This window comes from Salvia miltiorrhiza, chromosome 1 (genome assembly GCF_028751815.1).
Source record: "Salvia miltiorrhiza cultivar Shanhuang (shh) chromosome 1, IMPLAD_Smil_shh, whole genome shotgun sequence".
Taxonomy (NCBI): domain Eukaryota; kingdom Viridiplantae; phylum Streptophyta; class Magnoliopsida; order Lamiales; family Lamiaceae; genus Salvia; species Salvia miltiorrhiza.
The window spans coordinates 77,620,342-77,728,060 of NC_080387.1; the positions used below are offsets into that span (position 1 = coordinate 77,620,342).

The 107,719-nt window shown below is 36.9% G+C and overlaps 4 protein-coding genes and 1 long non-coding RNA gene across 6 annotated transcripts; 2 read left to right on the forward strand and 3 right to left on the reverse strand.

Moving 5' to 3' along the window:
• Window positions 1-25,204: 25,204 nt before the first annotated feature.
• LOC131014237 (uncharacterized) lies at window positions 25,205-27,764 on the reverse strand. Its single transcript, XM_057942136.1, has 3 exons — window positions 27,119-27,764; window positions 25,693-26,810; window positions 25,205-25,570 (listed from the first exon to the last, which is right to left on the reverse strand). The coding sequence occupies exons 1-3, from the start codon at window positions 27,762-27,764 to the stop codon at window positions 25,205-25,207; spliced, it is 2,130 nt and encodes a 709-aa protein (XP_057798119.1).
• Window positions 27,765-41,662: 13,898 nt separating this feature from the next.
• On the forward strand, window positions 41,663-46,272 carry LOC131008343 (alpha-galactosidase 3-like). The gene is made up of 15 exons (XM_057935230.1): window positions 41,663-42,123; window positions 42,444-42,502; window positions 42,739-42,795; window positions 42,899-42,933; window positions 43,263-43,366; window positions 43,496-43,568; window positions 44,129-44,187; window positions 44,260-44,325; window positions 44,439-44,522; window positions 44,927-44,991; window positions 45,079-45,161; window positions 45,245-45,335; window positions 45,415-45,473; window positions 45,590-45,730; window positions 45,808-46,272. Exons 1-15 carry the CDS (start codon window positions 41,924-41,926, stop codon window positions 45,916-45,918), a joined length of 1,287 nt encoding a protein of 428 aa, XP_057791213.1. The 5' UTR covers window positions 41,663-41,923; the 3' UTR covers window positions 45,919-46,272.
• Window positions 46,273-64,811: 18,539 nt separating this feature from the next.
• Window positions 64,812-70,077, forward strand: LOC131008330 (alpha-galactosidase 3-like). 2 transcript variants are annotated; one of them, XM_057935223.1, is made up of 16 exons: window positions 64,812-64,990; window positions 65,084-65,329; window positions 65,723-65,781; window positions 66,551-66,607; window positions 66,703-66,737; window positions 66,977-67,080; window positions 67,195-67,267; window positions 67,596-67,654; window positions 67,726-67,791; window positions 67,896-67,979; window positions 68,209-68,273; window positions 68,367-68,449; window positions 68,744-68,834; window positions 68,943-69,001; window positions 69,315-69,455; window positions 69,614-70,077. In XM_057935223.1, exons 2-16 carry the CDS (start codon window positions 65,118-65,120, stop codon window positions 69,719-69,721), a joined length of 1,296 nt encoding a protein of 431 aa, XP_057791206.1. In that variant the 5' UTR covers window positions 64,812-64,990; window positions 65,084-65,117; the 3' UTR covers window positions 69,722-70,077. The 2 variants fall into 2 exon arrangements, with proteins under 2 accessions (XP_057791206.1, XP_057791199.1); XM_057935216.1 differs by having other exon boundaries at window positions 64,832-65,329.
• A 164-nt stretch (window positions 70,078-70,241) lies between these two features.
• Window positions 70,242-77,803, reverse strand: LOC131014242 (uncharacterized). Its single transcript, XM_057942149.1, has 2 exons — window positions 76,879-77,803; window positions 70,242-70,246 (listed from the first exon to the last, which is right to left on the reverse strand). The coding sequence occupies exons 1-2, from the start codon at window positions 77,801-77,803 to the stop codon at window positions 70,242-70,244; spliced, it is 930 nt and encodes a 309-aa protein (XP_057798132.1).
• A 9,591-nt stretch (window positions 77,804-87,394) lies between these two features.
• On the reverse strand, window positions 87,395-88,617 carry LOC131008353 (uncharacterized). The gene is made up of 2 exons (XR_009096307.1): window positions 88,356-88,617; window positions 87,395-87,619 (listed from the first exon to the last, which is right to left on the reverse strand). It is a non-coding gene; the product is annotated as an uncharacterized LOC131008353 (long non-coding RNA).
• Between the last annotated feature and the right edge of the window lie 19,102 nt (window positions 88,618-107,719).

Genomic DNA, 107,719 nt, shown 5'->3' on the forward strand with positions numbered 1-107,719 from the left:
TGGAAGTAAACAAGTTGATCTTACAATTGACAATTAGAAGATAGTTAAATGTAATTTGATGTAGGAAATATATTTAAGTATTGCTTATTCGAAATGTTAATTTTAGTCACAATTATTTTAGAAAGAAAATAATACGGATCTGGGTCTGGACCCGAGACCCTGTGGATCTAATGGATCTGGGTCTGGATCCCATTTTTTTGGATCCAATAGATCTGGACCGGATCTGGATCTAAGTTAAAAAATATGGATCTGGATCTGGACCAAACAGGATCCGGTCCAGATTCGGCCCATTGCCATCCCTATCTGAGAGGGCGGCCGGCGGCGGCGCCGGGTGAGGGAGGGGAAACTAGGGTTTGGAGTTGGGGGTTGGGGAAGATGATGATGTGGGTTTTTTTTTTTTTTTTATCCACATGTCAATAATACACCTTTGTGTCAATTTTTGGGTGCCACCTTGTTGATTCCGGATGCCGCCGTGTAATTTTCAGCGCCAACGTAAGAAAAAATCGGTGGCTGGACAAAAACGAGACACAAATGAAAGGGTATGTATTTAATAAGTAGATTTTTCAAAATATGAACAAAAACCAATTTCGTATAAACGTTATGGATTTACAGGCAATTACCCTTTTTTTTAAGGTAGCACTCTTGTGTACAATATTATATTATATGGTGTAACAGGGTCTGATCACAACCCGATTCGATATATAAATACTAAAGGGTTGTAGATTTCAGAGCAGTTATATCTCACCCATCTCGCTATTTTACTTCGTAAAAATATACTCCCCCTGTCCACCAATCAACTACCTATTTGGTGCTCGACACAGAAACTAAGAAAGCTAGAAAAGGTGGTGTGAAAGACTAAAATGGTAGTGTTAATGTATTTCGCTTACTTTTACTAATCTTTCATTAGAATAAAACTATTTGACATTTGATAAAGTTGATTTTCCCTTATTTAGACTTCACTGCATTGGCCATATTCTTGTGATTTTGTGTCATTTGCCGTCGCCGAGTCTTACTTATGATGAATAAGACTCATCAAGATCAACAAACATCTCCTTGTTTCCTGTCATATGATTTCTGCAACCACTATCCACATACCAAATATTTTCAGCGGCATCTTTAAACAAGAGGAATAGTATGCCTGCTCCGACTCATCTTTTTCGGTGAAGTTTGCTTCTTTTTTTTACCATCTTCTTGATGCCATCAATCTCTTTAAGAATGAGTTGCATTTTTGCATCTTTTGCACTTGTATCGACAATTATTTGTTACTTTTTCTACAAATGCAGCAACATTCATCAGAATTTTGGTAGTTGGATCTTGGAGCATTATTACCTCTAACTCCTATTCCTTGGAAGTTTTGATCCCTACCACGACCTCTTCCTTGAGCAGAATTGGATGGTGGTTTATTTTTCTTTTCTTCTTTCTTGTGATCTTTCAGCGAAAGATGAACCTTTCTTTGGAAACTCCAAATTTTGGTATGAGAATTTGTTCAATCTCTTTTCATGTGCTTCAAGAGATCCCATCAATTCATCTAAGGATAATTTTGATAAATCCTTAGATTCTTCTATGGCTGCGGCAACGGCATGCTTGAACTTCATTAGCAGGCAACAAAACATTTTCTCAATTATATTTTTCTCTTCAAAAGTGTCTCCATAGCTTCTGATTTGGTTTGTAATAGAAGAAACACTAGAGAGAAAATCTTGTATGCCTTCATTTTCTTTCATCATCAGGTTATCAAAATCACGCCACATATTTTGTAGCTTGATTGTAATAACTTTATCATATCCTCCAAATTGACTTTTCAGTACTTGCCAAGCATTTTTCGATGTTTTGGCAGTAGTAATTCGCCGAAGAATGGATCAACTTACCCCTTGGTGCATAAAGGACAAAGCTCGTGCATCTTTGAACTTGTTCACTTTATGCTCTTCCTTTTTTGCATTTGTCATCGAAGCTACCTGCTCTAGAGTCAGCGATGTGAATCCCTCTTCCACAATGTAACAGCCCGACTTCAGACTTGACGACTGTCCCTACAGACCAACATGAGTCTTTTCAAGCATGTTTTGTCATCACTCGCACGCTCCCTGAGAAACTTCACAGGGGTCACTCATCCTGGAATTGCTCCAAGGCAAGCACGGTTAACCTTGGGGTTTCTTCCACATGGTGTCCAGAAAAGAAAATGCATCTTGTTAGTATGAGTAGCCCAATCAAATCCTTTAAGATCTTCTCGAATATGTTGTCCCATACCAACATATTCTCGAAATTCCTCTCGTTCGGGTGTCTTTTCGTTCATCCGCCGCTTGGAAGCCTTAATAGGAGCCGCTCTTTGTCCGTGTCTCTTTTACACCGGTGATCACTCTGCACTTCGTCCCGGGCGTCATAGGCCTACCAGCTTCCACTTGGTTCGTCCCCGAACTACAATGTACTGGGAGAGGTTCGACTCTGATACCACCTGTAACAGCCCGGCTCCAAACTTGAGGGCTATCTCCACAGACCAACACTAGTCTTTTCAAGCGTGTTGTGTCCTCACTCGCACGCTCGCTGAGAAACTTCTCAGGGGGTCACCCATCCTAGAATTGCTCCAAAGCACGCTTAACCTTGGAGTTTCTTCCACGTGGTCACCTGAAAACAAGATGCATCTTGTTAGTATGAGTAACTCAATAAAACCCTTTAAGCTCTCCTCGAATATGCTCTCCCATACCAACATATTCTCGGAATCCCTCTCGTTCGGGTGTCTTTCGATTCCTCCATGCGCCCCTCTGCTTGGAAGTCTTAATCAGAGCCGCTATTTGTCTGTGCCTCTTTTGCACCGACGATCACTTCGCACTTCATCCCGGGCGTCACACACAATATCCCACAAATTATGGGATATAAATAGTGTTTGCATTAGAACACGCCAATATTACTCGTAGTCTTGGCCGATAAAAGTTAGAACACCTTGCTGGGAATATAAGGAGGCTAACTCATTGTTGATGGTGGAAACCATAAAAAAACAGAGGGATTATATTTTAACAAGGGGTGGTTCTCATGTCACAAATATGTTGGGTTTGTGATTAATAAGTGAAACAAGATTAAATATAATTTGGAGCAAATATTATGAACTTTCTTGAATATGAATCTTGTTCACTTTGATACATCAAATGGTAGAACATAATGACTATTTATAGGATTACATACTGATGACTAAATAGACACTTGATTACCATTAATGCATCTATCATTAACTTTGATTCATGTATCCCAACGAGACTCTTACGCATCAAAGTTCTTGAACCTTCTAGAGATGGGTAGTTTGAACATCACTTTGGATACAAATTATCCTAATTAACACCAACGGCATAATATTGACTCTTAAAAACCCAACTCCTCTTACTCAAATTTACTCACCTTTCATTTTTCCCAACCAAGAGCTAACAAAACCATGGCGGAAAGAGGTGGAGCTAGACCAGGACGGTTAAATTCGAGCGTGCATTCGGTAGCCGTGGCTGCGGTGGAGACAAGGATAACCATGGACGTGGTTGGTGCGAGGCCGAGGAAGAGAAGTGCATGGGTTCTATACATATGTGATATGTGGAAGTGAATATATTGGCAGTTCTCAGTAATTGGTTGCCAACCTAACAAATATATTGCCATGTATGGAAAGGGCATACTCTTTCTACGCATTCCCTATAACAACAGATCTCTTTCCTCACAAACTGAGGGACACAAATAAAGAAAATTAAAAATAACTCTTAACCTTAATTAACCAGACAAAGATGACACAACTAAAACGCGTAGACTTCCTATCTCTCCACTCCCTGCAATAAATTCTCTCTCTCTCTCTATTTATATCGAACGACTTGTTCACTTTCACATTCACACGCTGACCATTTCAGGATTGAGCCAAGCCAACGAAATCTTCTTAAAAACCCCATCATTTCTTATTGCAATCTCTATCTCCCAACAATCATATCGATCATCATGGCCAAAAAACTAGTGCATTCCGTCTCCATAATTGCCCTCCTCTCCTTTTCCCTCCTCTTTCTCCAACATGCGTCGGCCCGCCCCGCCCCGATGCCTCGTAACACACTTCCCAACAACGCCATAATTTTCAAAATTGAGAAGACTCGAAGCAACGATTCTAGGAAGCTCGGATTGGCCGCATTTGGACCTTCGCTCATGCACATGCTGCCCAAGGGGAATATTCCGGCCTCCGGCCCTAGCCGCAGAATCAATGACTCGAAAAACTAGATGTTTTTACAAGAAAGAGAAGGGAACTCATGCTTCTTCACTTTTAATGGATCCATGAAGTTCAAGCTGTGGTAATTTGTTACTATTTTATTTCTTTATTCTTTTTTTTAGTCTTAATTAATGTAAGAGCTACATGCTAGTTTATGATCCCATAGTTTAGTGATAGAGATAGAGTAGTGCAATGCTGATTCTGCGACTCCTCGACTTAATTAGCTAAATTTCATGTAATCGCATGCATTTGATTTGATATTACACAATTCCAGCTGTTTAATTTCTGGTGTCTGAATTTAGTTTTCTTATTTTTTCGTAACATTAAATGATATTTTAATTAATTCCCATGTAATGTGATGAATCCGATTTGGAGGTAGCCCAAAGTCGAAATAATTTGGTGATGTGGATGGGTAAAGTAACGAAATGGGATTGGGCGGTGGCGATGCGCCTAAACGACAATTAGAGCGACACCAACTTTCTGTTATGTAAAAAAAGACGCTAAAAATATTTATGGCTTGAATTCAAATTATTCTCATCTCAATATCTCATAATCTGCATTACTTTGCTTTTCGAGGTTAGGACAACGCATATCTTTCGCTTCCAATGAAAAGACACAACAAACTTTTATTGCCCTGAATCCAACTATTCTCATCTCAATATCTCATAATCAGATTTTTTTTTCTTTAAGGTGAGCTTACTTTGATGGATAAATTTATCATTGAAAAATAAGGGATAATAAAAATTTATACTTTTAAATATCTTCTTTCTTTTTCAACATTTAACAAAAGAAAAATTCATCATTTTTCCTTACTTATTTTCATTTCAAAAATGAATAATATTAATTGATGGACGACGCATACATTCCGAATCGAAAATGCAATGTCATTCGCCACTGTTTAAATTTACTTTTTATTTCAATTTAATTTTTCTCCACTCACAATACAATAACCATTTTTATTAAAACTCGTATCGTCCCTTATACCCTTAGGACTATTTTTTATGGACGGAGGTAGTATTATTTTAACGAAAAATTGGGGTGTTTACAACCACGTATTATAACATATTATGAGACTAAATTTATCTAATCCATTAAACCGACACCACCTACATCAACTGTCATACAATCAACATACTTATGTTGCATCATTGATCATATTCAATTGAACCTGATTAAAGTGCATGAGACGACAAGTTTTTCATTAAGGTTTTTCGAACAAATTGAGTAGCTAAAGTCACCACATATTCAGTAGCTAGGTTTGCTAATTTATTATCACTCAAAAACTTGTTTAACTCTTTTCTGATAAAATACTTTCTAGACGAAGTCAGCTCATCAAGTGTACTGATCTTAAGTCACCTCCAAAGTCAGTAGTTGTACTGACTCACCCATTTTGTCATTCTCAAGTAAAACAATAATTTGTTAACATGTATTCTTCCCTTCTCCCACCCCGATACTCACTCAAGACCTACACTGTAACACCCTAATCTAATAGAAGAGTAAATATAATTTAAAGAAAACTATTTAACACAGAAAATCATAAAGTAAGTAATTTTTTACCATTTCAAAATCTATTTTTCAAAAGAGATAAGCTATTAAATAGACTACCCAAATAAAACTTGAATTTATAAGTACCAAACCGCATGGCATGGACACAACATAACGATATTATAATGTACTAAGTCAAACATGGTCTGGAAAACAGTTTGAAAATTCAAAACTATTGCTAAACAAAAGTATTTGATACTGTACATAGTTCAAAAGAAGATAATTTCTTTTGATTAGTATTGTGAAAAAGGTGAAAAGTATTGTGAGTGGTGAAAAAGTGAAAAGTAAGAATAAATAAAGTATTATTAGTGATGGGGTAGTTGTCCAAAAATGGAAAGAAAGAAAGAGGAACTTATTTGGGGGACATCCCAAAAAGGAAAAAGATGAACTTATTTCAGGACGGGGTGAGTATATTTTTTAGATTATCTATAATTTAAAGTCATACATCTAACTAGGGGCACGACTAGATAATTTGTAAATTGAGCATAATAAAATTTCCAATGACTTCATAACAATTAAAATTCAAATAATTCAAAGATAAATAATTTTAAATAATTAAATTGAGTTCGGGCTGTCACATACACATTTTTAAATAAAAAATACTTGAAGAAATAAGCATTTTGGTTGTTAAATAAGTGAAATAAATTGTAAATAACGAACTATGATAATAATAAAAACCTACGATATAAATATCTTGCAAAGTCAAAGAGTTGAGATAAGTTAGATTCAAATCATATATTCTTTTTAAAAATATTTATAAATAATTTTCTAATTTAAAACCAGACAAATGAGACTATATATACAATAGTGAAAACAAATAGCTAATATGATAAAAGAAGTTCACAATCTTTCCTTTGACAAATACAATGAAAGTGATAACAATTTAAAACTCAAAGCCAAACTTTTCAAATATACTCATTGGACTTACTGTTAGGTCCGGAGGGTCTCGAATAGGTGTATGGGGGGGAATACACCTATAGACTATTTTTCGAAGATCTCAATCCAGAGATAAAAAATGGAACTACAAACACAAACTCAGACACCTGTTTACTGAAAAGAGTTTTGACCAAAACAGGGTTGACGACTGATACTGAAAGACTCTTCAGTAAGGAGTTATCAGTTAAGTACTGATGCACGTAAGGCTTCAGTTGAGTTTGATAAACAGAGATGTTATAAATCTCACTGACTATCAAAGGACAGATCAGTCAGACTGATAACATTCGCAGCGGAAAACTTTTAGTTTCGCAATAGCCTTTTGGGTTGAGCACGTTGTTAGTCTTAAGTTTCTCTTTGCAATTAATTAGTTTTCAGTTGACGAGGGGAAGAGCACAAGTAAGAAGTTAAATACCGAAAGCTGTAAATAACACAGAGATTTTTACGTGGTTCGGAAAACACTTCCTACATCCACGGTCGGTTGATCAGACCAATAACTTCACTCTGCAAGTGCTTACGGGTGCACTGCAAACCGATGCTCGTGCTTACGGGTGCACAGCAAACCGAAACGTGTGCTTGCGGGTGCACACAACCGAAACAACTGAAGATCCAATCTTCAGTACCAACACACCTTGTTGGATTTCTCACTCCTAGCACTAGGATCTCACGGAGACAGAGTACCTTCCTGAACTCCTTTGCAACTCAAACACTCGATTCTATCGGTCGAAAGGAGGTTTGAAATCTTGCCAACTAAACTTCAAAGAACAAGTTCTTTGGAGTTAGTTTGACCTAGGCTTTGGATAATCAAGGTTTGCCTAAGTTCTAAGAGAATTTATGTAATCACAGTGACTGATTTTTGACTTTGGGATTATCTTCTTCGATTCAAGCTTTGGAGAATTTGAGCTTTGGCTGAGAGATAATTTTGGCAGAGCTTCAGCTTATGTTGTTGAATCGGTGAATATTGAAGTGATCCTCGAACGCTATTTATAGGAGAAGTCTTGAATGGATTCGTTGGCGGAGAAGGTCTTCAAGATTTCTTCCGTTAGAGAGTAATTTGAACTTGGGCTGAGGCTTCAATCTTCGAGGTTCCTTGTTTGGTGAGAACGGCTATGTTGAAGAGCAGGAGATGCGACGTCTCTGAAAAAGTAGTCACCAAATAGGAATGACCTCTGCAGAGAAAGGATGATCCTGAGATCTGTGCATTTAATGCGGCTATACTTCTGGAGTACGTGGCTTCCCTTGAACGTTGGAGGTTCAGTCCGAGGAAGAATGTTTAACTGATACTTGACTTTAGTATCAGTCCGCTGATTCCACGTGGCTCGCATTAAGTAATCAGTTCAAGACTGATTCTTCGACTGCTGCTTCAATCGGCAACTTCAGTCTTCAGTCTTTAGAGCAGCAACTAAACTAGAAAAAGAACTCTAACACTTGAGTTCGAGCAGTTTTAGTCTATTACAAATGAAACCTATGGATTTTGGTATCATCAAAACAAGGATTAGGATATTCCATTAAGTTCCCAACACTTAGCAATGCAAAAATATAGTTTTTTTTACAAATAATTTATTGCACCATTACACTACAAAAAAACACACGATTACCGGCGGCATTTGCCATCGGTAATCGTGAGGCGACCGCCGAAAAAATGATTACCGGCGGGTTGTCACCGGTAATTTCCACGTCGATGATTTGCTCACCGGCGGCAAACGACCACTGCCGATAAATAACGGCGGCGACGCCGTCAGCGAATGTTTCCGTTGATTGGCGGAGCTTCGCCGGACTTTTACAGGCGGCGGCCGCCGCTTGTGATTAGCGGCGGCGCTACCGCCGCCAGTAATGTTGATTGAATGGTGGTGGCACCACTCACCGGATGTGCCAGAGTAATATCGGCGGCAGGGGCCGCCGGTAATATTGACCGGACGGCGGTGGCGCCACACGCCGGATGGTATTTTCGTATTTATACAGTATTGCATACGTTAGAAGAACTTCCCAGTCGGTCACCCATCTTAGTTGTGCTCTAAGTCAAGCACGCTTAACCTTGAAGTTCCTTTCGAGTGATCACCAGTACAGAACACTCGTATTATTGATATATCTAGTATCTATTAATTAGTTTAAACTCTATTTCAATATACAATATACAATATATATTCATAACCTTAGAATATGCCGAGATGATATCCAAGAGATGTCGTTAATTACTGATCGGTTTCGTTTCCGTCCTTATTTTTATGTTGAAAAAATATTTATTAATTATTTTATTATTATTATTATTATTATTATTATTATTATCAATCTAGTTTATACACAATCTATGTCGGCTAAGGTTTCGGTTACCCGTGATTTCTTGCGGGTGTTTTCGCCTGTTTTTGTTTTGTTTCTAGACGATTCATTTTTTCTTTTTTAATAAAATTTCTATTTCACAGTTAAATATAACAATATATCCTTAGGGATCGTTTACTTTGAATAATAGATAAGATGCATGATTGAGGTTTTTTCTTTTTTTGAGTATCTAATCCTCAAGAATTGGGATTTTTTTAATTTCACTCTTTTGTGATATAAATCAAGTAAAATTAGCTCAAATGATTGAAATAATTAAGGTCATCTAATAAAGACATACTCAATTAATTAGACGCATGCTCTTTATATGCATGTGTAAAGTGGGTTCTCAAGTTGGTAAGATGCATATTCTTTCTACGCAATCCCTCCGTCCCAATTTTTACTATCCAATTGAGAATGACATAGTGTTAATAAAGTGGTTGGATGTATTGTGAGTGGAAATGTGGAATAAGGGTTCTATCTTTTATATGAATGTTAAAATAATTAAAATGAAGTAAGGGTCGCACCTATTTTTCTAAAAGTAAAAATGAATATCAAAATGTGGAACATTCAAAAATGAAAATATGGATCTTAAAAGTTGGAAGGGAGGGAGTATATTATATATAGAAAACGTATACTCAATTAGTTAGACGCATTCTGTTTTCAATGCATATGTTGAAGGGGGTTGGGGACGCATAATCTTTCTACATATATATGAAAAAGGCTTATTCAGTAAGTTCGACGCATTCTCTTTCTATACATATACACAAGACAAGTGGATTAGGAATAATTCTCAAAATATGCATTCCCTACAAAACAAATCTATTTCCCTACAAATTGAGAAACACCAAAAAAGATAAATTAATAAAAATAACTTGCCCTTAATTAACCCGCCCCGACAAAGATGGCACAACTTCAACTTGTGGATGTTGCAAGCGCGTAGACTTCCTATTTCTCCACTCCCTGCAATAAATTCCTCTATTTGTATGAAATTATACGTATTCACATTCACACGCCCATTTCAGGATTGAACACCAAGGCAACCAAATCTTCTTAGATACCCCATAATTTCCTTTTACTTCTCACTGGAAATCATCACTCAATCATTCATCTTTTCCTTTTATCGATCATCATGGCCAAAAAACTCGTGCATTCCGTCTCCATAATAGCCCTTCTCTCCTTTTCCCTTCTCTTTCTCCAACATGCATCGGCCCGCCCCGCCCCCAACGGATTGTCTAAAACACTTTCCAACAACGCAAAACCGACGGATTCTTTCGAAATTGGCAAGACACGAAGCAACGATTCTAGGAAGCTCGGATTGGCCGCATTTGGACCTTCGCTCATGCACATGCTGCCCAAGGGGAATATTCCGGCCTCCAGCCCTAGCCGGCGAATCAATGACTTAAAAAACTAGATGTTTTTTACAAGCAAGGGAAGACAATTCATGCTTCTTCACTTTTAATGGATCCATCAAGTTCAGGCTGCGGTATTTTTTTTTATATTTCTTTATTCTTTTTTTTTTTGGTGTTTAAATGTAAGAGATATGCCATTTTATGATCCCATAGGCATGATGGAGCTGAATTCAGTTTCAGTTTAGTGATAGAGTGTTGTGCTAATTCCGTGACTTGACTAAATTAGCAAAAACATGATGTAATCTCATGTATTTGATTTGATATTACAATTTCAGCTGTTTCTGGGATTTGAATTTAATTTACTTATTTATTTCCCCAGCATAGCATTAATGAGATTTTATTTAATACCGGTGTATGCGATGAATCCGATTTGGAGGCGGCACAAAGTCGAAATGATTTGGTGATGTGGATGGGGTCAAGTGCACCAAATATTGGCATATGGGATTGGGCGGTGGCGATGCGCCTAAACGACAATTAAGCGACGCAACTCTCAGTTATGTAAAAACACGCAAAAAATATTTATGGCTTGAATTCAAATTTCTCATTATACAATACGATTTGAGATCAACGACTTCTCTGTATGTGAAATCGGTTTTTTTAAAAAATCGATTTCAGAGGAGTTTTTGTGTTTAGACTTTATTGGAAATTTCCATTTTCATTTATATGTAATCTTACAGCTCTTCGCTTTAATAAATACACCATCCTGCACAGTTTTATTCTGTTTTTATTTCAAACACCAAATTCTCAACAACGCAATTCTAAAAAAATAAAATAAAATGTAGTATATCACAGATCCGCACAACACAAAATCGACCCAGACAAAAATCTCACGATCATGGATGCCCCGCCGGACGCCAAAATTTGCAGATCCGCCCAAAAGCGACCCTGGCTTCGGAACCGCTGCCAAACTCGCAGTGATAATAGAATTAGGACAAAAAAACAAACTGAAATAACTAACGATATGATAAATATAGTTAGTATCTGCCAAAAATAAAAAGATTTAGCTTTGCATAATTATAATAAACAGCCCTTAGAATCTAAATGAGTTTTACGATTATAATCTTTTATATTAAATTGAGATAGAGGGTGATAAATAAAACTTAGATAAATAATACCTAGATAAATAATACCAAGGGGGAGAAGATATTAAATTTCTTAGTGGAACAGTGATATAAGAGCGGGCCTCTCCTTTAATGCGGGCCTTCTCGTTAACCAATATTGCTATCAAACGCTAAGATACAACATGATTATTTATCTATTTTGCTTTATCTAGGGCTATCAAACATGCCCGATATGGGGTCGTTGGATGTATACAAATTAAGGTCTAAGATTAATTCTCAATGGAACATTTCTCTCTCTCTCTCTCTATTGTGGGTCTAAGATTAATTCTCAATTCTTATTACATATAATTTTCAATGGAACATTTCTCTCTCTCTCTCTCTCTCTCTATTATATATATGTTCAATTATAGTGAGAAGCTGTAAATGAGATTAATGAACTTTTCAATAAATTCTTTGAACTTTTCAATATAACTGACGAACCCACAAATCTATTTAATTTGTTAAAAAAGATACTACAACCAAGAATTGAACCCCAAATCAACCGCGAGTTCATAAGTATTTACAGTAAAGTTCATCAAAATGTACTAACTTGTAAATTCCTTCTCACTTCTCAACACATTTGAGCTTCTCAATTGAACTTTACCATATATATATATATATATATATATATATATATATATATGGAAGAGTTTCAATGGAGACCACTCCCCTATATAGAGAACTAGAACGATCTCCCGTGCGATGCATGGCGAGTATCGAAATTAAACGACATCAATTACTCAATAAAATTATGGATTTGAAAACGTAAATTTTCAACGTATAAAGTGTAATGACAATTATAGTTATTAAATAATTAATAATTATTTGATAATGAAAATTAGCATTATACTTTATTATAATTATAAAGTATGATGCATCATAATAAATAAATAATTCACAAATATAAAAAAATATTTGAAATTATATTTTTTTAATATATATACTAATTTCATCTACAAAGTTATATTAACATTAATACAAAAAAATTATTTTTAAAAAAGAGTTATAAAATGAACCAATATATATTCCTTCACCTCTATTACATTTAAACTATTATAATTTAAAAAATATATGTAAACACAAACACATGATATTTACTTATTTTTATCTAAAAATACAAAAAGGAAAAAAAGAAAAATAATTAAATTAATATAATAGAAAAAAGTAAACATGTCATTAAAGAGAAAATTAACACTCATTAAAATAGAGAGGAAAGAACAATATGCTATATTTTAAAACTTTAAATAATCATAACTTATTCATTCTAAATTATTTTTTTATCAAAAGAGGAAAGATAAAAGATTTTTTGTAGTAAAGAGGGAGAGAGAGAAAAAAAAATAATAACAACAATTATTAAATTACAATAAAACAATTACGATATAATAACAACAATAATAATAGTGCAAAAAAGGAAGAGATAAAAATATAAAAGAATAGAGAAAAAGAAAGAAGAGAAAGAAAAATAATTATCATTAAATTTTTAATTATAATAACTTATTTGTTTCAAATTCATATTTTATGATTTTTATACCAAATTAAAAATCTTGTCATTATCTTTAATTTAAGATACATATACAATATCTTTTCATATATCATTTTTTTTTTCTTTAAAGAAAATCACTCAAGTATGAAAAAGAGAGTAGAAGAGAGAGAAATTGTATGAAAAAAATAGTAAAAAAAAACAAAACGTGTGATAGAGAGAGGAGAGAGAAAATGTGGAAAAAATGCATAGTGGAAGGAAAGAGAAAAATTGGCGGGAACAAAAACTGGTGTTTCATATATATATATATATATATATATATATATATATATATATATATAGATGAAGACCAAGTTAGAGCCATTGATCTCACCAAAATCAATGAATCAGATTCATCCGAATTCTTCAAGTTTAGATTAATCCCGTAAATTCCTCATTTTTCAATTCTGGGAACCAACAAATATTATTATGAACTTACGAACATAAGTATGTTCATTTGTTTTTATACGAACATATCGACGAATATTAGTATGTTCATTTATTTTTTATACGAATACATCGACGAACATTAGTATGTTCGTAAGTTCGTAATAATGTTCGTTGGTTCCCAGAATTGGAAAATGAGAAATTTACGGGATTTCCTAAACTTGAAGAATTCGGATTAATCTGATTCATTGATTTTGGTGAGATCAATGGCTTTGATTTGGTCTCTATTCTCTATATAGAGAAGTTGTCTCCATTGAAGCTGACCCTATATATATATATATAGGAATAGGATTATATATGTAGTATCATGCATGTCCTTTAGTACGTAATACCCAATATTGACCACACATTATGTATATGTGGCACACCAAGATTGTGACACTTGGCAAGGAGTCTCAAAGGCAAAATCTGCAGAAGGGTAAAATCGTTGAATATTAAAAATAAAAATAAAAATAAATTTTTTTTAAATTATCTCAAAACAACTATGTTTTACATGCATATAATTTCACACATAAATGCATAACTTTGAACTGAAAAATGCATTTCATTTTTACAAATTTGGTAAAATTTTTGCTCCATCATGAAATCAACATCCACAAATCAATCTAAGATCTCACCGCATATAAGAGATCTCATTGGAACGCTCCCATATATATATATAGGGTCAGGGACGGAGCCAGGAATTTAGTTCGGGGGGGGTTGAACTTGTACGGGGGTTCGAGAAATTTTTTTTGGGCATTCAGTATATTTAAGGTATTTTTTTATATTAAAATACGAGCATAATACTAATAATAACGAACAATATTTTCATAGATTATATAGTTTCAATATATCACAAAACTTTTTTTGGAAATTCCGTATATTTAAGACATTTTTTATTAAAAGGCAAGCATAATAATAATAATAACAAACAACATGTCCATAGATTATATATTTTCTATATATTACAAATTAGTTTCAATACATTATAATTTTTTTTAGCATTTCATACATATTAGGCATTTTTTATTAAAAGACAAGTATAATAGTAATAACAACAAACAATATTTCATAGATCATATAGTTTTAAAAAACAAAATTATCCTTAAATTAAGTATATATGAGAGAATATAATAACCAAATACTCTTTTATAAAACAAAATTATTTTATAATAGGTATAAACATATATCTATATATATTTTAAAATTATAAATAAATAAATAAAAAAACTCAAAATTTGGGAGGGGGCTCTAGCCCCCCCTAGCCCCCCTGGCTCCGTCTGTGTATAGGGTAGGGATCTATGGAGAAGTCAATATATTTCGTTTTGAATAAGTCAATAACTTTATTGAATAAATCAAGAGACCGCATGAATAGACATTCAGTAAATAACACGCCACATTTATTCCGTTCAGTAAAATTGTTGGCATATTCAGTAAAATTATTGACTTATTCAGACTGCCTTTCGTCTTTTGTCAAATATTTAGCTTCTCTATTGATTCCCCCATCTCTCTCTCTCTCTCTCTCTCTCTATATATATATATATATATATATATATATATATATATATGGGTAAGCTAAAATAAGAACATTTTTAAGTGTATAAAATGGTAAAAAATCTTGTCCATTAGATCTTGGTTGATCTCGTGGCTTGAAATTTGCCTAATCAGAACATAGTTCGTAATAAAAGAACTTCAGATTCGTGCATAGAATATAATTCGTAACAAAATTACTTTCAATTCGTAATAAGAAAAACGTATGAATTGCAAGGGAAACAGTTACAAATTTCAGATGTCCATATAATTTGATCTGAGCCATTAATTCACTATGATCTAATGGACATGATTTGTTCCTATTTTATACACTTAAAAGTATCTTATATATATATATATATATATATATATATATATATATATATATATATATATTGCATCTCAAGCACCACTTTTGGTCAAATTTACTATTTTCAAAATGTGAAAAGTATGCATCCAACCTTTGTAGTTTTTGCAATTAGGAAGCCACTAGAATTCTTATACATGATAAAAACTCGACGGCGTCGTTTTGCAAAGAGGCCAGGAACTCAGCTGTTTTGCATCAATTTTTTGAGTGTTGGCTGAATCGATTTTTTTATCATTGTGAAGTTCTGAATTTGAGAATTTTTACGTTTTTTACTCTAAAACAATAGCATTTCTAACACTTGGAAACAAAGTCATATTTGCAACGTCGAAATCTGGTGGTCAGAAAATTAAACTTGAGGATGATTCATGGGGGGGTGAGGATGCAAATTAATTTCTTTGGCTGAATTGTTTCTACTTTCTAATCAATATTTTTAAATTAAATTAATTTTAATTGAAATAGTTCACATTAAATCCACTAGGATGGGGTCTATCCCACAATTTAGTGTTTCTCACTCTTAATCTCTCTATTTTATAATTGTTTGTTATAAAATAGTATTATATGATGAACTTTAATTAATATTTATCATTAAAATTTGATTTTTTTTTAAAAAAATATATCATAACTTTGAATTAATTAATCTAAATATTCCATTATTAGTTCAAAATAAATATACGAATATATATAATTATAAATTCTATAGTGAATCCTTGTTAATTATCTTTTTATTATATTAAAATATAATAAATTAAAAATTATAACGAAACATAGTAAAACACATTAAATTAGGGGACCAAAAATATCATCCGAAATATCCACCTACGCTAAGCACAAAGAGAATCTGGAGATAGCATTCTTTGACCGCAATATGAAAAAGTAATGGAAAATAATGACAAAAAGGAAAAATGTTGATCTAATCTCAAGGCCGCCAGACAAAACCCATTTACTTTCCAGACAAAGCGACACCAAATGCGAAAAAATAAGAAATGAATATTAATTTGTAGGTTGGAGTTCAAATATATCCAAATTAGAACGGAAAGATTTCATTGTACTCAGGTTTATACTTCCTCCATCCACAATATTATTTTTATTTTTATCATTTTTAATTCGTCAATGATATCGTTTCCACTTTTATTTATATTATAATAAGAGAGTCTACAAGCTTATCACTCGCAACCATAATGAGACTCAAACTACACTCACAGCAATATCACTATTATCAACTATTATCCACCAATTTCCTTAAATTTGTGTCGTTCACAAAGTGGAAACGATATCGCGGACGGAGGGAGTATGTGAGATGGATTGATCCGACTTGATTTTAAAAAATATATAAAACATATGTTCATAGATAATTACTAAAATAAGGTGTTGGCGCAGCAGGTAAAGCTCCATATTTTTAACCTAATGACGCTAGGTTTGAAACATTCAGCATGCAGATTTTTCACAATTTTTTTATTTTTGAAAATTATATTTCTTCATATCAATAAAAAAAAATACGACAATAATTACTTGACCAAATAACTAAAAGTACAACCTCTCTTAAATAATTAAAAAAGTGAATTCACGGTGTTAAGAGTTGATAATCTGGTTGATGGATTTGTGTGTATTATCAACGAAAAGTGAATTTCATTATTCATAATCTCAAAGCCTCAAACAACACATAATACACAAAGAATCGATTGGTTTTACTTTACATCACCACAAATGGGAAGCTTCGACTCTTCTCCCTGTCTTCACGCACCACTCTAGTTTCGAACTCGCGGCGTGGAATGCCTCGTCATTTTGGGGTGCCTCTAGTGGGTGTGGAAGCATTGTACCTACATTGGTTCCTTTGACAGCGAGAGCTGGGCCACCGCCAACATATTCGACTCCGTCCCACGTCTCTACCGCATCATACTCACTATCTACGAACCTGATTTGTGTTGTGTGATACCCCGAATTTTAGATCCTAGAATATATAATATCTTATTGATATTATTAGAATTATGAGAATAATTATCCTTGCGATAATTTAAAGAGTCTTAATGCCTAGGTTTTCTCTTAAGAAAGGCGGAAAATAAAATAAAATAAATTAAGATGATTATTTTATTTCTTACATGTGATATTGATTTAAAATCAATAGGTATATATATATATATATATATATATATATATATATATATATATTTGCATTTTAAAGTATGAAAGACTAAGTGCATATATACGAGTTCATCTTTGAGTCGGGATTGAGCGAGTTTGGGCCGTAGAAGGGCACCCCAAGTGGGCTGATTTTTGGCAAGGCTTGAGCTGATTTTAGGTCCTAATACTAGCCCACTTTTGAAGCCCAAGCCCATATGTGATCAGCCACCTTTTATTTTATTATTTTACCAATATAATAAATAAAAGTGCATTGGAAGATTAAAAGTCCCTCCACCAATGCACTTATGCATTGGTGGCAGCCACCCTACCCCCTAGACCCCAAATTCAGCCCCCTCTCCCCTCTCTAAAGCCATTTGGCTTATACAACTTCCCTCACACTCTTTAACCTCTTTAGAAGTGTAAAGGTCTCACTCCCTCTCCATTTCTCCTTCATTTTCATCCCTCCTCTTTTCCCCCACTCTCACAAGTCTTCTCCCACCATTCTCACAATCCATAGCAGCCCTTGAATCCCCAAATGAAGTAGGAAAGCAAGGGAAAGTCCTGGAAAACCTAGGGCGTAAAGTGAGAGTGAAGATATTGCTGCAAGGGTGAGTTTTCTTTGCTTATTCCAACTGAATAATGATTGAACACCATGGATTTTTACATATATGTCTTATATGTTTCGTGAGGATATGTATAGTGTTCTTGGATTATGTTTGTGGTGAGGTTTTTTATCACTATTTTTACTAGCGACAAAACTGCAACTAAACAGTGTAATTGTAGCACGAAAACAACAAGCAGAGTATCGTATCCACATGGACTATTATAACGAATCACTCTAAGTAATCCTAAGTAAACTCTAGTAATATTCAGGTAAAGCAAATAGATAAAAGGTTTTAATAAAAACTAAACTTAGAACACAGCCAATAAAATTCAGATTGAAAAAAAATCAAATAATAAAACGATTGATCCTAGGAAAGTAAATTCATTAACCAAATTCACATAATCAATCTATTAATCCTATTTACCAATTCAATCCAGTTATGATGAGAGATCACACATTTAATCAAATACTATCGTCAGAGCAGCAAAGATCGTGATTAATAAATTATCTATCTCTGTTAGGTCTCGATCAAGATAATCTACTAACTCTCAATAGCTCCCTATGATCCACCTATCTCCATCAGGTCTCAAGGTTAAATTCGTATCATACATTCCTGAATCCACTAAACAGTTATCTCCGTTAGGTTTCAAACCGAATAGCTACTCATGCAAACTATTGATCAGATAATTCACAAGAATTCAAGCACCAGAAATTATGAATCATAAACTGGAAGACAAAAATGTATTAATAAATTAATCACATGAATCTAATTAACTATTTACAAACCCTAGAATCAAATTAAAAACTTAGCCAGACATAGTAAAAGAAAACATAAACATAATTAATAAGAAAGCAATCATAAAAACTGAATTATATAAAAACCCGTAATGAAACCAATGTAACAATCTTGAATCTTCAATCCTTGCACAAATCCAATCCAAACTCTAAAAACTAGAAAGCAATGAAAATTAAAAGCTAAAGAACTAAAAACTAAAGTTGGGAACCCTAAATAGGTCAAAAGAAGACCTATACATAGTGTCAGGGTAAAATACAGAGTTTTAACTCGAAAATAACTCTGAAAATCATAAAAATTTGGAAATATGGACGTAACGGCGACCAACTCGGCGACCACCGAGTGGGTCGCCGTTTTGTGCCTTCAAAATCACTCAAATCGGCGCTCACTGAACCTAAAACTCGTAGTGTAAAACAGAAACAAGGATATCGGCGGGCAACTCGGTGAGTTACACCTTCAAAATCACTGATTTCGGTGACCAACTCCAGTGGGTCACCGAGTTTGGACTGTTGCGTGCGATGTTTTTATTCCGGCCATATCTTCCTCGTCCGAACTCCGATTTGCAATCCGTTTGCACTCACGGAGTACAACTTCTATTTCAGAATATTTTTCCAAATTCGATCTCAAGATTCCTATAAATTTTATCAAAGTTCGGGCAAGTATCATATTTCACAAGATAAAATAATATAGGCACAAAACAACTATTCAACACTCAATCCTATAAAATTGACATCATATGAACACTAAAAACCATGGAAATATGAGTATTATCATTTTTATGGTGGAAAATCGTGTATAAGGTAAAGCTGAGAATCTGGTGTAGGCACACTGTTCTAGGAGTGGTTTACAAAGCGATTTCAGCTATCCACAAGGTGACCAAAACTTTTCAATGTGACGCTTAATGTGTCTTCTGTATTGTGGTCAAATTTCAGAATTTTCGGACTTCTTATGATTAATCTGTGAGTTTTTAAACTTCGTTGACCGTCTGAATTTTAGTTTTTGTAGACGAACTTTGAGAGGACATGAGTCGAGTTTCATTTGGTAAAAACCTTTGAAACTTAAATATGTTTCTGTAGACTTTCGTATCTTGATTTTGACACCAGCCTCACCATTTTTGGGTGAGGGAAACGGCCGGTGGCAATTTTTTAAGCTTGGTGTTTATTCTTTGAAACTCTCAGTGGGTTTTACAAACTTACGACTTTGGGAAGGCAAATGCCAACCCAAACCTCCTAGTCTTGAGTCCATTTTTATAAAAAATGTTATTTGGCATGTTTTGAACCTATTTGATAAATTTCAGAATTTTTTATAAAGTCTAGAGTTATTTTTTCAATTTATGCTATGAACCTGTCGAACTTGAACCCTAACTGTGCACAAAACTTTAAGCATTGATATCTCCTAACATTTTGAGGTTGAATCCAGCTGGAGAAGTGTTCTACACTCTCCCTAGTTTTTGGATTAATCATTGGGGTTCCTAGTGGACTTTTGAAATGGAGATATGAATTTTTAAAGATAGTCCACTGACCTAACCTTAATCTAGAAATCTGAAAATTTTCAAATTTTGTTTGATAAAATGCCTATCTTTGAAAGGGTATATCTTTCTCGTTTGAACTCCGATTGACTTGATTCAAATTGGAGAATGATCTTTGCAAGGTCAAGTTTTCAGAATATTCTTCATAACCTCCATTGGAGCTTTGAGCTAGATTTGGTGTCTATTGCAAAACAGCCCATTAAGAGCTCAAATTGTTGAAATATTTTCTAAGTATGGAAGTTGATTTTTAAAGGATTTTTCATGAAAGTTAAGTGTATCTCTGTATGATAAGGTTGAGTCATGTTGTATGCGAACTTTTCATGAAAATGAGTGAGTTAACCTAGATGAGGCATTAGATAAATTAATGAATATGAAAAATGCATATATGTATTGTAAAGTCCAGGAATAGGTTGACCTAGAGACCCTAGATGGACAATGGTTTCCATTATCTATAACATGAGCTAAGTGTTAAGAACTCGTATTGTAGGAATTGATCCACATGGCGGTGCCACAGCTTAAGATCACATATCTCTTCCACACCGAAGATCGGGTGGGTTATATTTGCGAAAGGTGGGTGAAGTTCCTGGAGACACGCTATATAACCTACAAAAACTTAAAGAGGTACCCTAACACTCAATGGGATGTCAAGAATAACTGCATCACAGTCGATAAAACTGTTTGGAGAGAAATCTTCAAGGTATGGAATTCTCTGAAGTTTGGTTTTTCAAAGTTTATAATATAATATGTGTCATGGAATTGAATCTTATCTTTTTAGGGTGCGTTTAATTTGATGGATAAATTTATCATGAGAAAATGAGGGATAATAAAAATTTATGCCTTTAAATGTCTCAAGAAGGGATAATATTATACCTCCATTTTTGGAAGGATAATATTATCCATCTTTAAAGTGAAAATAAGGAAGGAAAAATGGTGAACTTCTCTTTTGTATAAAATGTGGGAAAAGAAAGAAGGCATTTAAAGGTATAAACTTTTATTATCCTTTATTTTCCCATGATAAATTTATCCATCAAAGTAAACACACCCTTATAAGAAAAAATCTTCCCGCAAGCTTATCAATATCACAGGGAGCCACACTACTACAAACTGTGTTGTTTGTTTGGACCTCATGTTGGGAGAACTAATGGTTTCTCATTCTACACTACTCCGTATATGAGGAACAAGTGACATCCCCTGGTCCAACGTAAGATCTACGAATATAGCAACCTCAACTAGGCTAATATTGCCCCAAACCAAAGTATCCAACGCGTAATTCCCTCCCATCAAAGCCACAGGATTTCTTTGGAAAGCCCAAGTTTGCAAGTGGAAATGCCTTTGTTGTTTATGAAAGTTTTGTTGCTGTCACACCCCAATTCTGGAAAGAATAAATGTAATCAAAGTGCGACTAATTCATAAAAATAAGACAAGGGAAAAACCTTGCTAAAACCCGAATAATAAGATATCAAGTCGGGCTAGGCCCTTTTGGATCACAAGTTTTGTTTCATGCTTCTGACAACCGACATTCATTAGCATAAAACTAGGAGTTAATATTCTAAGCTCGATCAGAGATGTCATTTGAAATGTAACATGAGAGTCTTGAATTGAGACAATAAAAGACAAGATATTATCTACTGCTACAGCAGAAGTCTTAAAAGGAAGTTGAACCCTAGCTTCAGCTCAGTCCCGTCAGCACCAGTCAACCAACCTGAAAACATTTGAAATTATTTTTGGGCTAAGTACTAATGTACTCAGTGGGCATGCATGTTCTGAAACATTTCATATTTTCGTAAAGACAGTTTATCAAGTCATAATTGACATAACTTAGAAGGTTTTAAATTGAAATAACTTCTAAGCATGTTAAAATAATTTCTTTCATTTGTTCGCACATGTCATACTCCATTTTCTGTTACTCGCTGTGATCCCAGACCTTTTAGCCACCGACGGATCTCTGTCTCCTGCTTACTTGAACTGAGGGCGTAACCCAGACAAGTTTACTTTGACCTCGGGGCGCTACCCAGGCAGGCTTCATATTTCTCATGCTCCGGAACACATCCAGCCGAGCACCCTTATAACGCCTCTGGTTAGTGCCCGATGGAGATCAACCCACCGAGTTAGCTAACAAGTGTACACAATTCTCAAACAACGTGTTAGGCCATAAGAGAACATCAATTGATTAACTGTGCGAGCCTTAAACAGAGCAGAGTGCACATAAACATTTTATTGGATAAACAGTTTGCATTTCATTGAATAAACAATTTGCATTTCATTAAAACATTTAGAGCTTAATAACTCAATCATACTTTATACATTTGGAAAGTAAGCCCACCTGGTTAGGCAAAGCCTGAAGATCATAATCACATAAATTCATCTCGGAAAAGCAGCGCTAATCCACTTGGTCCACAAAGCCTACAAGAAATTCTATTCTTAATAGGTCTCGTAAAGCTAATTTTACTTCTTAGTGGATGTACTAAACATACTTGATTCGTCACGCCGGGTTGTCTTAATGAATAAATACTTGAAAATTAAAATTCTTGAGTTAAGGACACCAACAATATCCTTATTCGATTTTCTTTTATAATTGTAATTATAAATAATATCAATTAAATCATAAATACTTTTATTGCAAAAATGCAATTTCATGTCATACTCAGCATATAATAAGTGATTTCTTAAAATATGCACATAATAATAATATAATATCATTATGCAAATTATTCTTTTAAAATAATAATTAATTAAACTAATGATAGTTTAATTAAGGGTGATTCTATTCATAGCCTTCGTTTTACTCACTATAGCCCCATATTTAAAATAATAATAACAAATAATTACAAATTTACTATTTTACCCTTAAATCATAATTCCAAATTAAATATATTAAATATTAGCCTATAACCCCCCCCCCCCCAAATAGCCCAAGTACGAAAAATACCTTGCTCTACGATTCTGAAACCAGACCTCAACTTGCCTCAACTTCAAGCTTAATATTTCTGCCAAAGTTTCCTTCTCTCTTTGCGTTTCATAAAATACATACAATATTATTCTTGTTTCTCTAACAACTAAAAAATTGAAGATTTATGATTGCATACAGGGTTTAAGGTGTGATTTTGTTTGAAGCTTTCTTCAAGAAGACGAGACTGCTCTTTGGTGAGGCGAAGCTTCTTTCTCCGAGCCAGGCCTCTATTCGGGCTCTCGTCTTCTTCTTCTTCTTCCATGCATTCTTCGTCTGTTCCTGATGAGGGCACTTGGTTTATGTCCAACTCTTTCATTGTGCTTTCCCCTACAAATTAAATATGCCTTTAGTTACTTCATTGCCCTTGCCGTGAAAAAACTTCTAGGCAATCTTAATCTTTTTTTTTAGCTTCTTTGCGACAGGCTTGAGGAATTTGGAGATCTGATTATCATCAGCAGTCTCGAGTCCATAGCGGCAAAAGAGTAGGCCACGTTGGCGGAGGGAGTGGGCCTAATAGGAAGCTTGGGAACGATGGCGTCCTCCTGGATGGCTAGCATCGCGGCGTCCTTGTTGCCGTAAATCGGCTCCACCATCTCCCTCCTTATCGACCTCAGCCTCTTCTCCGTCTTCAATCTGATCAATTTCTCCATCGCTACTTACTTTCTATGTTAATTGAAAATTATATTCCTCCGGCCGGCAGCGCCCAATTTTGCTGGACAACAAATTTAGGGTTCTGACCTCTGGTAAAGGATAAACAACAAAAGGCCGGCAAGGTTGAGATTGGAAGCGGTGCGGCATAATCAGAGAACCATAAATTGGGAACTGATGGCCTGATTCAATACCGATGGGTTCTTCTTCTTCGGTTGCTGAACGGAACAACAGAGGCAATTTGGGGGCTACAATTTGAGGATTATACGCTTGTATTTAATTTGTGAATGTAAGCATGGGATAAAACAGTAAATTCACAATTAATTATTATTATTTATTTTAAATGGAGGCTATATAGAGTAAAAAGGGGCTATGAATAGAGTTACCCTTTAATTAATCAACATTGATGCAATCTATTTATTTAAAATAAAATCAGCCCACATCAGTTTAATAAGGAGGCCCATCACCTTCAATAACCTGCAGCCCATCATTTGGCCCAAACCTAGCCCATTTAACACCCTTCTTCAACACACCCACACACACAAACACACGCACACACTCACACACCTCAGCAGCGCAGCAGCACCCCTTCCCACCTTCTTCCTTCTCCGGCGGCGGTAGCGTCGCCGGCCGCTGCCCGCTCGCTCCTTAAACTCCCCTCTCTTGTCGCTCTCTCTCTCACGACAGCACACACACACTGAAACATGCCGCCGCCTCCTCTCTCAAAATTTCCGGCGACAGTCATCACCATCTCCCTCTTCCCCACCAAATCGCGCCGCCGCGATTCCTCTCTGGAACTCCGGCGAGTCAGCAGCGAGAAGCCACTGCCGCCGCGCCCCCTCTCCAATTTCAGGCGACGATGACGACTCCTCGCCGCCACCGTGCCCTAGCCTCCCTTGCTCAACCTTGGCCGACGGCAGCAGCTTCCTGCCGCCACCATCGCCGCCCTCTATCTCTCCCTCTCGACTAGCTCAACACAACAACCTCTCTCTCTTCTCCAGCCAGACCCTGTCCTCTCAGAAGCCACCCTCACCGAGCTCCGGCGACCGCGGCGGTGCCACGGTCTCCACCTCACCGCCGACTCGATTCGACAGCAGCTTACACCAGACCAGGGATGGATCCAGAATTTTTGTGTTACGGGAGCACAAAATAATTATATATAAAAAATACGTTCAAAAAAATTACTACACGATAATTCAAGTCTATTACAATTGAAATCTGCGAGTTTTCATTGACTGAAACATTTGTATGATTGACTCATTATCAACACTATCAAAAATCTCTTTCTCAATATATACAACCAAACTATCATTCATCCGCTGATCTCCCATCCGACAGCGTAGACGATTCTTTATGATATTCATTGCAGAAAATACCCTTTCAACTGTAGCAGTGGCAACCGGAAGAATAAGAGCTAGTGTTATAAACAAATAAAGCAATGGATATACCTCATGCTTTTTCGTCTCAGCCATCTTTTGTGCAAGAGCTCCAATACCTTTTAATCTTCCAAACCCATCAGTAGAATGCATATCAAGGATATAAGTTTCAAGCTGATCATCAAGTGCCTCAATCTGAAATGTAGAGAAGTCTTGAGGGTAGAATCTAGCAAGATTAATCAATCTATGCTTATCAAAAGCCTTTATGAATCATCTGGACATAAACATGCAACAGAAAGTAACAAATCTGTATTTGCCTCACTGAAACGGTCATTTAACTCCATGAGCTGCATATCTATGATAGAAAAGAACACATCAAATCGATAATGATGAAGATTTGTAACTTCAGGAGCTTTACGCCTTGACCTGCATCGAGCTACAAATTTATCACTCATATTTGGAACATCGATGTTTTCTTTATTACAAAAGGAAGAAACTTGATCATAAAAAGAATCCCATCCTTCATCCCTCATCATTTGTAGTCGTTTCTTGGCTATTTTCACGAGAGCCATGGCATTGACAATATCTTGATCTTTCCTTTGCAATGCCTTTGACAATTCATTTGTAATTCCTAAGTTGGATCTCATCAAATGTAAGGTAAAAACAAAATCAAACGACTGCATCAATCCCAATAAATTGTTTGCCTCACCCTTTTGCTCAGAACTTACCCCGTCTTCCACAATTATCTCAAGAACCTTGATTGTAGAAGAAAACAAAGTGATCAAACTAATCAAAGTATCATAGTGAGAGCTCCATCGTGTATCACGTGAGCGTTTGAGTGTAGTTTCTTGATTTAAACCTCTTCCACTTACAAGATCACCATTGTTGAGGGCACTAAAAATTTTCTCAGCTTCTTTTTGGTGAAGAATGTCACACCTTTTGGAAGAAGCACCAACAACATTTACTACACTAGTAACTGAGAAGAATAGTGCAGAAACTAGAATATGTTTCTTTGCAACAGCTACAAGAGCAAGTTGAAGTTGGTGAGCGAAACAATGAATGTAAAAGGCACATGGATTCTCCTTCAAAATAAGAGCTTTTAAACCATTAAACGCACCCTGCATATTACTAGCTCCATCATAACCTTGACCTCGCAACCTCGAAATACTCAAGTTATATCTAGAAAAGAAACAACAAATTGCTTCTTTTAGTGCAAGAGCAGTAGTGCTAGTAACATCTTCAACACCGACAAACCTTTCAACTATACAACCATCCTTATTCACAAAACGTAGCACAATTGACATCTGCTCTTTCATTGAAATATCACGGGATTCATCAACTAGAATAGAAAATAGTGAACCTCCTATTTCTTCCATGATGATATTAATAGTTTTCGCTGCAGCAACATTCACAATATCCTTTTGAATACTAGGTGCTATCAATTTGAGATTTTAAGGAGCACCATTTATAACATACTCCCTCCGTCCACGAAATGAGTACCCATTTGTGGACGGCACGAGTTTTAAGAAATGTATTGAGTGTAGTGTGAATAGAATAAAGGTCCCACATTTTTTAGTGTATTAATTAAAAAGTTTTGTGGGGTACACTTGCCAAAAAGGGAAATGAGTACTCATTTCGTGGACGGACGAAAAAGGAAATATGAGTACTCATTTCGTGGACGGAGGGAGTATTTAATATCATCATTGTGATCTGCCAGAAAATTCAAAAGCTCAAGAAAGTTACCTCGATTTGCTGAAGTCTTTGATTCATCATCACCGCGGAATGCAAGTCCCTGACGTAAAAGAAATCGAACACAGTCAATTGATGCATTTAACCTCATTCGATAATCTCTTCGATTTTGATCTGTCTGCTTGTCAAATGCATATTGGATATGTTGTTTCTGATTTTTCAAAGCTTCACACATAGCCCAAGCTTTATTGTGAGCACTATTTGGACCTCCGACATGTTCTTTCAGTCTTTTCCCCTTTTTCCAGTTCCTAAACCCTTCACCAACAAAGTCTCCATTTGCTTGTTCTCCAGATTTTGATTTAAAGAGATAACAACACAGGCAAAATGCAGCATCTTTGGATATACTATACTCCAACCAATTTGCATATTCAGAAAACCAATTAGAATTGAAACGCCTTGATTTTTTCCCGAAGGTTGAGAAAGGAAAATTATGCTTCAATGGTTGACAAGGACCCCTCGATATGTATGCCCTTCGAACTTCATCTTGAATATTTGGATTATATTCCAAAATCTGAATTCTTAATCCCGGATCTGTAGGAAGGTCTTTTGCATCAAAACTGTCCCTACTTGATTTGGCACTATCATTATTTTTTCCAATAATAAATGGTGGTTCCAATGCTCTTTTATAAAATCTTTCCATGTAAACCTAAATTAAAATCATGTAATTCAATAAATCAAAATTAAAATAAAATTTTCGAAATAAACAATCATAAATCAGATTAATATACATTACTACAAATTTATCTATGATTGTTTTATGATACCTGCTGTCTGTTGAGATAAAATCGGAGCTTCAAGCCTTCAATATGATTATATGAGATTAGGATGAAAAGAGGAGAGAGAGAGAGAGAGCAATTCGTTGGGAACTTGTGGCGGCGCCGAGTCGCCGACTGCACCTTGATCCCTTGATAATTCTTTATTTGACTTTTGAGTAATCACTTTCTAGCCTAATGCGTTAATTTGTTTGAGGGTGCATGGGTTTGGGATTGGGGATACTAATTAAAAAGGAAAAAGTTGAGTGGGGAGGGGGCACGTGTGACATATTGGGTTGGGCTTTGGGGAATGAAAACAAGTATATATAACATATACATATATAATTAGTAAAAAAAAATGTTGTGGGGGCACGTGCCCCCATGGTCATCAACGTGCGTCCGTCTCTGCACCAGACCCGACTCGACTCAGACAACACCACCGGCTCAAAAGCCAAAACAGAGACCAAAAATGAATCAACTTCAAAAATTCTACTTCTTCTATCTTCTTTACAACAAAATTAGTTTTCTTGAAATCGAAATAGCTCATTTAAAAACATGAACTTTATGATCTGCCATCATGTATATATATGTATGTTTCATGTATGCACTTCTGTAAATGATGGGGTGCATTTATGAGAATGTTTCTCTGTCGTAGCTCGGTTCAGGCTTTAAGGAAATTGACATACTAAATGAGTTGAAGATGAAACCTTTTATGAAAGATCATGTTGTTGTTAGTTTGATGGATGATGGAAGCTCGGATCAACCCAGCTGATGAAATTCTTGGGGTTCTTTCTTGTGAGAGAAAACTTATGAATTACTCCCTCCGTCCACCAATTAAAGCCTATATGAAAAAACACGGGTTTTAAGAAATTGTGAAAAATGGAATATAGATTGGCATACATGTATTGTGTAAAAGTATGGAGTAGGCACTATTGCTTGTACTTGGAAGTATGGCTTTGTTGCTGTTGATGGGGAGAAAGGGCATGGTAAGTAGAGATGTCAATCGAGCCAGTCCATCAGGTTTCGGGCAAGCCCTATTGGATTTTGGGTTAATCGGATGCGGGTTAATCGGGCTGGGAATTTTATCGGGTTATAAATTTTCAACCCTAACCCTAAACGTTCGGATTTCGGACTAGCCCATCGGGCGAGCTAGTCGGCTTAAATGTGTAAAATAAAATAATCATTTGTATTTTGTTATTTTTAATGATCTAATATATAATATATAAAATATACATAGAAATCAAAGATATAAATTATATAGCAAGCATGAAATGCAAAAATATAAGATATTGAAAAAAATATTAAGATTGCATAACATATAAAATAAGTTGATAACAGTAAAATGTTTGAATTCATAGAAGCAAAGCATCTAAAAAATATAGAAAAGTGAAATGATGAGATTTTATAATATTTAATTATTTTTTATTTTTATATCTAAATATTTAATATTAAGTATTCGGGTTTCGGGCTAGCCCATCGGGTTAGTCGGACCGACCCTATCGGGTGTCGGGCTATTCGGTTACGGGTTAATCAGGTTGTAACTTTTAGGGCAAATTGCATGGAAATACCCCACTTTAATCTAAATTTGATTTTTTGACAATCTTTTTAATTGTTGCAAAAATTTCAACGAGCTTTCAATTTGTTAATGTCCGTTCGGAGAAATTTTTCGACCAAATTAAATCTGAGTTGGCAGTCGGAATGCCAACGTGGCATCAAAAATGCCAAATCACACTCACAAACCCCCCACGTCACCCTCTCTCTCTCTTTTCCCCCCTCCCCTCTCCCACCTCCCACGTCGCCCCCTCTCTCTCTCTTCCCCATCCCCCTTCCCCATTTCCCCTTTCCCCGTCGGCTCTCACCATCTCTCTCACTTCCTCCACCGCTGCCACAGCCGCCCAGAATCTCGACCTCCGTCGGCTCTTCCCCTTTCTCCACCTCCATCGGACGCTTCCCCTTCCCCCATCTCCCACCGCCGCTACTTCCTTCGCCCCTCTCTCTCTCTCACTTCGTTGCGGCCTCCCCTTGTATCTCCAAACTCATTTAGGTTGCCAACTTTCTTGAGTTTTAATTAAGTCAAGAGCTCTATGGAGGCTGCTGAGGTCGTTGGAAATCGTAAGACGGAGGAGTCAGAAAAGGGGATCAAGGGTTTCTTAAGAGGAATGGGGATGAAGTCTGCGGTAGGTTTGAGTGTCTGTTGTTGAGTCAGAGAGAGAGAGGGGCCGGGAGAGGAAAGCAACGGAGGTTGGCTTGTTTTGAGGGAGAAACAGAGAGATAATCCTTAGCGAGAAATGAGGGGGCTCAGGGCAATGGCGGCGGCGCTGCCACTGCGGTCGTCTGAAAATTGAGGAGGCGGCGCATGGGGCGGTATGATTTCTCTGTGTGTGTGTGTGTGTGCACTGTGAGATGGTGAGACATGGAGAGAGATGAGGCGAGAGGAAGATGGTGGCGGTGGCATGGTGGTTCGACGCACCAGGCGGGGCGTTTGGTATAATTGGAGAAGATTTCCAACTCTAGCGGCTCGATCTCCGCCGCGGTGGCGCACAGCCACTTGAAGGAGCTGAGCGACTGCGTGATTTGGGGCTGGAGGAATCTCGACCACTCGTTGGGGAATCTCAGAGACGCGGAAGGGGCGGGAGTTGGGGAATTCGGGGACGACGAAGATGATGGCGCCGACGGCGGGGCTAGAGGACAGCCGGCGACTGTTCATCTGAGCGGTCAGGTGGCATTTCATTTGGGAGGGGGAAGAGTGACGTGGGAGGGGAGGCTGACGTGGGAGGGGGGTTTGTGAGTGTGATTTGGCATTTTTGATGCCACGTTGGCATTCCGACTGCCAACTCAGATTTAATTTGGCTGAAAATTTTCTCCGGACAGACATTGCAACAAATTGAAAGCTCGTTGAAATTTTTGCGACAATTAAAAAGATTGTCAAAAAATTAAATTTGGATTAAAGTGGGGCATTTTCATGCAATTTGCCCTAACTTTTATCGGGTTGAAAATATTCAACCCTAACCCTCTCGAGTGGTGAGTTAATCAGACCAGCCCACGGATTTCAGACTAGATTGACATCCCTAGTATAAAGTGGCAGATGGGATGTGGCTGAAACGTTGAGATGAGGGAGTGTTGAGGTGAGGAAGTGAAATGACAAATAAAATCCCTGAGACTTGAATTATTGGGACTGTAATATTTCTTCAGGGTTCTTAAATGCTAATTTAAATAACTTGCGTGGATTCTTAAATGCTAATTTAAATAAATATGCAATGCATAAGAATTTAAATAACTAAATCTTATAAAGTGTTTTGCAAGTCGTATGTTGGAATTAAAAGAAATTTATTTTGTTGGAATTAAAATAAATAAATTCATTTTTTTTAATCCGACGTGAATTATCTTAAATTCGAAATTCAAAATTACTCTAAATTTAGCTACGAGAAAACAGGGTATTACATCCATCATCTCTCCCTCTGAAGTAGTTATCTTGTTGTTCTTGACTTTTTTTTGAGTTTGTTGGAAGGGTCAAAATTTAAAATACCCACCTTCATAACTTATCTATCAAAAATACCCACTTTCACAAAACCCCTATCAACCATATCCAACTCATCATTCATGCCAAAACTACCCCTCAACAAATCCTCAACAAATCCATCATTAAACCATTTTATGTTCAAATTATCAAAATTTAATTAAGACATAATCAGGCCCAACATGCTTCCGTACAACTTCTAAATAATTCAAATCATAAATCAACAGTATACCTTTTGTCGACGGGTCACCTTCCGGAGCTTAAATCGCGTTTTACGGACTTCTCGCCTCCTCGGCCTTCGTCCAACCACACACTCGCAAGTGATGGTTGCAACCTTCTTCCTTCACTGTGTTCCGGCTTTCGCCGAATGGTCACCTTCAGGAATCAGTTTCCCTCCTTCACTGTGTGTCGACTCCAAATATTTTTGTTAAAAAATGAAAAGAAAATATTTATACTAAACCGAAATAGTTGGGCAAAAACTAAGTGTTTATAGAGGAATTATATAAAATTTAATTTATTTCATAAAATTCTCCCCAAGGGAGGAGACAAACTTGTTTAGCTACTCATAGTAGCTAATACTTGTGTACATAAAAATAAAAAGGAACTAAAAACTAAAAACGAAAACTTAAAGAAAACAAGAATTAAAAATTACAAAGATAGATTCTGAAGAGAGAGTGTGTAGTGTGAGAAAGTTGTGGAAAATTTTCGATGATCTCTTCTCTCCAGCACTTGTGTTTATATAGAGGTTTGAACCCCTCTATTATTGCTTGGTTGTTGGCCTCGGATTCCTTCTTCGTGGCCAGCTTGCTTGAATATGACATCCACCTTCTTTTGTCGGCCTTGATTGCCGACACTTTGTTAGTGGCATCACATGGTGCTGGACCCTCGCCTTATCGTCTTGTGATAATGCTGGTAGGGGCCGGCAACTTTTCTTCCACTCACTTTTGTCCTGAAGCTTTTGGTGAGTGGTCCTCCTGTTCTTCCACCCACTTTTGTCGTTTCTTTTGTGGGTGCGATCCCTGCTGTGAATCACATGATTCACTCTGCTTTGTCGGCCACCTTACTTTTTTGGTGCCCGAGGTGTTCTTCCCTTTGGTGTCTGACGTTCGTCATGTTCATCAGACCGGAACCTTCTTCTATCAGGTTTCGGGAGGAAACCTTTGCCGAATTCTGGCTCCTTCTGCGACGAACATTGGTCGCAGATTCTCTCGATCCAATGGCTAACATGAGCCATATTGCAGAATTTGCGACGAGTCTCTTTGCTCCCCGCGATCTTGTTTCCCCAAATAGTTTGCCTCTTATTCTCAAAAGAATTTTCAGCAAACTGGGTTGTGGTTCCTGTCATTGTATTGACCAGGAACGTTCCCAGATCTGAGCTCTGAAAGAACTTGAATCTGGACTTCATTTTGTCCATCTCTGTAAGACAGACCCAAAGACCCCATGCTCGTCTCGTGGAGATTTGATCCTCCGTAAATGTTGAGACGATTGCGGCATTAAACTCAGGAACTTTGATCCGGTTCAAGGCTCCTGTATCTGGTCTCCGAAGCTTGATGAAATGGAAGGCTTCGTAGACTCCTTTGCCAACTGGTTCTGGGGCTGCACTGAAGAAGTACAATTCCAGGACGTCTCCCCTTTTGAGGGACTCGTTGTTCTCCCATGCATCGAACACTGTTTTCTGGATCCATTTGGGTAGACCCTTGATTTCGGTGAATGCCGGGGAAGTGGTATAAACTGAAGCTAATGCCCCAAATTCATACCATTCTTTAACATCGTTTGGATTGGCTCCTGGCGTAAACCAAACCCTTGGATATTTTCCTGCAACATCAACCCGGCAATTTCCCGGATTAATGCCCCTTCTCGTAAGAAGTTTCTCCCACCTGTCTTGATAATTCTGCCAAGAAGGAGAAGAAATAATAAGATTAGTATCAACCTTAACTTGGCCTGTCATGGGCCTAAGGCTGATCTCTCCCTCTTTTACCCCAGAGGTGGAGGGTTGACATGTTGATTCAGGGAGTGATTCCTTAACAACATCTTTTCCTTGAGCGTCTGGCTGTGAAACCATTCTCTCAGGACTTGGGCTAGGGGTACTTGAATCCCCTGCTACAGGTAATCCGCCCTGTACGGAAAGCATTGCTTTAGCCCGATTTTCACGGACTGCGCGCAAGAGCGGCTTTTCAGTTGCTTCCTGAAGATTGAACATCTTCATGAAACAGACATCAATTTGGCTAGATACTTTGGCTTCGTCAGCCGCTTGTATCTTTCCTGCTTGTTTAGTATGCAGCACACATCTGTGCCACTCTTGTTGTAGCAGCTCTAGACTTTCAAAGAGCTGCCCCTGTATTGCCTCGATGGCCTCCGCTTCAGGGAGCTCCATCCCTTGTAAGGAAATCTGCAAGAACATTCTGATCAGATTTTAAAACGACAATATCATAATCATAATATTGGCATTCTGCTTGCCATCTAATTAATCTAGCCTTTTCAGGTTTAGATTCAATCTTTTTTGTTAAGAAAGCTTTAACGTTAGTGTTATCAACTTTCAAAATGAATTTTTTAGCCAGTAAGAAAAGCGGCCATTTTTTAAACGCCTTCCGCACTGCAAAGAATTCTTTCTCGTTGATGTGCCATCGCACAGCCTCGTCGTCGGAGAAAAGACCGCTACAGTATCTGCAAGGTTCTTCTCCATAAGGGGTGATCTTTGTAAGCACAGCTGCCCACCAAAAATCACTCGCGTCGGTGTAGAGGACCAAGTCATCCTCGTCTTGTGGTATTGAAAGTTTCGGGAGATTTTTACAAATCTCTTTCAACTTTTTCATACCCTCACGATGTTCTTCCTTCCATATGAATGGAACATCTTTCTTCAGTAATGGACTGAAGACCTTTCTGTGTTCCGCAAGATTTTTGATGAACATCCCTGCGAAGTTGATAACTCCGAGAAAGCTTTGGAGCTGTTTTTTCTCCTTGAGATCCTCCGAGAAACCCTGGACCTTTTCCACAATATGATCTTGTAGAATAATCCCTGATTCATCGATCTCGATCCCCAGAAACTCCATCCTCTGGGTGGCTATGACTGCCTTCTTTTCTGACAGCACTAGTCCTTCTTGTTGACAAACATCCGCAAAGATCTCCAGATGCCTGACATGTTCATGAATGTTTTTTGATGCGATAAGAATGTCATCAATGTAAACAAACATAAACATAGAATAATCTTTGAAGAGATTATCCATCTTTCTTTGGAATATCTGAGGCGCGTTGGCTAGCCCCATTGGCATGACATTCCAGACGTAATGTCCTTGAGGAGTTGAGAAGGCTGTGAACTTCTTACTTCCTTCCTCCATGCGAATCTGGTAGAAACCTGATTTGCAATCGAACTTTGAGAATACCCTTGCACTTCTGATGCAGTTGATGAGGTGTTCTCTACTTGGGATGAAATATCCGTCAAACTCAAGAATATCATTAATTCCTTTGTAATTAATGACCAGTCTTGGTTTTCCTCGCTTGATCTCCCCATGATTTCTCACCAGAAATCCAGGACTGCTGTAGGGTGATCTTCCTGGTTCGATCAGCTTCAAATCAAGGTGTTCCTTGATTATGCTCCTCATATCCTGTTGATCTTGAGGGTTCATCAGGATAGGTCTGAACCTAACGAACTCATGCTCCTTTCCAGTTTTAACTTTCAGGGTTGCTCTGAGCTGGTTCTTGTCCCACCATGCCAAAGGATTCTCATGGTAACTCTTCTGAATCCTCCTTTTGACGTCGGCAATGGACACCTGTTCTTCTTCCTTGATATCTTGGTGTGATATCAGGGACACTTTGAGGATTTGAGTTTCTTCCTCAGAGAGATTTGGGAATCCCTCAGTTCTGCATTTGAGCAAAACTTCTCCGAATCTCCGTTGATCCTTCATTTGGGGTCGCCGGAGTCTGCCATCATCACCACGCTTGCTGCGGAATTTGATTGGCATTGAACGATGAAAAGCTCCATTGAGCCTTTGCACAATGATTTTGTGATCACAATTGGTTGTGAACACTAGCCTCCTGGCTTCATTGTCCTGTATATACCTCTTGAAGCTTTGCAGAAAATTATTGCCGAATAATATATCTGCTCCGGTATCATGGAAATAAATTGGTGGAGTCTTGACCTTGTACCAAGGTGTCTGTCCTGCTCCGCCGATCAATATTTCCGTTTGCTTTACTCCCTTTGATAGAAGCAAAATCTTTTTGGAGAAATCCATTCCTGCAATTCGAGGTAGATCTTCTTCCACTTCTGCTGGAAAGACTCCTCGTTTTGCTGTACAGATTCCTGCTCCCGAATCCACATAAGCAGCAAAATATTCTGCTTTGAATTTCTCGTATAACATCCCAACAGAGATGTATATTGAGAATGGACTTGTCATTAGATCATCAACCTTTGACGCCCTATTGTGATCTCCATTCTTCCTGATTTCCATGACCATGGTTTATATTTGTCAAGGAAATCTCGTCCTAAGATTAGGACATCTGCTTCTTGTCCGGCTTGGCCTTCGGTCTGGATTTCAAAACCTCCAACCTCCAGAGTTCCGATGTATCGGTTGTCACCTGGATTTGCCAAATAATACAACGAACTACAAGGAAACTGATTTTCCCTGCTTGTTGTATCAAATTTTGTGGAAACTTGTCTCCATCCTTCGGGACATTTGAGTTTAACCCTCATGTCTGGAGCTGGTGTTTCCTGGATCGCCATTCTCTCATATGATTGAGAGAAACTTCTTGTAATAGACCCTGAAGTCAGTCTATTTCCCTGAAATGATAGCCTCGGTGCTCCCAGTCTGAGACTTTGAGTATGGCTTAGCACCGTCTTGTCTCCAATATCGATGTCGATTTCTCCTATCTGAGGAATCTCCACTCGGTTTGGTTTGACTGCCCTGGCTACCTCCTTGAATATTTCTGGAATCTCAATAAATTCTTTTCCCAGAAATAATTCCGTGTGATGAGAATTTGATAGGGCATACGAGACTTGATAAGTCAGTGAGTATGGCCTATTCCCATCTGTCAACAGCTCCTTCTTTTTGTAGTCCTGATAGAGGGTCAAGGCTCTGCTGAAGGATGAATCTTGTAGATTATAAGCGATCTGTGGATAGAACTCGGTTATAATCGTCTTGGCATAGAGATTGCCTGAAAAGGCTCCCAGAACTGATGCTCTAGTATCTCTGATTCTTTTGTCGCAAAGTGCGACATCAATTGGTTGGTCTGTCCCAGGGGATAGGGATGATTTGATCACCAACTGAATTGCTCCAATATGAATCCATTTCATCGTATTTGCGACTTCTGGCTTCATTTTCTTAAGATCCTGCCTAATATCTTCGGCAGGTACCAGCTGGATCTCCACCTGATTACTTGTAATCTCCATTGGAAGCGCCATTTCTCGGTTTGTGACACCAAAATAGACATGATGCTTCCTCTTTGATGGTATCAAGCTATTAAAAACTCGATTCAATCTTCCATTGGAAAACCCTTGGTATGTTTGTACCTCCCCAGTTTCCCGGTTGAGTCTTCTTACGAGCTTCTTCACCACTTCTTCCTGTGGAATCAAAAAATGGCTAGTAAATCCATTCTGATCCTCCTTCTGGGTGTGGTGGACCTCGTGTTCTTCTTTAGTCTGACTCGTCTCCGGTTGATCCATCGGACATTCCCGAATCTTCAGAACTAAAGACTTCTTCTTGCTCATATATACTTTCATCAGAAGATATATTTTCAAATTGATACACGGGTATCAATTTCTGTTGGTAGATTGCGTCTTCGATATCCGGTGTGGATTCGAATCTCCTTATCTGCCTTTTCTCGTTGTCTGGGCAATTGGTTGAAATATGCCCTTGTGCACCGCACGACCAGCAGTTGCAATCCTTAAAACTTTCATTTGCTTTGGCTTGAGTACGCCTGAAAGTTTTCCTCGTCGGGATTCTCTTTTGATTTGAGAATCGGTTTCTTGATGGTCCGCTCCGTTGGCCTGATTTGTAGGAGCGTGCCTTTTGTCGGGTCCACATAGTTCTTGGCTTCCAAGAACTCCTTCTGGTCTTTCTTTCATAGGGTTGATACCTATGTTTCTTTCGGCTACTCCTTTGATATAGCAACTCAGCACCAATCTCTGTTGGAAGATCAATGTTGTCGCACATCAATGGGGACTTCTTGTTGAGTCTTCTCAATTTCTTGAGATTCCTTAAGTCTGCTGCCTTCTGGCACCATTCGGACAGCTTCTTGTGGACATAAGACATCCTTCTTGAGGCACTATCAAGGGGATATTCTCCCGGTGATACGTATTCGTTGATGAGCATTTCCCTCCATGGACTTGGAAACTTTGTGAAAAAGAGGTCCTTGGCGGTTGTATCATCAACTACCCCCATATGAACATATAGGGTATAAAGGCGTAGAAATTTATCAAGAGCTTTTGGCTCTAGCACCATTAATCGAAGATTGTATAGTGCCTGATGATACTTCTTACGCTTCTCTTCTGCAGATCCTTCGAAAAAACCCATTCCCAAGAAATGGATTTTGATCTGTTTAGTAGCCTCCTTAATGATATCATAAGGTTTTGTGCTATTAAACAGTTCTTCCCTTGCTGAGATTTCGATTTTATCCCAGTATTGTTTTGCCATTCCTGCCAGACTTGCTTCGAAGATTTTGGCAAACTCCTTTTTATCGTACTCAATTGTGGTGACTACGATATTCAAAGCTGAAGCCCACTCATCGATGAGATCCTCCCAATCTTTGAAACTGGCTTCGTCGAGGTTGAGAATCAATCCATATGGATGGATTGGTTCAAGTGTGGCCTTCCCTACAGGAGTATCCCGCATCTGTGGCCTGCGTCTTTTGGTTCGTTGGTAGTGGCTTGCATCGTCTGAAGCTCCACCCCTTTTTGACGAACTTTCTTCTTGAGGCTCGTTTTTGGGCACCTCATCTCCTTGGTTCATCTTTAGATCAACCATATTGAGGTTAGCAAAAGATTCTGCTAACTCCTGTAGATCGTCTAATCCGATTCTGTCACGGCTATTCATGATATTTGCCTTTCATGATTCGGATTATATCCTTTGGCTGCAACTCCTTGGGTGCTGCATCAAATATAGGGGGATTCGTCGGGTCGTTGGACCATTGCTTCCGTATTTTCCCGGAACATGGTTTTCGCCTTTCGATTTCCTTCATTCTTTTCTGGATATCACACAAGAGGGTTAATATTTCCTCTTGTTTGAGTGATATTCTGCTCAGCTCCATCGGTAGATCGTATAGCTTGACGCCATAATATTCCACCGTCTTTTGGATCTCCCGCAAGTTGACGTTGTCGGAAGAACTTGGCTCGATCTTTTGGTAGCCTGGAAAAGCTACACTCGCCTTGTCTTTTGGTTCCATCAGTAGTGAGACCAATGGGCATCCGCCATGTTTTGTTCAATGGTCTCTCTGGCTGTGGCCATTCTCATGAGGTGCTCATGATAATTTTGGATACTCGCGATGACATCGCGAATAAGCTCGATATCTCCTCCTCGTCGTAGGTTGGTCACGAGGGCTCGATTGTTCCATCTGAGATCACTTATAAAGTGACCCATTTCTGTCTCCAGATTTTGGAGAGAATTCCTGTAGTGTACACATCTCGGACACTCGTCCGGATCCATAATTTTCAATGGAGTCTCCTCCCATATGGGTTAATCATAAAATAAATTAAACATAATATAATTCCTCTATAAAAACCCGCTCTGATACCATTTTGAGAAGCGCGGGATCAATTTGAACAAATACCAATTTTAATCATTTTTGCTTAACAGTACGTGGCGTTGTCTCACAGTCCAGACCCAGTTTACCGAAGTAACCTATCGGGCACGAGGAAAGTTTCCAGCCGATATACTAGTCAAGCTTAATTAGGCAAAAGATGGGAGATAAAGAGAAATTAAGTATAAGGGTAGAAATGGTATTTCACTATGAAGTGGGTATTTTTCATAGATGTTTTATATAGGTGGGTAGATTTGATAGATGTATTATAAAAGTGGGTATTAAAAACCATTTGCCCTTGTTGGAATGGGAGCTATGGTATTTGCCCCACCTACCTATTGGCTGCTTACTGTTTGTCCAAATTATATTATGTCCATATTTTAAATTTCCCAAATGTTGAAAATATTGAGTTTATTAATTTATCCAAAGTTGATTATATTTAAAGTTATTGTTGGCAGTGATGCAAGTATGAACAACACGTTAATATTACTATCATGAAGTACTTATGTTGTTTACATACAATTCCTTTGTGAGAGTGTTCCTAGTTCAATACCTGAGTCGTTGTAAAGATATTGAACGTGAGTTGTGTCCATTCTTATTTTAGTAATTTTGTCATAAGGCAGTAGCGGAGCCAGGCCCCGAGGCGTTGGGGGGCAAAATATTTAAAATATCTAAAATAACTTATATAGATATAATATAATAAAATATTTTTACAAATCACAAAAATTCTCTATGATTACTAAAATGGAGTAATATGAACTCGTTGTAAAGTAATATATTTTTTTATATAATTAAGTAACAAGATAAAGACGATCTCTCATACTATTTAGAAGCTGACTTTTTTATAATCTTTGTGACAAAAAAAAAAAGAAAGTTCTTTTTACAGTGTCATAGGTATGTATATACTCTGTATGACTATATTCCCTTTGTCCTCTCACAATAATTCAATAATTATGTGAATTTAGAATTTGGATTATATATATATATATATACATATAATATTGATATTTATTTATTTTTTACAATAAAACTCGAAGAATATTCATGGGTGTAAAAAGAAGACCCACATGCTACTATTAAATTCTGATAACAATAAACAAATAATTATGCCAAACGGAAAGCTAGAAAAGTAATACAAAAAAACTGTGAATTAGAACGAATTTAGAAAAAATTAACTTTTAAAATCCAGAGTTAATAATGATCCTTCAGTAAATTAATTAGATTATTGAATATACATTGGGGCTTCGCTTGGATAAGAAATTGAAGAAGTAAGACGAAATAAATATTTAAAATAAAGAAGAGTTTCAAAAGACCAATGAATTGTATTTTGTCAATAATATAAAAAATAGTTAGAATTTGTGTAAATTAGGAATAATACTTTATTGGTGCAATTTTTGAATTGAATTTACTTGAATTTATCTATTTGAATGTAATTTACACAATTTCAGCCTTCTCTTGTTAGACATACACGTATGAGCCCTTCCATCCAACACCAAAAAATCATTTATTTTCTTTTATTTTTGCCCCTACTTTTCATAATTTTTGGTGGGGCAAACTTAAATATTTATGTAAAATTGAATATATATGGAAGCATAATATAACTCAATTGAGGGGGGGCAATTGCCCCACTATTTTATAGTGTAGCTCCGCCCCTGCCATAAGGCGTCTTCAAGTTAGTATAATTTATAACTTGAAGAATTTTTCCACTTCCTTATGTCTTCTTTATTTTTATTTTTCCACTGCATTGTTTACTCTGTGCACTCATGTGTTTATCTAACACAGTGCATCACATCCAGTTTCTGCGAAGCAACATTTTCACTAATGATTAACTAACCTTGTTGCACATAGCTCGTAACGTCGAGATGTTGTTGCGATCCCATAACCAAGATTGTAGTGACACACCTTCCAGTAGGAGAATCGCTGAATTTCTGAAAGAATTTATGTGATTCCTTTCGTTGTTGCGATGCGGATAGAAATGGCGCTAAAAAGGACATTATAGACATATTAATTAAACTAGATGGGTATAATTGTAAAATCACTGTGCAATATTGGTTTTAGCAACAATTACCAAACAACTAGAACCCCTAAACTAGTGTATACACTGTAGTACCAAACGCAAAGTTGTCGTACCAAGTTACCAACCCCTCTTTAACTTTGGATCCTATATTGACTTAATCTATCTTGTTTAATCCAAACCCACCTACCAAACACGCTCATATTTATCTTATTACACAAAAATAGTTAGAAAACTTATACTTTTATCAATTAAAATAAAAACTTATACATATAATCTAATAGGATGTATATAAAATTTTCCCTTAACTTACTATATAATTTCAAGAATACAATAAGACATCAAAACTCAGTTGTTAATCAAGATGTTCGAAATAGGAAAAGAGATCATTATCAATTGTGAGACAATCACCAAGTGCCAACATACAATACTAGTATATTGGAAAGAATTATTGCATTGGACAAAAATGATAAAGAACTATGATGCTCAAACAGAAATATCTTCATCATCGGGTCCCATTTCCCGCCGGCTTAAAGTATCTGCAAATTTGATACTATTAATTTTTGTAGGTGGGATGACTGACCACTCACGAGTCACCAACTTACATAAATCTAATCCAAATGAACAATACACTATTCCAATAAAATAAACATGATTTCGAATAATATCTCATGATTAATTCTCTTTATTAATACACTACACACACCCCACATATTTTCCTTGCAGCAACCAACATCTCACTCGACTAGTGTACCAGAAAAAGTGGAGAGAGAGAGAGAGAGCTATTAATGGCGAAGCGCAGTGCTAATTATGTGAGAGGTTGCAGGCTTACAGTTATTCTGTATGTATATGCGGCGGCAGTGGCAGTTACTGCAAGAGTGCTGCCGTTGCATCCGTACTATGATGGCCACCAAAGCAGAATTTATGATACTTCAAAATATGGGATTTTGCAGCTGGGAAATGGTTTGGCTCAAACTCCTCAGATGGGGTAACTATTTTTTTTTTCTTTGCTTTTTAGAGTTCTCTAAATTTGTTGAGTTTTTGTTTGTTTCGATCGACGTTTTAATTCGTGGTGCATGGTGAGATTGAGGGAAAATTGATCTTCGTCTATTTAATCGGTTTAATGGAAGAAAGATTCTATTTTGTTGATCATGAGTAGAAATTGTTGCTTTATTACTTTTATTAAAGAAAAAGATGTTAGACATGCACTAGTTTGATGATCTTTTCTTTGTGTTGTGATTCTTCTAAAATCAGTTCGTGTAAATTTCATTGTTAGATAAAATAGAAATTTACCTGATTTTTTAACAGATGGAATAGCTGGAATTACTTCAGATGCGACATTCATGAAAAAGTAATCAGAGAAACAGGTAGCCCTTTATCTTTTCTCATCTTCTCAGCTGTCAAAATCCCATATTATGTTAGGTCTTAAATTAGTTTTGAGATATGAAATTACATACATTTAGTAATTCAGTTTTGTTGAATAATAGCTAATGATTTTCATATAGTTTCTTATGCTAGCAGCAGCCGTTTTACATCTGATTTTTCTCTTTGAGAGCTTATGAAGTCCTATAGCATATATTGATGCTTGGTTTGCCTTTGACAGCTGATGCACTTGTTACTACGGGTTTGGCTAAGCTGGGGTATGTATATGTGAATATAGGTAAATGAAAACACTTAATCACATGATTTGTGGGGTAATTTCCTAAATGTTTCGCTCTGTGATGATCCGTGTTCTTATATTTGATGGATATTATGATATGCAGATGATTGCTGGTCTGAAGTGGCAAGGGACTCAGAGGTAAATAAGCATCTCCGACTATTGTAGTTCATTGTAATGATCTCTGATCATCGGACTATAAATCTATAAATGTCAACTTAAAGGCTTTAAGAATGAGTAAGCCACCATATCTGAATTTCGAGTTAGTTCTTATTTTAGTGAAAGATTACCTTGTTATCACAGTTTATTCGTATGAGCAAACTTGCTTTGAAGCCCTAATTGATGAAAGCTGCCAACTGCCAATGCCTTTTAATATACTGCTGCTTTCTTTGCTTGATAAATGATAACCTGAAATTGTATTTTTCTTTTATATTGTCATTATAAATATTAATCTTGGATAAATGATGCAGGGTGATATGGTTCCTGATTCCAAAGCATTTCCATCAGGCTTAAAGGCTCTTGCTGATTATGTGCACTCAAAGGGTTTAAAAATCGGTATCTACTCAGATGCAGGGTATGGAAAATTTTGAGATACTTTCCACAATAATCCTTTATTAAAACTATATAACAAAGCCTTTTTTTTTTCTTTTAATTTTCTATGTCCTTTCTTCTCTTGCCTACATATGGAATTGGACATCTACAGACTTCATACATGTCAACTTCGGCCTGGCTCACTTAAATATGAAAATGATGACGCAGAACTCTTCGCATCTTGGGTTTGTTCCTTTTTTTTCTTCTGTGCTTGGTTGTTTTGTGATTATGTTGTATGTATATATGCTTCAAATTGTGCAAGTTAGTGTCTTGGTGTAGTGGGTTATCACGTCAGTCTATCACACCGAGGGGGCATTTATTTGAAAAATAGGATGGTCAAACAAGTTCAACGTTAATCAATCCATCAAAGTAAATGGTACATTAGCTTGGATTATTTTTATTTATCCAACCTATCACTCAAAGTAAACACCCCCTAAAGGTCTCCCGGTTCGAGTTCGGGCTATGCCATTTTCCAGCTAGAACCATCTGCTTGATAATTTGGACTTAGTATGCTTCAAATTTAAACCTTTTGCTATCTTTTACGGAGTTATCTAATTTAAACCTTTTGTTTGGAATTACTTCATTGGAAACTGGCCTGATATTGACCTTTTAGCAAAATTCAACATCTGTTACAATGTATATACAATATGGTGTTTTCTTCTCTCTCTCTCACTCTCTGCTGCAACTGTAACATTTTTGTTACCGTGATCTGAAGTTCTAAATCCTTATGTTTATTGTTGTTTAGGGTATCGATTACTTGAAGTATGACAACTGTTTCAATCTGGGAATTGATCCTAAGGAGAGGTAATTGGCTGCATTTATAGTTTCATGTTTTGATATCGGTAGCTTGATATTAATGTAGAGCCATCTTGCCAGGTTTCCCACTATGCGTGACGCCTTGAACGCAACTGGAAGGACGATATTCTATTCACTTTGTGAATGGTAACTTCTATATCTTTTGAGCACTCTCTTTTTCCCCTCTTATTGTTTCCCTTTGTGGAACCCGAGTTGTCAGTTGCATACTAGCTACATTTTTTGTTTATAAATATTTCTAGGGGTTTGGATGATCCAGCATTATGGGCAAGTAAAATCGGCAACAGTTGGCGCACTACAGATGACATTGAAGATACATGGGAAAGGTTCTCAACTCTCTAATAGACATCCATTTATTTTTATTTGTTGTATCAGAGATTTTATGAGAACCTTTCGAACAAAAGGGTATATAGATGATTGCTGGAACATATTCCTTTTTTTTCACATTTCTATTTGTGTTCTGTTCTGTTCAAAAGTATTAGTATGAATAGTAGTAGTAGTCCATATAAAATTACTTGCATATGTTTCACTAAAGCTGAAACAAACTGTCCATTGCCAAGTTACTAATAATTCTTTTTATGTCTTTGATATTCAAGAAATCGAAAAAGAATTTAGATGTATTGAAGTGGATCCTTGTGATCTTGTTTTCTGCTCATGTAATATTGCTCTTCACTAGGTGTATTGAAATGATGATGTACTGATGTAGTTTGTTTTTTCCCGTGTGGTTTAGCATGACTGCGATTGCTGATATCAACGACAAGTGGGCAGCATATGCTGGACCTGGTGGATGGAATGGTAGTGTTTATATTCACATTCATATACTCCTGACATGAAACTGTAACTTCTTGCTTATTATCTTCAACACATTACGATTTACAACAGATCCGGATATGTTAGAAGTTGGAAACGGAGGAATGACTCACCAGGAGTACCGATCACATTTCAGCATTTGGGCTCTGATGAAGGTATATATTATACATTCTTAACTTGTCACACTCACATGGATGACTAAAATCTGATATATTTTCCTATTTTTCCTCTCTTGCAGGCACCACTCATCATCGGCTGTGACGTGAGAAACATGACAACAGAGTCATATGAGATTCTTACCAATGAGGAGGTTATTGCTGTAAACCAAGGTAAACATATCATTTATACCTTGCATTGCCCTTTGTTTGCTTCCATGGATTCTGATATACGCGTATCAAATTTTGTCAGATTCACTTGGTGTGCAAGGGAGAAAAGTTTATACATACGGGCCCGATGGTTGCTATCAAGTATGGGAAACCTGACTCCTATTTCCTTCATAAAATTATGTATTTTGTCTAGTTAACAATCACTCTAGTATAGCATCTAGTTTTTTGTATGTTTGATGTAGCGATTTCGTGTGCAGATTTGGGCCGGTCCACTCTCCGGGCAGCGCACAGCCATTGTCTTGTGGAACAGGTGTTCAGAAGCTGCCACAATCACAGCCAAATGGGACACAGTGGGGCTCGAATCTTCGACCAGCGCCTCTGTTAGAGATCTGTGGAAGGTAAATGGGACTATATTATGTGATCAGATATCAGCAAAATCATTTCTCTCCTATTAACTCATTTTTCGTTGTTGCAGCATGAGTATGTTTCTTTGAGCTCCTCGAACTCGTTCAGTGCTAAAGTGGAGGCGCACGCCTCGGAGATGTACATTTTGGCCCCGGCTGCAGCTGCTGCCTCTGCAACTTAAGTTGGAAGAAGAAAACGGCATTTTTCCTGTTTGTACGAGGATATATTCAACCTATTTTCTGCTTGCTTGATATGCATTGATCGAATTCCATTTAAGTATTATTTGTGGTTGCTTGCATTGATGTGGTGTTTTTGGCTATCTCTAAATTTTATTGGGAGATTAGCAGTTGTTGATCAAGGGTTGTTGCAAGCTATTAGAGTGAGTTTAGTTTGCGGTGGCATTATCATCAAGCATTTGGAATTGTCGTAATGTATGGTTTCTATTTTTTAGAAATTGTAATGCATGATTTGTATTAGACCCTTGTGTGAAATAATATTTCTGTAGCAGTGTTGCATTTTTATGCACCACTCTGTATCTGCTCTTTTACCTTTGAATGCTAGATGGACTTCTGCCTATCTTTGTCTTCTCTTTCTGCCATTTGATTTTCTTTTTTCTTTTAAAAAGGTTCGATCTTTATTTATGAGTGGAAATTTAAAATGCCTTAAACCTGAAGTTCTTTGTTTTAATACTGTTAATTTATCAAAAAATAAAAATAAAAAAAATCCTTAAGTTCTTTGTTAAAAATGTTCTACTTTATAAATTTAAGTATTTTATGACCTAAAGAATTATCTGACCCTTAAAATGCCTACATCAATTTTAATCTCTTGTACATTTTACACATTTCATCTATATTTTTTGCTTTTCCAAGAAAAAACATTGATTTTGATTGATGAATCTATTAGTTGATTTTGATCGATGAATCTATTAGTTATTAATAAATTTAAACGCATACTTCATCAACTTTTTGGGGAGCGTGATTCTTTTTTTTTTAAATATATTTAACATATAGTCCTTCTGTCCAAATATTCATGACATGTTTTTCTTTTTGGGTTGGCTATATTGGAACATAATTAGTAATTAATTAGAATTTTATTAAGTGACCTATGTAAGCCTCTAACTAGGGATGTCAATCGGGCCAGCCCACCGGGTTTCGGGTCAGCCCTATCGGGTTTCGGGTTAATCGGGTGCGGGCTAATCGGGTTGAAGATTTTGTCGGGTTATAAATTTTCAATCCTAACCTTAAACGTTCGGGTTTCGGGCTAGCCCATCGGGCTAGTCGGTTTAAATGCGTAAAAATAAAATAATAGTAATTTGTATTTTGTTATTTTTAATGATCTAATGTATAATGTATAAAATATACATAGAAATCAAATATATAAATTATATAGCAAGCATGAAATGCAAAAATATGGAGTAAGATATTGAAAAAAAACATCAAGATTACATAACATATAAAATAAGTTGGTAACAATAAAATGTTCAACTTTGTTAACGAAAAAACAATAAAATATCCAACAATAGTTTGAATTCATAGAATCAAAGCATCTAAAAAATACAGAAAAGTGAAATGATGAGGCTTTATAATATTTTGTCATTTTTTTTATTTTTATATCTAAATATTTAATATTAAGTATTCGGGTTTCGGGCTAGCCCATCGGGTTAGTCGGGCCGACCCTATCGAGTGTCGGGCTATTCGGTTACGGGCTAATCGGGTTGTAACTTTTATCGGGTTGAAAATATTCAACCCTAACCCTCTCGGATGGCGGGTTAATCGGGCCAGCCCACGGGTTTCGGGCTAGATTGACATCCCTACCTCTAACCCTAGCCCTAAACTAAAATCACTCTCCACACACGGCTCTCTCTCCCGCAGCTCAACTCACCTTCTGTCCCGTCGATTTCGTTCTTTTCACGCTTTGTTCCGTTGGTTCCATTCTTTTCACCGTCGTGATGAATATGAAATGGGAGGCCTATTTGAGCGTTGCCACCCCCTACGCACTGTGAGAAGCGTTCATATTGCTCTCAATACATCCCGTAAAACTCTTAGTTTTTCTATGTCTAACAATCTACCCTTTTCATTTATTTGTGAGGAATATTGGGATGATGTTGTGCGTGTCGAGGGGTTGGTGGCAGATCAAGTGATGCCATGGTTGTCGAACTACTTCCCTTCTGCCATTGCCATGTTGAAGATTATGATCCCTAGGCTTTTTGGATGAGATCTTCCATTTTACTCTTAAATTTGTTGAATGTATGTGAGAGTACTTGATTTTGGGTGATGGTGGGGAGGCACGTAAGACTTTTCTTTCGTGTTGGTTGGGGAAGGAAATGGGGTGGTGGTTCTGTCAATAACATTGGTTTCTTTTCTTTTCTTTCTTTAAGGTGTGGACGCAGAATCTTTAGATTTCTTTTTTTAGGGTTAGGGGTGGGACTCGTGGAGAGCAATGGCGACTCTACAACTCTATTAAGAATCTTTGTTTTCATATTTGAGTTGGGGTGGGAGAGGGTTTAAGGTCGGCAGAGCCTTGGGCAGTCGTTAGGGAGAGGGCAGTACTTCTTGTAAACACAAATTTTTGTATTTCATTTTGATAAAAGGGTAAATATCAGTTTTTGGCCCATCGTTTGGACGTTTTTTCAAAAATATCCTACCCTAAGCATAATTACAAAATAGTACCCATCGTTTCACTTTTTTTCTTATTTATGACCCGCAAAAATAATCCGACAACTGGTATATGACGTGTTCCGGCCAAGTGCCAACATGGTAGACACATGGAATTAAAAAAAGAAAAAAAAAATTCATGAAAATCCACGTAATAAAATAACACAACTCTTCTTTTTCCTCCCATTCCCCTTCATTCAACCCTAACTTATTCAACCCACCGCCATGGCCGCTGCTCATCACCTCCACCTCCTCCTCGCCGCCACGACACTGCTATCAATGGTGTTTAGGAGCAATTTGTCGTCGTGTCCCTGCCCCCTACCCGCCCTGCAGCTCCACTCCCGTCTCCTACCCCCTCTTGGCTTGTGAAACATAAAAAGTACAACACAAATTGCTCCTAAACACCATTAATAGCAACTCATGATATACATCTGCCAAAAAAGTAAAGAATTCATCCCCCTCTCACCCCCAAACAAAGAAACGTATAAGGTTCTCAGCACCTCCAACAAGGTTTGGAAAGGATTAGATGAGTATTAAGATCATAAATTGTTCGTCTTTGTATTTGGCATGCTATAAAGCCGCAACTCAACCTCCAATCAAATTGTTCATCTTTGTCTCTGTATTTTACTTCACGCAGCACCTCACCATCGCCCTGCTCCGCCCTTGCACTTGCCGCGTCGTGGATCTCCCCTCCAACGGCATCTAGCTTAGCCCCTCCGCCTCCTTCAACATCACGAGTAGCAACTGCATCTTCTACCTTAATTTCTCTGATTCAATCCTCAATTTGTCCTTCAACTGCACCTCCACCAACCTCTGCCATGCCTACAGCAACGCTACGGCCAGCCCCTTCCGGGCCGGCGGGTCGACCACCGCGTACCAGATCTGGGTCAGGGAAGAGGGCTGCTGAGCCTATCGGAGCTTCGTGAACCTTGATCCCGTGCTGCCCGTCGACATGTGGCCGCAGCCCGTGGTGGAGCTGTTGTGGCTGCTGCCGCCGGAGCCCACTTGCGTTGTGCAGGCGAGGAAGAGGTGGAGGTGGTGAGCAGCGGATTATATGAGTATTTTTTTATAGATAAGAAGAGTTGTGTTATTTTAAATACGTGGATTTTCATTAATTTTTTTCTTTCTTTTTAATTCCACGTGTTTGCCATGTTGGCGCTTGGCCGGTATATGACAGATTATTTTTGCGGGTCATAAATAAGAAAAAAATGAAACGATGGGTATTGTTTTGTAATTATGCTTAGGGTGGGATATTTTTGAGAAAACGCTCAAACGATGGGCCAAAAACTGATATTTACCCTTGATAAAATAGAAAAGCGTGTTACCACGATAAATTTAAATAGACTTGATGTATTTGATTTATCTCTTCCATTTTCTTCTCGAACAATCTCAAAGATTCTTGAAATATTTGATTTGATAACGTCAATCCAAAGGGTTCAAGTCATGATTTTGGATTTGAACATCAAAATTGATTTGATTTTATTTGAATTTGATTTAATTTGTGATGATTTACACAAAGAACGCCTCAAATACTTGAAGATCGCTTTGAGATACTTTGAATGCTTGAAGATAACTTTGAACACTTGAAGATCGCCTTGAAGATTCGAAGAATACTTTGAATACTTGAAGATTGCCTCAAATACTTGAAGATCATTTCGAATACTTAAAGATCGCCTTGAAAATTCGAAGAATGCTTTGAATACTTGAAGATTGCCTCAAATACTTGAAGATCACCTTGAATACTTGAAGATTCGAAGAATGCTTTGAATACTTGAAGATTGCCTCAAATACTTGAAGATTCGAAGAATGCTTTGAATACTTGAAGATTGACTCGAATACTTGAAGATCGCGTAGAAGATTTGAAGAATGCTTTGAATACTAGAGAGAATTCTCGAGCTCTTCAATCTTTGCACCACTTCACTTATGCCTTATGCTTGTCGTCACACTCCTATTTATAGATGTAGGGAGGTGGACTCATGGGCTTTGGGCCTCCATGCATGGGCTTTAGGGTTTAGGTGCCAATGAGCCCATAAATCATTTATATTAAATACTCCCTCCGTCCACCAATTCAAGGCCTACTTGCCTTTTTGGTCCGTCCACAAAAACAAGGCCTACCTATTTTTGGTAAGTTTTTATTCATTATTTAATCAAAAAAGTCAAAGATTCTTTACAAAAAAGTGGGACTCTTTCTCCACTCAACTAATAAAAATACATTTTTTTCTTAAAAGTGGGACCATTTCTCCACTCAATTAATAAAAATGCATTTTTTTCTTAAAACCCGTGTTTTTTCATATAGGCCTTTAATTGGTGGACGGAGGGAGTATTAATTATATATCTATTTAATTTTAGAAAAAAAATCCTTTTAATAAAATAGAAAATATAATTGAATATTTAATTCATGAATTTATACGTGGCACCATATAATTTGACAACAAATTTAATTGTCCACACTTCTCATTTTTTGTGTGTGGGGGAGGAAAGGGGTGAGGGGGAGGATGGAGTGGAGGCCATCGGAGCTTCTTAGGGAAAGGTGGTTGAGGCAAGTAGTTCTGCCAAGAATTGGGGTAGGCAGTAGTTCTCGTTGGGGGGAGGGGAACGACATAGCCTTTGGTTGCCTGGAGGAGGCAGTACTCGGAAGAAGTTAATTTTTTTAAAAATTTATTTGTTTAGATTTAAATAAGATTAAAATTGTTATTTGTTTATTTAATACTCCCTCCGTCCCGGCTTTTGGTATCCAGTTGAGAACGACACGGGTTTTAATAAAGTGATTGATGTGTTGTGAGTGGAATAAGGGTCCCACATTTTATGTGAGAGTTAAAATAATTAAAGTGGAGTAAGGGCCCCACCTACTTTTACCAAAAATAGAAATAAATACTAAAATGTGGGACGACCAAAAAAGGAAAGTTGGATACTAAAAGCTGAGACGAAGGAAGTATATAGTTGTATCTTTTCTATTAAACAAGAATATTAATTATCTTAGGATTTTATCTTATTTACCAAACACTTAAATAAATAAATAATCACACATTTTCTATATTATTTATCTTAATTTTATTAATTATACTTCATCCATCCTCATAAAATGTATTCAATTTGTCATTTTCGTTCGTCCATATAAAATATATTCAGTTTATTTTTAGTAAGTTATTCACTCACAATAAAATGGGACCCTTACTCCACTCATAACACATTCAAATACTTTATTAAAATATGTATCATTTAAAATGAGATACTTTTACGAGGACGGATGGAGTATCATTTTCAAACATGGATAATTATTAATTACTACCATGTACTTAGGAGGCCTTCACTTTGAATGATTAGCATTGATAGATAAAAATAGTTAAATTAAGTCTTTTTTACTTTGATGGATTGAAACTCTGGTGATATTTTAAGATTTTTGATTATTTCTATTATTGAAGTGTCCCACATTGGATTGGAGATAGTGACATGAGCCACTTTATATGGTGAGGCAACCCTATCCCTTATAAGGCCTTTTAAGGGAGGAATTGGCCAAATATCCATTTCTAACCTCTATCATTTAAGTTGACTATTTCTATACTTTAAATTAATTTATTTTATTCTTATCTTGTAAAAAGTGTGAAATTATAAAAAAAAATACTTTTAAAAATAAAAATATTCGATAATACATTTTATCAATATACGCATATTAAAGTTTTGGATAAATATGAAAAGCACGTTGCGAGTCGATGGCTTTATAAGTTTTATCTTCGTTTCCGTGTCCCGGATATCGGAATGAGTTAGCTAGGATATGACACATTTATTTCGTCTACGCAACCAACTCCTTCGATTAGATACGTAATTCACTTATCCATTTAACCCAACCTACCGTTTTGAAGTTTCATCAACCACAAACACAAAATTGGCATTATTAAAATAATTTAATGGATTAGTACTGATCCAACGAAATACGCTAACATTATTCTTATCTTATAATTTGTTTTTCCTTCGAACTTTCATTATATTTAATTATTGCATTTTTGGAAGAGCTTGTAATTTGTCATGCCTGTGAACTTTCTTCCATGCTAATTTTCTCATGCATCGAATTAATTCATATTCCATAATGCCACTCCGAGTGTGTTTGGTTGGAATTTATATGCTTTACAAAACCGCTTATAACTTATTAATAGATTTGTAATCTTGTGTATAATTTCCTTAGGCCTTGTAATTTATTTATTATTTTTATTATATATCAATTGTAATTTATTATTTTTATTATATATCATTTCAAATTCATTTCTATTTGATTTTCTCTCTCTAGCAAATATTTTCTCTCTTTAACAAAAAACTCTTTATCTAACTTATAAGCTGCTTAGTTATCTAAACATTCAATAATAATAATAATAATCTTAATATTAGATGTTCAGCGCTGATGTAGAGATTACTCCTCATCATGTACTGCTATCCAATCTTTTATAAAATTCATATGCATTTTATTGTATTAAAGTGAATTTTGAATTGAGTATAAATACTTAAGAGAGATGACTTGTGCTTTATCAACGCAAGAAAATTATTATTTTTTTTCTTTGATAAAATATACTAACTTATTATTGAATACTTAAATGAATATTCAAAATAATTACTACAAATTAAATAATATCATAAGAGCTTATTTGGTACACAATATAGAATAAAGTGTGATATATTAAAATATTTTATTATCTATCATATTAATATAATGTTTGATATGATATATTAATATTATGTAAATTATTAATGGTTATAGTTATAATTTATATTGTATATACTACCTCTTGAGATGGTATATAAAATCACCCAAATTTGCATAATATTTTTGAATTTTTTATTCATAGAAGATTGTGTGTTTTGTATCAAACAAGAGATATTATGATGCCATATATATATATATATATATATATATATATATATATATATATATATATATATATATATATTAGTGTGTGTGTGTTATACTATACTATACACCTTAATCACTCGTATCAAAAACTCCGAATAATATAAATACTTTTGAAATGTGTGCCAAATTGATTATCACAAATTCTCTTGTACATCTGGATGTACGGTGCATTCGCATGCTCAACTGGTAGACCGTGTACCTTGTCTTCACAAGGTCGCGAGTTCGAGTCCCACAAGCGCTGCATTTTCTCATACCTTCTTTAGTCCAGTCTGATTTGCCTAGTTCGGTTCGGGCGTTTTTTTTTTACCATTTTTTTTTCATTTGATTTTTTGTCAAACCCTTCACGGCTCCATTCAAAAGTACTATTTGCATGCATTAAAAGTGTCGTTTCTAATATATCGTTTATTTTTATACAAAATATCATTTACAAAGAAGAATAGTTAGGCATATTCAGTGTGTTCAGATCTAGACTTATGATATTTACAATGAGAACTGTCTAGTCTAGGAACTGTGTAAAGATTCACAAATATAATGAAGAATAAGTTCCTCAGTGGACCGTTGTTGTTATCTGATAGTAACCATTGTGGGAAATAAGAAGAAATATCTTACCCTTAGTTTTGATGATCCCAAAACCCCTTAGATTTTAATAGACTAATATTTCTTTTAAACTCAACTGTTGGAGTTCATTTTTCTAGTATAGACCGAAGACCGAATGATTGAAGACCAAAGCATTGAAGTCTTGAAGATTGAAGAATGAAGGACTGAAGATACTATACTAAAGACTGAAGTCCACCTGAATTTATTGCTGAAATTCAATGAAGAATCTGCATTGAAGTATAAGTGTCAGGAAAACATTCAAAGTACACCTAATCAGTCAAAGCATTATATACAACTAGAGTAACATTGCGAACGGAAACCTCAGACTGATAATGCAGATACGGACTGAAACTGGAGTAACGAATAACACACTCAGTGTTAACGAAGGACAATTTGAATACTTCCAGTACACGCCGCATTTAATGTAAATGACAGTGCATTTAATGCAAGGATATGGTGAATCGTCCTTCACCCTGCAAAGTTTCTTTTTCCGTATTACTTTACCCTGTAACACCATCTCCCATTTCAAAAAGGTCATACCCCTTTTGGCTTAAAGGAGATATAGGACGAAGACTTCAGCCATATTTGAAATGACAAGTCAAACGGCAGATAGGGTTGAAGGATCCCCTCCAACGGATCTATTCCTCCCCATTCGCCTATAAATAGAGCTCAAGAATCAACCTTCGACCTCACCGATTCAAGAACATACACTGAAACTCTACCAAACTCAAGACTCAACCTATATTTAGTCAAAACACTTAAATCGAAGAAGAGAATTACCATTGCAAAATATCGGCCCACTTGACATACATACATTCTCTTAGAAGCTTCTAGGCAAATATTCTTCATCTTTAGCCTAGATTTTGATTACTCGAGATCATGTTCTCAGTAATCTTAAGTTCGAGATTTGAACCCTTAACAAGAGTGAGAAGAGCGTTTGAGATAGAGAGAGTTCGAGACAGTAGTCTGAACTCAGAGAATCTTAACCTCCGCAAGTTAGACGAGTGTTGTCTTATCAACTGCGAGTTAAGAATGAGAAAAATCCAACCCAGTGTATTGGCTCTGAAACCAGTGTGTTGGCTCTGAAACCAGTGTTTCAGAAGCAAGGTTTGCTATGCACCCGCAAGCACAAGCCTAGTGATTTGTCAGTGTGATCGACTGACCGTGGATGTAGGAAATTGTTTTCCGAACAACGTAAAACTCTTTGTGTTCTTATTGTTTTCAGTATTTACTTTACTTATTTGTGCATGAATTCTACATCATACTGAAACTGATAAATTGAAAAGAGAAACCCTAAAATCGACAAAGTGATTCACTTAAGCTATTTCCTAAAATCGTTTCCGCTCCAAGTGTTATCAGTCTAACTGACAAATCTTTGGATAGTCAGTAAGATTTCTAACACTTCTCTGATTGTTTAAACTGATTAGACTGAATCCCTAAAGTGAACTATCAGTGTGTCGATGAGTTCTTCGCACTTAAGTTAAAATACCGAAACACTATCAGTATCAATCTAAGCCCTCTTTTTAACTGATCTCATTTAACACTGATCACTTCAGTCAACTCACTTCAGTATCAGTTTCGATACTAACTTCAGTTTACAAAAGAAGTCTTCAAAAATAGCCTACTAGTGTATTCATTTCCCCCTCCCATACACCAGTTCAGTAACCAGACGGGACCCAACAACCATAAAGGTTTAAGGAAGGAATACATCAGTGTCCAGATTTACGTGTATCTTGATCATCTGTCGTATTTGTAGATGGAAACTGAATAGATTCGTTGGAGAAAACTCTTCATCAATTTCGATCTGCTAATCGTTGAGAACTTCTTGTTGGACTACATCTGAGATGTCGTTGTCGAGTCTTGCAACTTTGTACGATGAACACTTATACTTCGGATTTCCTTTTGTAGTCTACCAGATACGAATGATCGATGTGTGGTCCACTAATGGATTGAAAGTCAGCTATAATGCTTGTTCATAACAACCAAGGTTTATTCATAAAATGAATAAATAAATTATTAGAGTTAAAATAACTCTAATAAATATTATGAAAGAAAGTTGAAATTAAATACGAGTATTTACAAGAATAACTTATTTTTATCAGAGCAGGGCTAAGAGAATATAGACCTTGTATAAATTGTATTAAATAGAATTCTTTATTTATAGTTGAAAAAAATCACTCTATTCATAATAGAGAAAAAAGAAATCTTAAACAAGAATTCGCATAAAAACGCTACTAAGGAGAGTTGATCAGAAATCAAGAGAAATTAAGAAAAAAATCTTTACTAGTAAACTATACTAATTAGACAATTCAGCAATTAAACAAGAATTCGCATAAAAACGCTACTAAGGAGAGTTGATCAGAAATCAAGAGAAATTAAGAAAAAAATCTTTACTAGTAAACTATACTAATTAGACAATTCAGCAATTATAATAATTTTAATAATTATATACATATACTCCCTCCGTCCCGCTAAAAGCGGCCACGTTCTTTTCGGCACGGAGATTAAGAAAGGGATGGTTATGTTTTAATTAAAGTGTGGTCCACTAAAATTAAAGAATTAATTAAGTATTTCTTGAACTTGTCTTCTTCTCCATTTTCAATCTTCTCCATTTTCAAGCCGACGACGACGACAGCGGCGACGATCGCCGCTCGCCCCTCTATCAAATCGCAAACCAGACACCCAAACTAGACATCTCAAATCGCAAACCAGAAGTTCTTCAGGCGGCCGAATTACAGAAAATCGTAAGGGGATTCAAGCGACTCCCTCTGAATCCGTCGATTTCGTCCGAATCCCTCTGAATCTCTCGACCCCACCGCACACAAATCCACCAAGTTCTCGTCGATTTCGCCTGAATCCCTCCGAATGTCTCGACCCTACAGCGCACAGATCCACCAAGCTCTCGTTGATTTTGCCCGAATCCCTCTGAAAAAAAAAACCCTGAAGCAGCGTGGTGACAGAAGGAAGAGAGATTAAGGGGAGATGATGGAAGTGGGCGGCGGAGCCTTCAAATCACAAGTTGAGTCGGATTTGTTCGAGGCGCTGCAAACCCTAGCCACCATCTCCAAGATCAGCCCTCAAAATCGGAACATGGTGGCGCAAATCGACGGCGCCGTCGCGTCGCTTCTCGCCCTCTCCAAATCGCTCTGGCTGGACGGATCTTGGTTGTTTGTTCTGAGCAAGGGAGAAGAGTGAGGAAGAGAGAGGGCAGTGGCGCAGCGGCGGCGCCGTTGGCCGGAGAGTGCAGACGAGAGGGCGGGCGGGGCGGCGGCCGTCCGCCGGAGAAGAAGAGAGGAGAGGGAGAGGGTGTGTTAGAGGGAGACGCTCAGTGTGTGTGTGTGTTTGTGTGTGATTTGTGTGTGTTAGGGTTTAAATTTACTTAAAACTTTAAATTAAATTAATTAATTAAACTTAATTAAATACTAAACATTTCCATTTTAGGAAAGTGGCCACTTTTAGTGGGACAAACCAAAATGGAAATGTGGCCACTTTTAGTGGGACGGAGGGAGTAATACCTATATAAATTTATTTATTTTTTATGAACCCTCATTTTTTCCCGGCCATATGTGGTAGACCAACTTGCGGAACCGTCCCTAATCTTTATTCCCCTACATCTACAAATAATGCTAATAAAACTCAAATATATAATCCATCAGTTCATGATATCGTTTACATTTTATGAACAACACGAATTTTAAAAAAGTGATGAATAATAATTGATAATAATGATGTTATTATGAGTGAAACTTAGTCTTATTATTGTTATGAGTGAAAATTTGTGTATCCTACTGCTATAAATAAAAGTGAAAACGATATCGTGGACGGAAATTATTTTATTATTTGTGTATGTATGTTTAAAGAATGAGAAATGATAAATTTTATTCACAAAATCTCCTATACATGATCTGGGTGTACCGTACACCCGAGTTGACCAGTACCCAAATCCTAATTCGCCTGCTAATCCAAATCCGCATCCTGATCCAAATCGTGTAAATGACAATATTCATACATACAAATGACACTATTCAATTATATAAATGGCACTGTAACATTTTAAAATATTATAGTGTCATTTTCAATCTTATAGTATTATTTAAAATTTTATAATGTCATTTACAATCTTATAGTGTCAATTACAGACATTGTCATTTATATTTCTGAACAGTGTCATTTACAATGTTATAGTGTCATTTATACGCAGTGTCATTTGTATAATAGAATAGTATCAATTACAGGCAGCGTCATTTGTATAATCGAATAGTGTCATTTACATGATTTGAGTCAGGATGCGGGTACGGGTTAACCCGGGTGTACGGTACACTCGGGTGTACCCAAGACCACCTCAATTTTATTTTGTAGAAAATAATTTAAAAAGTTAAAATGAATTTGTATTTATTCCTTATCTATTAATATATTAAAAGGTTACATATTGGAGAACCCACCACCATTCTCAATTCTAGGTGGCACTCTCACATTCTTCCATTCTATTTTGTCTAAATATACTACATTTTATGTTTTATTTAATTATTATTAATCCAATTAATCAATATATATAGATAATTGTTTTCCTTTCCTTATATATTTAGTCATTACCTAAGCAATATTAATGTGCATTTATACAAGATGCATATAAATTTGAAAAATTCATATCCATTATATGTATGATGATGTAATTTTAAATTTTCGCACTATATTTTTTATTTAATAAATAACAATAATATTTACATTATATTTAACCATTATTTTTAATGAATAACTCATCTTGTTATATAATGCATATAAATATGAAAATACTAATCAATAAAGTAGCATATGGTCAATCCAAATCAACAAAAAATAGGGAAAAGGTACAGATGCACCCTTGTAGTGGTAGCCTCTATAGCGTATAGCTCCCCTTACTCACCGTGTGTGCAAATAGGCCCCCAAAGTCCGAAACATCGATCAATTAAACCCCTTTGACTAACAGCTGTTAGTCAAATGCTAGTCAATTTTTTTAACCCCTAATTTCTTTCTTCTTTCAATTTCTACCCCAATTTCTATCCCTAATTCCAATTAAGCCCTCGCCGATATCTCCATCGGCGCCGCCGGTAGCCTCTTCCTCAATCCTGCACCGCCATCTCCGCCGCCACCACCGAGGTAGGTAGACGCTTCGTCGTATCTCGCATTGCTCACGAGGAGATGATTGTTAATTGGAGCATCGGGGAGCATTTTCTCAGTCTGTTTCTTCCTCAAGCAATGCAGATCGCGGCCGGAGCAGTAATCAATCACATATCCGACGATCTTATCAGTAACCAAAACTCCGTGGAGTCTCGGCAGCAGATGATGGTGAAATGACGCCAACACTTCTCGTTCGAAGTAGATTCTTCGGTACTCGCCACCGTCTCCGGCGCTCGAAATCTTCTTCTTCTTCTCGACGGAAGGTCGTAGGATTGCTTTGAGCACGAGCAATTCTCCACTCTCCATCTGAACGAGAAACACGACGCCTTTAGCTCCCCTACCAAGCCGCGATATCACCTTCAGATTCTTCAAGTCGAGCGCAAGCGTTCCATCGCCACCGTGGCGGGTGTCGCCGTCGTGCATGGCGGTGGTTTCCAGCAACCAGCTGCGAGCAATTGCCTCAAAATTCACACAAATCTAATCGCCATTATTTTGGGGGAAGAGAGATTGCAGACAACCGTAATTGAAATGCGAAAAACCTCGGGGTGGTGTCGCTGAGGTCGGCGGCGTGCTTCTTGCACCTCGGTGGTGGCGGCGGCGATGGCGGCGCCAAATTGAGGAAGAGGTTGTCGGCGGCGCTGATGGAGATGTCGGCGAGAGCTTAATTGGAATTGGGGATAGAAATTGGTGGTAGAAATTGAAAGAAGAAAGAAATTGGGGGTTAATTTTTTTTTACTAACGTTTGACTAACAGTTGTTAGTCAAATGGTTTAATTGATCGAGTTTTTGGACTTTGGGGACCTATTTGCACATACAGTAAGTAAGAAGAGCTACCCGCTATAGGGGCTACCACTACAAGGGTGCATTTTCACCTTTTCCCTACAAAATATATTGGAATATGAAATGTATCAATTATATTGATATTGCTATAATTGTTAATTAAATATTGATTAGTCAAAATGCATGCTAATGTAAATTTAGTGCAATCGTTTTTATAATAGGAAAACCCAAATTTATTTAGGGTTAATTGCCGCTAAATTCAAAAGCTTTTAAAAAATTCGCGATATTCTCACCAACTTCAAAATCGGCATATAAATACATGAATTGAAAATCCGTTCTTAATGTTCCCAAAATTATTAACTCCGGCGAGATGAGGTGGCAATCACTGATTATGTGTCAAATACATGGCAATTAGGTATTACATGTCATTTTTTCATTTTTTTAATAATCTTATTTTATTAAAATATAATACTTTATTAATAAATTAATTTACAAAAAAATAAAAAAATCCTACCCCCATCCCCAAACACCCCCAAACCTACCCCCCGACCACCTACCCACTCTCCCCTCTCTCATCCCTTCCCCTACCCCCCAACCACGCCACCACCGCGCCGCCGTCATTCGTCTGCCCAGGCAAACGCCACTGCGCAAGGAGGCCGTGAGGAGGGTTGCTGTCGCCGGGAGTTTTAGAGAGAGAGTGGAGGGAGGGAGGCGTGGTCAGCGGTGGCGGCGGGCTTTCTGCTGCTGCGGCCGCCAAGTTCAGTGAACAGAGAAGGGGACGAGCGAGACGGAGGAGGCGGCACTCTCGCCGTCTCCAAAGAAGGAGACGACGTGGACGGTGTGAGCCTGTGAGGTGTGGGTTCTGTTGTGAGAGGGATGAAATGGACTGAGAGAGAGTTGTAGGCGGCGTCGCCTGATCTACGAGCAGGCGGCGGCCAGAGATTCGAGGGAGAGGGGAGGACCGGCGGTGGCTGGCTTCAGCTGTGGCAGCCGTCGGGTTCTGTAAATGGGGTGAGGCGAGGGAGATGCCAGAGCACGATTCAGGGAGGGAGATGCCAGTGGCAGCTCCGCCATCTGAGCTTGAAGCTCTCGCCGGAAATCACAGCCCCAATTTTTCTTTTTTTCTTTTTTCTTTTTTTTTTAATTGTTGTTGGAAATCAAAACGACGTCGTTTTCTTGCACCGCCGACTATGCCACGTTGTATTTACGGTAGTCCACGTCACCTTCAATTTGGGGGTTTTTTCTGAGTTTGGGAACATTAAGAACGGATTTTCAATTCATGTATTTATATGCCGATTTTGAAGTTGGTGAGAATATCGCGAATTTTTTAAAAGCTTTTGAATTTAGCGGCAATTAACCCATTTATTTATGTGGCATTCTAAAATTCGTACAATTTGAAATATATATATATATATATATATATATATATATATATTCTCTTTCATTTTGATTTTTAAACAAACATAATTTATATTATTATTAATATAGGATATTATTGAAAAAGAAATGGTTAAGTACCAAATTCTCCCCATCGATGGCGTCCGTACAGGATCCTATAGTCAGGGTTAGAGTTGTTTACTACCTCAACGTGGCAAAATCAAACCAATTTCCCCCGCGTTTTAACGGACACTAACGCCGTTAGAATTTTTATTTTTTTTTTGGTTTTCACCATTTAGTCTCTGTTCTTCACACACACAGATTCCAGTGAACATCGCCGGTTCTCGCCGCCTCCGACGCGGCGAGGTGGACTTCTCTCCATCCCCATCATTTCTTCTCTTCTATCCTCCTCATCACTTCTGCTCTTTCCCCAAATCATAATAAATCTAGGGTTTCTTGTTTTTAAATTTCCCTTTCACGTCGTCTGTTCAATTATACACACAATCCATTCTAAGCTTTCTGCTCAATCCATTTTCCCAACCTTGAGCTTCTTCTCAATTATATTTCAGAGCAAGTCTTGCAGTCGGTAAAGAAGAAAGAAACAAACTTCAATCTTGCAGTTGTGTGCGTGCGTTAATTTTGGGAGTAGTTGTTGTTTTTCTTGGTAGGTTGAGTTGGGTGGGAGATAAAGGGCAGAAGGAGATGTCGTTGAGACCGTGGCCGTGAGAAGGGAGAATAAGATGTCGTTGGCCCAGGTGAGAAGAGCCGAGAATGGCGGCCGAAGTGCTGCTGTAGTTTGGAGGCGAGAGGGTAAGGAGAACGAGGGCAGCGACCTTCGGGCTGGCAGTGGTTGCTTTTCACCGGAGAAAAAGAGGAGAGACGAGGCGGACGGTGGTGACCCTCGCCGAAATTTTAAGAGAGAAGGCGAGCGGGGGTCCACCATAATTAAAAAAATAATAATAAAAATAAAAATAAAAAATTAGTGTTAGTGTCCGTTAAAACGCAGGGGAAATTGGTTCGATTTTGCCACATTGAGGTAGTAAACAGCTCTAACCCTGACTATAGGGTCCTGTATACGATAGGAACGCCATCGATAAGGGGGAATTCGGTACTTAACCCAAAAAGAAAAAGAAAAAATGAACCTAGAGGAACCCTTGAGAGCACAAGGAAGCAAACTAAGGGTCGGGCCTCATTAAAACCCACCAAGGAAAACTCGAGAGGGAAAAATCATTGGCGGAAAAAAGAGTGTCCATCTAGAAAGGGGAAAAACAAAAAACGAGACAAGAGAAAAACTTTCCCAAACTCCGGACTAACCATCGCCCAGGAAGAACTCCTCAAACAGAAAATCCGATACAGAGGACCCCGACGCATAATCAGAGCTCCAGCCTGACCATCGCCCTAATATGCGCCAGCATCTCCTGCACCGAAAGGCCGAAGCCAAGCCAACAACAAAACGAATATAATTTATAATTTACTTTGTGAAAGAAAATTAATGTATCATTAAACGAACATGCATACTAGGCAATTTAAACGAATTTGGATCATTATGAAGATCAATTACTAATTATTATATTAATAAATTTGAACAAGTTTGAATAATTTGTGATATTAGCTATTTAGGTGTATTACTCAAAGACATACTCTAGCATTTTCACCCCGTGTGATACGCAAGAGATGTTTTTATATTTCTATATTTATATAAAATTGATACCAACTTAATTATCATATTTATAAATATAATAAATATTAATTTTAATTGAATATATTTGAATTGAATATTGAAATTATAAAAAAAAGGAGTGAAGAATTCACAATAATAAAAATTAATATTATGAAAAGCTAAAAAAAAAAGTTAAAATGGAAAGAAAATGTTAATTTATTTGAAGTAGTTAATTAATTAGTTATATGTTATGTTTTATTGTATAAAATTAAAACATATCAAATAATTTATTATTTCTTATAAAATCAAATCAACCAACTTCAGTACTAATTATTGCTAATATTAATTTTCAGAATTAAAAATGTTACTTGGTTTAGTTGAATTAACCAATAATCATACTAAAATATTCAATTATTTGATATTAGTTCGAGGGAAATTCAGTTTAGCATCAATGTGAAAATTCTAAATTTAAGTTATCCAATTCAAAAAAAAAAATTAATTAAATTACGAGTTTACCACGGTACTAACATTGAGAAAATTGGAAATTCTAATAGTCTGGTAAGCATAAGATGATTTTCTAAACACTAATATTTATATATAAAATAAGATATAATATAATAAAATTTGACTTAATATATTTAAAACTAAATATTGGCATGTATGCATAAGTTTTTTATTTGTTTAATGTGACAAAATTATCTTTTTAAATTAATGACAATATAAATTGACCAATTAATTGATAAACATTTCCGCTAGACATATGCTTTTTTATAGCTTTAGAAGAGATGATTCTCAAAAAATACTTTTAATCATTCAAATTCAAAACGAGATATTGTTAAAGAGTCAGAAGTGTGTCGATTGAGCATCATACAAGATGCACTCATAACTTAGTTTAGCTCCAAACAATATGATGCTTGCAATTTAGAAGTGGTTTGTTAAGCTCCAAACGAAAGGATGTTCATAATTTAATTTTGGTATTTTAAGTTCCAAATGAGATAATGCTTAGCACTCAGCTACAGTCTTTCAAGCTCCAAATGAGTGACGCTTAGAACTTAGTTTTAATTTATCAAACTATGGACAAGATGACTCTCACGAGTCAATTATGGTCTCCACACGAGATGATGCATGCTCACAAGTCAGTGCTATGGTCTTATGAGCTCCAGATAAGATGTTGCTCACAAGTTAGTTTTTATCTTTCAAGCTGCATATGAGATGATGCTCAAAAGTTAGTTACATTCTTTCGAACTCCAAACGGTGATACTTATACGTCAAATGTCATATTTCAAGCTTCAGACAAAATGATGATTAGAAGTTTGACGTACAAAAGTCAAATGAGATATTTTCAACTACAGATAAGATGATGCTCAAAAGTCTTATAAAGGTCAGATGAGATGATTATCACATATAAGATGTGGTCCTAAATTTTACCTATCAATTTAAAAAAAAAAAATTATACTCCTATAAAATTAGTAAATATTTTCTATATACGATTAATAAGAAGTACGATGTATCAATAATTCATTATATACTATGTCAAATTAACATGTATTTTTTTCGTTCTTATTTTTTCTAAAACACATTAATATTGTATTAAAAAGGCGATCTATTTTAACTCTCAACAAAAAATTAACATATAATTGACAAAAATTGTTGAGGGTTTTATAGTGTAAACTGTACTATCAATTTAATTTTGGTCAAATAAAATTAATTAAAAAAATTATATAAAAATTACTTATATGATATGACTATAAATAATGTACAATATATAATTACAATGTAAAATTATTTTCCGTCCAATTTCGATTATACGCTAGTTTTTTTTATTATAAATTTACTATAACTTAAAAAACGTACCCCTACACTGAAACAACAAGAAAAGTAATGAATAAAAGAAACCAACTAGCCTTAGAAAATAAAAATAAAAAATATACTAATAACAACTCGTGTTCAAATCCCGCGTCATCTGGAGACCACTATCGCTATTGCAATAAAAAATTATGCTACAGAAAAAAGAGGACAACTTATCCAAATAAATTTCTGAGTAAGAAATGGGGACCCCAACAACTATGCACAGCACAGTGATTTTTGCGCACAGAAAAAATTATATATGCTTCGTTGATTTTCTTAAGGTTAATATTACCATGCATATATTTCCCACAGCTCAATTTTCCGGCACTTTCTCTCTCTAAGCGTCAGTTTCTTTCTCATATTTATTTATCAAGGGAGAGAAGCAGATATAAGTTGTTGCTTGATTGGATGGCGAAGACTGCCAATTATTATTCCATGGCGGTGGGGATTCTTGGAGCAATTGTTTGTGCAAATTTGATTTCGGTGGCAGTAAGTGTAAGGATGCTGCCTCTGCATCCTTACTTGAATGGCCAAGAGAAGCCAATTAGTAACATTTATGATACTTCAAATTATGGGATTCTTCAGCTTAACAATGGTTTGGCCAAAACTCCTCAGATGGGGTAACAAGATTTTGCTTTTTTTTTTTCTTGTTTGTTCAATGCTTTGCTGTTGATTTTATGATTCTCTAGTTTAATGGGGTTGACCCTTCTTGGGAATTTGAGGCTTGGAGAAGTTTTCAGATTGTTGCATTTGCTTGTTGAAGAGTTGGGGATTTCTTTTTATTGCAATTTTGGATCTTGATCCCAACTGTCATTTTTGCTTTTTTAAATTCTCTTTGCCTTTAAAATTGAGATTATGGACTAATTTGATGCATAAGTTTTTTGTTGTGTGTTGATTGACATGCATATAGTTGATCATCTTAATCTTGCTAGAGTTGAGCTCAATCCTGTTTCGTGAAAAATCATGCAGTACATATATCTTTTTTATTTAATTTTTTTTATTTGTTGGAGCAGATGGAATAGCTGGAACTTTTTTGCCTGTGATATCAATGAAATTGTTATCAAGGAAACAGGTACTGCTTTCTCTTGCTGCAGTTTTGTGTGATGCTATGTCGAGAATATTGGTGGTAGTATGATGTTTGTTCTATGACAATTTATCTGAAGCTAGTTTCTGTGAGAAGAATAAGTATCACAACTCGTTTTAAAGTTCAGTAGCCAAAAGATATCGTTTATTCGAGGGAGCACAGGGTTTTTGCATACTGCGAGTTCAGATCTCATTTGGAAATAGTTTGGCCAACTTATCAAGTATAACTTGTCATTTGAGCCGCTATTTTTATGCTCATACTGCATGGTTGATTTTTTATTTCTTGATTCAAAGTGTAAACACTGCTTTTGATGGTCTCAACTTGCTTGTATTTTGGGGGCATATGTCACTGGTTTTTCTATTTGATATCTGGGGCGATGTCTTGAATTCCCCTTCCAAATCTGAGTAGCCGAAGTAAGTTATCTTTTCATTTTAGAATTTGCTTGCATGAATCATGATTCATCATAGGCTGGCAAATTCTTCCATTTGGCTTCTATGAAGTAACACCTTGCTACCTCTTGAAATATTAATAAATGCCCTGTTGTACCATGAAATGTTATTTAGCTTTCCAGTGTGACTTCTTGTCCTTTATTTGACAATGTGGTCTCCCCTCTCCCCCCCCCCCCCCCCACACACACCATGTTCCTTGAACAGTTGCTTATTGTTTTTTTTTTTAATACATTTCAATTTTCTCTTCAAATCTGACAGTCATGGAGTTTCCCATGAATATACTAATGTGGCCTTGAATGTTTTGACAGCTGATGCACTTGTTACAACTGGCCTGGCCAAGTTAGGTTATAATTACGTAAATATTGGTAATGAACTGCATTTCCCTTATTATTTTCATCCAACAGCAGCTTGCTCAGCTATCCTTTCTTGAAAATTTATGCTCTAATATCATGAAATGCAGATGATTGCTGGTCTGAACTAGTACGGGACTCAAAGGTAAATAAGCATCTTCACAACTATGTTCATTAAAATGGTTTTATACTGAGGCATATCAATCACCTTGAGTTTCTGCTATGCAAGAGAGCTTTGTTTTGAAATGTTTATTTATTTACTATAATGCTTGGCTTCATCCCTCCGTAGCCTCCACCTGCCATCTTAGGGCCAGATGTGTTGGTAGTGTAAAGGATAAATCCTTGCATTATTCCTATTTATACTAAAACCTGAGAAATATGCAGGGTCAGCTAGTTCCCGATTCAAAAACTTTTCCATCCGGAATAAAAGCTCTTGCTGATTATGTGCACTCAAAGGGCCTGAAGCTAGGTATCTACTCAGATGCAGGGTAGGTCGAGTTCTTTATCACCTAGCTTTCATTTTAAATCTATTTCTTTAATACTAAGATACAACTATTACTATTCTTTGTTCTCCTTGTCTTCACAATATGAATATTCCACAGGGCTTTCACTTGCCAAGTTCGACCTGGATCCATTTTTCATGAATCCGATGATGCCAAACTCTTTGCTTCTTGGGTGAGTTAGGTTTTTAGTCTTCAATAACTTCCTGCTGTGTTGTTGCTGCTGCTGATTCATGTTTCCTCACTCATTTTTCTTTTTGGTGCTATCTTCATATCTTGTATGTTAGCCATTTAGGGTGTGTGTGTTTTGCAATATGAATGTCTATGTGCCCTTCATTTCAATTTTATAGATTTCTTCTGGTAACTAGGAACTGAAGTATCATGACTTTGATCGGGATTTTGGTTTAGAAAAAACTAATACAATTATGGTTCCTGCTTTAATTTGGTTGGCATCTACGGTGTTGATTACTTGTCATGTGATTTTATATTTGTTTGTCATGTAGGGTGTTGATTACTTGAAGTACGACAATTGTTTCAATCTGGGCATTCCTCCAAAAGAAAGGTGTGTGTCTAAATATAATTTTATATGCTGGCATCATTATATTTGGAGTAACTGTATATCCATGATTTCAGGTATCCACCAATGCGTGATGCCCTGAATGCAACTGGCCGCTCGATATTCTACTCGCTTTGTGAATGGTAGTCTTTATAACCTTTAATGCTTCTGTTTCTTGCCCCTACACATTATGAATCTTGATTTGCATGCTAATATAAACTTTGGCTTTGCCAAAAAAATTTACCAGGGGTGTGGATGACCCAGCCTTATGGGCTGGCACAGTTGGAAACAGTTGGCGGACAACTGACGACATCAATGATTCATGGGCAAGGTTTTGACCTCTTCCTTCTCCTCTTAGGTTGCAAGTACACAGAATAGAACTTAGCACCTCGTGTTTTGAAAACCAACTATTCTGCATGTATCTAAAGAGTTCTGAGTACCCCATGATTATTCGCCTTTGAGACCGAGTGTTTATTTATTTCAATGTTAAAAGATTATCCACTTACTTCACATTCACATATTAAAATAAGACGCTGTCTAATGTTGCCTGTTTGGTTTAGCATGACAACAATCGCTGATCTCAATGATAAGTGGGCAGCTTATGCTGGACCTGGTGGATGGAATGGTAAAACAATGATCTTGTTGTGTAAATTTGAGCCAGGATTTCGCAAGGAAATAAGTATAGTAATTCTTTGTACATTTCCCCTCTTACTGGCAGACCCTGATATGTTAGAAGTTGGAAATGGCGGCATGACTTACGAGGAGTATCGAGCACATTTCAGCATCTGGGCTCTGATGAAGGTTCTTTGTTGTTCTCTAACAATGAGTTTTGATCAGCTTGGTTATTTTAGTCCCAAATGAAGCCTTATTTTGTTAACTACTTTTGGTGTGATGCTGTTTCGGCAAGTTGTGGGCTAGACCTAACATTTGCGTTTATCACTTTAGAAACTATTTTGCACTTTTTGTCTAGTTCTTATCCTATTAAATGTGCTATCTTTTTTAGGGAAAATCCTCTAACAACACACAGCTTTCTATTCAAAAGAATTATAATTTCTTTTAACAATTCCAAATTTAATCTTCTCTTGATTTTTTCAGGCTCCGCTTTTGATAGGCTGCGATGTTAGAAATATCACTTCAGAGGCATTTGAAATTCTTAGTAACGAGGAGGTTATCGCTGTAAACCAAGGTATGAAGTTGTTTCTTTACTGCTGTGCAGCCTCTACAGTGTGTGTGCATTGTGTTAATAATAAGCCTCTCTTTTTTTTCTCTCTCTCTCTCTCTTTTCTGCCTGCAGATCCACTGGGAGTTCAAGGAAGGAAAGTATATGCATATGGAGCCGATAATTCTTATCAGGTATCAGATTGCTAATCATTCTTTCTTTTAATTGCTTATAAGCTTATAAAAGTTGGTGATCAGGCTCCCTGAATATGCTTGTCAAATTTTTTACATTTTTTTTGGGTACCCTACAACCTCAGATATATTCTAGAACATATGGCATTACTTTAGTCTTCAACTCTCCTACCTATTGCATTTTTACTGAATTGTAATGAGGAATCGATGATTTAGATAGTTAGGTTGCTTCCAGTGATCCAAATTAACTTTTGAGCTATCTAAATCTGATAGCTAAGTCCTTGGTCTGTAACATATACTGTGATTTTGATTTCAGGTCTGGGCGGGCCCACTTTCTGGTCAACGTCTAGCTGTCGTTCTATGGAATAGAGGTTCAAAAACTGCCTCTATCACGGTTAAATGGGATGTACTTGGACTCGAGTCTTCTATCAGTGTCTCTGTTAGAGACTTATGGAATGTGAGTAGATGTAATCTGCATCAGAGCATTGATAGAGGATTTCATGTTTCCGTTAATGGCATTTATGATTTGAAAAAACTCTGCATTTTTAGGGGTTATGAGTTCTTGTTTGTTTCCTCATGAACATACTAAAATTCTTGTCACCATATACATTGCAGCACAAATATGTATCAGCGAACAGCATGGCCTATTTCAGTGCTCGAGTTGATGCTCATTCTTCTGAGATGTACGTTTTCACTCCGTCAATGACCTTCTCGGCTAGTTAATCGGTTGCCAGTGAGATTCAAGAATCTTGGCACGACAGTTCTAGCAGTTGATCTGTATTGAAGAAAGGCAGGTACGTTTTGGTCATCGGTTGTGTCCGATGCTGTCATATCGTTTGTTACAAGAGTGGGCAGATTTGATATTTGCTTGTGCAGGTGTGTTAATATGCCATGAATAAACAGTTAGATTTAGAAGAGGGATTCTGTTGTATTGCTTGAATTGTAAGGTCATTTGATCTGCGTGGTCTGTGCACAAGATTATGTATTTCGATTTTTATGTAAGATAGAAGATTGTGTATTTCGGTTTGAAATGTCACACTTGAGCAAAAAGAAGGTTCAGTAATCATAGTTTTGAGGAATCGCTTCTTGCAGCATTTTGCTTTGTCTGCAAACACATTAGTAATAGTAATGGTTTTTTTCGAAGAGACTCGAGATGTTGAGATGCATAAAAGCCTATGGTCGCAAGTTATAATCCTTTTTTTTTTTTTGAAGGAATGCAAGTTATAATCCTAGTAAGCATAAATTACCCTACATAAAAGCCAAATAGCGCATATTAGAATAAACGTTTCACCAATTTTGCAGTAATGTCGCAACGTTTTGAATTTAGTAATTAATCATAACGTTTTTGAATTTTCGATGCCGGATAGTTGGTATAGATCGTTGGCATGTAATGCATAAGCATTTATTTGGTATTCATTTATAAAATGAAACAATGAATAAAAGTAAGATATATGAGTAATACATCTAGATTAATTACTGTATTGTTAAGATTAATTATAGCAGGATAAGGTAATGTTGTTTTTCAAGGAGGAATAATGAAATAATCTAAGGTATCAACGCGTAGATAACCCCAGATTTTTTAATTATATGGACTTATAAGGCCGTTGAAATAAGCTAAGATAAATAAAATTCAAGATATGTATCCTACATAAGAAGAGATTAGTAATATATCCTAATGTTTGTAAACCAAAATTAAAATAGTAGATATTATGAATTAGTTGTTTGGTAATTTAGATTAAGTAATCAAATTACCATTCTAACTTTATATTAAATTAATTGATAGATTTAAAAAAAAAAAATCCAATGAAATAATCTGCCGGCAACCCCGACTCCCACCTCCTACCAAATTCCTAGCTCTTCTCCCCCATCTTTCCCCTGCGCCTACCCATTCATCCCATCTCCCCGCGGCAGCAGTAGCTCATCACCAGACTGAATACCTAGCACAGCTCCCCCACTCCCCTCCCCTACTCCCGTCATTCCCCCAACCCAATTTGCCTAGCGTCGCCTCCCTCGCCCCCAACGGCCTAACCCCACCTTTGCTCTCTCTTTTTCTCAGTGAACAAGTCGCCGCCGCAATCAGACGACACTTTATGCAACTCGGAGGACGAGTTCCTCTTCCAATTATCTCATAGGATGATACTTTAAATAACATATACTCCCTCCGTCTACCAAAAGTAGAGATGTCAAATGGTACGGGTCGGGCCAGCCCGGCCCGAACCCACTGGGCTTTCGATTTTTTTGGGCCGGCCCGGCCCGGCCCGAAATTAGATCGGGCTACAAAATTCTAGGCCCAGCCCAGCCCCTCTCGGGCCATCGGGCTAAACCAGCTCATAATTTTTTTAATATTATTTCTTTTACAAAAATAATAAAAAATAATTTAAATTAAAAAATTAACTCAAATTTAAATTAATAAACTTGGGCTCTTATATCTTAATTTCGGCACAAACATCTCAAATTTGAGCTAGAATACACCATATGTTGCATTGCTGCTCAACACAAATGGAGCAATTAAAAATTCATAACAAATGATGTATTTAATTAGTGCATTATTAATCGACAAGATAGTTCTCATAAAAAAATAAAAATCATAAATCATATCATTGTTAAATATAAATAAACATGAATTAAATTTTGTTTTTGTTATCTAGCTTGAGATAATTTAGTCTTTTAAAGTTTCCTTAATGTATATAAATATAATATATATATATATATATATATATATATATATATATAATAAATGGGCGGGCCAAAAAAGCCCGAAAACCCCGGGCTTAAAAGCCCGAAACTCGATAAGCCCAACGGGCCAAAAACCTCGGGCTTTTAGGCCCGATTTTTTTGGGCTCTATTTTTTCAAGCCCAGCCCGCCTCCTAACTCGGGCGAGCCGGGCCGGCCCATCGGGCCGGGTCGATTTTGACATCTATGACACTTTTGCAACAAACGGGGTGCACGATCGAGGGAACTATTGCAACTCAAACTAAAACAATCGGAGCTAGAGAACTGAACTAAGAAAATAAAGAAATTAGATGTAACAAGGAAACTGGAATGAAGTTACAATGGAAATAAAACAAACGTAGAAAACGTCGAGTCGAGATGAAACTCTTCCCGCAAGAAGATTATCGCCCCGGTAGTGCTCACGGTGTTGGCGAATCTTCCCCAAAGGTAAAACGACGACGTCTCGTTGGATGTAGCACCACAATCCGGCGAGCTCCGGCGAACGTAATGGGGTCGAGAACTGAGCAGTATGCAGTGAGAGTAAGTGAGCAATATGCAGATTTTCGTAGGGTAGAATGCCATGCTCCTAGTCTTCTATTTATAGGCATCTCAACACTCATGAGGGAGATTAAATCATCCATGAAGAGGATTAAAAACAAGAAGCTGTTATGGATGTTACAAATTCAAAACCATTTGAATTTGTTGTTACAAATTGATTCTGCATCAATGCCAGAAATCAAATCTTGTGCAGTTTTCGAAACTGTTATGCATGGAGAAACTGTTCTGCTTCACTGCAGAATAAGGCTGGAAGATTGGGCTTCGGGTTGGGCTATTACAGATTACAATTGGGCCAAAAAAATAATAAGTCCAACAAGCCCAAAAGTATTTTGTCCAAAAAATTATATAGTTTGGACCTAAACACCAATTGCCAAGATCCAAGTCCAAGTCCAAGTCCTTGGCCGCGGCCCGTACCCGACCCGCCCGTCCGGCGGCGGCGTCGTCCGTCCGTCCGATCGATCGATCGTCGGCGGCGGCGCGCGCGTGTGTGTGCGCGAGGCCAAGGCCTTCATCCAAGCCCACTAGCAAGCCCACAAGTTATTAGCTCCATGAGCATTGCTATTCTTATACAAGAGTATTCTTCCCTTATTTTCCAATGTGGGACAATAACACTTCACAAGTGTTATTTCCCTTCTCAACATCCAAACTTTGATATACAATATCTCACTCACCGGAAATCGGTTTTGAGACTTCAAGTATACCACGTTCATCTACTCGAGACGTAGATTAACATTCAATAATTATTTCAATTAAATAATAAATATTTAATTAAATAATTAATTTCAGAAATGGTCTAAAAACCATATTTCCAACAATCCCCCACATGAGTGAGAAAGCCGTATGCAGATGTATGCAGACACTTAGCTCAGTCCTCTTAAGAAACAACATTGCATTTGGAAAGGTAGCTTGTGGCGTTGAACCTACCATAATCAATCTTATCGAGTATACCGGCGGCCTAGTGGATATGGTTCCTTGAACTAGTCCTCCTCGGTGTATACTGAGTCAACAAAATTGACACAACATTGCTTCAATCCTCATTCGTTCTTACGTTTGTGTCCATTACAGGCCTTGGAACACCCCTTTGGATTCATAAGTGTTTCAATCGAAGCGGCCACTCTTCACACTTATATAGGTAACTCTTAACTCAAGCATCCTGCTATACTTGTCCTCATTGAGGAGTTCTAGAGTTATTAAAAGTCAAAGACTTAACCTCACCACATGCAGGTTTTTCGAACACTCACTGTTCTACAAGGAATAGGTAACTCGAGTGTTCAACACACAGATTCTCATAGCTTAGTTGTCCCATTGAACCAAGTTCTTGGGATCCTCCAGTCATCATGGTTGGGTATCCACTATGACCATCTTTAAGATGTGGATTTCAAACCCATTCCCCCTAACAGTCTATACATTTGATCTCGATGGATACTTTTAGTCAATGGATCGGCTATATTATCAATTGATCTTATATAATCAATTGTGATAACACCACTTGTGATCAAATGTCTCACGGTATTATGGCGTCGACGAATATGTCTCGACTTACCGTTATACAAATTATTTTGTGCTCGTCCGATAGCAGCTTGACTATCACAGTGAATTATCACGGACGACACAGGTTTCGACCAACATGGAATATCCTCGAGGAAATTTTTAAGCCACTCGGCTTCTTCACCAGCTTTGTCCAAAGCTATAAATTCAGATTCCATGGTCGATCTAGCAATACAAGTTTGCTTCTTGGATTTCCAAGACACAGCACCACCCCCCACAGTGAATACATAACCGCTCGTTGAGAACGAGTCTTTGGCATCAGATATCCAATTTGCATCACAGTACCCTTCAAGTACAGGGGGCTCCCTAGTATAATGAATTGCATAGTTCTGAGTATATTTCAAATATCTCAAGACTCTTTCAAGAGTTTTCCAATGTTCATTACTAGGATTGGCTGTAAAGCTGCTTAACTTGTTGACCGAGCATGCTATATCGGGACGAGTGCAATTTGTTAGATACATCAAGCTCCCAATAATCTTAGCATATTCTATCGCATCAACAGGTTCTCCCTTATGTACATTCAAATGTACACTAGGTTCCCATGGAGTCTTAGCTATTGGCTTGTCAAAAGCATTGAACTTCTTTAACACTTTCTCAACATAGTGAGATTGTGTTATAGCAATACCATCAGGCTTTCTTAGAATTTTAATTCCAAGAATTACATCAGCTAAGCCCATATCTTTCATGCTAAAGTTTTTACTTAGCATATTTTTCGTTTCTTGGATCACTCGGGAATTACTCCCCATGATGAGCATGTCATCTACATAAAGACAAACAATAACATAGCCGTTATTGGAATTCTTAATGTAGACGCACTTGTCACACTCATTGATCTTAAATCCATTTGACAACATTACGCCGTCAAATTTCAAATGCCATTGAAGCGGTGCTTGCTTCAATCCATATAAAGACCGTTGGAGTTTGCATACTTTGTGCTCTTGCCCAGGTACTACAAACCCTTCAGGTTGCTTCATATATATTTCATCTTCCAACTCGCCGTACAAGAATGCAGTTTTCACATCCATTTGGTGAATCTCGAGATTGTGCAAAGCAGCAATAGCGAGAAGCATCCTAATAGATGCCAACCTAGTCACAAGCGAATAGGTATCAAAGAAATCATACCCTTCTTTCTGCCTGAAACCTTGAACGACAAGTCGGGCTTTGTACTTATCTATAGTACCATCAGATTTGTACTTCTTCTTTAGGATCCATTTGCATCCTAAAGCTTTACTACCAGGTGGTAGATCCACTAACACCCAAGTATGGTTTTGCATAATGGAATCAATTTCAATATCTATGGCTTCTTTCCATAGAGCTGCATTAGAGCCAGATAAAGCTTCTTTGACCGTCACCGGTTCGCCGTCTAACATTAAGACAACATAATCCGGTCCATAGACCTTAGCTTTTCTAACTCGTTCCCCACGTCTTGGTTCTACATCCACAGGTTTAGACCTTGGTCTTTTCCTATTAGGTGGTACATGATTAGAACTCGTGGCATCATCTATTTGTGTAGAACTGCTAGCTACGTCTAAAGGTTTAGAACTTGTAGCTTCACACTCAACTCCATTGTTTGAGTTAGACATACCTTTATCCTTATTGGGATAGATATTTTCAAAAAATATAGCATTCCTTGATTCTATCGTTGTCCCAACATGTATATCGGGTATCTCCGATTTGTACACTATGAAACAATAGGCACTGCTATTAAGTGCATAACCAATGAAGATACAATCCACCGTTTTAGGTCCAATTGTAACTTGCTTTGGTAAAGGCACTTCTACCTTAGCTAAACACCCCCACACTTTGAGGTATTTATACGAAGGTTTCCTTCCTTTCCATAGCTCATAGGGAGTTACATCTTTCCCTTTGAGTGGAATTTTGTTCAATATATAGTTAGCCGTTAAGACAGCTTCCCCCCACATGTTTTGGGGTAATCCTGAACTAATCAACAAGGCATTCATCATCTCCTTAAGAGTTCGATTCTTGCGTTCAGCAACGCCATTAGATTGTGGTGAATAAGGAGCCGTCGTTTGATGGATTATACCACTTTCATTGCATAATTCAGCAAACGGAGCTACATATTCTCCACCTCCATCACTTCGAACCATCTTAATTCGACATCCAAGTTGATTCTCGGCTTCATTTTTGAAGTTCTTAAAAGCTTCAATAGCCTCATCTTTACTTTTCAATAAGTAAAGATAACAATACCTTGTGCAATCGTCTATAAAAGTGATAAAGTACTTCTTACCACCTCTAGTTTGCACAAACTTTAAATCACAAACATCAGTGTGAATTAATTCTAATGGTTTAGTGCTCCTTTCAACCGATTTAAACGGTAACTTAGCCATTTTGGCTTCAACACAAACTTCACATTTTTCTTGTGAGTTAAATTCATCAATTTTTAGTAAATTCATTTTTACTAATCTTTTTATAGCATTTAGATTAACATGTCCAAGTCTACAATGCCATAAATCGGAACACTCAATCAAGTAAGCAGAAGAAGTAGATTCTTTCTTATTGATAGTTGCCTTGGCAGGCTTACAAGCTCTCACGCCAAGTTTGAAAAGCCCTTCGGAGGCATAGCCTTTCCCAAGGAACTTTCCCCACTTGCGAATTACAACATAATCAGCTTTGAAAAACAATTCAAAATCTTTCTTAGTGAGCTTAATGCCCGAAATCAAATTCTTTCGGACGGTGGGAACATGTAGCACGTCCTTCAAGGTGATCTCCACGCCTGAAGTAAGTTGAAGAACCACATCTCCCATGCCAAGGACTTGAGAAGTCCGCTCGCTAGCCTCCATGATCGTCTTGTTTTCCACTTCTTTGTAGTTGTGGAACAACTCACGATTGATGCAAATATGGACGGTAGCGCCGGTATCCACGAACCAAGCATTTGGGCTATCAACATGATTCACCTCGGAAATCATTGCAGCAAAGTCGTCTTGGTTCCAATCGTCAAAATCCTTCTCGACATTGTTGACGTTGTTCTTCGTCTTCTTCCGCTTTGGCTTGCGGCAATCCTTAGCCATGTGACCATGCTTGTCACAATTGAAACACACACCATCAAACTTTGATGGTTGTCCTCCACCTTGCTTCCCTTTGCCCTTGTTGTTGGGGTTAGGGCGATCACGCTTGTTGGAAGGACCGCCTTTCTCGGTGAGATTGGCCTTTGCATCCATCGGCGCTTTGCCCTTTTGATCACGACTCCTCACGTGATCCTCCATTTGAAGCTTTGACACCAAGTTTGCCACGGACATCTCCGAGCGCTCATGCTTCAAAAGGTTTTGAAAGCTCCTCCAACTTGGTGGCAACTTCTCGATGATGATCGCTACAAGTAGCGCATCCGCCAAGGGCATTCCTTCGGCTTGAACTTCGTGTGAAAGAGTTTGGAACTCTTCCACTTGGTTCATCACGGAGCGGGAGTCGACCATCTTGTAGTCCAACCACTTGGCGACGACATACTTTGTAGTATTCGTCTTGTCCACTTGATATTTGAGATCAAGTGCCTCCCACACCTCTTTCGAGGTCTTATGGACCTTGAAGACGTTGTAGAGCCACTCGTCCAAGGACATGAGAACGGTGTTGCGGCACAAGTAGTCGCCTTGGCACCAATTCGCATACCCGGCACGAACCTCGAAGCTTGTCTCCCATTCACTCGGGGTTGGAGGCGCATCCTCCGTCAAGAAACCGGCAAACCCCACGGTTGTGAGGTAGAACAACATCTTTTCTTGCCAATACTTGAAGTTCTTGCCCGAGAAAATGGAGGGTTTCTCGGCAAGACCCAACGTCCTCGACGTTTGCAACGGGGCCATGGTGGAAGTGGAACCACCCGTTGAGCCAAAGGATGAGCCGAAGAAGGTGGACGAGGTGGAGCCGATAGTAGCGGAGGCGGTGGAGCCAATGGTGGCGGAGGAGGTTGAGCCAATGGTGGCGGAGGCGGTGGAGCCGTTGGTGGCGTTGCCGGCAGCAGGGATGGTGGACGCCATTTCTCCAATCAAAGGATTAGAGTTTCGAAAGTTTTAAGGTAGATTAAAAATCCAAACTCGAACGTGCGGCAGCAGCGGATAATCTTCTTGCGATTGTTACAAACGGGGTGCACGATCGAGGGAACTATTACAACTCAAACTAAAACAATCGGAGCTAGAGAACTGAACTAAGAAAATAAAGAAATTAGATGTAACAAGGAAACTGGAATGAAGTTACAATGGAAATAAAACAAACGTAGAAAATGTCGAGTCGAGATGAAACTCTTCCCGCAAGAAGATTATCGCCCCGGTAGTGCTCACGGTGTTGGCGAATCTTCCCCAAAGGTAAAACGACGACGTCTCGTTAGATGTAGCACCACAATCCGGCGAGCTCCGGCGAACGTAATGGGGTCGAGAACTGAGCAGTATGCAGTGAGAGTAAGTGAGCAATATGCAGATTTTCGTAGGGTAGAATGCCATGCTCCTAGTCTTCTATTTATAGGCATCTCAACACTCATGAGGGAGATTAAATCATCCATGAAGAGGATTAAAAACAAGAAGCTGTTATGGATGTTACAAATTCAAAACCATTTGAATTTGTTGTTACAAATTGATTCTGCATCAATGCCAGAAATCAAATCTTGTGCAGTTTTCGAAACTGTTATGCATGGAGAAACTGTTATGCTTCACTGCAGAATAAGGCTGGAAGATTGGGCTTCGGGTTGGGCTATTACAGATTACAATTGGGCCAAAAAAATAATAAGTCCAACAAGCCCAAAAGTATTTTGTCCAAAAAATTATATAGTTTGGACCCAAACACCAATTGCCAAGATCCAAGTCCTTGGCCGCGGCCCGTACCCGACCCGCCCGTCCGGCGGCGGCGTCGTCCGTCCGTCCGATCGATCGATCGATCGTCGGCGGCGGCGCGCGCGTGTGTGTGCGCGAGGCCAAGGCCTTCATCCAAGCCCACTAGCAAGCCCACAAGTTATTAGCTCCATGAGCATTGCTATTCTTATACAAGAGTATTCTTCCCTTATTTTCCAATGTGGGACAATAACACTTCACAAGTGTTATTTCCCTTCTCAACATCCAAACTTTGATATACAATATCTCACTCACCGGAAATCGGTTTTGAGACTTCAAGTATACCACGTTCATCTACTCGAGACGTAGATTAACATCCAATAATTATTTCAATTAAATAATAAATATTTAATTAAATAATTAATTTCAGAAATGGTCTAAAAACCATATTTCCAACAACTTTTGGTGGGCACAGGTTTTAAGAAAATTTGTGAGCAATGGAGAAAATGTCTCACTAAAATTTGAAATGAGTGGTTGAAATTGAGTTAAAGATGATTTTTTTTTTGTAAGAATAAAAGATAAGAAAAAATCGTGGGGTCATGTCTTAAAATGAAAAATGTCATAATTTTTGTGAACACTCAAAATAACAAAAGTGTCATACTATTCATGGACAGGGGGAGTATGTTAATTATCTATACCTATCACATAATAAATTTACAGCTACAGTAAAGCGGGATACTACAAATCCTAAAATTTGAAATTTTACCTTGTTGTACTTTAATAGCCTTTGAATGCTTTAGCAAAATCATATAGCTTGTTCTCTCCTATAGCTTTAACGTTGGATGTACAACAATCTGGCAAGCTTAATAGTCGGAAGAAAAGAACAAAATTCTCAGAAAATAGAAAATAGAAGAAATTTCCAATCCTCTATGTGTTGAGGGAGTGTATTAAGGTGCATCTTTTGTGTTCTCCCTTCTCCTCGATTTATTGGTGTAGATTGGCTAAGCTAGGGATTCATAGGAGGATTAAGATAGGACTCCTAATGGGCTTAAATAGTTATAAGTTAATTATAACTTAAATTTAAGTTTATTAATATTAATTCATTTCATTTAAGAACTACCATCAAACCCATCGAAATTCGACGGGAATCATTTTATGTTATCATTTATAATTATTTTATGGTATTTTTATTACTATAGCATCTGAAATAATTTATATATAAATTATTTCTTTCATTAATTTGATATGATCAAATTAAATTAGTAATACAATATTTGAAATATTATTAATCTTAATCACTTTCACCAATTAAATGTAGGTTGTGATAATAGAAATACATTTTTATATAAATATTCATTTGATGAAGTTTATAAAAAGTTGATGCGAGATTGAAGATTTTAGAAGAAAAAAATATGTAAATTTAAAGTATGATATGATGTACGATTGATGTGTCGCATCTGCTGTTAATCGTATATCGATCATATTTACTCTCTCCGTCCCTCAAATATTTTCCTTTTTTTTTTTTTTTTCTATTTTGGTTCGTCCCCAAAACATCTTCCTAACTTATTTTTGAAAACAATTTCACTAATTATTATTCTTACAATTTCACTTTTTGTGGGGCTCGTTATCCACTTTCACCAACTATCACTCTTATAATTTCACTTTTTGCGAGACTCATTCTTAACTTATCAAATACATAACTAACTTTTATTAAAACCTGTATCATTCTCTCTTAGGAAGATGTTTGGGGGACAAAGGGAGTATTAAGTTTGTTCAAATTCTTTAAATCTGACGGATAAGAAATAATTTAACTAAACATATGTCATCTGAGTATCATCTCATAGGACCTAATAAGACCAGATAATCATATGAAGCTCTAAAGACCACATATGACATTTGAACGTCAAAATTTTGAAAATCATATTCTTTGGAGTTTGAAATACCACATCTGAATTTTGAGCATCATCTTGTATGGAGCTTGAAGATTATAACTTACTTGTGAGTATCATTTTATCTAGAATTTGTGAAACTATAATTAAGTTACGAGAATAATCTCGTCTCAAACTTTAAACAACATCGTCAAATTTGAAATCATATATATATATAGTTAATTATTTAAGTAAATACATCTATATATAAACGTATATATATACATATTAATTTGTGAGTATGATGTGATAAACTTAAACTAATATTATATAATAAATAAAATACAAATATAAATCTTTTTTTAGATATAAAAATTGATTAAAAATTTAGAAAAAAATAAGAATGAAGGAAAATTGAAGAAAATTAAAATAGAGTGATTAAACGGCGCCATGTAGGATATGATTTATTTTGCTATTATATATATATAGATTGGGCATATGCATGCATTTTATTTATTTATAACATTTAGTTGAAGAATATATTTTCTAAAAAATGAATTGACATTTGAATTGATTGCTTTTCGTGGATTAATTTATTGGTATACTTTATTTAAGTTTTAGTCACACTTGGAACAATCTCAATTAAGTGGGTATGAGGATTCCTATTCTGGGTGTCATCATTTTATTAAGTTAAATTTTTCGGGTGAAAAAAAGGTGGATTGTGAGGCATGATGAGTTCTTGTTGGCCATTGAGTTTATATATATAAGAAAAGTTGGTATGAGGTTGGGAGGGATTTCATGCGTTTGAAAATAGACGAATGGACCCTCGAAGTGCTAATGTGTTTTAATTTGGCTGGGTTCCGATAATCAAATGGATATGTAGGATTTATAATTAAATGGATATGTTGGATTTATCTAATAGTTTTATACAATTATTTAATAGTACATACTTTATCTAATAGTTTTATACGATTATTTAATAGTATATAATTTATCTATAAATTTATATAATTATTTAATAGTTTTTAAATGTAAAAATTGATTAGAAATGTATAAATAAATAAGAATGAATGAGAAATGAGGAAAATTAGAATGAAGTGATTATACGATGCCACGTAGGATATGATTTATTTTGCTATAATGTAAAAATTGATTAGAAATATATAAATAAATAAGAATGAATGAGAATTGAGGAAAATTAGAATTGAGTGATTACACGATGCCACGTAGGATAAGATTTATTTTACTATCTTCTTTATAATAGGATTAAGCCTTAACCTCTACTCATAGCCACGTTAGATTGAAAGCGAGATGATTCTTTGCTTGGTGGTTGGGTTTGGAGCGTCGCTCGGGCTTTTTTACAGCTGTTGGGTGCGCTCACAGTTGGGGTTTGAGTGGTCGGGCTCTGCTGGGTGCTCGGCGATGGAGTTTCTTTTCCATTGGCTTCGAGCCTTTTATGTTGCTTCTGGCAGATTGGTCATTGAGGTGCTGGAAGCTTGGCGACTTTTGCCTATTTATGATTTGCTTTTCTGGTTTTTTGTTTTGAATTTTTTGTGGATTTTCGAGCAGTGGAATGGCCGGGATTACTTAGGGGCGATGGTTAGGCCGGAGCTCCTGAAGTTTTTCCACATTCTATCTGTTCCTTCTGGCTTTTCTCTTTGTGATAGACGAGCATTCTTTTTCCTCCTTAAGGTTTTTCCCAATGGGTTTTCCTTAATGAGGTTTTAATGAGGCTCGGCCCTTAGTCAGCTTTCTCTGTGCTTTCAAGGGTTGTTTGGTTTTCCTTTTCTTTTTTTATATAATCGCATTTTAATAATCATCCCTTATTTGTTTCTCTCCTATTTTTTGGACAAATATATAGGATTAAGCCTTAACCTATGTGGCATGCTTAGAATTGTTCCATTTCAATAATTTACCATATATAATCTTCATCATTTATTATTAATCAACTATTACTTTCCATATAAAGATTCATTAATCTTAATAAATATAATTAATAATAAATGTGTGTATATATATATATAATATTAACTTACATATAATCTAAATTAATAAATTTTATTATTTATTTTATCTGAATAAAATTAATCTTAATAAATATAATTAGTAATAAATGTATATATATATAATAATAATAATAATAATAATAATAATAATAATAATAATAATAATAATAATAATAACAACTTACATATAATCTAAATTAATAAATTTTATTATTTATTTTATCCCGATAAAAATTAGATTTACATGACTGACAAGAAAAAAAAAATAATTTATATACAATAAATGATTTTAATTGAATGTTAGTGATTAGATATATATTTGTTATTAATTTTATATTTCTCAAAAGCGTATATATTATATGTATATGTTGCAATATATTATACTGTAAGAATTCATATATATATATATATATATATATATATATATAATATTTATCTTCTTAATTTTCAATAAAATCAATATTAAATTGAGTTTGAATTGAGACATGCACGTGTATGTAAATTATACTCCCTCCGTCCCACCATAAGTGAGACATTTTTTTGGGCACGAAAATTAAGAAAGGTGTATTTTGTGTGTAGGTGAAAAAGTGAAAATGTGTTTAAAGGGTAAAACTTTTACCCAAAAAGGAAAGACTCTCACTTTAGGTGGGACGCCCAAAAAGAAAAGAGTCTCACTCATGGTGGGACGGAAGGAGTAAACGGGTTCGGTCATTGATTTACATGTTTGAATAATAAGGCATAAATTCTATAATATGATTACTTTAAAACAAAATCTTATTTTATGTCTATCAAAATAATTAAACTTTTATTTTTATTTTTTATAAAATATATCCGTACATTTTATTTGTATAGGGAAGAAAAATATATTTTTCATATCTAAAAACTTTATTTGTTTCAGTTTCGTCAATAATAATAATAATAATAATAATAATAATAATAATAATAATAATAATAATAATAGATAAATTATGAAATTAGTAATGCATAAATGAAGAATTTTGATAAAGAACGATAGAGGATATGATGTTAAAATGCATTAGAAATCTTTAATTATGTATTAAATTTATAATAATCTCAATCGAGCGAAGAATTCATATAAATCACCTCATTTCACATTGATTTTTTTTATAAGGTTTCACTAAAATAAAACTTATACAAGAAGAAGCTCTTGCTCTCCAAATAAAAAATCTATATTTAATTGGTGGAATGATTGAGACTAATACAATTTGAATTGCTCCAAGCAAGATGATTCTCGGAACCCAATTAAATGATGATACTCACAAGTTAAATTTGATCTTTCAAACTCCAAACGGGATGATTCTTGAAACCCAATTATAATATTTGAAGCTAATAATGCATAAAAGTTTGTCAAGATTTTTTCAAGTTCCATACAAAATGATGTTTACAAGTTAGTTATGCTATTAGAAGCTCTAATCATACAATTTCACAAGTCAAATTTAATTTTTAAACCTCCAGATACTGATGTTAAAAAAAATTGATGCATAAAAGTTCATTTTTTGTATTTTAAGGTCTAGACGAGATGATGCTCAAAAGTTTGGTGTTCAAACATTAGATGTCGTCTTCCGAGCTTTACATGATGATATGATCCTACAGGGTGGTTCAGACGAGATGATGCTCAGATTAAATAAAAATTTATATAAAAAGAATATTTATTATTCTAACAAAAGGTTAACATTTAATTGATGATATGATTCAAATTAATATAATTTCAACTATATTACCTTAAATTAAATAAGTTCAAAAATAATTTATATATAAATAATTATTTATACAAAAATGATACTCCCCCGCCCCCCAATATTTTGCATTGAAGTTTGTAATAATGATAATGGAGAAAGAGTCCCACAGTGAGGGTATTGTTAAATAGATTATGAGTAAATAGTGTAAATTAAAAGGGTAAAATTGTAAGAATTATGTGTAGGGTAGTGTCTAAAAATAGGGTATGCATAATTTTGGGGGCCGTACCAAAAAGAAAAGGTGCATAATTTTGGAGGATGGTGAAAGTATCATATAATTTAAAATAATTTCCCGTCGAATTTCGTCGGGTTACGCACTAGTACTATATGTAGGATTAGTATTACACTATCTATCTTCATTCATATTATGAATTTGACTCATTATCATTTAATTATTTCTCATATTTATGATAGTGCATATCCATTAACTAATTTAAGCTTATTGGAAGCTTTGATTAATTAATATATTATCCAATAGTTTTGATTGCTTTAACATTATTATTGTACCTGAAATTAATTTCAAACGATCAGGTTTCTAGTACAATTACTTTATGAGCACCTCAAAGGGAAATCATCAACTCGATGCATCGAAACATAATTTTATATAATAATAATAATATAACAATACTTTTCAATATTAAATTGCCAGTGCCCAAAAAACCTAAATATTGGATTATCAATAATTTTCATCATGATAAATCAAAGCTATGCATCATGAAATATTGTATTCACAATATTATTAATATAAATTAAGAAATAACAATTTCTTGAGATCTCGTTCTAAATTATGTGAGTCATTTAAAACTTATTTCACTGCTAATCCAATTTCAGTGCTATACCACACAAGTATCTAGGATTGTAAACGAATCAAATATTTTTGCTCGATTCGATATGTTATTCAAAATTTTGATATCTGTATTCGGAATTATTCGATTCGTATTCGATTACAAATATTCGATTCGATTAATATTCAAATACGAATATGAAATTATGATATTCGATTCGATATTCGTAGATATTCGAATCGAATAAGTGTGGAGGATGAATCCAACAATCACGGAAGCGACGTCGGCAACGTCTGGATCGATGGGCACTAGAAACTTGAAACCACTAGCAACGTTAGAGCCCTCCGAAGAGCACCGGTGGGGGTGTCGATGGAAGGGCCTCCGACGCTCAAGTCAGTAAACAATAGTAATAAAAATCGTATTGAAAGCAATTGAAAATAAATGAAATAGTGAATCGGGTCGATTTGGTAGACGGAGTTGAAGGCGGTTGAGCAATGAGCGAGGGCCGTTGGGTCGTCCCGGTTGATCTGATCACCGGAAAACCTAAGGCTGGGAGCGTGGAGGCAGAATAATGCTAGCGAATGTGTTAGAATGGGAATGATCGTAAGTATCAGTCTGAGTGTTAATGATGGCATGTCCCCCCATTGTGTTAATGAAGTAGTATATATAGGTATAGGCCTGACGGCTAGGGTTTTGCTGGCACGTCCCCTTAAACCCTGGTCGTTCCGATATTTGGGGGATCGTATCCCTGACCTCGTTCCTTTCTTTCTCTCCAAGTCGCTGCCCTTCTAGGGTTTGTTGGAATGTTCTTTGAAACCCTAGCGGCTCCGAATTTTTAGGAAATGATCTTCCGCGACTTTCGTTTGACCTAGTCACCCACGTTTGACTAGGTTTTCGTAAGCGTATAATTCCGTTTGTTTGCTTTCGTGTTGAGATGTTTACTATGGTGCCGCTGCCAGGGCGGAGGGGTCACGCCTCTGCCCGAGCAGAGAGATCATGCCGCTGTCAGAGCAGAGGGGTCGCTCCTCTGCCAGAGCAGAGGAATCGTTGATTCCTCTGGCGAGGACTTCGCTGATTCCTCTGGCGAGGCGCCAGAGGAATCGCGGCGAGCAGGGAAGTCGCCCCGAGCAGAGAATTCGCTGATCCCTCTGGCGAGGGTTTCGCTGACTCCTCTGGCGAGGACTTCGCTAATTCCTCTGGCGAGGCGCCAGAGGAATCGCGGCGAGCAGGGAGGTCGCCCCGAGCAGAGAATTCGCTAGTCCCTCTAGCGAGGGTTCCGCTGACTTCTGGTCAGTCGGATTTTATCCACTACAATAAGCACATATTCTTATATATATATATATATAGGGTTGGGCTAGGGTGAAAACACATCTTTTTGTAAAAACTAAAAACGGCTAAAATGTATGAATTCTATGTAGAACACGTATGAATTAGATGTGTAACTGTATGAATTGCGAAATTCATACGTGTTCTACATAGAATTCAGTCGAACTCAGGACCTTTCGCAATTCATACAGTTACACAGCTAATTCATACGTGTTCTACATAGAATTCAACCGTTTTTAGTTTTTACAAAAAGATGTGTTTTTATTATAGCCCCACTCTAGAGTTGGGCTAAAATAAAAACAACTTTTTTTGTATAAAATAGGAACACATCTCATCCATTGATTCTTAGTAATCTCATGGCCAGATTTCATCCAAAATATCAGCCTAATTTTACACGTCTAATATGCATGAGGATATTGATGTAAATTTATCTTCATTAAAACGGTTAATAGGATTTGGATATTTACTAGCCTATTCTTTCCATATCAAACCAAATCTCTTTCCTTAAATCTTAACTAATCGAGTTTCATTTTTAAAGGCAATACGTCACTGTTATCTAGTTTTTTTGTATCCATGTTATTATCAATCAAGATTTTTTGGATTATTTTTTTTATCCATGTTATTATCAATAAATATTTCTTGGATTGTTTGAAATACAAATTTTGTGTTGAATTTCTTTAAATTATTCATGAGTTCATGTTATTAACTCATACGCACAGTTAGTAGATTCATCACATGAGTTAGTATTACTGGAATAATATGGTCTAGCCATTGAGCACGAATTGCATTACTGAAATTCTCAATTCATACATTGTGATGTATTAGTTCATGCCAGTCGTGCATGAACTAAATTATAATGCATCACGAATTTGCATGATTCGTACATTCATTTTTCTAATTCATACTGTTGTGGCCTACAAACTATGATACTATTCATTCACAAACACTTTAAACTTTGACTCCTGGTTTTACTTATGAATTAACACGGATTTTATTATATGTAATATGCTTCCAAGAATATATCAATGAATTCATACATATTAAATTTATAGTTCATGCCACGAGATTATGAACCAAACATTTATATTGCACGAACTACAACAGACAATAAGAACCCAGATAATGCATATAGATAACCTATTTTTCTAATCTGCAATCTCTTTCTTTTGCAGATGATGTAATTCATCACAGTGTAACTGATCCTTCTCGTATCTCGACTTTTTCACCACATCAATGGGAGACACAACGATTTGTGTTGGAACATCCATGTGCTTTCGCTTGTTCACTAATCCTAATTCAAACAAAATCAATGAGAGTAACTTACAATGATTCATAACTACTCAATGCTATCAAATACATATCATTTCAATTTACACACAAAGCACTTATTAAAAGTCACAATATAAATACCTCTGAATCTTCAATACCAATACAGCCAACTAAAAGATTAAACTAAAAATCAGTTCAGTTTCAAAATTTATTCAACTCACATATTCAGAAAATACAATTCATACAAAAATAAAAAACTATTATAAGCAGCCTTAAATAATTCAAATTCAGTTCAGTTTCACAATTGCTTTGATTCACATATTGAGAGAAAAAAAAAAGCCATACATAATCAATAGGAAATATAAGCATCCTTAACAATTTCAACACCGGTTCAGTTTCAAAATTGCAATAATTCACATATTCAGAAAATACAGTTCATACACAACCAATAGCCAACATAAGCATCCTTATATAATTTGAATTCGAATTTTGTCGACCACACAACAAAATTATTTAACAACCAAAAAAGAAACTTAGAAAACGACACATGGGTGTGGTGATATTTTGATAAAAAAAGAAAAAGAAAAGAGAGCCAAATCATAAACTCTTTGCAATAATGTACATACAATGAAATTCGCACAAAAAAATCATCAAATCAAAGAACACAGAACCAAGAACCTTAATATTTATAAAAAGTAAATCTGAAAAATGCAAATTAGTTCCAGATCGACGACGACAATGAAAAAATTAAAACTCACCAAGGGTTTTAAGGTTTGCTTTCGCCATTCCCAACCAAACCTTCACTGCTATACTGCTCGACTCTATTAAGGTGCTTTGTGGTATGAATCCTTGTTAAGGTTTTAGGAAAAAATATCAATTCCACCGCAGAGAGGGGAGAAGACGGCGATTACGAAAAAAGAAGACCAAACTTGAATTCAGAATCCTTTCGACGCCGATTCTCCTTTGCAATCATTTCATGATTTATTTCCATTTAAAATGAACACAAATATCGAGGCTGTGTTTGTTGAAGATATACAATCATAATCTTTATGACCATTATGCCCATCGTCGATACATATGGAAGAATCAATAGTATTTTTAATTTGAATGAAATACAAATCTAAAATCAGATCTGGACTGTCAGATTCTACAATAATGGTTAGGATGTATTCCTATTTTATACACTAAAGGGTGTTTTCACCCTAGCCTAACCCCCCCACTCTATACATATATATATATATATATATATATATATATATATATATATATATATATATATATATATATATATATATATATATATATATATATAGGGGGCCGCTCCAATGAGACCCCATAATTTTAGTGAGATCTAGAGTACGATCTGATGCGTTTATTTTATCAATCCTATGGTTGATATTATATATGGAGGGAGAATTGTTTTCGCAGGGTTCGAATCCTGGAGGAAGCAATATATTTTAAATTTTGTTATTCATTAGTATATACTGCCTTGTTCATCAGTATATATGTCTTATTCATTACCAATTTTTTAAATTTTGTTTTTCATCAGTATATACATCTTATTCGTTAAATATACGTCTTGTTCATTAGTATTATACTCCCTCCGTCCCCAAAATAAGTTTCTCTTTGGGGACGACACGGGTTTTAAGGAAAATGGTAAAGTGTATTGATAGTGGGAAAAAAATATGTTATAATTAGTATTGGGAGTGGTGAAAAGGTGAAAAAGTGTTATAATTAGTATTGGGAGTGGTGAAAAAGTGAAAAGTAAGAATAAATAAAGTATTATTAGTGGTGGGGTAGTTGTCCAAAAATAGAAAGAAAGAAAGATGAACTTATTTGGGGGACGTCCCAAAATAGAAAAAGATGAACTTATTTCAGGGACGGAGGGAGTATGTCTTATTTATTGTCTTCAATGTTTCACGAAAAATAAGGGGTCTCACTTGAGCGCGCCTCTATATATATATATATATATATATATATATATATTAGTCCTAAATTTGGATAAAACACAAGTCATATTTAAAGTCTCCGCCATCCCTGTTTGGGCATAAATATGTTCCTCCTCTCCAAAGTCTCTTCTCCATGCGTAGATCTGTTCTAATTGTACTTAATTTTACTTTTATCAATTTCTGTTCAAGATTGTATTTGGTTTTTGTATGTGAGGCGTAGATCTGTTCCAGTTATTTAGCTAAGCAAAAAGATATACCCTTAATTAGTTGGTGATATATTTTATTTTTGTTGGAAACATATTTTATTTTATCAGAAGCAGCATCGAACTTATGAGTTGTTGAATAATGAAAACTTCATGATTTTTGTGTGTGTTCTTGTGATTTCCTAAAAATTTGTGAGAGCTATGAAATGTTCTCAACTTTAATTTTCTTTTAGAATTTTCAAAGCGACTAATTTCGAATCAAATCGAATAGCACGAAAACGAATCAAATTTTTGAATCGAATATTAAAAAAAAATTATTAAAAAATGAATCGAATACTCGAATCGAATCAAATAATTCGAAAATCACTTCGAATTAAATATCAAATCGTATTTAGTATTCGAAACTTAATTGAATACCGAATCTAATATTCGAATATTATCACGAATACGAATCGAATATGGTGATGTTCAATTCGATTACAACCCTACAAGTATATATCTATAATTAGCCAAGATAAGCTAATTTCACAACTTAAATACTCCAGTTGCTACCAATAGATTGCCCAAATTTATTTAGACTGTGAACTTACTTTATTCTATAATAGATTATCTATGTGACCTTCTATGATCGTCGATCACCACATGATCTTTATATAGAATTTAGACTAGGGTTAATAAAGGAATCTACTAACTTTCATAAATTATCTATTGAAACTACTCACCCATATAATATGTCTATCAAAACTACCAAAAAATAAAAGTGATGTTGATAGGTTTGCTTTGATTTTTGTAAAAGTTCTTACACAAGTACAATTGTGTAAGAAAAGTTTAAGATAGATAGTTGAAAATTATTCAAAATCTGAGAAAGATACATTTATTGCTAAGTAATTAACGTCACTTTGTAACTCTAATATATACTGTAGGGTTGAATTTTTTTAAAAAATTAGGGCACGTTTGTGTTATAAAAATATTATTACGAAGACTAAAAAATTCGAACTTATGTATATTATGAAATAAAAAAAATTCTGAAGGAAATGGCTCAACTAGCCGCCGATAACCTTGAGCCGTCGGCACTAGCCGCCTGGACTTTTTACCGCCGGCTAGTGCCGGCGGCTTAGGGTTATCGTTTTTTTTTTTTCATAATATACATAATCTTGAATTTTTAGAACTCGTAATAATGTTTTATTATAACATATGTATCTTTATTTTGATAATTATTTTAATTTTAAGTTTTATTTTTTTTATAATACAAGAAGTACAAATAGATGTGAAATATGAGTGATAGTGAATCTGCCAAAATTTGGATTATAATAGGGATAATATCACTCACTTTATGTATGATTTGATTGCATATAAAATAATAGAATTGCACATAAAATTAATAATAGGAAATTATCGATTAAAAATATCAAACCTCATATATTCTGAAACCACAAAATATTTTCTAGCTAATAGCCCGACTAGCCGCCCAAAACACGTTAGCCAGCGTCACTAGCCGCGTGTAAAATACAACGGCGGCTAGAGTCGCTGGCGAACAAGTTTTGGGTGGCTAGTTGGGCTATTAGCTGGAAAATATTTTATTGTTTCCGAATATATAGGTTTGTATAATTTTTCACCTTGTTATGAATGTTTTAATGTAACATACGTATTCTTATTTTGTATTTGTATTTTTTTTGTTAATTTTTCAGTAATTAGAGTTACAAAGTGACGTGAGTTTACAATAAATGCATATTTCTCAGATTTTGTACAATTTTCAACTACCTATTTTACGTATTTGTGTAAGAAAAGTGTAAGAACTTTTATAAAAAACAATGCAAAATGTACTTTATTGTCAACATCAATTGTACTTTGGGTAGTTCTTATAAATATATTATAAGGGTGAGTAGTTTTGATAGATATATTATCAAAAAGGGTAGTTTAAATTCTCACCCACTTGGACTATATTACTGCATAATTAACAAATAAATATAATGCAAACTATGTAATAAAATTTTTATTATCATAAATAAGAAAATAAGGTTATACAAATATACAAGCATCTAAAGCATGTTTTTTAGTATATATAACCCTAGCAACACTGTAATACCCCGTTTCTCCGAGTTAAATTTAGAATAATTTTTTTTAACTTAGATATTAAGTTGATTCACGCCGGATAAAAGAAAATGAATTTATTTTTAATTCCAACAAAAATGATTTACAAAAATATTTGTAAATTTAGTTATTAAATTTATATGCATTCCATATTTATTTAATTTAGCATTCAAGTATTTTTCACGAGATATTTATTTTTTTTACGAGATATTTATTTAGCGAATACTGAGCGATTATTACAGTTTTCATAATACAACCCGGAAGATATTTTTTTATCTACACCTACCCACCATTTCCACCCACTCTCCCCACTCACACTTCGCACCATACTTTGCCCCCCACCAAAATAAACTTTAGCCATAATACTCATTCCCTTCCACTCACCATTTCTCCTACATACCAAGGAACAAGTGCAGAGGTAAGAACTGCAATCATAATTTCATAATTTAATTCTTACAACCTTCAGCAACTCCCAAGCTCTCTCTCTAAAAAAAAAACGCCACTGCCCATGTAAGTTTGGAACTTTGAAATTCTTTCATTTTTTCCTTGTCTCTCTTGCAAATTTTGAATAAAGCAACATCTGAAATTCTTGTACAACTCCATTCACAGAACTCCATTCACAGAAGTTTAGTAAACAACAACAAATACAACAACAAACACCAGCCGAAACCTCATCAAAAGGTTATAATTCTAACTCAATTAGTTTACTTCCTGTGCTAATTGAGCCTAAAGCAGAGAAACAAATCCATATTCATCATCTCACAGATATATGCATATATTTATATATATATATACATTCATGTATGTGCATAAGCAAGTACTAAATAGTTTTTCAAGTCTGTTAATAAACGAAAGAAAGAAAAGAGGAGTCTTGATCTTGATTTAGCTTGCTTTCGAGTTTGAGGCGTCGAATCGGTTGGTTGTTGTTGCTGCTTGTGTGCGTGAGTCTTGGGGTGGGCGGCGGCGACCAGCTGCTGGTCGTGGCAGCCGGAGTTCAGTGAGGGAGAACGGCGAGGCGGCTTACCGCTGCTGCAGTCGCCGGAAGGTCGAGAGAGAGAGACCGAGGGAGGCAGCGGCGTTCCGTCGTTGCCAAGGAGGAGAGAGAACAGGGGGGTACAGAGGGAGATGAGGTGGGTGGTCCTTCGTTGGTGGCCGAGCCGCGGCGGCGGAGAGAGGCTGGGATGGCAGCCGGCGATGGAGAAGATGTACAGCAACAGCAGCGCCGGCTCTGGGATGGTGGCAGGCGGTCCGACCAACCGCTGCTCTCTGTCTCGGGGCAGCGAGGGCGGCCACGCTGTCGGCTGGGGAAGGAGAGGACGACGGCGGCGGTGGCTTGATGCTCCTGCTGCCCGTCGATCCAGAGAGAGTCGAAGTCGGCGGCGGTAGTGGCTTCTCGCTGCTATCGCCGGAGTTCCAGAGGGAGGATCGGAGTTTGAGAGGAGAGAGCTGGTGGCGGCAGCTCGTCGCTGCTGCTCCTCCGGCGAGCTCCACGGTGGGCGGCTGTTACCAGCCGAAGAAGAGGGAGCCGAGCGAGGGAGAAGAGAGTGAGATGTGATAGTATGTGTGTGTGTGTGCGGCTGGGGAGGAAGAAAAAGGGTGGTGGGGGTGTTGGGCTTTAGGTTTGGGTTAGGGGTTGGGCTTTAAATTTGGGCCGGGTTTTTAATTAGTGTTGGGCTGAAAATTTTGTTAGAATTTGGGCCGAGTTGGGCCGTTTTTTTTTCATTTTTTTTATTTATTTTTTTCAGTTGGGCTTGAGTCTTTGGGCCAAGTCAGTAATGGGCTCAGTTTATTTAATTTAGTTATGGGACGATTTTATGAGTACTTGGGCCGAGATTTTTAATTAAATGGGCTAAGTTATTTCTTAATTTTGGGCCGATTTTCTTTTATTAAGTTGGGCCTTTGATTATTTTAAATCATGGGCTGCCCAAGTATTTATTTAATTGGATTTGTGCATATTTTATTTAAAGGAGCTACACTATTATAATTAATTAGACTTATTAAGTTTAATTAATTATTTTCAAAGAGTAAATTTTTATAATAATATTAAATTATTATTATAAGCATATTTTAAGTAATTACTTATTATATGCTAAGCATGACATGAAATTGCATTATATTTTGCAAAAAGAGTATTTATGATTTAATTGGTTTTATTTATAATTCCAATTATTAAAGAAAGATGAGTAAGAATATTGTTGGTGTTCTTAACTCAAGAGAAATGTTTTCAATTATTTATTCATTAAATTTTGAAAACCCGGCTAAGTGAATCATAGAATATTAAGCACTTCACCATGACTTAAGATTAGAATTCAAGGAGACCTATTAAGAATAGATTTCTTGTAGGCTTTGAGCATCAGGAGGATTAGCACTGCTATTCCGATTCAGAGATAAGGTTAAACGACAGGCTTTGCCTAGACAGGTGGGCTTATTTTTCAAATGTATGATTTAGCTATTGAGCCTAAATATTCGTGTAATATAAACTGTTTATCCAATAAAATATTTTTGTGCACTCTACCATGTTTAATGCTCGTACAGTTAATCAATTGAGGTTCTCTTATGACCTAACACGTTGTTTGAGAATTGTGTACACTTGTTAGATGACTCGGTGGGTTGATCTCCATCGGGCACTAACCAGAGGCGTTATAAGGGTGCTCGACTGGATGTGTTCCGGAGCATAGTTATGATAGACCTGTCTGGATTAATTTCCGAGGTTTATTTTACTTGACTGGGTTACGCCCTCAGTTCAAGTCAGCGGGAGACAGAGATCCGTCGGTGGCTAGAGGTCCGGGATCATAGCGAGTAACAGAATGGAGTGTGCAAACGCGCGCAAAATAATTAAGTATATATATATATGAAAATGTTTTAACATGCATAGAAGTTATTTCTCTTTAAAACCTTCTATGTCATGTCAGTAAGATTGGATAAACTGTTCTTCAGATTATGAAATGCTTTAAAAGTTGCAGCCCACTAAGTACATTAGTACTTAGCCCAAAATTACTTTCAAATGTTTTCAGGTTAATGGCGGGTGATGACGGGGCAGAGCTGAGGCTAGAGTTCAACTCCTTATTTTGATTTCCGCTGCAGAACTAGCCAGTATCTGTCTTTTGTTTCTTAACTTAAGACCTATCATGTTGCGATTCTAAACAATATCTTTTGTTGAGCCTAAACTATTGACTCTCAAAGTATTTCAATCAGTGAATGTTGGTTATCGGAAGCATGAAACCGAACTTGTGATCCTAAGGCTTTGAATGTTGTTGATTGATTAGTATTACTTGATTTCTATCTTTCTTCATTCAAAGGGCATTGCCCAACATTTTTATTCTATTATCTGAATTTCACAAGGTTCTTCCCTTGTTCATTTATATGATTTTAGTCGTACCCCAGTTATAGTTTATTCCTTCAAGAATTGGGGTGTGACAGAATGGTATCAGAGCATGAGTTTTCTTTCATGTTTCTGATAACCATAAGTTTTTAAATGTCGAGTCTAGAATAGTACCTCTAGACTTCTAAGAAAGTTGTTGAACCTCAGCTCGCCGTCACACTGCCGCAGGAAAAAGGTACGATTTAAAAGTTTCAAAGTTATTAAATGTTTTAGAGTTTTCAAGAAGTGCGCGCTTCAGTAAATGATGCTATGTGAATTGCTTAACGCTTTCCATATGCTATAAGTTATGAATTGCTAATTGCTTTCATATTGTTATTTTGAGTCTCCGACTCATATAACCAGCTAAGTATCGTGTTTGGGACAACCCGAGCCCTTAACGATAAGATAAGTCAGTATCGTGTTTTGGACAACCCGAGCTCTTAACGATAAAATGAAGTAAAGTCGTGTTTAGGACTATCGAGCTTTTCACGAATACTAGATGTATGATCGAGTTAGATTCTTTGAATCTTTCCGGCAATACAAAAGTTTCATGTGACATTAAATGTCCACATGTTTCAGGTTTCAAAGAGAATGAACGAATAAGAAAGTTATGTTATTGTTTTAGGTTCACTGCCTATACGATCAGAATAATAAGAACTCTTACAACTGTTTGAGTACCACCCAAGAATGTCTTGGGAATGTTAGTCGTGATAGCCCCGCTTGATCGATTTAAGTAAGGACTGGTAAGATAGAAACGTTTAACATAGATATGTTATAACGTAGAAGCAATGAGATAAGATTAAGGATTCACTTGAGTATTCCACCCAGATAGATCAGTTTCCCCATAGAGTTAGCCTTACATAGGGTTACACTATAGAAGTAATATACCTTAAGTATATCTATGTATGTATATATGTATGCATGCATGCAGAATAAGTCTCACTTTTGTGTTATTTTCGTTCGTAAATCAGAATGGAAGACGCACCAAGAAGACGCGGTAGGGGACGAGGACGTGGTCGTGGTCGTGGACGCGGCAGGGGATTCATCCCTGAAGAGCCAATCCAACAAGTAGCACCAAATCGTACTGCTGAAGAGAAGTTTCGCAAGGAAAAACCTCCAACATTTGACGGGCTGGGCGATCCAACAGACGCCGAAAAGTGGATTAGGGCCATAGAGCGTATCTTTAACTACATCCGTTGCGAGGACGAAGACAAAGTAACTTGTGCAACCTACCAACTGGTGGATGAAGCCGACTTCTGGTGGGAATCTGTGAGGCGCACAATGACTGAGGAACAGTGGGAAAATTTCACTTGGGAAGATTTCAAGACTGAATTATACGAGAAGTACATACCGGGATGCTATAGACAAAAGAAGCAGAATGAGTTCTGGAATCTGAAGCAGAGGGCTGGGACAGTTACTGAGTACGATAGAGCCTTCAATCAGCTATCAAGATATGCTCCGACGCTGGTGGACACTGATGAGAAACGTGCAGAAAAATTTAGGAATGGACTGCGCCATGAGATATCAATCTCCCTAGCAAGCCAGGGAGGTCTCACCTACGCACAAACTTTGAGCAGGGCTCTCACCATTGAGTCATTGCTACCAAAGGAAAAAGGGAAAGCTCCGGGACAGTCTGGATTCGTACCACCTCAAGATGGTGGTAAAGGAAAAAGAAAGTGGAACGAGGGAACTGGAGGAAACCCCGGGAATGGAAATGGAAAGAAGCCGTGGGCTGCTAACCAAAATCAGAATCAACGTCAGAATCAACAGCCGCAAGCAATGGGACGACCACTCTGCCCAAAGTGTCAGCGACCTCATTCAGGGGAATGCCTGAAAGGAATGAATATATGCTATAGATGTGGGGAAACTGGGCACTATGCTTCAGTATGTCCGAAGAAGAACGGAGGAGCACCTCAACAGCAAAACCCCAAAAATCAACAGCGACAAAATCAGGGCCCTGGAGGACAACGGGGACAGCCACAGAATGCTAGGGCCTATGCCCTTAACCAAAATCAAGCAGCAGGAAACCAAGGAAACTTGGCAGGTATGATTAATGCTTTCGACGTGCCGATTATAGCTTTGTTTGATACTGGAGCGTCCCACTCTTTCATTTCACATGCTGCTTGTAAGAGATTAGAACTGGCTCCACAATTGGCTGAGATAACTTTAGAAGTTAACACCCCTGGTAATGGAATATTGACTGCTAAGGACATTATCTCGAACTTAGAGCTGAACATAGGTGCTGAAACATTTAAGGCAGATTTGTATGTCATCACTATGATAGAGTTTGACATAATCCTAGGGATGGACTGGCTTACTCAAGTCGGTGCCACGATACTGTGTAGCGAGAGAAAGATCTCTTTCCAATCCGCTGGAAAGGAGAAGGCAAGTTTTCATGGCATAAGAATGGGAGGAAGAGTACCAGTGATTTCGGCGATGAAGGCCACAAAGATAATGAGAACGGGAGAATGTCAGGCTTTTCTGGTCAGTTTGACAGGAGAACATGAAGTAAAGAAAACGATCGAAGAAGTTCCAGTGGTGCGAGAATTCAAAGATGTTTTTCCCGAAGAATTGCCCGGTATGCCACCGAACAGACAACTAGAATTCACGATTGATCTAGAACCCGGGGCAGCACCAGTGTCAAAGGCACCATACAGAATGGCCCCGCCAGAGTTACAAGAATTGAAAGTGCAACTACAAGAACTGTTGGATCTAGGTTTCATACAGCCTAGCGTGTCACCGTGGGGAGCACCAGTCTTATTCGTCAAGAAGAAAGATGGTTCACTAAGGATGTGTATCGATTATAGAGAATTAAACAAGCTCACGATAAAGAATAGATATCCTCTTCCAAGGATAGACGACTTGTTTGATCAGTTGAAAGGAGCCGGTGTGTTTTCCAAGATTGATCTAAGATCTGGTTACCATCAACTCAAGATGAAAAGAGAAGACATTCCAAAGACAGCATTTCGAACGCGTTACGGACATTACGAGTTCACAGTGATGCCCTTTGGATTAACGAATGCCCCAGCCGTTTTCATGGATTTGATGAACCGAGTGTTCCATCAATATCTCGATAGTTTTGTCTTAGTGTTTATTGACGACATTCTCATCTACTCTAAGACTGAAGAACAACACGAGGAGCACTTGCGCATCGTACTCGAAACCCTGCGTAATGAGAAATTGTTTGCTAAATTCAGCAAATGCGAGTTTTGGTTGAGAGAAGTAATGTTTCTCGGTCACATCGTGTCGACTGAAGGAATCAAAGTAGACCCCGCCAAGGTCGATGCAGTCAAGGAATGGAAGGCACCATCAAATGTCAATGAGATCAGGAGTTTCCTCGGTCTAGCAGGTTACTACAGAAGATTCATCGAAGGATTCTCGAAATTGGCTAAGCCAATGACTCAGCTTTTGAAGAAGGGGACTAAATACGTTTGGTCTGAAGCGTGCGAACAAAGTTTTAAGGAGCTTAAGACTAGGCTGACTACTGCACCAGTGTTAGCAATACCAGAAGAGAATGAAGAATTCGTGGTGTATACTGATGCCTCGAAACTAGGATTGGGTTGCGTGTTGATGCAAAATCAGAAAGTGATAGCATACGCGTCTCGTCAATTGAAGCCCCATGAGCTGAAGTACCCGACTCATGATTTAGAACTAGCAGCCGTCGTGCACGCGCTGAAGATTTGGAGACACTATCTCTACGGAGTTAAGTGTGAGATCTTTACAGATCATAAGAGTTTGAAATACTTCTTCGAGCAAAAGGATTTAAACATGAGACAACGAAGATGGCTCGAATTAGTAAAGGATTATGATTGCACCATCAGTTATCATCCAGGAAAAGCGAATGTAGTAGCTGACGCCCTGAGTCGAAAGACGAAGGCTAAGCTAGGGTATTTCATCACCCAGCAGAAGGAACTGATTCGTGACTTCGCCTCACTCAGTTTGGAAATTGTTCATCCTCCAGACACAGTATCGGGTTGTGTTGCTGCATTGATAGCTAAACCTGATTTGAGAGAAAGAATTGTGCAAGCACAAAAAGAAGATTGGTTCTTGGAGAAGATGCGTCTAGCTGCAAGAACGAATGAAACGAAAGGATTCACTGAAGCAAAGGATAATGCACTATTGGTTGGTGAAAGATTGTGTGTGCCACACAAAGAAGAATTAAAGAACGAGATTATGAGCGAGGCTCATGATACTCCTTACACTGCACATCCAGGCAGCACAAAGATGTATCAGGATTTGAAGAAAATTTTCTGGTGGAAAGGAATGAAAAGAGATGTAGCGTTGTTTGTAGAGCGATGTCTCGCTTGTCAACAAGTGAAGGCCGTGCATCAGAGGCCGTATGGAATGCTGCAACCACTACCTATCCCTGAGTGGAAGTGGGAGCACATTAACATGGACTTCGTAGTGAGCCTACCGAGGTCGGCACGTGGAAACACTGCTATTTGGGTCATAGTGGACCGATTATCAAAGTCAGCGCACTTTCTGCCAATTCAAATGACTTTTGGATTGGAGAAACTTGCAAAGTTATATGTCAAAGAGATAGTACGCCTCCACGGTGTACCTGTATCTATCACATCAGATCGTGACACCAGATTCACATCGCGTTTCTGGGAAAGTTTACAAGAAGCAATGGGCACTCAGCTGAATTTCAGCACAGCATACCACCCTCAGACTGACGGGCAGTCAGAAAGAACGATTCAGATTCTAGAAGATATGCTGCGAACGATTGTCGCAGACAAAGGTGGAAGTTGGGAGGATTTGTTACCTCTTGTAGAATTTGCTTATAACAACAGTTATCAAGCAACAATTGGAATGGCTCCATATGAGGCTTTGTATGGCCGAAAATGTCGATCGCCACTTTACTGGGATGAAGTGGGCGAGAGAAAGTTATTAGGTCCTGAACTGGTCCAACAGATGGTTGAGAAGGTCGACCACATCAAGCAAAGAATCAAAGAAGCTCAAGATAGACAAAAGTCTTACGCCGATAAACGCCGATCGGAGTTAGAATTCAATGTTGGGGATCGAGTTTTCCTCAAAGTTTCTCCCTCAAAGGGAGTTATACGTTTCGGAAAGAGGGGCAAGTTACGACCCCGTTTTATAGGACCTTTTGAAATCCTAGATAAGATAGGCCCTGTAGCCTATAGGTTGGCATTGCCACCCAGTATTGGAGACGTGCACAATGTGTTTCATGTCTCTCAGTTAAGAAAGTATGTGTTTGATCCAAAACACGTGATTAAGCATGATGAAGTGGTCCTAGCTCATGACTTAAGTTATGAAGAGAAACCAGTCCAGATACTTGATCGCAAGGTTCAAGTTTTACGTAACAAGAACATCGTTCTTGTTAAAGTGAAGTGGAACCATCACGGGATGGAAGAGGCCACATGGGAACTTGAAGATTCAATGAAAGTCAAGTATCCCCAGTTAGATTATCAAGGTATGTAATTTCGGGGACGAAATTTTTTTTTAAGGAGGGAGGGATGTAATACCCCGTTTCTCCGAGTTAAATTTAGAATAATTTTTTTTAACTTAGATATTAAGTTGATTCACGCCGGATAAAAGAAAATGAATTTATTTTTAATTCCAACAAAAATGATTTACAAAAATATTTGTAAATTTAGTTATTAAATTTATATGCATTCCATATTTATTTAATTTAGCATTCAAGTATTTTTCACGAGATATTTATTTTTTTTACGAGATATTTATTTAGCGAATACTGAGCGATTATTACAGTTTTCATAATACAACCCGGAAGATATTTTTTTATCTACACCTACCCACCATTTCCACCCACTCTCCCCACTCACACTTCGCACCATACTTTGCCCCCCACCAAAATAAACTTTAGCCATAATACTCATTCCCTTCCACTCACCATTTCTCCTACATACCAAGGAACAAGTGCAGAGGTAAGAACTGCAATCATAATTTCATAATTTAATTCTTACAACCTTCAGCAACTCCCAAGCTCTCTCTCTAAAAAAAAAAACGCCACTGCCCATGTAAGTTTGGAACTTTGAAATTCTTTCATTTTTTCCTTGTCTCTCTTGCAAATTTTGAATAAAGCAACATCTGAAATTCTTGTACAACTCCATTCACAGAACTCCATTCACAGAAGTTTAGTAAACAACAACAAATACAACAACAAACACCAGCCGAAACCTCATCAAAAGGTTATAATTCTAACTCAATTAGTTTACTTCCTGTGCTAATTGAGCCTAAAGCAGAGAAACAAATCCATATTCATCATCTCACAGATATATGCATATATTTATATATATATATACATTCATGTATGTGCATAAGCAAGTACTAAATAGTTTTTCAAGTCTGTTAATAAACGAAAGAAAGAAAAGAGGAGTCTTGATCTTGATTTAGCTTGCTTTCGAGTTTGAGGCGTCGAATCGGTTGGTTGTTGTTGCTGCTTGTGTGCGTGAGTCTTGGGGTGGGCGGCGGCGACCAGCTGCTGGTCGTGGCAGCCGGAGTTCAGTGAGGGAGAACGGCGAGGCGGCTTACCGCTGCTGCAGTCGCCGGAAGGTCGAGAGAGAGAGACCGAGGGAGGCAGCGGCGTTCCGTCGTTGCCAAGGAGGAGAGAGAACAGGGGGGTACAGAGGGAGATGAGGTGGGTGGTCCTTCGTTGGTGGCCGAGCCGCGGCGGCGGAGAGAGGCTGGGATGGCAGCCGGCGATGGAGAAGATGTACAGCAACAGCAGCGCCGGCTCTGGGATGGTGGCAGGCGGTCCGACCAACCGCTGCTCTCTGTCTCGGGGCAGCGAGGGCGGCCACGCTGTCGGCTGGGGAAGGAGAGGACGACGGCGGCGGTGGCTTGATGCTCCTGCTGCCCGTCGATCCAGAGAGAGTCGAAGTCGGCGGCGGTAGTGGCTTCTCGCTGCTATCGCCGGAGTTCCAGAGGGAGGATCGGAGTTTGAGAGGAGAGAGCTGGTGGCGGCAGCTCGTCGCTGCTGCTCCTCCGGCGAGCTCCACGGTGGGCGGCTGTTACCAGCCGAAGAAGAGGGAGCCGAGCGAGGGAGAAGAGAGTGAGATGTGATAGTATGTGTGTGTGTGTGCGGCTGGGGAGGAAGAAAAAGGGTGGTGGGGGTGTTGGGCTTTAGGTTTGGGTTAGGGGTTGGGCTTTAAATTTGGGCCGGGTTTTTAATTAGTGTTGGGCTGAAAATTTTGTTAGAATTTGGGCCGAGTTGGGCCGTTTTTTTTTTCATTTTTTTTATTTATTTTTTTCAGTTGGGCTTGAGTCTTTGGGCCAAGTCAGTAATGGGCTCAGTTTATTTAATTTAGTTATGGGACGATTTTATGAGTACTTGGGCCGAGATTTTTAATTAAATGGGCTGAGTTATTTCTTAATTTTGGGCCGATTTTCTTTTATTAAGTTGGGCCTTTGATTATTTTAAATCATGGGCTGCCCAAGTATTTATTTAATTGGATTTGTGCATATTTTATTTAAAGGAGCTACACTATTATAATTAATTAGACTTATTAAGTTTAATTAATTATTTTCAAAGAGTAAATTTTTATAATAATATTAAATTATTATTATAAGCATATTTTAAGTAATTACTTATTATATGCTAAGCATGACATGAAATTGCATTATATTTTGCAAAAAGAGTATTTATGATTTAATTGGTTTTATTTATAATTCCAATTATTAAAGAAAGATGAGTAAGAATATTGTTGGTGTTCTTAACTCAAGAGAAATGTTTTCAATTATTTATTCATTAAATTTTGAAAACCCGGCTAAGTGAATCATAGAATATTAAGCACTTCACCATGACTTAAGATTAGAATTCAAGGAGACCTATTAAGAATAGATTTCTTGTAGGCTTTGAGCATCAGGAGGATTAGCACTGCTATTCCGATTCAGAGATAAGGTTAAACGACAGGCTTTGCCTAGACAGGTGGGCTTATTTTTCAAATGTATGATTTAGCTATTGAGCCTAAATATTCGTGTAATATAAACTGTTTATCCAATAAAATATTTTTGTGCACTCTACCATGTTTAATGCTCGTACAGTTAATCAATTGAGGTTCTCTTATGACCTAACACGTTGTTTGAGAATTGTGTACACTTGTTAGATGACTCGGTGGGTTGATCTCCATCGGGCACTAACCAGAGGCGTTATAAGGGTGCTCGACTGGATGTGTTCCGGAGCATAGTTATGATAGACCTGTCTGGATTAATTTCCGAGGTTTATTTTACTTGACTGGGTTACGCCCTCAGTTCAAGTCAGCGGGAGACAGAGATCCGTCGGTGGCTAGAGGTCCGGGATCATAGCGAGTAACAGAATGGAGTGTGCAAACGCGCGCAAAATAATTAAGTATATATATATATGAAAATGTTTTAACATGCATAGAAGTTATTTCTCTTTAAAACCTTCTATGTCATGTCAGTAAGATTGGATAAACTGTTCTTCAGATTATGAAATGCTTTAAAAGTTGCAGCCCACTAAGTACATTAGTACTTAGCCCAAAATTACTTTCAAATGTTTTCAGGTTAATGGCGGGTGATGACGGGGCAGAGCTGAGGCTAGAGTTCAACTCCTTATTTTGATTTCCGCTGCAGAACTAGCCAGTATCTGTCTTTTGTTTCTTAACTTAAGACCTATCATGTTGCGATTCTAAACAATATCTTTTGTTGAGCCTAAACTATTGACTCTCAAAGTATTTCAATCAGTGAATGTTGGTTATCGGAAGCATGAAACCGAACTTGTGATCCTAAGGCTTTGAATGTTGTTGATTGATTAGTATTACTTGATTTCTATCTTTCTTCATTCAAAGGGCATTGCCCAACATTTTTATTCTATTATCTGAATTTCACAAGGTTCTTCCCTTGTTCATTTATATGATTTTAGTCGTACCCCAGTTATAGTTTATTCCTTCAAGAATTGGGGTGTGACAAACACTCTCCAAATAGGTTTAGCGCGATAGATTGAATCACACACCACGTCGCCACCAAAACCACCGCCACTACCTACAAAACACACAAGCACACTTCACTCCACCGCTGCACTGCCCCTCCACGCCGTCGTTGCCACAATCCAAATGAATCGCTGCGAAAGATGGTTGTAAGCAATTGGATGGGTAATTTAGTGAAAGACTTTTGTTATCTTGGTTACTGTTGGAATACCCATTAAGAATCAGAGGGAGAAGATGTGATTTGTTATCTAAGAGGAATAGTGAATTTGGATCGAGCATTATCTTTAACACATGCCTCTGGAATAGGTATTTAGGATATCAAATACTAATAGGTTAAACCCACATAACTACTCTATCATGTGGCTTATCTGGTCTACCAAACAGGCCCTAAATGTACACTCTCTAGCTTACTTCAAAACAACGCCCTAAATAACACGTAAAAAAATTCCAAGCTAGATTAATGAGAATGTCTTTGTTTTTCATCTTGCTAAAAGGGTAATATTGAAAAAATCTCAAGATTCCAAAAGGCTTGTTGCCTGCAATTAATGGTGCAATGGGGTAAAATATGTAGCCCCCATTGCAAGGACATGATGAAAGCATATTATATGCCTAAGCAAACATTATATGAGGAGGGCCAAACTCCAACCCCTTATGGGACGGAATAAAATCAGACCTCAGGCAAATCCAGAACGGGGCCAAACGCCACCCCCATGGGACATAACAGAGCAAACATTCGGAAATTAAAATAAGGGTAATTGGTGTATAAATACATGAACTTTACTAACTTTTTGGTATTTAACATGAACTTTAAAATCTAGTTATAAATACATGAACTTTAAACTTATTCAATTTTTAACACATTTTTATATTTGATGAAATTATTGCTGACATGTCAAAATTAAAATTGAGTTGGCAAAATTAATCATCCAGCTGGCACCCGACTAATAAATTTCACTTATGAAGGCAGGCATTAAACATCCCAAATCAAGAATTTAAATATTGAACAAATATAAACCTAAAATTTTAAAACCTAAAATCCTACGCGTCAACTTTCCCCTTCCCCCACCCACACCCCCTCAGACCGTCCCTCCTCCCTCTTCGGCCACACCACCGCCACCACTTCCCCACCTCCGTCGTCGTCACTTCTCCAGCACGGTGGACAACCCCCCCTTCCCCCACCCCGCCGTCGTCCCCTACCCTCATTGAACATGGTGAATTCGAAAGAGAGAAGAGAGGAAGCGGAGGAGATGAGCGAGAGAGAGGCGGAGGCTACCTTCCCCCATCTGCACACCTCCGCCGGACCCTCACCCTTCCCCTACCTCGGCGCCGCCACTTCCCCCTCCCCCTCCCCAGACCCCCGTCAAGCCTTCCCCCACCCCCGTAGACCTGAAATCAAGGCGGGCAAATTTCACGTATTTTCTGGAAAATTGATGAATGAATTTGGTGTTGTCGAATGAGCATCGCCGCGGCAGGCGGAGACCTCGCGGGCGGAGCACGAGGCGGCATAGGAGACAGGGCGGTAGGTGGCGGTTGGTCTGGTTGTAGCAGCAGAGAGTGAGGCGGCAGAGGCTATGGAGGAAGGAGAAGGGGTTCCTGGCGGAGGTCGTAGAGGAGAAGGGTTCGTGGCGGAGGTTTGCGGCTGGAGAATAGGCCCTATGGAAGGGTGTGACGTCTAGAGGTTCACGGTTGGAGAAGGGCTTGAGCTTCGCCTCGCCGGAGAGGGTCTGCCGGGTAGGGGAGGGTCTGTCGAGGGTGGGGGGAGGGGGGCGTGGGGTGAGAGAGAGTCTGCCTTCATAAGTGAATTTAATGTCTGCCTTCATAAGTGAATTTATTAGTTGGATGCCAATTGGATGATTAATTTTGCTGACTCAATTTTAATTTTTACATGTCAGTAATAATTTCATCAAATAGAAAAAATGTGTTAAAAATTGAATAAGTTTAAAGTTTATGTATTTATAATTAAATTTTAAAGTTCATGTTAAATACCAAAAAATTAGTAAAGTTCATGTATTTATACATCAATTAATAAAGTGTATTTATATTACTTAATCTCACTTAAGTTTTTCTTAATTTCACTCAAGGCCTAAATATAACTGAATGTGAGGACCATAGACACATGACATTCCCCTAAAATTATTCAAACTAATTGCAAAACAAACAATACTCTATAAAGAGGAAGAGACAAAATGCATTATTCATACACGTTCACTCCAATTTCACACACGTCACTTTCATCTCTCCCTCTCTTCTTTCACAACAAACACACAACACACATGCATGCACACACAATACACCTATGCTAATTTTCTTTTCATCTCCATTGACTGCTTCCTTTTCAAACTCACTTGTTGCAAGGGAAAAAAACCCCACCCGCCAATTACAAATGGATTGCTTACAAAATAGTTGAAACGTTATGTATAAAATTGTCTAAATCGAAACATTGCAACATTGCTCATAAGTGGTACTTTCCCCTATCTAAAAAATTTAAAGCCAGAATGCGACGAGCCATAGAAACAAACATCGAGCACAAGTTCTTTTTATTGCTAATATAGAGAGTCTCATCTCTTAATTCCCAATTCCAATGATGTTTTACGACTGCAGTTTATAGTGATGGAACAGCAGAATCTCATGCAAGAAAAACATGATGCCAATAAGAGCAAAAGAGAAATATCAAAGCAGCAGAATACTGAAACTATATTTCATAAATAACAACCAAGGAAAGAAAGCACTATAAATGTAAGGGTTCAATTTAACGATACACAGCTCGATTCAGAGCTCACTAATTAGCACTGGCCAACGACTCAATCAATATCTGGTATCCTTCAGGTACTATGGCCTGTGTCTGTACACACCCCGCCAATGCTGGGACGTCGGAGTTCACGTCTAGAAACCTCGCAAGCAACAGTAGCAGATGAAAGTCCGAAATCCGTTTCACAAAAGGGAGATTCTTTGCCCGATCCAGATGGTTCTTTAACGCCTTCATTGTCACAAGGGTGTTCCTGTTCTCAATGGGAAATGTCGAAGAAAGTGGACCCTGAAATTATCGTGAGAGCTTCCATCAGTGATAGAAAAACATTTATCCAAGTTATGCACAAGAAAACATGTCATGTAAGCATATGTGCCCAACCAACGATGACTGGAACGCAAATAGTGCATACAGATACAGTTAGAAAAATCGTATGTGCCCAACCAACTATGTACTGCAAAAGTCAATTTCAGTCACTTGATCTTGTAAAGATTCATAGCCACAATGAAGTGGCACAGATACAGTTCTCGAGCAGCAATGTAACTGGAATTCGTAAAACCAAGGTCAAACTACAAGCATAGTAAAGTCTATAGTCTATATTTAGCCACATTAGAGGCAGGCAGCAACTACTAATGAAAATGCTGGTAGAATGCCATTTTGTGAAGATTCCCTTCCGAACAATAACCTCAACCTCCCTTACTAGCCTATTATCAGAAAGGGTGTCATGACTCATGAAACTGGAGATAATATATAATTGAATTATCATGATTCAATTCAAACTATTCAATTGTTAGGCCCTAAATTGGATCAATTGCTAATTTCACAGACAGCAGCAGATCTAA

Bases quoted from the DNA above. Each gene is read 5' to 3' on its own strand.
- LOC131014237 (XM_057942136.1), bottom strand. From the start codon at position 27,764: ATGGAAAGATTTTATAAAAGAGCATTGGAACCACCATTTATTATTGGA. The intron at 26,811-27,118 runs GTAACTTTCTTG...TCAAATTGATAG, and splicing joins AAAGACTTCAGCAAATCGAG to CACCTAGTATTCAAAAGGAT. The intron at 25,571-25,692 runs GCAAATACAGAT...TCTACATTTCAG, and splicing joins TAAATGACCGTTTCAGTGAG to ATTGAGGCACTTGATGATCA.
- LOC131008343 (XM_057935230.1), top strand. From the start codon at position 41,924: ATGGCGAAGCGCAGTGCTAATTATGTGAGAGGTTGCAGGCTTACAGTT. The intron at 42,503-42,738 runs GTAGCCCTTTAT...TGCCTTTGACAG, and splicing joins AAAAGTAATCAGAGAAACAG to CTGATGCACTTGTTACTACG. The intron at 42,796-42,898 runs GTAAATGAAAAC...TATGATATGCAG, and splicing joins GTATGTATATGTGAATATAG to ATGATTGCTGGTCTGAAGTG.
- LOC131008330 (XM_057935223.1), top strand. From the start codon at position 65,118: ATGGCGAAGACTGCCAATTATTATTCCATGGCGGTGGGGATTCTTGGA. The intron at 67,792-67,895 runs GTAGTCTTTATA...AAAATTTACCAG, and splicing joins TTCTACTCGCTTTGTGAATG to GGGTGTGGATGACCCAGCCT. The intron at 68,450-68,743 runs GTTCTTTGTTGT...TGATTTTTTCAG, and splicing joins GCATCTGGGCTCTGATGAAG to GCTCCGCTTTTGATAGGCTG.
- LOC131014242 (XM_057942149.1), bottom strand. From the start codon at position 77,803: ATGGCGTCCACCATCCCTGCTGCCGGCAACGCCACCAACGGCTCCACC.